Genomic DNA, 144,179 nt, shown 5'->3' with positions numbered 1-144,179 from the left:
GCAGTTCAAGGGTGAGGAGGACTAATTAGTTTCTGTATTGTTAAATCCCCCTTGTTTCCTAAGAAACCTGGCCCTGGCAGCTTGGTACAAACAAACCCACATCCAGTAGAGTCTTTCAGAGAATGTGCAATGTTTGAATGAGTTCGGATTAAGAAAATTAGTTTCATTTTAAGATTATTGTTCGCTGTAAATCATTTATTCAGCTTCTGGAATGAAAACTCAAGTGTGTTTATATGTGAATGTGTTTGTGCACACATGCTCCTTTCTGTGCCCTGAGCGCCAGGGCGCTTGTAGATAAATGGCCGATTGGTATTGACTTCAATTTAGAAAATGCTGCCTTACACTTTTCTTTCTGCGAAACCCAGGGCCACCTGGGGTGTGTGGGGGGGGGTGGGGGGGGGGGCGGGAATCTAGAAGTGCTCTGCCAAAGGAAATGTATTACTGAGGGTCACAAGCTCCAGTTTAGGGAATTTACTGTACGCTCCCACACAAACACACACGACCACACACACATACCAAACGTATAGACATAGCAGAGAGCCCCTTGTCATGACAAACCCTATGATCTGTGTTGAGCACACGCTGCTCATGCTGTCATTGTTGAAATACGGCAGTGACAGAGCGACTTAGTGTGACAACGGGTGACTGAAGGCTGGCCACAGGCAAATATGTCACAGCTAGTTTAGGCTTCACATCACAACCTTGTGCATGGTTTAGTTTGGCTCGTGTGATTCAACTAAGGATGCTTGTTGTTTACAACCACAGGCATACTTGGCAGGGGCCCAGACTTAAATGGATGAAAAGCAATAGGTTGATACTGCGACTTGACAGCGTCCATAAGCCAAACCTGTACCTAGACCCTGTGATTGGAGAGACAGGATGGAGCCTGCTGCGTGGCTGGTTACTGTACAGAAATAGCACAGACTGGGTGTTCATAGAGAGAATTTTATTTCAATCATATCCAGAGGAAGATAGCCATTTCCTGCTCAATCTGATGTCAGTGGGGAAAAGCGTCTCCCGCTGCCCAAATTTGAATCTCTTTAGAAAACACACACACACACACACACTCTCTCTCTCTTTCTCTCTCTCTCCCTCTCTCTCCTATACACACACACACACACACACACACACTGCATCACTTCACGAGACATCAAACATTGACAAAGTCCCTTTTTAGTGCTGCCTGTTGGCACAGTAACTCCAGGCTAACGAAGTCACACGCTGGCAGAATATTAATAACAGCAAGCCAATCACAGAGCTGCATGGGGGAAAGCTATTTGCATATGAGAGGTGAGGGAGTCCATCCAACACACTGCCTTCATACATAGTGGATGTGTTTTTGTGTGCACGCCCGGGTGTACGTTTGTCACAAAAAGGAAGTGGGGAAAAATGTCCTCTTATGCAAAACTGGTCATTGAATTACTATAGTTAAGAACCAACATCACGTTCTCCGAATATTTCCCGCGGAGCACATGGGGCCGGCAAAAATCTTCTATTTTGCACCGCTGCAGGGTGAATTCAAGTTTGTGGCCCAAGTCTCTACTTGAGAGAATTTGAGCGTTCAAAGCAGTGTGCCTCACCAGGCTTTTAAAATCTGGATGAGCAACACTTCGCTCATCCCTTCATGTGGTATTTTGTTTAATAAATCATCGTCTGTGTAATGGATCGTCTGTGATGGCGCTAACCGAGCTGCATTTTTAAGCACATAGTGTAACACCGACGCTCCCGCTTGCACAAACATGCGTGCGAATGTGTACGAATGAAGGTCATCGGTGTTGCAAACAATGAGAGCTCTGTCCAGAAATGCAGTCTTTTGCGAGCAAGGATGGGACGCTTTCATTCCGACCCCACAGAATCAATCACGGCGCTAATGAGATACACAAATATAATTAACTGGGCTTGAGCATTCAGATGTGAAAACAAAAACAGATAAATACCACAACCTGTTGTAGGCTAATTTCCTGGGGGTGGGGTGGGGGTGTTACTGTTTATTTATTTTTTTCGCAGATGCGTGCCGCCTTGATTTATGGCGTTTACGGTCATAATCACGGTTTTCAACGTTGCTTAATACTTATTTTAAACAAAGGGATTATACTGCATCCTTTATTTATTGAGATCTGTTAAACAATTGTGTACCGAGCTGAGCAAATACAAATCAAGTTAACAGAGCACATGCTCAAAACTTACAATGGCCGCTAGTGATTTAAAAAAAAAAAAATAATAAAATAATTAAACTGCTGGTCACCTCATTTATCTGTGTCCGTTTCACACATTGTACAAATTCCCTCTGTGTGAGAATCATGGGATTACAGGATATGACCCCATTCTTTGGCTGTCCCAACTACCAAATACCTACTGTGTTCTCCGTGTAGTGAAATCAATAAAATCCATCGAGCCACGGTGTTTCTGTTAAAGAGCTGTTTGTCAGACAAGATGTGACTTTTGTGTGATGGATTTATAAAACAAAACGGTCAGCCGGCGGAGTGTGCGAGGCAGATTAGCAAAACAGTATGGAAACGCACTGTGGGCTTTAATTGACAGATGCACACATTTGCGTTGCCATAATTCTGTTACGTCTCACTTGCCCTCAATACATTTTGCATGAGATCTGTCGCAGATGTCCACATAAAAACATGTTCTGGTATAAAATACATACTTGTTTGTTAAGTTCAGTGTAGCAGCCATGAAATACAGTTATTTTCCATGTCTTAAAGTAAAGGATCATTATAATAAATCCTCCTATGTGATGCACAAATTTTTTTTTTTTTTTACACTTTTCTGCATATGTTTATGGATTAAAAATGCAACTGGTGGGATCAATGGCCCTTCAGTTAAATCTTTAAAGTACATGTACTTAATTCTAAAAGTAGATTTAACTATATAGATGCATGCCTGTGGGTCATTAAATCAGTAAAATCTAGGAGAAGAGTGGCATACAAATTAAAATAATATCTGTGTGCAGCTTTAATCAAATATGGTCAATTAGATATACTTATACTAGTTTAATTCAGTTTTATACAGCTTATCTGAACATGGTGGTGCAGTGCAGTGGTTAGAACCGTCATCTCACAGCAAGAAGGTTCTGGGTCTAAACTCGCCGGCCGGCTGTGGCCTTTCTGTTCTGCCTGTGCCTGCGTATCATAAACAGTAATATATAATTTATGGATGTACGTGAATTAGTTTGATTATTGTCTCGCTCTCATTCTCATGCTATTACTGTACTTACTGTCCACCTTATCTTTACTTCGTTTTAAAGGAATATGATGCATTTTATTTAGCTGATCCCTATTTGTAGAGTGACTTTACAAGATACCTAATGAATGAAACTACTTCTGTTAGAGCTTCATGTTTGTATTTTGAAGATCAACATGTGTAAGCTGGCTCTTTGCAGAGATCTGGAGTGAAGCTTCCGTATCTAGTTGTACTTCAAACTTCAATTTAACACTTGAACTATGGGAATCTTGAGCCTCTCAGCTCAGTAGCACGTGTGTTTGGCTCACGACCACGTGGCCATTTACAGTAGCAACGCCTGTCACCACCATTATTTCACATGTAATTCTACATAAATCTGCCTCTTCTGCCATCTGACAAAGTTTACAAACAGAAATGTGTAGCGTATATGTTGTTCATCACGCTTTCTCCAGCATGGTTCCTCTTTCAGGGGTATCGGATCGCTGAGTGAGTTCAGCCCACAGTGTGGGAATCGGTATATCCTGGTGTGAGTCAACTCTCCTCAGACTCTGGGTCGATGGTGCTGACTGAGCCAGGACAGCTAATAAATCACCTCCTGCTGTCCTAAAATGGCGGGGTTGTGATTGGGGAGGGAAGGGAGCCGTGAGCGAGGGTTAATGAATACGGGCCACATCGATCTGCTTCCACCGGTCTCCTCTCTCACACCATCCACTCCTCTGTTCTCAGGCCAAATGCTGCTCCAGCACTTTGCTGACCTGCCACACTAAGCACAGGCTGAGTTGTGAGCGATCCACAGGGGCCAGGAGACATCGGGCAGTAGCTAAGGCAAGGTAATGGCTAATGCTCGGAGCTAATTAGGTCCGTCAGTTCTAACTACAAGCCGAGGTGAAGCTGCATTGCTCAAGCAGTCAGTTGCAGTAACTAAGCAGTAGACATAGTTGCATGCCCTGCAGCAGAGTAGCTGAAGGAGCTTTATTAGCTTCAGCAGGAGTGGGTGATGGTAATGTGGCTGCAGCAGTGCTAGCTTCAGCAACTGGAAGTAGCATCATTAGTCTCAGCCTACCAGAGTCTTGACCTTTATGGCTCACTAGCATATGTGTTTGGCCCGTGACTACAGGGTCAGCGCGCAATGACTCTCTCCAGCTCTTAACCCTTGCAAGAAGAACAGCTGCTACCAGTCATCATGTCTCAGAGCACGGCGGTCAGCAGCAAGAGCGAGGCGTAGTAGCAGTAGTAGGCTGTGAAGGTTAGTGGCCATCAAGAGCAGAAGACAGCATCACCACAGATGGCTTGGAGCAGTTCCAGAGCCGTGTCATAACGTCTGTGGTGATAAAATCCCACATAGAATAATTGAGCCTAACTTACGCACACTTATCTGCATATACACTATATTGCTAAAGGTATTCACTCAGCTGCCTTTACATGCATATGAACTTTGGTGGCATCCCATTGTTAATCCATAGGGTTTAATATGATGTTGACCCACCCTATAACAGCTTCAGCTCTTCTGGGAAGACTTTCCACAAGGTTTAGGAGTGAGTTTATGGGAATTTTTAACCATTCTTCCAGAAGCGCATTTGTGAGGTCAGACACTGATGTTGGATGAGGAGGCCTGGCTCGCAGTCTTCGCTCTAATTCATCCCAAAGGTGTTCTGTCGGGTTGAGGTCAGGACTCTGCTTTGTGCAGTGGTGCGCAGTCATGTCGAACATAAAGGGGCCATCCCCAAACTGTTCCCAAAATTTCTTGCTATGCTGAAGGATTCAGAGTTCCTTTCACTGGAAATAAAGGGCCAAGCCATAATCCTCCCTCCACCAAATGGTTCACTTGGCACAATGCAGTCAGACAAGTACCGTTCACCTGGCAACCGCCAAACCCAGATTCGTCCATTAGATAGTGTGATTCATCACTCCAGAGAACGCGTCTCCAGTGACAGCGGCTTTACACCACTGCATCCGATGCTTTGCATTGCACTTGGTGATGTATGACTTGGATGCAGCTGCTCAGCCATGGAAACCCATTCCATGAAGCTCTCTACACACAGTTCCTGAGCTAATCTGAAGACCCATGGAGGTCTGTAGCGATTGACTCTGCAGAAAGTTGGCGACCTCTGCGCACTATGCACCTCAGCATCCGCTGGCCCCGCTCTGTCATTTTACGTGGCTGTTGTTGCTGTTGTTCCCAATCGCTTCCACTTTGTTATAATACCACTGACAGTTGACTGTGGAATATTTAGTAGCGAAGAAATTTCACGACTGGACTCGTTGCACAGGTGGCATCCAATCACATTGTCACGCTGGAATTCAGTGAGCTCCCAAGAGCAACCCATTCTTTCACAAATGTTTGTAGAAGTAGTCTGCATGCCTAGGTGCTTGATTTTATACACCTGTGGCCATGGAAGTGATTGGAACACCTGAATTCAATTATTTGGATGGGTGAATACTTTTTGCAATATAGTGTAAATTCATCTTCTTTCCACATCCAGTTTTCCCTTTAACCCTGGCTTTTATAAGGCAGGAGGTCATTGGCTCAGTATTGACCTGACACACTGTAATCTCATACTTTTCTAGGTTTCACACCTTTTGGTCTACAAATATTAACACCTCCGGCCTCTCAATTGTGGTGTGATATTGACTACTCAGATTTGCCTTCTTGGGGTAGTACAGGGCAAAAGATTTTCCCTGTTCCGTACCATGACCTGCTGGGTATAGAAACATTGTGGTGTATAAAGCTTCTCTGTAGAATGAGCAGAAGGATTAGCCTATTCAGGGACTGCCTCTGTGAAAACAATATATGCAACAAAGAGCTGATTGATATATTGAATTACTTCGAGTTTTTGTTCTTCAGCAATATGAAAAACTGCAAAATCGATAGTCTTTTTCTATAGTGACATTTCCTTTGCGTCATTGCTCCATTTATACATTGAAACCTGGACTATAAGTGGTGCTGTTCTTGTGTTGTTCTTTTGGTCTGCAGCGCCACTTAGAAGAATGTCCATACCACAACTTGAATCGTCGCATTTAGCTCCATCATCCTTTAAATCTGTCCTACAATAACTATTTAAGTAAAACAAAATGTTGCAAATCAAATTGCGTTATCTGTCTGAAAAATTGCAATTAGATATTCTCCCTTTGTCATTAAGCCCTAATGTAAAAGTCTCGGATATATTACATTGTAATGGTGGTGCTGGATGCAATAGAAATGGTCTTGTGAAAAGACCTGAGGAACTTTTATGGGACCAAATCAATCATTGATAGACTGTATGAAAAAAGACATCTCAACCGCTCTGAAATTTAAGCCAATTGAAAATAATACTTTTTTTCTAATTACCAGCAGCTCTCCACTGGTCACAAAAAGAAGTCTGATTGTATGAAAATTGACTTCACTTGTCACTTAACTAATTACCTCAGTAAATACTGTCCTGATGGGTTTATGGTCTTAGTCATTCTTTGATACTGCAGGATTTTCATTTTGTAAATTGTGATCCCAGTGATAATACAATAGATGTTAAAGCAGGGTATGCTTTACAACCTGGCCATCTTGGAAGTCACTGCTGTATAGATGTACATAGTGTCCTCTGGTTCAAAGAAATACCAAGCTCAAGACTTCAGAATGGTGGGTAATGTCACAATGTGTAGGTCCACCTCTTTGAAAAAAGCAAAACTTGTGGGGCCCGGTCAACAGCAGTCGGTATATTCCGAAAGTGATCTGAGAAGGGACAAACCATGAACCAGCCAAGACATGTGCAAGAAAAATTTGCAAAACCTCACAACTTAAAGGATTGTCTCCTAACCACATGCCCAGATGCTGCAGCACTTCTTCAGAGGTTGTCACGATTTAGAGCCTTCGTGCAGTTTTGGCACCATGCAACGTACCAAGAGCATATTAGGAAAGGGTGATTATAATGTTTTTGCTTATCAAGTTAAATTGTTTATTTGCGGTATTGGAAAAAAAATATAAAAAGTCATTAAAACTGTGCCAAGTTAACACACAGGGTCATATTCATAATCACATTTCAGGCGCAAACCATCTACATATCAGCATTCATTAAAATCTAAATGGTAGCAGCCAAAAATTGAAATGTGCTAAAAAGATAACCCTCATAATATATGGCATTTTTTAAAATTTATTAACACTGCGTAATTGACACGCCGCAACACAAGATGCTCCTATATCTTACCGCAGAGTAATTACATAAAACTGCTTATGATTTACTGCACATTATATATTTATTCCCAAATGGCTATAAATCCTCACCCCCCGAACCTCATTTCACACATTTATAGGGGGAACTGGCCTTCAGCATCTGTGGCTGATATTCCTTACTCCAATACTATTACTCCAGTACATGTTAACCGCCAAAGGCAGACGGAGAGGTGAGGAGAGAGTGAGAGACTTAAAGACAGCAGGAGGAAACGTTATATATTCAGCGTGCTAACTGACCTTTCCATGCTCATGCCCCCTGTAATAGCATTAACACTGAAGCTACGACCATGGCCATCAATTTTCTGACCAACGCTGCCTGCACCACCTTAACTAATAGTTATCCCCCCTTCATCCTCCCCCTCATCTACCCTGTCATTCTCTTCCTCTCTTACTGTTTCTGTCTCGCCTCCAATCTTCCCTTTAAACCACCATAGCCAGTGCTAAGAGATTCCGCATGCATTTGAAATTACTCCTGAAACGGATCTGTGAGGTGTTTTGCCTTCTCAAAGTCATTCTTTCACACAGAAAACAAACTCGGTTTCATTTATTCCCTTTGTTGCCTGCAACCGTTTCACTCCTGAATGTTGTAGGTCAATAAAGGGCAGACATGATGGTTTTTATGATGACACTGGTCTTACCTGATCAGGCCTTGTAATGTAGTGTTGACAAGCATACTATATCAAATCATTTTGAAACTCCCTAATTATTATTTACCCTTTTTTCTCTTTTTTTCCCCCAAGTTTTAAATAATAAATACCAGGCAACACACTGCAGGCTTGAAACACAAGCCATCCCCAATATAAATGAAATGTGTGCACACAATTGATCTGCTTTAAATTTAACACAATAAAATAACAGGGTCTGTCAGTCAGTTAGGCCTGCAGACGTGTAAAAGAGAATAAACCTATTTCATGCACAATATACCGTATATCATCCAAGCACATTATAGCCACGTTCCCTCGGTTTTATGACGAGTAAGAGATAATTGTTTTTCGACTGGCGACACGAATACTGCAGAATTAAAATGAATGCGTCGCAAGTCTGACATGTTCAGAAGCGAACAACCTTTCCTATTTTATTTATAAGCGTTCCCGAAGATAATACTAAGCATCATCATTTATTTAGCATAATATTATATTTCTGTTTATATAGATATATATATATATATATACACACACTAACACGAGCAAGGGATTACATGCTGAGTCCATTATAGGAACGCTCATGCATTAGATGTTGTGCTTTACTTCTGTGCACCATGCATCCATTTAAATTAGACTCATTATCACTTCAGCCTCTTCATGGTCGACCGTGGACACGGAACATGAATTTGACAGAAACACGTTTGCGTTGAAAAATGTAAAAAAAAAAAAAAAGAAAGAATAAGAAAAGAATCCGTCCTTTTTTTTTTTCTCCATGAACTGGAATTGACAGAGGGACATGTATTGTTTGCATATGCCGTGTGTCTTTTTCTTTCTGGGTCCCAACCCCCAATTGCGTTATGTATGTGGCAATGTGGCAGCATGGAGGAGGAAGAGAGGGAGAGAAGGAGAAAATCTGGTCATTAACCAAAGGCAGAGAGGGAGACTCCTTCTCCTGCATTCAAATGATGCTTAATCCAACACTATCAACACTCCTCTCGTCCCTCCTACTCCTCACCCCTAATCCTCATCCCACTTTTTTCTCTTGCTTTCTTCACTGAAGAGACTACTATGCACTACGTTCCCTCATCTGTCTCCTTCAGTCTTCTCCTCTGTCCCTATTTATCTCATTTCTCCCTTCTCTCTATGGGCTCCTTTCCCCTATTTCACCAAGGATGTGAATATATCTCCTCCTTCCCTGCCCCATCTCTCTCCTCCCTCTCTCTCTGTCTCTTTTCTTCTATCTCTCGGTCTTTCTCTCATCTTTCCAAGAGATAACTGTGTGCACGCTCTTTCATCTTTCTCCTCCCTGAAGAGAAGACTGCCCAGCAGACACAGAGAAGCGGAGTCAGCATTTCGGTCCTTTATGATGTCACGAACCCCCGACCCAGCCCCCCCTCCACTCCACACCACCACCACCTCTAACACTCACACACACACGTATATAATAACTGACAAAAGAAGAAAATCAAATACAGCAATCGGCTCGTTTCTCCCCTTACGGTACTAGTGCATGAGGGAAACACTCACCAAACTGTGCCATGCAAGAGGTGAGGAACAGCAGCAAGCTGCATCTCCACTGGAAAACTCTGGCGCACTGCTGCGCTCATGAAACAGAAAGAGAGGGAGAGGGAGAGGGAGAGAACACAAAACCACTCTGGAGTTGGAGTAGAAAGTCTGACCTTTTGTCTCTGTATGATACATTGGAATGAGAGGTTTTTAATTTTGACGATTGGTTGTTGAGAGGTGCTGTCTAGACGAGGAGCAAGAGAGAGGGGAAGATCGGCACAGGTAAAGTGAGAGAATGGGAGCAAAGAAAGAAGGCGAGGACAGAACACGTGAGGAGCGGAGACGGAAAGAGGGAGAAGGAGAGAGAGAGAGAGGAGAAGATAGTTACAGTGAAGGGAGGGAGAAGGAAGGATAGGGGAGGAGGGGAGGTTGAATGTGTTAATACACAGGAACACTGCATCAAACCAATGCACTGCTCTGAGGCTGGCTGAGCAGCTGAGAGGAGTGCGTCAGCAGTACATTCACGTTCCCACTGAAGGACAAAGGGAGGGGGCAGAGCGAGCATCTTAGCTGCCTGCAACACCGACACACATCGGAGGGGGGGAATAGAGAAAAGAGAGAGATTGGAGAATAAACAAGAAGAGGAGATGTGGATTAGAATGCTGCTCCTGCTGTTTCTGTGACGGTGGGCTGCCTGTTAGAGTGCTCGCGTGGCTCTCCATCGCTCGCTCTCACACACTTTCTCTTTCGCACACTCTATCTTTCTCGTGCTCTTGATCTGTCAGTGGTTCTCTCTCTCTCTTTCCCTTTCAAGCTCTCTCTTCCCCTCTCTCTCTCTCCCCCTCTCTCTCTCTCTCTCACTGTTGTACTCTGGGTACTGCAGTAGTCCACCAGCCAGCCGCAAGTCTGACAGCCACACACATGGCTAACTGCCACAACTTACTACCTCAACCCTGGAGAGAAAACTAACAAATAAGCAAGGAGAAGAAGACCGCAGGAGACAGCCCAGGGGACAAACAGGCAAGCGGACAGAAGAATCCTCAACACCTTTCTCTGCTTATGGATACAGATACGGAGCCCACTTCCACACACCTCCTCCCAGCGTCATCCTCTCTCTTTTCTCTCATCGCAGAAGAGGACAAGAGTGCTCTCTCTCTCCTCCGACAGCCTTTTGCGAAGCTCCAACAGTGCAGCGTATCCCCTTCTCCACCCCCCACACAGCGCCACCATCTCTCCCACCACCCCCAACCCCCCTCCCCCCCGGAGGAATAGACGGATTACTGCTAACTGTGCACACGGCAGCCTGCAGCTGCTCTGACCAGGGCCAGCCCAATGTTGGGAAGAAGCAAGAGGAACACAGAGGAGGAGAGGAGAGGGGGATGACTGTGCCGGGAGTTCTTTAGCCTTTTTCTGTCTCTCAGTCTCTGTCACAACAGGGCTAATCAGCGACCGACAAGCCCTTGGCAAAGTCACAGCGAGGGAGGTCTCTCACCCAAACAGGCGACCAGCCGAAGAGCCAACACATGTATCAGGAGCCGACAGAACAGGGGATTTTTTTTATTTATTTCAGTTGGTCACTTCTTCTCTCCTGCTCTGTCGTGTTTAACTGCGTTATGGATCATTGTGATTTATCTACAGTGGAGATGCATTTTTCGAGCCTGCAGCCTGGCAGGGGGGCAGTTAGTAGGGGCAGAAAGGATCCAAGCACCTGCTAAGTCTACATGGCCTTACCTCTGCCTGTGAGTGTTTTTTTCTTGCTGCTCTCAGTCTTTAATATCAGGAGCCATTTTGTACCCTTGGCTAATAGAGGGCCAGATCACTTTTTCAAAAAGGGAACAAAAGAAAACATCTATCTCATATCGTTCCATGGAAAGGAATTATAAGTCAGAGTGATGCATGACTGTTGCTTTTAACATTTGGAAAGAGGCAAAAAGGAGCACTTTCAAACTAATGAGGTACGTCACTGATACAGTTACTCAACCTTTTTTCTTACATTGCACTGCACTGCTTTTCCTTTGCGACTTCTCTTGTATTAATCTTTCTCACTCTGTCTTTCTGTCTCTTTTTTTTCCCCTTTTCATCTCCTCACACAACAATTTTGATGTAGCATCTCTCTGCACTGTCGATGGAACTTGGGAGCCTTGAGTTGCTCCAGCCAGGCTAGGGTGGTCTGTCCTTTGGTGTGTGCCGTCTCCCCCCACCATGCAGAATAATGAGCCCTCCACACCATGAGTCCTCTGGGCCAGGTTAGTGTGCAGCCTACCTGGAACGCAGCCCTGCTCGCCGTGCTCTCCCTCATGGTGCCTGCTCTCAGTATGTGCCAGTCCACAGGCCCTGAGTTGGGCTCAGCCAACCCACAGAACTGTCCAGGTGCGTGCTCCTGCACTAACCAGCTCAGCAAGGTGGTGTGTACCCGCAGAGGCCTGATTAGGGTTCCTCCAAACATCCCAACCAATACCAGGTACCTGAACCTAATGGAGAACAGCATAGAGACCATACAGGCAGATACGTTCAGACACCTGCATCACCTGGAGGTACTACAGTTGGGCAGGAATGCTATCAGGCAGATTGAAGTGGGGGCATTCAATGGCCTGACCAGTCTCAATACCCTGGAGCTGTTCGACAACAGACTGACAGTCATACCCAGTGGAGCTTTTGAATATCTGTCAAAGTTGAGAGAATTGTGGCTTAGAAACAATCCCATTGAGAGCATCCCCTCATATGCCTTTAACCGTGTCCCCTCACTCATGAGACTAGACCTGGGAGAGCTGAGGAAGTTGGAGTACATCTCTGATGGAGCATTTGAGGGCCTACATAACCTCAAATACCTGAACTTGGGAATGTGCAGTCTGAGAGAGTTTCCTCATCTTTCACCTCTGGTGGGTTTGGAGGAGTTAGAGATATCAGAGAATGTTTTCCCTGAGTTGAAGCCTGGGGCCTTCCGTGGGCTAAAGAATTTACGTAAACTGTGGATTATGAACTCTGCCATTACTATCATTGAGAGGAATGCATTTGACGACATCACAGCACTGGTGGAGCTCAATTTAGCCCATAATAACCTGTCCTCCCTCCCCCACAACCTCTTCACCCCTCTACAGTACCTGGTGGAGCTACACCTACACCACAACCCTTGGCGATGCGACTGTGATGTTGTGTGGCTCTCCTGGTGGCTCAGAGAATACATTCCCACCAACTCCACCTGCTGTGGACGCTGCCACACCCCAGCCCACATGAGAGGACGATACCTGGTGGAAGTTGATCAGACAACCTTTCAATGTTCAGCTCCATTTATACTGGATGCTCCAAGAGATCTGAACATTTCGGCAGCAAGGGTGGCAGAACTAAAATGTCGCACAGCTGCCATGAGCTCCGTCCGGTGGCTTCTTCCCAACGGGACAGTACTGACCCATGGCTCAGCTCACCCAAGGATATCCGTCCTTAACGATGGGACACTCAACTTCTCCAATGTTCTCCCATCAGACACAGGGGTCTACACCTGCATGGTGAGCAACATGGCAGGAAATTCCAATGCCTCTGCGTATCTTAATGTGAGTAATGCCGAACTCAACACATCTAATCTGTCCTACTTTACCACTGTAACAGTGGAAGTTTTGGAGCCCACAGTGGAGGAGACCCCTAAACCCAAGCCTACCATTCCTGCCTCGCCCTCTGTCTTTCAACCTGTCTTTATCTCCACACCTACTGTACTGTTCCAAAACACTCAGACTCCAAGGCAGGTGTCAATTACCACTGCCAGAGTCCCTAGTGCTCCAGCTGCCAGCCTGGATGAGGTGATGAAAACCACCAAAATCATCATAGGCTGTTTTGTTGCTGTTACCTTGCTGGCAGCTGCCATGTTGATAGCATTCTATAAGTTGCGTAAGAGGCATCAACAGCGGAGCACGGTGGCAGCAGCCAGGACCACAGAAATCATACAAATGGAGGAAGAAGTTCCTCCTGTTCCACCGCCTACATCCGGATCTAGTGGCTCTGATGACACAGGATTGGTACTGCCTACATTAGTGGAACACAACAGCAACACCTTTAAGCCCGGGTATGTGTTCTCTTCCTCCTCATCCCGCCAAGGGGGCTACGGAGCCCACTGGACCCAGAACAACTCTCTTCATCGCTCTGTCAGACAGCATCACAGCCACATCAGCACCATTGCTGATCCCTACGTCATTAAGACTACTCACGGCAAGGACAAGGTTCAAGAGACCCAAATCTGAGTAATACTCCCTGTGGATCTATCTCTGACTTTGCCCAAACCTCTCCTCACCTATCCGCTCACCAGTCCATGCAATAGAATGCACAAAGAACAAAACGGTAACTTTCTTTTGTACAGAAGTGCAAGACAGAGACAGTTTTTTGTTTCTTGTACATGCCTATACATAAGTATATAAATATGAAAAAAAATATGAATATATATAAATGAAACTACCGTCAGGCAGTGGTGATACATGCAGATTATATTAGAAAAGAAAGTAATTTGAAACTATTTTCTAATAACTGGTGACTTCTATTTAAAAAAAAACAAAACAAAGATGAGTTGCTTTTTTTTTTCTTTTGACTGGAAATAGAAGGTGGTACTGTCTACTGTAGGAAAAATGGCATTTAGATTGTTTTGACCATATTTAGGAGGCAGTAAAAATGCTTTATAAAGGAACCAGTTTCTAAGTACATCCCCAAATTAAAGCTCCTGTTTTTACTGTGCCAAATATTATATGCAATAAAAACGATATTTCCAGACTAAGGAACACGAAAAAGACACACAAGCAAAATCTAGATAGATACAAACATTTGTCCAATAGCAGCATAATGGCACTGATAGATTGTGCTGTTCAGTAGCTATCAGCCAAATGCTTTTGGACTGCAGTGAATTTCTGCAGCTAAGGTTTAACCCTCTGTTCGCTGAAGCTAAGCTGCTTTTATTTGACAGTGCCAGTGCTTCTTAGTTGTAGCGTATCTAAACATGTTTATTTAGTGTGCACATGATTCCCCACTGGTTCAACTGGCAAAGGTGGAATGCAGGCTAATAACAGTTGTTGCAATTACGTTGTTCTGTTATTGGTTGCATTATGTATTCTTTTTTTTTTTTTTTTTTTCCCTTAGGTTTTGACATGCTTCTTAATGGCTTGTGTAGTGTTTAGGGCTAATTTAGTAATGCATTACAGCAGTTGCCTGACTTGTCTCTGCAAGGGCTCATTCTGATGCTAATTTTTCAAAGGAACAGACATGTGGTGCAGTGATACCGGGCTTTGCTGACCGTTCTGCTTTTGGAGAAAAACACAGAGGGTTGAAGTGAAACAAAATGAATGTCTGATACTGGGGCTTTTCCATGGACTACATTGAAACATTACTTTGTGTTACTTTTTCTTTTAACATTTTATTTTTAGCAACACTATTTTTATGGAGAGACAAAGGAGGCAATGAAAAATAAAAACCTTTGGTTTGTATTTCTCTAATCAGAAACACTTTCATCTGATGTTTTATTCTTCTCTCTGAATATATTTCCATTTGTGTGTAAGTTGTTTAATCTTAAAGGCTGGAGGCAGTATTGTAAATCGTATCCTACCCCAAATCCCGATCTTACGGTCCTATGCATTTACTTAGTGTCTGCATGAATGGGTCTTTAAGTAACTGGTGTACAATGCTGCATTATACCCCACAGTGGGGCTCTATGCAGGTCAGATAGGCTGTTGGTCTTTGATGCCTCAGCTTAGTTCTTAACATTGACTTCTCAGTGACTGTGAAGGGGAAAAATACATGTATCCCACAGTTCTACAGTTTGTGGGTTTCTTTTCCTTACATGCCTATCTTCGTGTTGTGTTCTTATCTGAATCTGACATTTAGCAGGTGAAGACAAGCACGTAATGTGCTCTTTCTAAGAAGAAAAACATGATATGTGGTACAACATGAGCCTACTTCAGCAAAACAAGTGCTGGCAGAATGCATTCTTAGCGTACCGCCTAACAATGGGAAAGCAGGCTGAGTTATATTATTTCTTTTTTGCAGATGTTCTGTGTGAACTATGTGAACAATCTGAACAATCTTGACATCATGCAGCTAAAAGGCCAGTGACCATAAATAAGAGCGGCTACTCTCTGTAGTGAGTGAAAAGCCTTACCTATGACTATAAGTGCTCCCTCTCATACAACCACTCATCAGTCTTCTTTATTTTGTACTGCTTTTGACAGATGCTATTCAACCCTGCAGGTTACTGGCCATTTAAAAGGTTTATGATGCAGTACCAAGGTGCTCCCATCTAAGAATAAAGAGGAAATTAACGTATGACCCACTGATAATTATGAAGCACAGTGAGTTGACAGGAACATCTCATTGGAAACCCCCAGGGCTGTAAAAGTTCAGTTGTGAGGCACCGACTGGCATTATGTTACTTTATGTACATACACTTATTTTTCTGTGCCATTCAGAATAAGATCACTGCATTACACTTCTGGTGCAGTAAAACAAAACAGGGGCAGCAATTACATAACTGTCTGGAATACAGGTTGAGATGGTTTAGTTTTAATCTTAGAAACTATTGTTTAACAAAGTACTATGTACAACATATTTCAGGCGTAAATTAAATACCTCAGCTGGTCTCGGAAATTTCCTCAGCTGTAAATAGATGGATGAAGAGGCGATAGTGTTTTCTGGCAGCACACCTGGCAGTGTGTTAGTAGAGGTAGGTCTCAACAAACAGATGGAACTCAAGTGTTTCTTAATTTTCCTCTAAGAAAAAAAAAAAAAAAAAAAAAAGTGAGAGCAATACACGCCTGAATATTCAATCATCAACAGAATGTGATGGCTGCTCTTTGCTTTGGCACAACAGAATGTTCTTGGTTGTTACAGTATGTGTGGGTTGAAAAAGAGCAGACTCTTATTATTTCCCCAGCACAGCGTGGCTCTGGCCGTGCTCGCCGCTTCATAAGAGGCTACTGGCTGTTTGTAAAGCCTTTAATGTGTCTGATAACCAGCCACATACAAATACCGACGACGACTTCCTTTCTTCTTCGTGTCCTCCTCCTCCTCCTTTTTCAGTGTTAGCAGCACAAGGGGTGGAAAGTCCAACATTAACATAACACTATCAGCCAATTCAGTCAATTTAAGTTCAATGCACCTATTCTGAGGGTGACAAGCTGAGGGGTGAAGAGGAATGGCCAGTGTGTTAACCGCTGAAAACAAGGACTCAGGCAACATCAGTAGGGTTAATATGAGTCTTTTCTCTGGGGTGGCGCCTGTCTTATCTCCTGCAGCTGAGTCAGTCATCCACTTTGAATATGGCTGCAAATGAGCTGTGAAGATGTCCTGTCATAAATGCCGCTGTCTCCCTTTCTCTGTCCCAACACTTTATCACTCTCTAATTGACTTAAAATCATCAACTGAAACCCCCTCGCAGCACAGCACAAATAGGTCATTTTAAGGCAGCTTCTTCCTCCATCTCTATTTCTCTTGTTGTCTGTTTGGCACACAGAGATTTACATAGTCTTCTGGAGCATGCTCACTAATACCCACCTGTTTTTTCCCCCCTCCTTCCTATTGATTTTCAGCCAATGAGTTACTGATAAAGCTTCAGCCAAAGACGCAATGCATCTTTTTGAAGTAAGCAGCATGTCAGAGGCCCATGCTATCCATATTGGCAGGGGATGGAAGAGGTGAAATGAATGGCTAAGCTGCCTCTATATAGTTTGTCTCATTCCAGCTCGATAGGATCTGCAGAGAAACAACGGAACGAAGGCTGGGATAAGGCTGGCATTCTCTGAGGTTAAGGGTTTGTTGGAAACAAGTCCTTGAGCCTCTAGATCCGTATCTGTTAATGAAGTCTCGAGCAGTGAGAGGTATTGGTCAGGTGGCAGATCCACAGAAATTCTGTCACAGCTTCTCCACTGACTGATGCCTTTTGTGCCCACAAAGGGATTGCAAGAAATGATCCATGCTACTCTTAGAAGTGAGGAATGGCCCAGACTCAATTCTCATCCCTCTCTCAACGGTTGATTAGTCAGCCTACACCTGACTGCACTCTCTTACCCTGGTGCTATATCCAGCCCTGGCCTGAGTCTGTGGTGTCATGCTTAAATGTCTACAACAAATGAGAGAAAGAATTTTAAACAAGAAAAATAAATGGGATGTCTATACACTGGAAAAAAAAGAGCTATTTTAAAGACATTAATAAGCTCAAAGCGTCAAAACAACCTGTGTGGTGTTTTTTATTTAGACAGATTCCTGGTTTAGGGTGAAGGCAAAAAGAAAACTGAGATAAATGGGGGAAGAACACCTGGTCTCACATACACATCTTCAGCAACATATCCACACAAGCGTGCATGAAATCTACAAATGGTTAAAAATAACAATTTCCAGTCTGGAAAGTTTGAGTTCTTCAGCATGTCCTCAGGGCTTCCTTTACATAATTAACTAACATTTTGCATGCACATTAAGCTAGAAAACAAAAGAAGTTTGTGGAATTACACAGCCCAGAAATCATTTTAATTACTTAAACAAGAAACGGAGAAACAGACCTCTAGCATATGTCTTGTGATTCACATTCCAGATACATGATGGGATGTTTGTGGCTGTGTGCAGCAGGTGAGTGTCCATCTTCTTAAAAAAAACTAACAAAGCAAATGGACAAAAAAAAAAAGCTGTCAGGATATTATAATTTTGACATTATAGAGGGTGATGGTGGTTTCTATCATATGCTACAGTAGGGACAAGGACATTCACTCACCCCTGCCTCGCTTCATTGAAAGTCAAAACATCTGGAAACCCTCACACATGCCCACATGTTATATTGCACATATCAATAAACACATTATATGAAATATTTGGTACTGCAAATATGTCACAACCTTAAAGCAGTCTTTAAACTACTGTAGTGTACTGTATACACTGATCAATCATAACATTAAAACCACTTACAGGAGACATGAATAACATCTTGTGACAATACAGTGTTCTGCTGGAAAACTTTTGGTACCACCCACCTAGACCAAACCAGGCACCCCCACCCCATATCAATGACGCTCCTTGATGGCAGCAGCCATCCCCAGCAGGATGCTGTCAGACACAGGCACACACACAAAAACGGTTTAGGAAAAATAAAAAAAAAAACAAAAAAAAAAACATGAAAAACAGCACAAGGTGTTGACCTGGCCTCCAAATTCACTAGATCCCAAACTGATCAATTATCTGTGGGATTCATTGAAACAAGCATGATCCACAGAGGCCCCTCCCCTCAACCCATAGGACCCAAAAGCCCCCACTAACAACATTCGGTTTCCAGACACCACAGGACACCCTCAGAAGGCCTATGTCCATTCTCCGATGAGTCACAACTGTTTTGGAGGCACAAGGGAGACCTACACAATATTAGCAAGGTGGTCATAATGTTATGACTGGTCGGAGTATGTCAGTGTCATTGTAATGTAGGCCACGGTGCTCTTTTTAAACCTCTGCAGCTTTGGATCAGGGATGGCAACCTGAGGTTGTACCTGGAGGTTTCTTTCACTGTCAGTCAGTCTGTCTCTCTCTGTCTTTTTCCTTGTTTGTTTATGTGAGAAAGAAAGTGTCCTCCGCAACTATGACAACAACTGTTCTCATATTTTAACATCTCCCATTCATGACTACTGTGGCAGAAGCAGAACTCATGCATGAACACTTGCTGACAGATCACACATCATTTAAAACAATGGTAGCAATAATGGCCAAAGAAACACAGATGAACATTTATAGACAGACTACACTAAATGCTGCTTTTTATTTCCTACAGTGAGAAGGAAGAGGGTGAGTACTGAAGCTTTAGTTAAATTGTTTTTTTTATTCATAGTGATAGTCATATCCCTGTGCAGAAGGAAGTTCATACAGAAAACATCAGCATCTTTGGAATCTAGTGGTATAGGCACATCATAAATTCAGCTTTCATATTCAGTTTTTAAAAGCCATGAAAACCTCCCTCTCGCTCATTTTTTTATTTAAATCATCCTTTTAATAAAAGTGGTGTCCTAGATCAACTTGCAGTTCTCTGACATGCTGGGTATTTTAATAGACTTCTGTATTTGGCTTTGTCCACGTTTAGTTATTCGCTATTCCTTTTCATTACTGGTTGAACATATAGTACCAACTCTTTGTCATTTGAACAGAGGTAATTTCCTTATGTATTAAATGTGCCGCATTGCATTGCATAACTGTCTCCAGAAAGCGGTTTACATGCCACAGCCTTTTCATTTCTCTGTGAATCTTTTCAGCAGACTATATTGCATTGGTTGAAGAAATATTAATTTTCTTTTAAGAGTACAAACCGTCCAGCGTTGGAAATCTTACTTGAGGAAAATCTTACAAAAATGTACTTAAATTAATTCTTATACCCCGTCACTGTTATACAATTATATCATTAGATTAGTATAACCTTTACTGATTTTCTATCTACTATCCTCATTAATTTCTCCATTAATCAACTGATTATTTGGTTTGCCTAAATTCCAAAAAAAAAAGTGATCTAAATGACAACCAACATATTTGCCCACATTCTTTCATTTAACTAATTTACTGGTTCATATGGACTTGTGTAAAGTGTAATTTATTTTATGAAACAAATCTAATTTTCATATGTCTTGTGTGCAAAAATCTTAATTTGTAAACCTGTAATAAAAGCTGTCAGATAAAAGTAGTGATGTAAAAAGTGCAACGTTTCCCTTCGAGATGTTGTGAAGCAGAAGAAGAAAGTGGCAGGAAAAGAGAAGACTCCAAAGAATAGTTAAAAAAAAAAAAAAAAAAAAAAACACCGATCAGCCACAACATTAAAACCACTGACAGGACAAGTAAACAACAATGACCATCTTGTGACAGTTCAATGTTCTGCTGGGAAACTTTTGGACCTGACATTCACGTGGATGTTACTTAGACATGTACCACTCATCCAGACCAGACCAGGCACCCCCACCCCATAGCAATGACACTCCTTGATGGCAGCAGCCATCCCCAGCAGGATGCAGCCTGACACTGGCAAAAAACATGAAGAACAGCACAAGGTGTTGACCTGGCCTCCAAATTCCCTAACTGAGTATCTGTGGGATGCACTGGAACAAGCCTGATCCACAGAGGTCCCTCCCCTCAACCCATAGGACCCAAAGGCCCCCACTAACAACGGTCTGTTGCCAGACATCGCAGGACACAAGGGAGACCTACACAGTATTAGGAAGGAGATCATAATGTTGTGGTTGATCGGTGTACAAGCTACGGCGCTGAAACCAGTTGTGCCATGTAGGGGACATCCTTGCCTTTTTGGTGATATACTGGTTTGGGTGGGACATGTGCAACATTAGCTCTGCCTAATCTAAATGGCTCACATCTTACTGGCTACATTTTATGGGAGCAGGAGGGATGAATAGTTATAAAATATACATTTCATTACATACACAGTGGTTCTAAAGAGGATGTTTGATACGTTTTATTGAGAAAATGGTTTAATACAATCTTCAGAGAAGTTTCATTTATCCACATAAAATTTGTACTGGTACAAAATTGTTCAAAAAAATGTGTTTACAAAAAGTGTTTTCATTTAACTAATTCTTGAATTGGAATCTGATTTGGGTTTTCTTTTTGTTGCCTGGGAGACTCGGGTGTAATCCAACATGATTAAACCAGACCCACACAGTCCTGATGAAATGAATGAATCGAGTAATAAACTCTGATTAAATTAGAACCGGTTTTATTATTCAAATTTTAATTTTAGCTGTGGTTCCTGATGCGTCTCAAATATATCATGTGTCCTACAGCTATGTGGCACACACGTAACAGTTTGGAGGCTACAGTCTGGGTAATTGTTACACAAAACAGGGGCTTGTGTTGTTTTGTCTAGCCCCTGACAACAACGTGGTTTACACTAGTAGAAACTATGAACTTCCTCTTTGTGCAGCGTTCATCATAGACTTTATCTCACTCAGCAAAAGAAACCAATGACAAACATATCGCACACACCTGGCACCAATCTTCTCCTCTCAGAATGAACAAGATGAGTGATTCACCTCCGACTAGCCCAGACATATTTAGGTGCTGTGTGTGTCAAAGAGAGTAACTGACCAACACAGGCAGACCTGGCTGCCCAAAGAGGACAGGGTACATCTACTCTGTCCACAGATACAAGCAAACACAGAACAACATTTCGTGCTGCCGGAAGCAGTTCCTGACAAAACCTAAACGTAAATTTAATGCAAGATTTAAAATCATCAGCGCATATAAAATGCAATGTCTTCTTGGAAAAAACTGCCAGCGCCATAGAAGCAGCAAAATATGTCTGTGCATGTCACGGGACAAGAGACAACCAGCACAGCAACACATGGCAGCAGCAGTTAATCTCCTCACAGCTCACACTCTGCATTTTGATGTGCGCATTTGACGTCTGATGTGATCTGTTGTTAATTGTTGTTAATTTTCTTGATCCCGAACGAACATTAATTACTTCGATACACAGTAGATATACGATACACACACGCAGATTGCCCTAGCCAGCCATCAAACACACTCTCATGCAAACACACACATCGCCTTCCTTTTGACAGTATTGTTTATGTGATAGCTACGCCAATAAACGCAAACTGAAATTGAGTTAAGTGAAATTTGAAATGGTACATAAAATTGGAGCTTCATCAAGTCAACAAGCATCTCTCTGAGCTCATGGGTTCATCAACAACGCTCACTGTGAGCACAGCTCTGCAGCAGTTTTGGCAGTTGCTTACATTCAGTATTTTTTTTTTTTTTTTTTCTTCGTTAAACTTGACTTCCGTCTCTTTTCTCTTTCATTCCATCGACCCTGCCAATAACATCCAAGGCCTCAGGGTTGCTATGGTTTCCCTGGTTTCCAGTGCAATGGTGATTGGCTGTTGAGGAAATTGTGGTAGACGTAGAGCTGTGTGAATAGGGAGCTTACTGTGACCCTGACAGAATGTACTGTATTCATATTTACTTTGAGGACCTTGGTTAGACAGCCACTCCAAATAAAGCTCAATGGGCCTATTCACTGGCTGGTATGTGTTGATTTCATGCTGTGGTAGATAGAGAAGAGGGACTTTAACAAAGTCACATAAAGCAGATGTCTAATGGAAATTCAATGCCACATGATAATTCATTTGAGGAATTTATTTAGTCTAGCAGTGAATTTACATAAAGTAATGCGACTTAAAGTGGAAATCCACTATAAAACTCGTCTGTGCTTATTTAAGTGTTTTTGCACCAACCAAACAACACGCTTTTAACACGTACCAGTACAGATAAGAGTTATCAAAGGCACAAAGGAAATATTGGTATTATTATGGTGAAGGAACCGAGGGCTTGACATGTACTGCTGCTACATTCAGAATGTGAAATATCATTCGAGAGTGGTGGAAAGAGAAAAAATATTTTGTACTCGTCTATTCATATTACCCTATATATATGCTCAAGTAAGGCAGTAAATTTGTCTTTTGGAAATGCTGCTTAAAGTAAAATGTCACCCTGAGCTGGCTCTAGCCATTTTGGTGCCCTTGGCGAGATTAATGGAGTCCCCAACTTAGTATTTCAACTTAACTAGCCCATAGCTAGTACAAATGAAAGCGTAAACAGCATTTTTTTAATGTTAGAAAAGACGATACTCGTATACACTGGGATTTCTTGTCAATCTCTTAATTTTCTCTGTTTTTTTGAAAGCTTTGAACGGCCTTTTCATGAAGACAATATCAGCATGACAAATATTACTTATTGTTGCCGTCTGTCAATACCTACCGCTACCTGAGATGCGCACCGATAACTCTTTTTTTTTGAGGGCTTGCAGAAGTGCCCACTCCAGCAGGTGGCACCCTAGGCGACCGCCTGTAACCCCTACGTATCCTGTATCCAAATAAATGGAATACTACAAACTAATAACTATAACCACTATTAGTATTAGTATTATTATGATATCATTATTAGTATTATATAAGTATCATTGTAATTCGAATGTAGTGGGTTCAGACGTCTAGTAATTTTAGTATTCAAAGCTTTCAGATGAGAAAATTGCTGTGATATTACTTGGTAGATAATGAGTGGACGCCATTGTTATATCGTCACCTTTCAAGTTTTTCTGGCTTCCGGCGCCACAGAGCGACATTAACAGTCACTGAACATTCAACAAGAGTTGCCCTTCTTTTCTCTTGGTCTCCACCAATTCTTGAGGGAAATATTAAGCTCTTCAGCTGCTAAATGCTCCGCTGTGCTCGACGGCTAGTTGCAAACTTTGTCAGCCTGCTGCGCGTTGGGGCCGGCAGCTGCCTGCTGTGGCCGAAAATGATGTTTTGACGGTAAACTCAAACAGTGCAGTTGTGAATTGGATTGTTTTAACAAAGAGATGCTCACTATAAAGTTCCACAAAGGTTCGTATTTTTGTAGAAATGTCTTAACGAGGAACCTGTTACACATTGTCAGTTTTCCCATTGTTATTCAGTGTTAATAATGAAAACATAAATTACTACTAGTTTAAACATAATTTGACATGCTTGCTTTGCATGTACTAAAAGTCTTTTTTCTTCTTCCTTATCTTGTTATTTTATTATCCCTGTAGATAAATATGAAAGCCTGAATAAGAAGTTTAATTCACATTATTTTTACAAGCAGGATGCAGCCGAGACCATTAGAAAATTCTGATAAAGGCTGTATTCTGTTACTTCAACAAACAATTTCATGAAACTAACTGATTATTTAGCCACTTGTTAAAGAGAACGTGTTGTTATGTTGATCGTTGTTGGATTTCATTCATGCAATGACACGAAATCATGTCTGAATAGTATGAGGAACTTGGCGTTGAAAATACGATGCGATATGCAGTATTGGAGCAAAGTGGAGGTCAGCTGTTCGGTAGAGGAGAGAGTTTAGTCGATAGGCAACAGAACAAATCAGCATTGTGCAGTTGTGTGCATGTTTGTTTGTTTGTGTCGGCCAAGTGTATGTTAAAGTGAGCCCGATCACACAACCTGGGAGTGAAAGCATGACAAATAGCAATTATGCACATTGTGTACCTGACAACACAACAAAGTCCGGTTTACTCACAGCGTAGGAAATATATGAATGAGAGGTTACGAGCGCAGGTTTTATTCCGTATGGGGGGTAATTATGTGTTCTTAAGAGAAGCATTCATCTTAATACACAGAAGATTACCCTCCAAATCACTCTCACAAATTCAAACTATAAGCTGGGAAATAACCTGCTGACAAACATGTGGGGGGCACAAATGTGTTTTTATTTCAACACTAATTCAGTTTTGTTTGAATTACGCAGACCATTAGCACCGGCAAATGTGCTTCAGGCCGATGTGTGCGCACTTTCTCTGAAATGATGTTGGAAACGGGTGCTGGGTGGTGTGTCAGTGGTATTAATAGGGGGATGAGAAGATGCAGTTGTTTCGCCTTCCGCCTGTGCTGCACATTCACTACCTTATCACTTCCAAACACTCTGGCTCTGCTCTGTCAACTCAAATGAGCTAATTGCTTTAGTCTTCCACTCTTATTTTCATTTTGGCTCCCTCCCTTTCTTTCTTTCACTCTTCTCCCACCCACACAGAACGGCCACTGACTCTCTCTCTCTCTCTCTCTCTCTCTGTTCTCGTTGTTGCTCTCTCTTGCACAGTTTCTTAATGCCTTTCTGTACTTTGGATTCTGTCTTAGAATTGCACCTTGTCCTAATTGCCTGTGCAACTGAGTCATAACCCTTCCTTCAAGCTGTTCTTTTTCAGTATCTCCCTCTCAGCGTAGTTCGTATTTGTTCAAATCTAATCTTCTTTCAGCTAACTTTGCCATTTGTTGATCAGCTATATCATTAGATGTGCTAAATATATGTGTTTTTTGTGCTCCTTGTCTTTTCCTTCCTTCTCTCTCTCTCTCTCTCTCTCTCTCTCTCTCTCTCTCTCTCTCTCTCTCTCTCTCTCTCTCTCTCTCTCTCTCTCTCTCTCTCTCTCTCTCTCTCTCTCTTCTTAGCCTCTCAGTGAGTGAAGAAGGATTATGCCGTGACAAAGAGCCATGGTGCAGTAGAGGGGGATTTGGGGACGCCAGGCTCTCTGTCATTTCAGGACTCACTCATATGCCTCTGCGCTCCATTATTGTCCCACTGACGCATCTGTCTAACACAGAGCGGGGAGAGAGAGTGAGAATTAAGGGGAAAATGCTGTGTGTGCGCCCATGTGTGTCCGTGTGGATGTGTGTGTGCTTGTGTGTGTGTGTGTGGATGTGTGTGTGTGTAGGAGTGTGGCTGGGCACCGACTTTAATTGACAGAACTGTCTCTGTATTCTTGAGTTTCTTTGACAGTCCGGATATGAAACTTTGCAAATAAAATAAAAAACTTCTTGAAATATTCCATAGCATATCACCTAGATATTAAATGTAGGTGAGGAGAAATGGAGCATAGTGTGTAGTTATGTGTTAGTGTGCCGAATATAATAAGAAGTAAATCACATTAACCATACACATCACTCCTGGCTAAATGTTACCTCTCTTTCCTGTGCTGATGCCTTCTGCACACTTGTGCATGTGTGTGATTATCTAGCTACCTACCTGTCAACCAGGTTGTCCATCCATCTGTCTGTCCATCTGTGTGTCTGACTGACTGACCGATGGCATAATGTTGGCATCGATTCTCTCAGTCGCAAACATAATGCTGTGTGACCAACAGGGGCATGTTGGGTTTGGTTAAACGGTAGGTTCTTAAAATGCACAGGGTGGATCGTTTAGCCGACATCTACAATTACTTCACCTTCAGTGAGGTGTGCTGTTCTCTGAAACCCCTGTTGTGACTGCAAATGGCTCAGTGACACGGAGAGACTGAATGGACTGGTTATATATTGCGTTCAGAACAAACAGGCAGATAAATTAAAATCATATTGTACCTGTGGAGTAGATTGTAGAAGACAGTGTTCTTGCTCTGCTGTCCTTTTGATGTGGTTATTAGCAAGTGGAATGCATACTCAGTCAGCATGAAAACAGGGCACTGACTTGGCCCTTTTTGTAATTTTCCAACTCACCCTGAAAGGATATTTGGTGGCTCTGGTCGTATATTCAGACTTGATGTTCTGAAGAATGATAAAATGTTTTCAGATGAGCTGTGATGCATTTGGCTAAATCTGAGTGCATAGAGTGCTTCAGGCCTTTTGTGTTTATGTGTGACAACAAGAGTACGCGGGGGTCCTCTTTCGACTCATTTGATCTGCAACACAAGGCTCAAGTCAGGCAAGCATGGGGTTTTCATCAAAGTTAGGGAAGGCTTTGGCAGCCAATGAATCAAAGAGTTGTGTAGTCCTCTTGGATTTGATAGACAGTGGAGACCCAACGTTTGGATCTTTGGGGATCCTAGTTTGGGGATTGTTTACGTGAATGAGCTTTAGGCACCCATAATCTCGGCGGGAGGAAATTATACAAACGTAACTGCAGGGTTTTAGCAAGAAGGCAAAAAAATTAACGACTTGAGTCTCTCGTAGCCAATGTGGGATCTACTCCTTAACAATCAATACGCAGCCTCACAGCATTGCGCAGTGATAACCTTTAATAGAATGTAAACGGGGTGCCTCTTTGCATGACCTCAGAGGTCCTGCAGTCTTGAATTATCTAGAGATCTACCTGCTCTCAAAAGTAATTTCTCAGACACTAAGGTCGGTCTTTATTTTTGTGAATATGGCTAGTTTGAGACTAATCTAAGAAATAGCATTAGAGTAATCTAAAATTACAATAAAAACAGACCTACGCTTCTGATCCATATAAATTATCTTTGATCCTTGGTTTTAAAATGTGTTTCGGTGATCTGAGCATAAGCAGATGGCCAAGACACAATGTCCTTTCACACCTGTGTCTAACATTGGTCTCCAAGGCGTCCATCTGATCACGTGTTCATCATCACTTCTGCTGTAAAGTCAAAGGCCCCTATACACACTTATCATGTCAGTTTGTCTCCAGACAATTGTCAGATTTGTCTCACACAGGCTACAAAAACACAAAATGTTCAAGAACGAGCAGAATATATGTGGACATCATCTCTATTTCTTTGAGCCTTTGTGTTATATCTCTACAACAACCACCATGTCTTTGAGAATGTATGTTCCGGTTACATCATTGTTGGTGATTCATCATCATGCATGAATCGCTGGAAAATGTTCTCAGGCAACACTGTGTAAGGAGGAAGTACTACCTTTAGGAGCATGATTGGGGTGGATGGCGGGCATGCAAAGCACTGAACATTTATGCTGAGAAGTTCGCATCCCGCGAGTTACGTGATCTGGCTAGACGACAAAAAGCTATATTTTGCCTGGCAGCATTGTGAAGCGAGGTCGCGAGGAAAAATCTCAGACGAGACAAATGACAAATTTATGAATTTCCTCAGGTTGGTCTCTATTGCCCTGCAGCACTAAAGCACTGTTCACTGAAGCACTCATTTTGCCCCTCTGCCATCAAATGGAAATTTTAAATTAAACTGAAAATATGTCAAGTGTTACTATGCGTATACTGAAACTGTTCCTAAGCCTGTGTAATAGAGCTGGAGTCTGTGCTGTAAATTTATACAGTGTGCCACAGAGGCTAACTTTCATGCTCTTGCGGTTGAGTTGGCCATGTTCCTCTGAGGAGATGCTGGCTTGGGCAGGAGATCAGGCCAACAGAGACTATTACAAATATTATATAATTACGCAGTATACTTGGCATTGCGTGTAGTAAAAATATTATAGTGTGTGTGGGCTTGAGGATAGTCCAGGAACTTATTACACGATGACTGCTGAGATACACAGCTGTCTGGGTGGGCAGGTGAAGATAAGACGTGCCATCTTAATTCCAATATTGCTTCAGCGATGTCGTATTTTTAATGAACAAAAGAGAGATTATGTGTGTGTGTTTGTTTATACTTCTTGTGCACGTCTTTTGGCAGGTTGTGGTATTTAAAATGAAGTGCATATTTATACTGGAGGCTGATCTTATTTTACCCTGTAATATACATAATTACCCAGCAGTTTTATATATATGATTGATTCTCCGATTCTTTAAAATGCTCCTCATTAGGTGAGCATTAGTCTAATAGATGTAAACAAAATCTATCATGAACTTGTGTACCAAGGTGTGAAGCCAAAAGCCTACACACACACACACACCCTCAGTGTCAGACACTGGCTTGCTTGATTCGAGCATTAATCATTATCATGGCCGGGCACACATATTCGCCGCCTCTTTGTTTAGTTTTTTCGCTCAGACGGTGAATGAAACACACACCGACGCGGTCCCGAAAGGATGGTTCTAGGAAACGTTATATTGTGTGTGTTTGGGGAGAAGAGGCTGGGGTGGTTGGGTTGAGAAGCTTTCTTATAAGCAGGTTAGGAGTCCCAGTAGCATCAATCCTGCTACAAACTGCTTTGATCAGTTTGTAGTCTCAATCCAATTTAAGAGCTCGCCCCAAGCAAGAGTGTGTATGTGTGTAATTTTGTATAAAAACTGTAAGCCGGTGTTTGGCCCATGGCAGGTAGCTGGGCAGAGACTGCAGGCTAGAGAGGAATAATGTACAGTATGCTACACACACACATAGAAAGTCACTCTCTTTGCAGTCTTTGCTGTGGGGAATGAAGCGTCATTGATATTCTAAGTTGCTGCTTGCTACGTTCAGGAAATAAGGACCAGCCCATGAAACACAGCCAGCCCTTTGTGCCCGCCTCTCTCTGTCTTTCTCACACACACATGCATATCATCATCGGTAAAGCTAACGTGCAACTCGCCCACTTATTCTCAGCGACTTACTATATTCAATATTTATTGTTTTAAATCTGCAGCTGATCAGATTAGCATTTTACCCTTGTAAAAAAAAAAAATAAAGAAAGAAAAACTGTGTAAAATATTCAGCTCCTGGAAGTAAGAGTCATGGGAGCCCTGAGAGTGTTTATTCATGTAGCACCCTGGGAAAGCGCACAGGAGCACGTCGGAGAGAACGCTTTACAGTGCACAGCCGAGCTCATCAGCTGAATATATTACTCTGCTCCTGAAGGCAACGCTGTTCACTCCGGGCTCCTGCAGAGTGAACACCGCAGATCAGCAGGACGCGCACACCCAGACACACTGATCCTCTCTCCCATTTCACACCCACCCACACCTCAACCTCTCTTCCCCCCGAGCTGCCCTTTCTTCCATCTCGTTCCCCTGCCCATAATGGCAAGGAGGAGTGGATGTTAATAGGCAAGAAAAGGTCAAGGACAGCCACTGATGCCCTGCTTAGGCCATGAGACGGCTGCTAACAGGAGCCGGGGACTGGGGAAGACTTTTGTAAGACACAGGTGCGCTGAGAAAGCTTGGCAGGTACATGAATGGTTATTCACCTTGAATGAGACAGGAGCTTGTGTTTCAGCCGGTGTAAACAGTACTGTAAGGGGGGACTGTGCATAGTTTTTGCCTCTTTAATGAAAAGTGCTGATGGATGTCAGAGTTTCCTGATCCATTAATCACAGCACACACCTAACTTATTAAAGCCGAGCCGAGAGCTCTTATCTTATCGCGCCTGCAGTTTTCTCTTTTTCACTCTGCCTCATTGTCGAGCTGAATGATCATGTAAGGAGACAGAAGAGGAGAGAGGGAGGCAAACCTTGCTTAACAAGGCTCATGTATCTCAATCTCCGCAAACAATATCATTCCCAGCTAGAATATGCAAAGCAACACTTCTCACAATAGCAAGGCCCGGGGCCATGGTGACTGGCATTTCCTGACAAATAGACTTAATTTAGATCTAACTCTGTTTTTGTGTTATTAATTTTCCACTCCCCTACTTACACACAAACTCTCCCTCTTTCTCTCTTACGCTCTCTCTCACACACACACACACGTAGTCTTTTTACTCTATTTGGAAATGATAAGGTTCGGGCTTTGATTGACAAGCGACCCAGCTTCCCTGCATCCTCACCCCCTCTCTCCCTCTTCTTCCCCCCCTCCTTGTCTCTCATTTTTCGGAGCTTCCCTCTGCTCTCATTCTGCCCGTCAGCATTATAAAGTCCCATACCATGAACACACACAGAAGCAGGAAGGGAGAAGTTGGAGGGAAAAGAGAGGAGGCCTCGAGTTTTAGCTGACACAATGTCTCTAAGCTACTGTAAGAGAAACTTTTTTTTTTTTTTTTTAGATTCTCCTCTTTATAATAGGGGCTTGAACATCACTATGTATGCTGGCAGGACAGGTGATGACTCTTCCACTGAGTAATTTTTTTCCTCTTGCCATGGCAGAGTGTAGCTTCCAAACGTTTGACAATAGTTAAATATTAAACTGACAAAAGACTCCTGTGGATGTTGGCTGGGGTGACAAGTAGCAGACGGTGAAATAGGATGAATCATTACATCTAATAATCCCATCATTTACATTACAAATACAAGGGTTTGTACCACTTTTTAAGTAAACCAATGGTTAGTGCCGCTACATGCAGTATATTATTCAAAATGGTACCTTTCTACAGGAAACCATTGCGGCTTCAGTAGACATTGCCATTCAAGAAACTATAACATTAACCTGGAAAACTTGAGAAAATGCTAAGTAGGACATTTAGATTCATCATGACTGCACAAGATCATAAGACTCGTCTGGCTGAATTTAAGACTTACACGGTCACATTCTCGTCGTTTTTCATTCATCACATGGTTTATAGCATGTAATTAAACTGGATTTTATGTAACTCCGCTACTGCCATCACAGTTTGTGATGGAACATTGCAAATTTGCAGGAACTGTTGTATTAAGATAACCAAAAAAAAAATGGTGTGTATGCAGTTTGTCCAGTCAAACAACAATAAACGGGCTGAAGCCTTAGAGGCCTGTTTCGGCAGACAGTTTTTATTGCACTGCTACGTTCAGGGTTGACAAACAGTGCAAAGGTAGTAACTGTTTCAGATGAGATTGCGCCACATATACTGGTCATAACACATATTTCTGTGTATGTATTCACCAATTATACACCCATCCTTATATACACTTGTAGCCTCTGATTCAATACAGCATCTGCTTTGTGTGCTGGACAGTATAAATCCATGAATACAAATATGAAGAACGCATGAATGAATAATTCAGACCGACTGAACATTTGAAGGTCCCTAACAACGTTAAAAAAAAATTCCATATGAAGCACTTTCAAAGGAAGCATGTAGCAACAAACTGATGTCCGACACTTCACTACATAATGGGCAAGATACGCAAAATGAAAGTTATATACACCAATCAGCCACAGCATTAAAACCACTGACAGGAGAAGTAACATTGGCCGTCTCATGATAATTCAATGTTCTGGTGGGAAACTTTTGGACCTGGCATTCATGTGGATGCTACTTAGGCATGTACCACCCACATAGACTAGACCAGGCACCCCCACCCCATAGCAATGACACTCCTCGATGGCAGCAGCCATCCCCAGCAGGATGCAGACTGACACAGACGCACACACATTAAAGTACAGCAGAAGGTGTTGACCTGGCCTCCAAATTCACTAGATCCCAAACTGATCAGGTATCTGTGGGATGCACTGGAACAAACCCGATCCACAGAGGCCCCTCCCCTCAACCCATGGGACCCAAAGGCCCCCCACTTTTGGATTGAGTTGGGTGGATTCACTGTCTAGATGGTGATGCTTAGAGACTACTACTTTAAGAAAACTTCATGTATCCCACACCATCAGTATACTTTTCTTCCAAAGGTAAAATGAGGTTGAAGTGTCTTAATAACTAGTCAGATACACACATTTATGCTCAAAGCACCTGTTGGATCGTAGATTTGGTATAATTTTAAACAGAAACATGAGTGTTGATTCAAATCTCTGGAAAGAGTGAAAAGAAAATGCTGAGGAAGCAGCCACCGACAAGGCACCACTTTGTGAGATGAATAGCTCCTAATTGCTCCTATGTGTTGTTGTGTCTTTGTTGGCTAAATATATTTATCTGGTGTCGTGTATATTTGTCAGTTTTGTTTGGCTTATCTCGTGTGTATTAGCACTTTCTCCAGCTACACAGTGAACAGTGAAGTGTTTACTCTAGGACTTCTTCTCACTCTGATATCCCAGTGACTTGACTTGTTGATGGTAAGCAGTAAACAGCTCCAGCCACAGTGAAACCCTCCCACACAACAGAGCTGTTGAGTGTGTGTGTTTTATTTCGTCAGGTGTGAGAGGGAGGGAGATGGAGCGAGCGAGAGAGAGAGAGCGGGAGAGGGATTTCGGAGAATTGTGTAACTGTGTGTATCGTGATCACTGCTGCTGTGTATGCCGTCACTCCAAGTTCAGGCTTGTGCTGCTGTTTTTCTGCTGCACTGCAGAGGCCTGCGCTTCCTCTTGCTCACAACTTTAGACTGGTTTCCCCGGCAACCAGGGTGTCTGCACATGGAGAGCAACCATCTTCCCCAGATGAGAGCTTTTGTCAGTACAGTCACGATCACTAGGAAAGAGAGAGAGAGAGGGAGAGAGAGAGAGAGAGAGAGAGAGAGACAGAAAGAGATGGTAGAGCGCAAAGTAACTCTTACACATATATCACTTATATATCTTGGTGAGGCATAAAGTGCCATTTGTCCAACCAAGTGGCCAAATCTTCTCAAGTTATAGCACTGTATCGCTTTTTGCCTCACACATACCTACACACACACATTCCTAAGTTTTACTGGGCCATTCAGCTTCTTCCAGCAACCACAGAGAAGTCTTAACTCACAGGATAACGTAATATTTCAGCTGAAAAATAACTCCGATAATCAGAGTTAGATTGCCACCGTGGCGCCGTGTGTAAAAATAGGTGGGCCTGAAACTCTGTAGATGCTTGGAAAAAATGCCAACGGGCGCTAAAGTTGGAGAACAATCATTAGTTTGGTAATAACACTGTACGATGGGATATTTTTCCCAGTTAAAATGTTTGATGGAAGTTAATAGTTGCTAACAAACTGTCTATGAACTCATTCTTTCTTTGGTCTCTTTCTCCAACATAAACATCTACCCAGTTCTTCACACGTCCAACAAAAAACTTATAATTCTTACATTTTGGGCTTACTCAGTTTAGATAAGGTTTATATCAGGGCTGTTCAATTACGAAGTCAGTTGGGCCAAATTTTAAAATTAACAGAACTTGATTGAACAGAACGTCTGGGAGGTCGAATGTTTCTCGATGTGGTGCCTCCGGACATTGTAATCTTTTAGTACCCCAGCGCACTCATGGCAAATTAAACACATAGGTTCGGCATTTGAAATCGACGGTAGAAACAAACAAGTATTTTTTGGTCCAGACAGGTTTGAATCAACGGTTTTCATCATCAGTTGAGTTGAAAAGGAAATGTTTTTGACTCATTGTTTTGGCACTACTAAAGTTGCATTTACGTTCTGAAACACTGTAGGAATTTCGATCCAGTTCAATTCAGGTGGGCTGGACCACAGCCTGGGCCTCTTAGGGGTTGGTTCTGGGCAGCATGTGGCCCACGGGCCCCTTATTGACTAGGGCTGGTTTACACCATAGATCTAATAAGTATATTGTTAGCAATAAAATACATTAAACATTTAACCAACTTTTAAATTCTTAGACTTGCTTTATGTAAAAGTACGCCAAATAACTACTGTTAGCAGTCCCTGAGTAGCTGAATAATGCTTTGGTTAAATTACCACTAAATAATAACCGTAACGTCTTGCTGTTGTTTTAGCCCAGAAAGCCTCGACGTTGTTTCCTGAGATGCTATTGACATATTTCCATCATCAGTTAGGTGTGGAATTAGCTGTTGTTCCAGACTTAATTGCCAAAAATTGCAAAATGTTAAAACTATGTTCGCTGGTAATGTCTGTGTAACTGTGCAATTACGTCCTTCTTCTTCTCTCTGCCTTCTCTAAATAAATTCAATCTAAATATCTAATTTCTCTCACTCTCCTGTGAAAATCCATTAACTGAATGGATGAAGTTTTATTGAAGATACCGATGAGGCCGGACATTTAGTGATCTGTGGGAAGCCTGAAATTAATGACTCATTTGGCTCATCTGAACCAGTTATTTAGTACATTTTTCTCAATATGTTTTACACCAATTCTCTTCTCTGAATAACTCAAATCAGAATCAGAAACAGAAATAGTTTATTAATCTCAGGGGGGAAATTGGGTTCGTCACAGCTACTCCAATAAACCACAGTATAAATATACAATAACAGAATTATATATAAAAGGGAGGAAGAACAAGACCTGTATACAATATATACAGTAAAATATAAGTAAAATGTAAGATACAAATCACTATAAGATATTACTCTGTATTTATTTCACACTGTGAATAAGAAGATAACCCGCAATAATAATAATAAAAAAACATGCTTGTGTATGGCTTTTACTGTCCTTTTGTCCTTCAGCTGGATTGAATAAACAGTTCCTATTCCTCAGTTTACTTGGTGTACCTCCCACACGGTAAATCCAACCGCTAGGTCAGAACAACAAAGAGATGAAACAATCTTTACCAAACCTCTCGTCTGATGCTTTTATGTGGATTTGAGTGAGTGTACTGAGAGTATTTGGAGGAAAACCAAATAAATAAATAAATAAATCGTTATTATTCATCAAAGGAGAGGCAAAGCCATTCCAGATTTTTTTATGTCCACTTCCTCCAGAATTTTGCGGTCTGAACAAGTTCAAATGTTTGAACTTAATTGTTCCAAAAAACCCCAAACTAAACTGAAAAACTAAAAATACACTGTTAGGACAGAAATCCTCTTCATGTGCTTCTGTTGCATTGTTATTTTTATTTGGGTTTGTAAAAAGTCTACGGCTATGCCGCCCCAGGGAAAACCCTGTACCTGAAATTCTTAAAACGTGCAGATGGTACTCTCCTCTTCCAAATTACCACCTACCTCTCTTATTCTTTATGCTCTCTTTGTCTTACTTCCAGGTTCATTTCTCTCCTGCTGTATTTGTCTAGATGTGTGACTCACAGGACTCTAAGGCTCAGTTGCAATTTAGCATTTCTGTTTCATTCAAAACATTCTCAGTCTCTGTCCCTCCACCCACTCTCCCTCGCTATTTCTCAGTAGTGTTTTGTGTCCTCTGAGTCCGTATATCTTCCTCCGCACACATCGGTCATTGAGACCCAGTCAGTGGTCACTTGATGACGACAGGGCAGCTCGCTCACTCTTCCATAGAAAAGTAATATGATTATTATCGTCACGCTGTAGCAACAAGGGCCTGATAGGTGTATTTGTATTCATATTATCTTTGATCATTTGGTGGCCTAATAACACATCAATGTTTGTAGGCGAGTCATTACTGCCACTCGCACTCTCATAACTCTTCATTACTGTTAACAAGGACATGAGAACTCCTGCAACAGAGACGCGCGGGAACACCTCCAACAACAGAGGGCTGTTTTTGTTTTTTTCGGCCGTGGATGTGTGTGTGTTTCTGGTACAACTCTGGTACAACTCTTCAATCTCAAAGAAGCTTCGCTGTTGTGATGTACTGTCTGAACCATTAACTCAACTAAAATGTTTCCACTGCCCTAGGCCCTGTTTTTTTTTTCTTTCTTCACGTCAAACATAATAAGGTTAAACGCTGGCTCACATACATTTATAAATCTTGATAAATCGAAAGTGTCCTCTGCTCTCTGATCTATGAATGCAGCCTAAGACGCCTCGTCTCCCTCGGCTCAGATAGGCGCTATCTTTAATTGTGACACAGAAGCACAGACTGGTGGACACGATCGGGGCGATGTGCACGTAGATAAGGCTCACCTCTCTGACGTGACCTCTGTCAATGACACCGCGCGCACACACAAAAACACACATACGCTCGCGTATCGACTGCATCTCCTCGACCGCAAACACAAAAGGTTGTAGACGGTGTTTGCAGTGAGCGACACACACTCCTTGTGCACACACACACACACGTGTGCGTAGGAGTGAAGGACGTACACATTCACACAAATCAGATTTCCAGGTGGAGTGTCCTGGTGCCTTTTGCATCTCAGAGCCTGCATTCAAAATCTCCGACCCCATGTTCCGGTTCACATCATTGCCGCAGACGTCTTTAGCATTTGTAGGATCTGAAGCCGTTTTGTCGCTATTACTTTTTAAAGAATAATCTCTTTGATCACAGAAAACAAGCACTCTTTTATGTTCCCCCGTCAACAAACAAAGAGAGGTAGAAGGAGAGTGTATGATTAGAATAATGGTAGCCATTTAGAGAATGCTTTCATTCGTACTAAACTAAAATATGACTGGGTGTATTTTTAGCAGAGACAGCTGCACAAGGAATTGAGTTTGCGAATGCTGGTGCTATGGCTGTGGCCTGTATATTGTTAAAATGGTTCTCTTTTTTAAAAGAATATGTAGCAGATCTCCACTCTTAAGGGGTGGGTTTCAATATTACGTGGAAATGAAGTTTCGGAGTAGGTCAAGTTTCTGTAATAACAGTGGCTGGAAACACCTTTTTCCAATAAGTACTAACATTGTGAACATTTAACCTGCAACTGCTGAAGCTGATCAGCTGTTTCAGCTTCTAGAGAAGAAGAAGACATTGTCTCTTCTTTATTTATGCCAGTGGTTGTCATATGGCCCATGCATGGATTACAGTTATTGCATGGCTTAGTCCCTGGATGGCCACAAAACGTGTTTGACTTTACCACAGCCATGCATGCCCATATGGTCACCTTCTGATGGCACTACACAGCCTTGTTTATTCACTCCAAACCTGTAGAAGGAAACCCACTTCTGTATTGTTGTTTTTTTGCAATTTTCCAAAATTCTTTTCAAATTTACTTGACAATTATATATAAACGTGCTGTTGATTCTGTGTGATTTATCCATAGAGGACATGCTGATGATGGCACATGTGTACTCAGTCCAGCTCCAACCCCTTGGCACCAGTGAATGGAGACCAAGATAAAGGCCCTGGACAATCCATCCAGGGACGGCAGGTCATACCCCACATCATTGTCCGTGATGTTGCAGCTGCTGAACAAGATCAAAGAATAAGGTCAGCTATATTTCACTCCGATCCACTCTAAGGTTAAAAGATTTATCCCGATCGGTTGTACATGCACTGTGCAGGTGGCATGCGAGGTCACACGTAACGTCTGTGTCTGTTAGAAGATTAAGCGTAAAGTAGATCATCTGGAACCATCAAAGCTAAAACAGCATTAAAAAACAAAACACTGGCTGTATCCCGAGAAACCGTACTTATGAAAAACAAAACACATCCCCTAGGGTATATTTCACAAAGCAGAATTAGCAAGATTATTGTTATCATCCATCAATATGCATGACTGAATCATGCTCCTAAAGCTAATATTCACATTTCACATTTCACATTAGAGATGCAAATCAGGAGCACCGGGACATGCCGTGTTATTAGACCATTTTTGTAGTTATCTGGCTTTATAATCCTGATCTCCTCTTCACTATTAGGTTAAAGCCCAGCATAAGTAGGGCAAAAACAAACAAACACACAACAAAAACGAATCATTGACCTACAGACTGTGTTCCAGTAATTGGAAGCTTTGAATTGACACTGGCATGTAAGTCATGCTTTTTCTCCTGCTAGATTTCGGCCAAGTAAATTGAATGACACTGACCTTTCCTTTTTAAGCAAGCAAAGAAAATACTGACTGAGGCGTTTCCTGTGTGATTACTTGACTAGCTGTTGTCGATCCGGTATTTGAGTGTAACAATCAATTGTTACACTCTAGAAAACCAGTGTTTCGGGTGAATTCAAGTTATGAGGTTGATTATTTAACTAGGTGTTTGTACACCGATCAGCCACAACATTAAAACCACTGACAGGAGATGTAAATAACATTGACCATCTTGTGACAATTCAATGTTCTGCTGGGAAACTTTTGCACCTGGCATTCGTGTGGATGTTACTTAGACATGTACCAGCCACCTAGACCAGACCAGGCACCCCCACCCCATAGCAATGACACTCCTTGATGGCAGCAGCCATGCCCAGCAGGATGCAGCCTGACACAGGCACACACACAAAAACAGTTTAGGAACAGCTCAAAAAAACATGAAAAACAGCACAAGCTGTTGACCTGGCATCCAAATTCATTAGATCCCAAACTGATCAAGTATTTGCATGTTCCAGAACATCATTCTGTTGCCAGACACCACAGGACACCCTCAGAAGGCCCATGTCTATTCTCTGATGAGTCACAACTGTTTTGGAGGCACAAGGGAGACCTCCACAATATTAGGAAGGTCATAATGGTATGGCTGATCAGTGTATGTTGGCTGCATTTCCCTTGTAGATTAATTGTGTTTGAAGATTTGGTTATTGAATACGGACATCGTAAATGATGCACTGAGATGATGGAACATGAATCAATCAATGCAGATGATTTCTCATGTATCTAAGTTATTGTGTTTTGAAGAAGGGGATTCAATCTACTGTGTGATATTATGAACATATATTAATAACAGCAGTGTGTTTGATGTAATTTTCTTTGTTAATGATGCCAATTTCAAGGAAAACTCAGATTCATTTGGCAGAGTATTCCGTCATATCTCTGTGATATTCAATAGAAACCTTCTATTACACAGTGCTGAAGCACAGATAAGAGATAATTGACAAGAATTGACTGATACAGTAAAGACTATCGAGCGCACTCATTATCTCGATGACCTGACCCTCGCCTTGCCCCAGCCACACCCCGCCCAGTGCGCACACACGCCCCGGATCAACACCGTTACTAGGCAACTGCTGCAGTCAACCATGTATCCATCCCGGTCGCACGGCCCCAAAGGCTGCCGCAGATGACAATATTAGCGAGTGTGTGAGTGTGTGTGCTGATTTATTCCCACCCCTAATCACCACAGATTGTTTAATATGAAGAATGAAATTGCATTAGGGCCGACAAAACATTTTAGTCTCCCATTTCAGTTCACATTGTCCTGTAAATAAGTCATCCATTTAACATCTCTGCTACCTGGTGCATTTCTGGACTCAGAACTTAGATGTCGATGTTGACTTTTAGATGATGTTAGACATTTGCCTCCAGGTGTGTTTTAAGTAATGGCCATAAATAGCTAAAACAAGGGTCTGCTACTTGTGGCACGGATTGCTTTACGTACCAATGAGACGTGAGATATAATCCAGAAAGTCCTGTCTGAGTAGCAGATCAGAGGACTATCAGACAGCAAAGACAGGAAATCGCTTATAAAACTATAAGATTGGATTTTCACAGTGCAAATTATTTTATCTTCTCTCTTCAAAAAAATATTGTTTGAGATGACTGTGAGGTTATAAGAGAGCTGTGTTTAATTTTTTTTCTCCACAAAGAGTAAAAGTCACTCTGAACAAGGTCTAAGCAGTTGAAGAATTTAATCATTTATCTTTAGCTTTCATAAGCAGTCAAATGGTTCTGTCTCATCCTCTCCTTCTTTGTCTCTTTATCTCCTGAATAACCTTCTCTGTCTTGAAGGTCACATACATATATATTGGGTGGTATTTCTTTAATATATTCTGTATTATATTGTACATTATGTTGTGACTTGTTTGGGGAGTGGTCTCGCGCATTTCAACAGAGACGGAGGCAAGAACATACACAGCATGATATCAGGCAAATGGACCAAGCGGTGCAGGCTGATCAGAAGTGGGCCGCCTTGAGTCCTCCGGCATTACTATGATAAACAGAAACTGAAAGACCTGCCCAATCCCAAATCGATAGACTACAAAGGCAGCTGCATACATACAAAGACAAATACAAAAACGTACACACGTCAGGCATTGATGCAGAGATCCTTGTGGAAAAGCGACTCAAAGGACAAGCAGAAGGCACAGCTGCGGTCAGTTATGCGCCAACACATAGCGTCATATATTGTGTTCACATTTTAGTTTTAGCTCCTCTGCGGAGGTTAAAGGAGCAAACACTCTTCGGCAAGGCCATGCTGGACCTTTTACTTTAGTACGATAAGAAACGGCAATCCTTGTGATATTTGAGCCGTGTTTCTGATATCTCTGTAATGACATATATTTTATCAGGTTACATCTCTGTACGTCCACACTTGACCTTAAAATGTCACATGAGCAATGTAGAACATGGAGTGTGCTATGTAGAACAACCAGCCTCTTTATGATGCTTGGAGCAGTTCATTTGTCTCAGTGACAAAAAGCACGGCTCATTCAGTGTCTGTGAGAGCATTTCCTTCAGTCATTCTTTCCATTGTTGTCGCTCAGTGCTCCTCACAACTGCTGTCTTTGACAAAAAAAAAAAAAAAAAAAAAAAGGAAACTAAAACAAAGACAGTTGGACTTGTTGGGTTTTCTTGAACACATTGTGTCACGCATCCAATTAGCTTCTTCAGTTCTAAATGACTGGTGAGGAGTTTTGGATTATAACTGAGAACCTTCACAGACATACTGTTATTACTGCCTCTATTATATTACTGTTGTACTTCTATTAACCATTATAGTTACTATAACAATTGGTGCTCAAACTGGTGCCATTCCCCTCTTTTCTTTCAGGAGTGAAAGGGGTGGTGAATTCTTGAATAGTTTGCAGATTGTGTTTGGAAACTGTACCTTTTTTACTCTTGTAGACGTACCCATTGTGTTTGGAAAACGGTACACTGTCATGTTCAATATTGTACAAATGTCACCTCCTTCAGGTGTTGACAGATTGTATGATTGTGTTTCTAGGTGTCTCTGGGTATACATTTACACGGTAGCCTATTACATTGGTGAATTGATACAATATGCACTTTTGGACTAAACTATCTGTCTATCTGTCTATCTGAGTGTAGCTACCTACTTCGGAGCTCCCTCACAAACTACGTACTGTACCTAATACCGAGGGATATTTTTTGTGTTCACATCATCAAAGAGGAAAACTGAAGTGTCATATCTGTGCGTGACATAGAACAGCAGTGCCTATGTTAGAGGCACCATAAAGCCTGGGACAACAACCCTAGAAACAGAGCTTTCTCAGTTAAAGCAGTCCCAATACAAAGCAGTAGGAAGTATGAAAGAGTCACACTAAATGTCTGTGGCTTACATGTGCCCCCATTTGTTCATCAATGTAGCTCGCAAAAGGAAGTATAGTCTTGTCCTCGCAGACAGAACCTCTTAGAGGATTTTCTATAACTAGAGTTAGAGTGCAAAGCTTATGTTTTTGAAGTAGACAGCTTATTGGTCTCATTTAAAGCCACTGGCTCACAATCTCTGTTATGTGCTTATATTACTCGCCTACTCCCACATATTAAACAGCGCTGACATTCAAAACTTACCACCCTGAATGATGAATAACTAAAAGATGAGGCCATTTGTTTTCTTCTCAGTTATTTGCATCTACTCAGATCTGATCTGCATGAAAATGATCAAGTCTGAGCACTGGTTGTTTGTTTCTCTTGTATTCTCCCCAGCCGTTTGCTAAGAGAGATAAACACCCAGGCATGTCTCTAATCCATTGGTGGTATGAACTAAAATAACAGTCTCTCAGGGGCGAAATAAAAAGGATCCTCTCACAAACAAGCATACCTTTAAAAACGTGGAACCCGAGATAAAATTATAAGAGGAAGCTGAGTAGAAAGGGAATAAGGGTAGAAAGTAACAGAGAGGCAGCTAATTGGGAATGCAGTCAAGCACTCAAGGGCCTGAGACTTTCTGCATCCTGGCAGGCTAATTGCAGCCCAAATGCCAACAGACAAGGTTTCACAGGGTACAGCGAACTTCTGATGAACCTGGCGTTCACTAGCGAACAGCCCAGGGAAGAGGGACAAGAACACAGGTCACTGCGGAGCTGTCTAGTAATGCGCACATCAGCTTCAATCACACACAGCCAGAGCTCTGTGGAACACATTGCTACTTACCGGCCCACGGAGAGGTTCATGATTAATGTAAGACAGATTACACAGCAACTACTGAACTTGAGTTATTTATTTTGTAACTTTTCAGACCAACCCATTTAATTACTTATAGGATGGGCAGCTTTTGCGTTCAGTGGTGAGTGAATCACCAATACGTTGTGTGTGTTGTACTGCAGACTTGGAAGGAAGACGTAGACTGGTGCAGATATTTGAGTGAATCGATGAACTTGTTTGGCATTAGATGGCAGCCAAGCACAAGGTCACCAGGACTTAACGTGCATCTGGTCATTGAGGAAAAGATTATAGAGATACATGAATGCACGGATGATGAAGCACATGCTCATTAGTAGACAGACTGGGGGACATGCTCACACATGTACTTACTGCACAGTTGTATTAACTGTTTGTCCAAATGGACACGGACATCAATGGGAAGAGACACTTAATGAATCAAACAAGCATCAGCAGACACAAAGACACAGCTGCTTGCTCTCCAACTGTCATCAGAGTTGCAATAAATGTCATCCATGTCTGTAGATGTCCGCTATGGGCAGTATTGGTGATTGACCTGATTTCTTCCATGTCGAGAGCACTTTGCCTCTCCGGACCACCACGCATGAACATACATAAAAAGACATTAAATCTTGTTTGCGTATAAAGAGAGCACACAAACTACCATAATGAAATGAGAGTGGAAGCTGGTAAAGTAGAGTAGGGAGGAAAAGAAAAAGGGGTCAACCCACATGAAGGGAAGCATGGTGGATGTACATGCTAAAACTGTCACTTGATGGATCTGTGTGCGAGTGTGGCTGCACGTTTGTGTACGTGCCTGTCACTCTGCACATTTAAAACGTAACGAAGGGGCACAGTGTAATGGCTTTAGTAAAACCTGTGGAAAAAAACAGGGCAGAGCGATAGATAAAGACCGGATTTGATAACACGCGGGGGTGACAGACGCAAACCACATTTGGAGCAGGTTGCGCGTTCTGAATGCACGGCAAAGAAAAATATAATTGGGGGGAAAAAAAGAAAAAAGAAATACTGCTCAACACGGTGGAATATGTGCAGTGATTGCAATGACAAAATAGACCTACTTATCAGGCGCTTATTTGCAGTGCTCCAGCACAAAATGCAAAAGTTGCTTTCTGCAGAGCTGTGCACATTTAAGGAGGTCTTCTCACCCTGCCTTCTTCTCAGACACATATCCCAGCTACCAACTGCCTCCGTCAGCACACACATCACCGCACACACACACGCGAACAAACAAACACAAGTCTCAAAGGCCATTCTAACACATGCATGCAAAGACGCATGCACGGTCATGTCATATGCTTAAACGCTTAAACGCACACGTGCACACACACACACACACACACACACGCTCCACCCGCACACATGCAGGCAAATACCCCTTGGTACCTGAATTCAGGTTGCTATAACTGTATAGGCCATTTTTAGCTCTTTAATAATACGGGAATAGTTGTTACCTGAGATAACCCCAAGGAGAGGAAAAACAATTCCAGTCTCCCACAGGCCCTGGAGTTTAATCCTGTCTCGTATCCTAGAGAGGGAAATAACACTTCCTCTAATAATTCCTTTGGTCTTTCAGTTCAACATTGATGTCCCTTTGTGTTGGCTAAGGCCATTACTTCTGACACATGTATAATTGATTATCATATTAACAGCTAAAATCATTTGGCTCATTTTTGCTGAGGCTATGGGGATAGACAAGGTGCATAATGGCTTTGAGCAGTTAGATCCATAGCTTGTCCCCTTTGCTTTAGCCGGAGATGGACGCTTGACTACAAGACCCCGCAGTGTCCTTCTTGTCCGTCTTTTCAGCTCGGTTATTTAGTCCAAAAGCGCTTATGCTGCGTATAGTGATAGGAAGAAGGCACGCAGTTTTCTCAGAACTTTATACTACGAGCTCAAAGGTCACAAACAGACATTATTCATAGCGGCTGAGGGTCCAGTCAAGAGGCTCAGTGGGAGAGAGAGGAGAGAAGACTGTACGAGAGGAAGCGGTTTCTGTGCCACCGTTCAATAAATGAGCAGAACACAAATTACTTTAAGTGTCTTGCTCTGAGCCGATTCAAAAGGCAGTGCTGGGCCAGCACTCTTTGACCTTATCTAAAAGGAACGATTAGTGCGTACAGTTCAAAATGTGCCACACACAAATCTTGAAGCACACAAACACATTTACACAGATATCTGTCCAAAAACCACAATTCAATTGTAGGAACTAATTACCAGGGCTCCAACTAAAATACTTTTATTTTATTTATTTTGGATAATATATGTGTTATTTTTGAGTAGTCAATTGCGTCTTTGGTAAAAGAAAATACCCATACCTTCTACCCATTTTCTCACATTCTATTAGCTAATTTTACCATTCATCACAAAAGTTCAAATTTAAGCAGTGCAGGCCTCATTAGGAAAGTTATTATTTTCTTCATTCTGGAATTAATTTGCAGAATGTAATTGAAAATGCATCTGTGTTCTTTTACAGCTAAATGTTTCTAACACCCACTTAGAGCTTAACGTTAATGGGAATCTACTTTGTTTAGTTTTATATGTCCACACGCTCATCAGCAAACTGCTTACACTTGTAAATGCACTGGAAAGCAGCATTGCCGCACCAGTCATTAGCATCGCCTTTGTTGAGCTCTTGTCTGAAACACAACAGACACCGTGTACTGTATGTAGACTCCCAGGCACAGACCACCAACCAAGTACCAGACAAAACTGTAATAGTCCAAATAATCTTTACACCATTTGGAGTTTGGAAAGCCCCAGGATGTTTCCTTTGAGATGCTCATACGCTGTGTTAGTGCTGCTGTGGTAGGCTGTTTCATTTTTATAAAAGTGTCCATTTTATTAGGTCTCAGAGTTTCCACACTTTTAACAACTGGATTCTGGCCTTTTCAGATTTAATCTGAATTTCAGCATGCCTGGTATGGGAAGAATTTGTGTGAACATTGTAATACATCGATGCAATCTATGCAGAAATCTTCATTTTGTTTAAATATATATTAGCATTGTCATTGTGAGCATGTTACCATGCTGGTGTAAGCATTTAGCTCAGCACACCAGCTAAAAATATTTACCAATTTCAGCTGTTTGATTTGATTGTGAGTGTATTTTAACTGTAGTTAGTCAGGTTGACCCATGATATAAGTGTTTTCAACATAGTAACGGGAAAAGGAAGAGTGGATAAGAGAGGACTGTGGTCTATGACGTCAAAGGGTAGTTGGTGGCATACATAGCCTTATCTGTGGCCTGTATCCCATGGTTACCATATGCCGAACACCACTGGGAACCTGGGCCGGAGAAAGCAGGGTGACGCACTAGACACACACACACACTGCAGGACGGCTGGCACCCAACGCAAATGCGCGCTAATGCAAGCGCACCAGTTTAAGTTCGCTGTACCTGAATACCGCACTAATGTCTTGCTCACATGGGGGTGGCGTTTTTCTAATTCCATCCTGGGGTTAGAGAGAACACAGAAGGCTAATATCTGCAAGATCTCCAACTGGGAGAGGTAATACACCTCTATCCCCATGAGATCACCCTGACGCAGAGAGATAGATAGAAACAGGAGGAGAGACAGAGAGAGAGAGAGAGACGTAGAGAGAGACACAGGCAGAACAGGGTGGTGGTGAACAGAGTGAGACAGGGTCACAGAAGGAGACAGACAGAAGAGAAAATGGGAAGGTAGGAGAAAGCAGCGCATTATCTCTGTGTAGAGTCCTGGGAGGAACAGCCTGTTTGTAGAGTGATACCTATCAGCTCCCTGGCTGTCTTGGGAGATGTTACTGCACTGTGGTATACTTTACCCAGATAAAACATCCCTGTGTCTCTGATAGAAAGAGTCAGACAGATAGTGGCAAGGTGAAAAGGAAAGACGCAGAAACACTGTCAGACAGATTGACAGACTAAAGATCGGTGGAATCGCTGATCACTTCCTTTTTAAAACTGCATGTTACAACATAATGGACAAGATAACTCTGAATGCGTCATCATTTGACAAGTCTGTGTATTAAAACTTACACCGCATGACAGGCATAGGTAGCATCATGTTGCAGCGGAAATCAAACACACTAATATTGTTAATGCGTGAGATTTAGAACGTAAGTACGGATGACTCTATGTGTCCACATATTCATATATGTAGTTCCCCACCATATTGAAATTTTAATAAGCTTTTGCAGCAGTATGCGGCAGTCAAGGAGAATCTAATCAGCAGAAAATCAAAGATGCATCAACTTATCCATATGGAAAGTTTTGATGTGAGACCTTTGGGCTTAAACTTGGCTGTCATTTTCAGACTTGGTGATGGCCCATGCAATGCTGTTTAATGTCCCCCAGCCTTCCCCCCCCCCCTTCTGATGATTCACCCTGCTGTGTGTCTGCCTGCTTGTCTGCCTCCTGCGGACCTGACTGAATACCTAATGATTAATATCAACACAGCTACTGCCACAGCAACTGATTTACTGCATCCATTGATCCAGACCTTGAGATGTCGTGAAAAAAATGCGGAATGAACCGCGGGCTACGTTTTCTGAGACTAAATTATCTGAGCTTGACACCCAAAATTCTGTGTGCACTGGCGGAAGCACACCTCGAGACAACTTTTCAGAACCGTCATGAAGAGTGCAGGATAATTGCAGGATTCGCACCTGGTTGCTGCTCAGTGTGAATATAACATCAGTTTTTTGCAGATGAGCAGCTTCATTTGACCAGTTGAGGCTTATCTGACTTTTATCCAAGGTGTTTACAAGCTACTGCTTAGCAAATATGCACTGAGTGCTTACTCATTCTTATCTCTGTCGGTTATTTTCAATCTAGAAATGTGAAACATTTTTTGGATACAGTTATTATTTTTTTTATCAAGATAATGCCACACTAAGTTTGCCAAACACTGATGTGTGGCCAAATTAATTTTAAACAGGTTTATTCCTGGTTTAGTGTTCAGGATGGTTAGAAAGCAAGAGACTACAGTGTTGAAATCCCTTTGCACCTACGCATTTATTATGATTAAAGTGATGAAATCTGAATATCTGCAACTCGTCTGTTACTGTCTTATATACATTATTGCTCACCTCACATTTCTGTAGGTATAACTGACCTTTTAATTTTTCTCTTTGTCTTACCTTAGCAAATACTGTATAAATAAATTGAAATGAATAAATAACTCAGCCTGTGTTCAGGCATGCATCCATACCCAGTATAAACTGCACTTGTGCTCATCTCCTTGTAAAACTGACAATTTTCGTGGACACTACACAAACAGTTTTTATCGCAAGGTTGTTAAATACTTGCCTGTTTATGCACTTAGCGGCAGACACGTGAAAGCAACTCACATCATATGGCAATTTTGCAATTGATCTACTTGTAGGTCTGTTTTGGACTCCAGGGGACACTCACATTCCAGTTACAGCTCTGTCAGGGCGGTGCAGTGGTTAGCACTGATGCCTCACAGAAAGAGGGTTTCTGTTTTCTGTGTGGAGGTGGCATTAGGTTAATTGGTGATTCAAAGTTGCATGTGAGTGCAAATTGTTGGTTTTCTTTCTGTGTTAGCCCTGTTATAGCCTGGCTACCTTTCCAGGGTGTACCGCTGCCTCTCGTCCGCTAGGATAGGCTCAGCCCCTAACTACTGAGCTCGCAAGTGTTGCAGCATCTCCCGCATTTCACCACTCATGCATGGGGAGATCTCAGACTGGCTGCCCATCAATCCGGGATTGAATTGTACGTCAACCAAGTGTAAAATGCAATAGTGAGGATAGATAGACTAACACGTAAAACACTTCTTTTACAATCTACCTGCTCGATTGCGATCCACCAGTCGATCGCAATGGACGTATTGGGCGCCCCTGCTCTAGAGGATACGCGGTAACAGATAATGAACAAATGAATTCCAGTTCATTAAGTGTACTAGTAAAAAACGAATGCTTTCTAATGTCGCAGTCCTGCACTAAATGTTCCTGAATGTTGTGGTATTCAGCGTTTGTTAAAACTGTGTTTTCATTTTGGTTGCTGTAGCACTATTGAACTGTATCATGCTTATTTTGACAACCCCATTTTAATCAGTGAGGTAGGATAAACAAGAGTAACAATGTTGTGTTTAAGTGTATCAGCACCACGACCTAGACCCCTTTTCCTGCGCTGATTCAACATGAACTGAACATCTTAACTGTCATGAAGAGGATTTAGTAGTTCACTAGCGTACCTGATGTTTTGGCAAGTGAGTGTATATCTGATTTCTAAAAATAGTAATACTGAAACAGTAAAAACACTTAAGCTCACTTTTGATTTGATGTTGATTTTCTGGGTGTGTCGCCACAAGTAACCGCTTTCATAATATACTTAGCAATTTCATTCATTATTGATGTAAAGCTTTTAAAAGCCTTCAAGGAATAAACTTCAGACATACTTTTACACAAACTCACATTTACTTATTGTATTAAATCAATAGGACCCATAACACTGGACACAATAATAGTCGATAGTCTGGAAATACATTTTTAGCTGTGAGAAATTTCATACAATATACCGAAGCCCTCAAGGAAAGGCTGTAATTTAATTTATTCAAGTGTGAATCATCAAGTAAAGTGAGTGAAAGGATAGAACAGTGTGTCAAGTTACAGAATGAAATACTGATAGGAGGAAGGATACTTATGAAAGCTTTGCTATAGTCTCAGCCACTCCCTTCTTCTTCCTCAGCTCCACACATAGCGCTTGGAAATACACACACTGGCACAACACAGGCCTGAAACTTTCCACAGAGAAAAGAGAAAGTGCCTAAAAAGAGGTTAGATGACATTACATAGACAACCCAATTAGATTATGAAAGATATTCTTAACTAAGGCTGAAACTCAATGATCTGTAATGGGAGTCCTGTGGCTTATAAAAGCCCTTCCCTGGAATAATCAGTCTCTCTCTCATTTTCCATCTTTCTCTCCCAGCCACACTCTCATTCATGTAACACGCACATACGCGGGGATTGAGACGAAGATCTCTGCATGCAATTGTCAGCCAGCTGTGGCGGCATGTGTGACTCCACTGCTACACTGTTTGAATCTCAATGGTCAACCATCTAGAGAGAAATAAAAATCGTCTCGGCGTCCTGAAAAATCATAATTGGGACGCCACAGAAAACCAGCCGTGCTGCTGCATTATTTCTGAATGCAGCACTGCAAATTCAGTCTTGATTCTGTCCTTACACAGCATCGTCAGTAGCGCCTTTGCTTACGGTTATAAGGAATACACTGAAAATATATTATTGCTCTTAATCATATTTTTATTGCTTGTCTTTTTACACTGTGCTTTCACGCCACGTTCAGCGGCTCATTAGCCTCCTGGATGCTGTAGATCTCACGGTGCACTAGCCAGAGGCAGGGAGGGGCGGGGTGATGTCCTTGCGTCTGTCTTCTTGTTTGTTGCCGGCGTTTTCTGTCTTTCCGTCCGTCCAGCTGACCTACAGATGAAAGCGAACTTCTTTCACGTCATCTCCCTTTGATGCCTCTACAGTATCTGTTATCACAGAGTGTGTGTTTGTACTGTGTGTGTCGTGTCAGCATCAGCACACAAAGTGTGCACTGCAACAGAAAATGTCGATCCCGGTGTATTTTCTGCTTGCTCCATAAGTTCCTTAATACAGCATCAATGGATTCAGCGTTTAATCTCCAGCTCTCAGTCGCCCCTCTCCTGCGCTCTTTCACCTTTACGCGCTCTGCTTCTCAACCCCCTCTCACACACACTCACACACACTTATGCCCCTCACATCTGTACCTCACTCCTGGTCTATTAAACTCTGGACAGAGTGACAGCGAAACACTGCTAGTCTGCTGTAGTGTTTGTTCAGGAACAGCTACAAGGCAGGAACAGTTTGTGTGCGTAGGAATGTTCCCTTTATGTGTAAGTGGATGAGAATGTGGCCATAGATGTAGGAGTGTGTGCGGGAGGGAGAGAGAGATTAGCAAGATTACCAAAACACCCGTATAGTCTCTGTGCTGCTGTGGTGCCATCTTCTGGCAGTAAAGCACAGCACCCTCATGTTAATTATACAGCAAACAAGAGACTTACATGAGCCAGTGCACGTTTGCATTCAGAGCACAAGCAGGCCGTTTGAAAAATGCAGCATTTGAAACACGACACGAGAAAGGAAACCCGTAGAATAAAAAGAACATTTAATATAGCGACAAAAGCCTTTCAAATAACTGCTGAAATCGGGTTTAACGTTTAGCATATTAGACAAGATTAACTTTTTAGTATAATGTACATTATGAATGGTCGACATAAGGCAGCACTGTACAACTAGTTGAATATAGCAGCTTGCGCATCCTTCAGTGCACACACTTCCACTCGGGGCAATTCATTTTCTCACTCTCACACAAACATAATGGGGCTCTAATATGACGCCATCTCAATCATTTACGCTGCTAAAAGAGGTGCATTCATTCCTTTCGAGGGCCATTCAGTCATCACAGTGAAGCCCGTTACAGACAGTGCCGTTACAAAGACCGTCCCATCCACAGAGTTTGAAGCTACAGACTCTGTGACACTAATATCAAGAGTGGAATGGAACTGGGGGTCTGCCAAGGTCTGAGAGTGGGGATAATTCATTCAGTTCAAACACACACACACACACACACAAACACACCATCTCCCACTGCAGTTTTTTTTTGCATACACACTGCTGCAGAAAAAAACATACAAAAACAGACACACCCACGTTGAATTAACACTGGATGTTTGTATAGAAGGAGCTTGTGTGTACACATTTTACATTATCATATTTTTCTTCATATCACTTAAAGGCTGGGTAAACGTACATTCATTGTATCTACACACAGAGCAAACGTCATCCTCATATATACAGTGGTATTGTGATAACATTACAATACTGAGTTTGTTCTATTTGCCGTTATGAGACAGAACCTTCACTGAAAGATGAACGATAGCACACTCTATATCACTTATCTGCCTCGACATTCATGTTCTCTTATCGTAGATCTATAAGACCTAAATTACCTTTAGAGTGTCACAAATACACTCATTAAAATACTATGTACACTAAGGACCACTTTATCTAAGCCCCCGGAGATGCATGGAGCTTGATAAGAGTGCCCTTCACATTGCCCTATCACTGGATAGTTTTCTAAGTGGCCCACTGATGTATTCTACAAAGGGAGCTGCTGAACCACTGCATTTGGTGTTCAAAACATTCAAGTAATACCAGGAATCAAGAGTATTCACATACACACATGCAGCTCTGGTAAATTTGCTACCAAAAGAAAAATATGAAATGGGTGAAAATCTAATATTTATTTACCTGCTCTGCTCCCAACACGACCAAAGACACCTCTTTGTCCTTTCTGTAACATTCAACTTCTATTGGGTCCCTTCTTTACTTGTTAGCTGCTCCAGCAGTTTCTCTTTATGTCTTAGACATGAACAGTATACATTTTTTTCATAATCAATGACTCTCAGAATCAGTATGGATAGTGTAAGTGCATCATCAAATCACCTCCCTGTTGATCTCTGGGCCACACAGGTATGCAGAACATGGAAACCGCGTGCCCTGAGTGCACTGCTTAAGACACATAAGTAGAGGCTCTAGATTTGATTTAGTTCCCTTGATCGTGACGCCTCTAGATGATCTCAGGGTTTGGATAATATTTGAAGACCTTATAGATCCACTGCGTGTAGAAGGGCACATTGATGAAGATGCCAGGCTGGTTGGCCCGAGCACAGCCTCTGCCATGGACGCTCACTCCGACAATAACCCTGATGTCACCATCTTGACACACGAGAGGGCCTCCATAATCCCTCTGCAAAAGGAAGAAATAAATAGCACATTTTTCTACGTCAGCCGTTGACAAAAGGCTAGCGTCAAGAATTGCATTTTTGACAGGGTTAATGAAAGCAAAATGTGTTCTGGCACCCTCAATGACAGACAGAACCATCATGTTGTGAACATGGGCAGCACTCTTCCGAAGCTAGAAACCACAAACCCAAGTGTTTGATAGCTGATGAAATTTAGCGCAACTGTCTCCAGCTGCTCTATTTGCAACAGACTGAATGCTTAAGCCCACGGATTCAAATAACATTTGTTTGAGATTTAGATCAAACTGGGCTTTGAAAGCTCTGTGTTCAACCAAGGCACTAATATCTCAATAGATTCACACTGGGAGCAATTACTTTATCCAAACGTCTTACAGCCGGTTCTTGTTTACCAACAAGGACTTAGCACAGTGTGCAAACTCTAGTGTGGAGTTCTTGTCATTTGACATCATGTTAAAGTAGCAAAACAACTCACTATGAAAATAATGTGTTGTTTACCTCACACACGCCCTCATTCCTTCTCCCTCCTGCACAGATCTTGGTGTTGGTGATGTGGATGTTTCCTCTGTGCATCTCTCTACACCTGTCTCTACTGACAATAGGCAGGTCCACTGCCTTTAGTACATCCTCATGGCCAGTGCCTGAAAGAGACAAAAGTTGCACTTTACTGCATGTGTTCTGCAACATATATAATGTTACCTTTGGACTGTAGAACGCATACATTGTTAAGCGTGCATGTGCAGCCTTCTTTAACTTGCTCTGTACATTCAGTGAATCAACAAGCAGTACTAACCCAGGGTTATCGTATTGCTTAAGGTATACAGAGGACTGTTGTGATTTACTTTTGCATCTCAGCTCTATACCATTTGAAAATAATGATGACTGCAGCAGGACACATGCGATGTATTGCAACCCCTGGAGACCGAGAGAATAGTGGCTACACATACAACAGCTGGAGTAAATGGACAGTATAGAATATTTGTACCTTTCGTCTCTCCCCATCCGTACATTTTACAAATTGTTCCTTCTCGGATGGAGCACCCAGCCACGGGCAGCTGAATCGTGTGGACATTGTCTGCAGGGAGGGCAGGCCTGGACATATTTAATGAACACACAAAGTGCAGAACACGATCAACACCACACACTCAATGCATTCTTGATACTGTACATAAATGTGTCCTTGAGTTTGTTTTTCCAGGCACCTACTTTGAAAGTCTTAATAGGGCTAAACTGGAACCCTCTGGGCCACATATTACATGTGCTATGCTGACTTCTTGCCTCCTGGACCAGTCAGGAGCGCCCTCTTGGATGTCAGAGACTCCCAGCCACACCCGGTACTCACTGAGGTCTGGGACACTGAACACACAAGACGGACAAGGGTTAACGTTTCAAAAATTATTCAACATTTATTAATCTCTTCTGAGCTGCTCCAGACAGACAGTAGCAACTGTTGTCAGTTATGCGTGAATTAAGAGCAATATGTATGAACTGAACAAATAAATCTTCCTTTTAATACACAGAGGGACTAAAAGACGCTGACAGCTCAAGGTTTAAGCAACAAAACTAACAAAAGAACTGACAGCAAGCATTGACGTTACCATGAGGAGAAGCACTGTCTGTCAGTGAGTACCCATTTCTCCCGTATGAGTGATCCACCACACCAGTGCACTGATCTGGATATAAAACACAAATGACATATAAAAGATTAATCAAAGATATCAGCTACTGTGAAATACTGTATATGACCTCTTTCTGTCATCACTAGAATGCAGAAATTCAGATAAAATCCTTAGATACGAGGGACGTACTGTAATAGTAGCACTGTGAGAGTCCATAAAACCACGTTCCAGTTCCAGGACGCTTATGCAAGTTTTTATGGTTAAAAAAGCGTTCTTTCATAGCACAATGGAGATCGTGATTGTAATGAACTTGTGGCTTTTTTGCAGTTGCCTTGGGTGCGGTTTTCTCACATGCTTCTCATAGTACCTATGATGCAATACAGTGACTTTCACTAAGATTTTTAAGGCCATTTCAACTTTACTTGACGGCTACAGCGAAGTGAGAACCAGATGTGTTGTTATCCTGAATATTCAAACAATATTCATAAAGTAATAGATCTTTGTTGCACAATTTTGACAGCTTTTGAGTTCAGCAGCAGATGCGATTTGTTTGCCAACGGCTGGCAAGGAGACACAAGCCGTGCTCAGGTCCAGCTGAACCATGGCCATCTCTTCAAGGCCGTTATTGAGGGCATGAGATGCTGAACCAGCCAGGCATGCTACGCAGCAATCAGACTACTTAAACAAACTGGATGTGGTCAAACACGCTCGGACACAATACGAATCTAGCTCAAATACTGCCTCTAACAATTACTTTCTTCTAGAGTTACACAAGTTTTCTTGTACACAGAGATACAGATTGATCCTAAATGGATAAATGTGCTTCTGTAATAAGTTTGATTGCAAGTTTGTCAACAGAATGGAAACTAAAAACCAAAAGTAAAAGAAAAGAGAATGAATTCAGTTGTGGTCTGGCAGTATGGTCTGCTGTTCTCTGTTTCAGTGGTAGAGGATAATGTGTAGAATGTTTATTGGCGTACCCTTTCTGTATGCTGACCATCCAGCTGCCGTCCGATATGCCCACTGGACCTCCTCCCACAATCCTAGTTCTCTTATGGACAAAACACCCCACAGAGGACAACTCACCTAGGAAAGCAGAAAACATACACACACACGGACACGGCCAGTTGTTTTAACGTGTCATAAAGTATACATTTCATTTAAGCCGTAAATACGCCCTGACGCAGACACTGTACTTAATGTTGACATGTTGTTTACACAGTCACGATAGAGGAAGCACTTGAGCTGCCTAATGATCCGCCATAACTGTCATTATATATAAAACATAACCTGTTATTCTGATGAGGCAATTAATTAAGGCCTGATATTGAATATGTTAACAGAACACATGGGGGTAATTTGAACTATATTGTATCTGCTTTTGAGTTATTGTGTGCAGGAGAACCACAAAGACATACACACACACAGAAACAGATGTCGCCGCAACAACATAATGTCCTGTGTCATGTATTATAATAGCTGGATATAAAAAAGGGACTGCAACAAGTTCTTAAAAAAATAAAAGTAAAAATAAAAACCCCACTACTGGCTTTGGAGTCTATCAAATACAGATGGGCAGCTTATTACATCTTAAATGCTGACAGACAAGCAGAGACACTCACCTAGTGGAATGTTGTTCTGTGAAGCATCACCTGCAGAGAAGAGAGGAGAGAATTAAATGATCAAGGAGCATTAAGTGATACGAGTGCATCAGCTGTAACCACAAGGGACCTTTAGTTTGTTGGGCATGCCGCAATCATTCCTTTCTACTTTACGTTTTGATTGATTTTTAATAGCTTCACAGATTATTATTATTATTTAAAGTGATATATACACTTTAAATAGCATTTCCCATAGTTTCTTAGGATTTCTGCACACTATAAAAATCGATCATAATATGCTTTCTCTCCAGTTTTAAAAAATCAATCGTAATCTGTTTATAATAATAATCTGGCATAGTGAACACCAAGTGTCCATTTTTGTTATCATTTCACATTCTTACGTTTAATTCAGTTTATATCACCGTTGAATTGCCAACAATATTAATAGGACTTCGAGCAGATGCCAGACAGCAAATATTATAGTGTTGAGTTATTGCTTTTAGTTTACTTGTAATTTTCTGGTATTCTTCGAAAGTCATTTTCACTTTAAAACCACAGATTGATTAGCGGTTAGGCAATGAGGCTGCTTGGTAAGGTTTAGGAAAATATGGTTTAGGAGAAATGGACCCTTTTATAATGTTAGACATGCAGTAAGCCTTTCTGCATCATTTGCTTTGGACATCTGAGTTCTCGTCTCTGCTTTCCATGCTTTCCACCACAAACAGTCGACCTGGCTGTTCCACTTGGTTGCAAATAGCATTCTTGGCTACTGACACCTGGGCGCAAAGAGCATCTGCTTTAAGATTTTGTGTAACAACAGATTAACAGATTTTTACTAGCCAGATGCACACAGTCATAATGCCTCTGGCTCTTGGTCCATGTGGGAATACTTAGAAAGACAGCTCCTCCCCAGTCTCCATGATGAGTTGTGATCTCCCGTGAAATACACTGACGTGCGAGTGTAGACAGACTTACGCACTGCAAATAAAGTGTGTGTGCGCAAGTGATGTAGACAGCCAGTCCGAGTGAAAACAAAACTAAACTAGCTCCGTCTTTGATCAAGAAGATAGATAAACGTTCAGCGTCACACAGACATGCGTCATGCACGCATTGTTTTCTCTTAATGTGCCTTTTCTGTGTGTGATTGTGTGCGTCTGTGTACGTATTGGATGTACAAACATCCATGCACTCACATGGTTTGACATTGCAGTAGTCCCAGGGTATGGCAGAATTGTTGGTGTAACACCAGGGACCATGTTTGTCTTTATCAGGATTTCTGCAGTAGTTTCCCTCCAGGCCAGCCATCAGCATGCCCCTTTCACCACTGGACAAAAACACAAACACAAAAGACCCCTTAACTAATCTCTAATCATCATGTAATATGCCCCAAAGACAATGTTCAAGACAAAGACATTTTTATGGCCTTTTTTATGGCTTTACACAGATAATTTGGCTTTCGGTCAGAAGAAAGATTTCCCAGTGATTTATAACTATTAGTAAAAGCTGAATGAATTTAGGATATGATATGGACAGCCAAACTACACAACTGCGAAGCTCTTTCCCTTCAGACAAGACAAATAGGTGATCTGCAAAGGAATTACTCACTGAGACACTATGCACCCACCTACATTCACATATCTCATACATGCACATGCAGACGTATCCCACACATGACGGTATTCTCATGAGAATTTTAAAACCACTCACACCGAATTCCTCAACTGATAAGGTGGAGAATTGTAATGAGGAAGGGAGACGCAAGAGAGGGGATTCTTGGTACCAAATCACAGAAATCCAGTGTTTCAAATCAGTGTTTATATGTGTTATATTCCAGGTCTCACTGTGACTCCCTAACCCTGACTTTTGACCCTTGGGCAGGAGCCAAGCAGCGGAGCGGAGTGGCTTTGAAGTGTTCCTACAGAGGAGGGGGTTTGGTGTCAAAGGTGGGGAGTGAAGTGTATATCCCCCAGCCAAGTTATCACTGCGAGTCATTCCTGCTGAGTTAGGTCATCTTCAGGGAAACACTTCTCCAGCCATTAGGAGATGTTGTAGAGGCTAGTCATGGCACCCGCAGGAGCCGTTTTCTCCTCCGGGAAGCAAGAGGCTTGACTTGATCCGCTAACAACAATAAGACTTAACAAGAGGTCAATAATACGGTGTCTCTCTGCATTACCAGCATGTCTCGGAGTTGCACACATGGTTCTCGGAAACACAGACACATTGTCCTGCACACTGGGGCTGTCATACACAAGCTTGTATCTGCTAACTATATTTTTTCTTGTTGAAACCCATAAAATTTGCATGTATTCTGCTCATTACTACTGGTATGCTTTGATTCCACTGAGCACTATACTTTCTTAGGCGCTGGTTTGTTAACATGTCCTAGAACTGTGATGTCAAATTTAGGCAGAGGCAAGTGTCTGTTACTTATTAATGGTGCAGTCCTGTTTTTCACGTCACAGTGGAGTTTGGGAAAGTTATCAAGTTAGGAAGTAGCAGGGAGGCAGTGGGCTGACCTGTTGTTGTGGATCCTCCAGGGAGCACAGGGCAGGTTTGATCTAGTCCTTGACTGCTGTCCTTGGTAATTCTCTCCAAAGCTTTCATAACATTCTGGATTTAGACACAAAAGGAGAAATAAATGAGACACATGCCTCACATGCGAAGAAACTAGACCTTTGTAGGAAAAACCTGCGAAACAGGCTATACAGGAATTCGTTGCTGGTTCAAATTGTAGTCTTGTATATACAGAGCAACTAAACTAAGACTAAACCAAAAACTTGAAAAAAGAATAAAACACAATCAAACATAACAACAATCCTCAGTTGCTTTTTGACTGTCACAACATCAAGTATTTGCAAGGATGCAATGATGCCTTAGAAAGATACAGGTCATAAATAAGTTTTTTTGAAGCTGTCACTGTGCATTTCATTTCTATATGGGAATGTACTCAACCCCCAAGGGTAAACCACAACAGAAACCCTTGAGTGGGTTTATAATCTCAAGCCAAGGCTACACAGTCTCAAAGAAATATCCTTAAGATCCCTTGGGAAATTTGTGTACTCAGACATAGATCTACATCTTTTACTTCTAAATCTCTTGCTGCCCCAGAAAGGATCCCAACCAACACTAATCCTTCAGCTCCGTCTTTCGCTGTCCAGTGAGACATGACCATCAAGAGCTGCTGTCAGATTTTATTTATGTGAGACGCGGTGGTCAGTCCTTCCCACAGTCGTATCTGGGTACAGTTTTCCGCAGGGATGGAGAAAACGTGGTTACAAACCAATATGTGTGGTTAAAGGGTCTCATATGAACTCCAGAGTCCACAGAATATGACAATACCGGATATTTCTCTGCTTCAGATGCAGAGAAAATCTGCTTTCCCTCGCTGCTTTCAGTGTCTGATAAAGCTGTTGAATTTCTCACCGTTGACAGGCTTGTTGTGGGCGCCGCATTGAGGAATGTCGAGGCAAGGCATTGTTCGGACTCTTGGGTCTGTAGTGAAGCACCAGGGGGATTCTTGACCATCTGGATTGCGGCAATAGTTCTCTCTCAGGTCCCTGGAAAACACAGAGAAAGCCAATCTGTATTCTGCCTGGCAGTAACTGCGTGTTGGTGGGTGAGTGAATGAGTGGATGGCTGTCTCATGTGAGTTCCTGACTCACTTGCAGGGGTAGGCTTGAGGTACAAATGTGTGGTTGTGGGGATACTGAGAGTCCCAGCGTTGGCAGGTGAGTCCAGTGGGCGTCATGTCTACTGTCCCCCTATAACCCTCTCCTCTGCCTTGGTAACACTCGGTTGTTTCCACCACATTAGTTTTAGGCGGTGTTTCTGTGAGAGAGAAAACATGGTGTGAATCAACATAATGTGCAACATATTTGCTCAAATAACTTAAGGTTTTATCCGTTTGGAGAAACAATTAAGCCACTAGATTTTATTGTTACTTTCACGCCTCTTGCTTTTCTCCCTCTCTCTTGCACACATTCTCTAAATAGCCTTTGAAGCCCATGGGGAGAGTTAAAACATAGACAAAAAGCTGACTGAGGCATATGCTATAAATGGAAAGAAACACAACTGAAATTTAACCCAAGTGTGAAAACCTTCAAATGTTAACAGCCCTGTGAGAATATAGAAAACACCTATGAATGCCAAACTCCACTTCCTTTATGACTTATTTCCTCCAACATGCCTTCTGCAAACACAAACACTGAATAAATACATACTAAATGACAGTTAAAGAAGTCTGACTGTGGACAACTTCCAAATCAACCTCCGTTTTCACATGTGATTGTAGGTTAATAGAGGAGGGCGTCCACGGGAATCCATGCTGTAATTTGCGTGGGAAAGGCAAACAATAGATAAGGGCCCAATTGGGTTGAAATGGTGGATGAAGAAATTTTTTGAACTGTGGCGACAGTTGAAAAAGTAAGAGTGCACCTTTTGAAACGTAAAACAACTGCATTGTAGATCATAAAATAATACAGACCACAGATATCTCCATTTGCCTGCCATTTGTAAATACTTTCCATAGTCTTTTTTTCCCAGCAGCAGTTCCAGGAAAATTCACATAGATAATATTTCCGCCTGCGGGTTCTGATTTGCATTTCACCTGTAGAACGAGGAAGTTTAAGCAAAATAGCCCTCTGGCGTAGCATAATGTGACGGGCCAAGAGAAAAGAATCTTGTCTTTCGGGGTTGTAAAAATGTCTCCCTAACATTTAATTTACTGTTGCTCTCTCATCACAGAATGTGGAGATTTTATCTCCCAACTGTCACCAAATGGTACAGGCTGGGATGGCAGCAAAATCAATTGGCCTGACAGTTGTATTATATCCTCATCCACCGTTGTCGTGTCAACATATTGCAAATATTTCCTTTTATCTGGGTATACTCTGTTGCTGTAGTGGCATACAAACAATGATAATTAAGAGAAAATATGCATTGTGACATTACTTTGACATGATGCAACGCTGAACTGCTTGGCTACCTGTATCCAACAGATACAGCTTCATCTGTGGGCTTTGAAGCTCTACAGTCTAAAGAGGCTGACTGCAAAATTGGAAAAATATGGCAGGAAATCTTATCTGCTCTACTTTTCTTTGCAGAAAGGCTGCTCATTACGGACAAGTTACACAAGTTCAGTGGCCTGAACATTGTACATGATTGTATCCAGAAATGTGTAAAGCTGCAGATCTTCAGGTCTTTCATCTTCTGCCCATGCAATGTGTCTAAAAATAGATATGCACTCATTTGACAGTAAACAAAAGGGGAGCCATCGTCAAAAGAATACTTTATCTCTCTGTCTGTTGCTCTGTCCTCCATGCCTTGTTTTGATTAAGACTAACTGGGCCGTAAACTTGGTCTGTTCCCAAAAACCTCCCATATCAGAGAGAAAAGTGAGAGAAGGGTAGAGTGCACGGGGTGGGAGACCATTTCCAGAAGGGAGACAACCGGGGGGAAACGGTGAATCACTGAGCACATAGAGGAGTGCCATCTAGTAAAAGTGGTGCCAGGACTGATGATGTTTCTAGCAGGCCAGACTCAAGAGAAATAAGCTGAGCCTGACAGCAACACCGCCAGTGCTCTCTCGGTTTTATGCTCCTAAGACCCACAGTGGCTGCTCACTGATTGCAGGGTCAACAACAAGCGTGCACTATCTGCTAGTTTACTACGAGTGCAAAGACCCACAAAGCCAGGCGAGACACTAAGCTCTCGCATCAGTCACACCACTTGCACTAAGTATGTGAGGTGTAATGAAAGCGATCTGCTTGTAGCGTGCGTGACCCTGGTGTTGTGTCTGTATGTGTTACAGGAGGTTAACACGGAGCAATAAATGAACCCTGCGCAGTTTGACTATCACACGTTGGGCTGGCATAGAACAATAAACAGCGGGCCGGTGGTGCAAGGGAAAAATAAACATTCTGGCTATTGGAGAAGACATAACAGAGAGCCAAACCTTTGAGGGGAACTCTGCGTTTGTGTGTGTATTCTATAGCATCAGCCAATAAGATGGAGAGGAGTGGTAAAATGAAAGGTACAGGATGTTGTAAATTCTGGTGCGGTCAGTCGTACTTCACAAGCTTGTGCTGATGAACACAAACACACCCATTTACAGTCATGCGTAGATATCCACTTAACATGCATGACTAATGCTGATGCATTTAGCCATGGATAAACAAACATCCATACATGCTTACCGCAGACTTTGATGTTGCAATACTCCCACAGTGTGTTTGGGTCTGTGGTAAAGCACCAGGGTCTTTGGCGTCCGTCTGGGTTCCTACAGTAGTTATCATCTAGGCCCTTGTTGTGGTGCCTATTAGAAAACATGCAGAAATATTACCAACAGAAGCTCTATATGAGTGAATAACTATTACACACATAGCACGATGCCCTGACTTAAATTCAAGTAATTCAGGCGCACAACACAATTCTTAAATTACCTGAATGGAAAATCATGTTTTCATTTTCCCCCCTAAATCCCCAACAGAGCAAAATAATCGAGAGATGATTCCATGTTGCATGCAACTGGTAACTGAAATGCTGCAAAGGCTCCATCTGTGAATCTGTTCAGCGCTCAGGGGAATGAGGAAGATAATAAGATCCACCACTACAGGTGTTCTACAATAAGTCATCCCAAAGTCCCTCGTCCCCTCAGGCCCGCAGCCTCGAGGCGTGCAGCATCAGGCTGTGGGACCCTCTCATTACATCAGTGCTATGAGCAGTCTGGGACCTCCTTTACACAAACAGTGGGATGATTAAGGATGTGTTAACGAGTCCGCACTAATCCGGACCACCTGCCATCCAGCTAGCAGGAACAGTCTTGACACAGACGCACGCAGTACATGCACTCACGTACACAAATGAAGATCGTGTAGGGAATGCTTATACAGATTAAAATATATGGCCTCCCCGAAATAGGTATACATTTATCTAGCCGCTTAGGCGCAAGTCTGCTTTATAATCTACTAAGAGCTTACAGGAATTTGTGCCAATTAAGTCAGGACGAATAGTTTTCCCAGCATACCACTGTTAAAAATACACAATAACACCAGCCAATAGTATTCCTCCGGGGAAGGTTTTCACTTGCTGACTCCAAATCACTTCGTCTCCAGTGTAAGTGCACAACAATCACACAAAATGACTGTGTGAATTGCATACAATATTTTGTTTTGCTATTATATGCATCGATGTGTGCGGGGTTAAGTGTAATTGAGCATGCACGGCTTTGTGCAGATGCGTGCGTGCGTCACCTGTGGGGGTGGTATAGGTGTTCGTGCGGATCGTTCAGGTCCCAGCGCTGGCATTCTCTTCCACTTTCTGTGTGGTCCATTGGTCCTCTGTAATCTTCCCCATTACAGTTCATACACTCAACTATACAGAAAGGAAACACACACACAACAAACAGAGATGTAGAACTATCAGAAATCATATATCCAGATTGAATATGAAGCTGATAATCATAATTTCAGTAAAACAGCTATCGGTTGACAGAGCTATTAACTTTCAATTTAATACTTTTCATTTTGTAATTTTTGCTTAATAATATAATAAGCATAATAGCAGACAGAGTTCTATAGCAGACATTATACACACTTTATGTATGTAAACACACACACTGTGTCAGACTAATGTAGGCATGAGTTCTGTGATGAAGAGAAAGCGCCATTTGATGCGTGGTGACTAGCATAGCCCGTCTCGTGTAAACAACAGACAGGATGTAGATTAAAAACAGATGTTTATGAGTCCGGCCCTGTCATGACAGACCGCGTTTAATACCACAGGCTGCCTGCGCATTTGTACACGCCATGTTTGTGTGTCTGTGTGTATGTTTCTTATTAGGACCAGTTAATTTCTGGAGAAACCCTGCCAGCCATTTTTGTCTGAAAGAGCACAGGCTTTCTATCAAAATAAAAACTCATTATGTCCATTGTACAACGTGTGATAACCCCGTGGGACGCCACATGTGAGTTGGAGAGCAAGAAGGATTCCTATTTTGTCTTATCGAACCCCAACCTGGCTCCTCATTAAAGTGATCCAGTGTCATGCATGCAGAGGAAACGACCCCTCTGACAGCCCGAATCCCCAGCGATTAGATAACAGAGGTCATTATTATCCCTTCTTTCAGGGAGACATCAGTGCCTGACTGTAACATTGTGTGATATAACGTAGCGGCTGAAACCCACAGAGAAAGGAGCCCTTTCTTTCATCACAACCACATGTATGCCACAGGGATGGATAAATTGGCTAACAATTTACGTAGAGGAGACGACAGAGGGATTAATATCCTGTAACATTCCGACACTCGCTTCTATGGGTTCAAACCATTTACAAAACCCGGGGCTGACGGAATGAGAGAGGACAGCGTAAACTGAGCCACACACCTGGAAACAGCTGCAGCTGACCTCAACAAATGTGGAAAACCTGGGCACCCACACACGTCTACATGCAGATGCACAGCAGAGCAGAGCAGAGCTGGACGTTGCTTAGTCCAAGTATGTGATTGCCTAAGTTGCTGCAGCTCATTTCAGGCTATCAAGACTCAATTGGTGAGACAATTTACAATGTGGAATGGTTCGGCTCAGATACACGCACGCATATGTTGAGCATGCCTGTGTGTGTGTCTGTCTGTGTGTATAGCCTACCCTGTGAGCACTGTGGTATGCCACACTCCTGGTGTCTGAGCTGTGGCCGGGGGTCAGTGGTAAAGCACCACGGGCCAACGGTGGAGTTGTCTGGGTTGCGACAGTAGTTTTCTCTGAGGTCCTTCTTCCTGAACTTCTTAGACATGAATCTGTCAGAAGCAGAAAAAAAATACACGTATAAAGATGCTCTGACAAACATTACATGCAGAGTAACAAAAAAAAAAAAAAACACCAAGGCCTCAGTTTGCATTGTCTTCTGTAGTCACTAACAGAGCACGAGCTGGACTGAAAAATGCTCGTAAATATGACCAGTGAAAAGTGTGGAAATAACGGAAGTGTGACTGAATCATTGATGACAAGATATTTAAATATATAAATACTCAAAAGCAATGTTAGTTTTTCATACGTTGGTCGTGTAAACACTCTGACAAATGACTCTGTTTATTTTTTCCATCAGGCTCACACATGGCTGCGGTCACCAGTTATGATGATCGGCACATGAGTACAGTCATTGAGTCAGGCTGTGTTTTTCCACACGATGATGAAAAGATAAGGCTACGACGTGGTCTTTTCAGCCGAGTGCGTAATGACAGGTACAGAAACGAGAAGGCCTTGGCTGGGCAATCAAAAAAGACAGGAAACCTTTCGCTGATAAAAATGCCATTTGTTCTTGTCTGTGTGTCAGTTTCCCATGTCTGTGAGGCCACTGATAAAACATACAAAGTGCCTTGGTTTAATTACCTGATTTAAAGAGGCATTAATAGCGGCCTGATAAAGCAGGTTCACTGGAGGTACAAAAGTACACTGCCGGCTTTGATTCGTCTGCTGCTCACTACAAAGCCTTTCAAAGTTATTTCATACCTCTGGGGAAAGAGGAATCAACTTTTTTTCCCTTCTCATGGAGATATTATACGTGTTATTTGCAAATACTAAACTATTTATTGCAGTTTTTTACAGCAATTTTTATGTCATAAAAATAATGGTCAATGATGAAAACAAAGCCAACAGCGTTTGCACAAACAAGGAAAAGAAAGAAGATGATGCTTGATATTAGGCCCATAATAAACTTCTTTCAGCAGTATTTATTGCTGAATTCTCCTCGGTATCATTTTTTTTTAACATTGATGCCACAAATGCATGACCACGATAAAATGTTTTTACAGTAAAAGATGAAACAATAATATATGGTGTTTCTAAATAGACCCCTTCAGCTACCTTCAGTTAGTCTTTTGTGTTATTTGTGTCATGTTTCAGAAATCATGATGGTAACATTTTGCAAAAAGTAAATTTTTTGGGAAGGGTAACTACAGTTCTCTCACTCCCAACTGGTCAATTACAAGAAATCGGTGCTTATTTTTTTCTTCCAATTGGGAGACATTGTAAAGTCTGCCTGCACATTGAAAAATAATTATCTTTAGTTGGGAATTTAGATGGCTGATGTGCCTAGAGTTAAACCACAAGCTGCATATTAGATATGATCCTAATCCCAGTAAAACACACACTTGTACTCACACGCACCTAGATAAACAGTAGGGCCACAGCAGGAAATGATCTGTGACTCTGTAAAGCGTTACAATGAGGTCAGATCTGATGAATGACTGCTCCCAGGAGTGTAATCAACCACTAATATATCATACTCATATACACATACACTCATACACACGGACTAGCCTCTAGCTACTACTTAATTGCATCACTAACAGGCCGACAGTAAGAGTAGGAAGCAGCTTATAACACCAGTTTGTTTGACATTGTGTTGGAAAATAGATCAGATTCTTACTTGTGTTCATGAGGAATAGGAGAGGCCCAGGCCTGGCACAGGATCCCGGTCACTGTCACCGACCTCCGTCCCCTGTAACTCTGACCTGTTCCCACTATGCATTCTCTAACATAGTCTGAAAGATGAGGGACAGTGAGACAGAACAGAAAATGGGTAAGCCAGGGTATAGATGATGAAGAAAACAGCCAGACAGAGATGTTCACTTACAGTGCTGAGCCCTAACAAGGACATGACAATGCCAAAAATCAAATCTGTTTTCCTAATCCCCGAAATTTGGAATCAGTAAACTAGCTTACACAACCTGCATGTTCTGCTGTGGTCAGACAGACATGAAATGGGGTGGGAATTTCCAGTGTTTTCATAAACGGTGCTTAATGACAGAAAATGAACCATAATGTGCTGTAACACTACAAACACGACAATGGTCCTTGCCCTTCCTTGTCGTCCCTGAGGGTCGCAACCGTCACAAAGCTAAGATCGCCCTGACAACAAGTATTTATATAGTAAATCAGTTCTCCTGCATAAAAAGATAAATCCACTAAAACAATGTTACTTATTGGATGCTGGACTATATAGAGAGGTTCATTTTTTTTCTGATGGATTGAGATGAAAACAGTGAGAGACGCTAGTTTAGCATCAGCTAACAGGGAGAAATGAAGAAACATCAGAGGGCACCTTTCTTTTGGTAGAGGTGGTAGTTGACATTCTGGTGACTCTGAGCTCCTGGTGAGTTCTTGTCAAATGACAGCCACTCGCATTTCCTGTTTTTATGATCATAGAGGAACGCTCTGTAGAATTCGGAGGAAAGGGGTGGAGGCAGATGAAACAGAAGATAAGGGAAGATTTTAATGATTAGTTAAAAAACGAAAGATCAACAATAACTTTTAACTTGAAACGATTAGGCTGACAGTAGCATGCAAAGTGAAGGCCTGCTAAACCAGACGGACAACAATGAATTATGTGAAATGAAGAAAGTCGTGGAACCGCCGCCACTTTCACACAGACACTCTTTACAGTGACACCAAAGAATCCAGCAGTTGAACAGGTAATGTGTTACACTAGACAAACCTGCATGTGAAGTTGAGCTTTCTGTTGCGACTGCATGCTTTGGCACACCTGGACAGGCTCAGCTTCCTGCTTTTCGTCAGGTGTGAGGCATCGGGAGACAAGGCGAGCAGTTGTATGCCATCAGATCTCTGGTAGTCCTGGAGGGCATTTCTTCGGCCCTCTGCTAAACATTTAGAAGACGAGGTCATGCCCATCCATTCATCTGGCATAAATCTGACATTTTAGATGTTAAATGTCACTTGTTTATTCTTAATACAAATTAGAGATTGAAAATGACAGAAGCAGTTACCGAGGACAAATGGTTTTGTGACAGACTTGCCCCCACAAGGCCTATTGGTTTGAATTATATTTACTAGCATCATCATTACAGAAACACTAGACACGCATAAGACAACAAGTTCTTCTCTGGGATCTGGCAGGCACCGTGAACAATCTGCTAATGAGTCCAGCTAGAACAAACATCATCAGCATTACAATGTGTGAATTAGTCTGCCTTGACTCTGCATCCTTATTAGGTCTATACAGGACCTAATAGGATGCACAGTCATTTTTCAATGGACCCAGATAAAAGCAACACAAAAACTTGTGCGTCCATCTTTGTGAAGACCATAATAACCATAATCAGATTGTAAGAACTACCCCAAAACAAAGTCGAAACAAGTGTCAACCCTCAGCAAAATAGAAGCAAGACCACACACACGAAGTGGAGGGGTAATAAGTGCAGGGTCTCTATGTTGCCTCAGTTGTTGGCAGGTTCTCTGCATAATCATAGAAACACTTTAGACAGGCATTTACATTTAGAGAGAAAAATTACGTCGCCTCCTCCTTTCTCTTCCTCCTACCTATTTCAACTGTCAGCCCATATGCACTTCACTAGAGTCAAGTGCTGTTATCCTTTCATCAACACACAACCAGAATCTAAATCCCTCGCTGAGTCTGTTGAAACGGTGCCTGAGACGCACCAAGACAATGTAATCACCAAATGATCATGTAAACAGCTGAAGGAATCAAGGCTGTTTTTTTTGGATTTGAATGATTTCCGATGATGTGCTCAACAAACCAGGGATCACAGAGGACCAGAGGCTGTTTGTCCGATTCTCAACTTGAGTCCACCGGCTCAGCAGTTTCTCTGCCCGGGTGCCAGTAAGGAGCGATGGACCGCGAAGGTCGCGCTCCGTTCGAGCTAGAACTGGACGATTAATTTCATTTTAATAGCTCGTTTTGTAGTACGCTGGGTTATTTACTTTGCCATAGTCGTAATTTATTCCTCCTCTTATCCAGGCAGGTACGTCTTAATGCGCCCCTGCGCTGTGTAAAGCGCGCTCCTGTATCGAGATGGCATTACTGTTGCAGTGTGCGCTAAAAACACTTCAACTAGCCTACGCTATGTTTTTACGTAAAAAATAAATAATATGTACTAATAGACTACTGCAACACAGCAGAGGAATATGATCCATATCTCACACGCAACGTGACAAAGTTGAAGCCTCTCTTAACTCGTGTTTGACAGTCGGCTCTGCACGGAGCGCAAACCAGCGCGTTCGGACGCGGCGGCTTTCAGGACATTAGCGAGCCGAGCAGTTGTAAATAGTTTCGGCCAAACTTACCGGAGCAAGAAAAGACCACGAAGAGTCCGAAAATGAGCATGTAAATCCACATGGCCTCAACACGCAACAGCGGGACAAACTGGAAATGCTGCTTTCTTTGCTGTCGGAATGCAACCAGGAGATGTTGCTTCCACCACTGCACAGATGATGCGTCTCCTCTCTAAGTACTTCCTCGCCACCCCTCCTCCTCCTCCTCCTCCTCCTCCCCCTCCTCCCCCGTCTGTCCCTCTCTTACTCGCTGTGCGCCTATCTCTTACTCTCTTTCCATCTCTTTCTTGTTCTTTCCCTTTTCTTTCTCCCTCTGTCCATATCTTGGCCCAGACCAATTTTCACTTTTTTTATTTTCTCACACACAACAATGTAGCCAATCTACTCTTTCTTTCTTTCTTTCTTGGAGCATAGCATAATATATAACCAATTATAGTTTAAGAAAAAAAGCATCCACATGCTAAGACTTGTGACACATTCACGTATTGGTGAAGGACCATCCACACTGGAGATGCCAGACTCTAATAAAGTAAAATTACGTGCATGAATCAGAATCAGAATCAGAATGAGAATAGACTTTATTGCCAAGCATGATCGTACATACAAGGAATTTGCTTTGGTGTTGTTACGCCTAAAATAAAATAAAATAAAATAAAATAAAATGATGAAGATGTATATAACTGGGCTCACTACACATCATGGAATAATTAGAGGACAGACACAATAATAATGCATACAGTATATTGAGCAGATTGTGTGGCCATCATAGGGCAGCATTCTACTCAATCATCCTGTTATGTCTTCTTTTTTTTTAACCAAGCTCACCAGTGCGTACAATAAGACGGATATTGGCAGGCACTTGTCAATGACGGGAAACTCAGTAGGGATGTAAAGAAGGAGCGGGGGTACTTCTTCTTCCTCTTGTGTCAGATAAGAAGTGAAGTTACTGGTAGGGGGTGGACAAGGACAAGACATCCCAATCCATCTCCTGAGTGTCATCTCTGCTGCCAGTGATGACAGCGCGAGATAGCGGGGATTGACACTTAGCTGGCCGTAGCGTTTTCTCTAAACATCTCTGACGGAGAGCAGTTACAGAGCATCAGTCCAGTCCCGCAGTGACAGTCCGATGGGGGGCACAGTAAACTGAAATCGTGTTAGTTATCACGGCGCGGGCCGAGATTTACTGCATTGAGGGAATTCCTGGTATTTTCTTTAAAGTCGCACCATGTGTGCAAAACAAAGCAATAGATGGATAAATCTGTAAGAGGAGACAGACTCAATCTCCATTTTCTCTCTGGTTCGGTGAGTAATGCCTCTGTGGCTTCCTGAGAGGACTACGGAGTCATTTGCAATAATAAACAATCACCCATGAGTCAGATACTTTCACTGGAGCAGAGCAAAAGTCTCCCTATTTTCCCCTTTCTTTCTCTTTTCCTACCTCTCCTCGTTTACACACACATGCAACGAAAACCACATCTCTTGCAGGCAAACATGCATCTTATGCCCGTGTTCATGTGTGTGAGCACAGCATGCTCGCGCATAACGAGCTGCAGATGACTGGATAACCTTCAGCAGTTTGAGCTCGCAACAAAAAGCCCTCAGCACCACAATCTCATTACTGACTCTCCCAGCAAGAATCCAGTGGGTGTTTTCGCTGCGTCTGAGAGCCACGGCTTCTGCTGGAAGATGGAAATTAGAGAGACCCAGTAGCCCACTGCCTCGCTCGCTTGGGTGCCGTCACCATTCAAGACTCCTCACATCTGCGCCTGGTTATTGCCAGAAACTTCATATCTTCATGCAGCTGGTAATGGAGGGAGGAATTTCAATGGGAGATGGAGATGATATGGAGGATGAAGACGTTGATACATAAGAGAGAGTAGATGAGGAGCGGTGTGAGAGAATGGTTTTACTGTGTGAGGGAGGTACACTACAGAGCAGAGTACTGACGGCTGGGCTGCCTGTGTGCATATTTGTGGACCGCGTGGAGTATTATTAGACTTCCTGCAGATTTGTTTTGGAGTTTTGTGTGCTTTGCGTTCTGTACTATTATTTCTCAGCACGTGTGTGTGCATGCACGCCTTCATATGCACACGTTTTCATCTGCAGCAAATTAGTCGGACCCTGGTGTGACCCCTAATTGTTGCAGCCTCTCGACCAGATTTCAGCTGTATGACCTTATTTACAAGAAGTGGACGGAATGGAAACAGAAAGAACTGATGGAAGGAACGAGTGTAATAGTGTGAGCGGGACCGAGAGAGATGAGTAAGGTGGGAAGGGACTTAGCAGAGGTGGCTCAGGTATTTTTCTTCTAATTAGAAAACAAAGACGTTTAGGGGTTGTGCTGGTGTGTGTGTGAGTGTGCTTCGGGGTTAGCGATAACAGTGGTGGGCTCAGACACTGTAAACATAGATACTGTGTCAAGAGATCCTCCTTTAAACAAACACACGCTTCCTGTTGTCAGTGCATGCGATTGTAGTCACTGCCCGTAATTGATATCTGCTGACAGTAACGAGCAACACAAATAAACTACACACACGCACTGTCTGTACAAACAGCTTGAAATCTCAGCGCAATAGCAGACTTTTTTTGTCCTTTGCAACCCCGTGCTCAGTTCTTATTTACTTTTTCCGAGCTTGATTGTGGAAAAATAAATGGCTGGAGAGTGGGAAGTAGATAGAAATGCAAACCTGGAGTTTTAACACATCAATTCAGCAGACTGAGTCACCAATACGAGCCGAAACAATAGCTTGAAAGAGGATCAGACAGCTGTTACAGATATAAGTCACCGAATGCACCATTGATTTTAATCTCAGATAATTCGCTTCTAACAGTAACCAAGTGCCTTTCTCAACTCTATTGATCACAGAAATCAGAGACCTGAATTCTTTTGATGACTCTCCTTTAAAGCAGAGTCATCATTCAAGTTAAGTGCAGATGTACCTTTTATATAAGATTTTTTAGATGTTCTGTTGTCAGCAGCCAGTCTCTAACTCAAAATCTTCAAGAAAATTCCTGCACTGAGTGATATTAAGTCTTAACACATTCTAGACGTTTCGATTCAGCGGAACGCGCTCAGTTCACATTGCGCAGTCCTTGTTCTGCCTTTTGTCTTTCCCCTCCTGTGTTTATGGGTGTTGATGTGAACATTTGCGACCGAACCTTGGAACAATTCACGAACAAAATGGCCCGTTGAGTTTGTATATCCACACAAACCATAACTGTTTAAATGACACATCCTTTAGCATGGTACACATAAAGTGTGTCACACAAACACGTCAACATCCCACACGCACTCTATTGTGCCGGGCCCTTTGACGGCAGCCACTCAAAAGTGCACAACACTGAGACAAACTGGGAAATCGCACACAAACGGGTCATGTTTACACACACAACCTTTATTGTACAGTAATGACTATTTTGTCTTGCCGTCTGATGCAAATGTTTATTTTTGAAACAACATCCTGAGCTCGGAGGCCTGTAGTTGTACCTATGCTTCCCTTTAGGGCATTTAAATTAGAGCTTGAAATTCAGATTAGTTTAATTCCATGAAATCTAGTGTAAGCAGGTAATTCGCCACAGTATGCAGTTGCATACAAAGAGACAATGCACGCAACACACAAATATTCCAAGCATCTTTTCACTACAAAAGAATTGCCACCGCACAATCACAGCGTATAGCCAAGATGGGAAACCAAACACCGCCTAGGGACACGGGGAAATGGGAGAGCAGGTTTTAAAATAGTGCTTGAACCTGTGTTTCCTCATTTCTTGCACATCTGCTAACAGTCAGCTCCTCTTTTTCTGCTGCTTACTGCTAATTTGCCCCCGCGTGATTCACATAGAGCTGGAGACGCACATGGGACGAAAGGTGGTCGGTAAAATTAAAAGAACCAAGAGGGGGAGAAAATAAAAGCCGCTGCTCTGGGCCGGCAGGTACATTTCATCCCACATATGTCTGTGTCAGATCTCATACTTGTAATTAGCGTGTTGATGGTGAACATGGCATGAGGCAGCCCCAGACTGCAAGCAGCCCGCCTGTTCAGAGCCCACCTGAGTGATTTGCCAGACACACACACGCACACACACAGTAACATGAAGCATGAACACACTCAAGCAAACACACACAAATGAGCTCTGTAAGGTCTTTTGGCACCAACTGTTTAAGCTGTACTCCTCCACCCCCTCTTCGCAGAAGGCCTGCACGCCGAAGTTGCCAGTGGGACTGCACTCAAGTTTCTACATCCGTTACCTTTTTCATTCTTTCTCCCTCTCTCTCTTTCTCTCTTGATCTATCTCATTTTCACACTTAGTTTGCCTGTTTTGTGACCATACAGTGCACACAAAGTTGTAGGCACTAAAAGAAAAGTTGTGGATGCTCTTACAGGACACTTGCTCAGTTTTTCAAGGTATTTGGATGGCAGGTTGTTCCAAACATCTTGGAGAACTTAGCATGTGGATTTTGCTTGTCTCAATTGCTTCTATTTCGTCAAGTGATCCCAGGCTGTCTGAGTGATGCTGAGATCAGGGCTCATGTGGGGCCATTCAATTCATTGCAGGACATCTTGTTCCTGTTGTTGCTGAAGGTAATTCTTTATGACTTGCTGTATATTTAAGCCCGTTGTCATGCTGCAGATTAAGCTTGATATGGATCAGATGCTTTTCTCATGGCAGTGATGCAGACGTTGTATCGAACAGCTGAGGTAAAGAGGGAGGGAAGGCAAAGCTTTCAGTTTCACTCTACGTTCATACCCTCATTGAGAATGAGATTGCAGATTGAAGAGGCTGAAATTAATTTCTTCCATGGCGTGGTTGGGCTCAGCCTTGGAGATAAATTGAGAAACTTGGAAAACTTGAAGCAGAATTACGTCTTCTTTTCATTGAAAGGATACAGTTTGGGTGCTTCCAAGCTTAGGCTGCTACTACCATGACACAACTTTGGATAAGCAGACAAAAATGGACAATGGAAGAATGGAAAAAAAATAACAATCTTAAACTCTATGAATAAGACACAGTTGGGAGATTCTGAAAATCTTCCAGCTCACCACCGGTTACAAGCGACATTTAGGAAAGCTTGAACATAAACTGTGAAATGGATTAAAGATGCAACTTTATAACAATGAGTCAGTAGACACTGATGTCATTGAATCTGTTTTAAAATTTGATACGGCAGAAATGACGCACAACGAATACTATATCCATTTTAGTCATAGCAGTACTAGTGGTCTCTTCTGTTCCTGGATGATAGAAGGTCACCCAAGGAGTTTTCTTCTCTTCACTTTTAAATTTTCTATTTTAATATACACTGATCAGGCATAACATTATGACAGGAGAAGTGAATCACATTGACCATGTTGTGACAATTCAATGTTCTGCTGGGAAACTTTTGGACCTGGCATTCATGTGGATGTTACTTACGCGGGTTGCAAATTGTCATTAACTGCCGAAAATTAGGGAGATCTCCGGGCGTTTACGGGGACGAAAATCACACTTTTCACCCAGTGTTAGACATGTACCACTCAAGTAGACCAGACCAGGCACCCCCCACCCCATAGCAAAAACACTCCTTGATGGCAGCAGCCATCCCCAGCAGGATGCAGCCTGACACAGGCACACACACAAAAACGGTTTAGGAACAACTCAAAAAAACATGAAAAACAGCACAAGGTGTTGACCTGGCCTCCAAATTCACTAGATCCCAAACTGATCAAGTATCTCTGGGATGCACTGGAACAAGCCTGATCCACAGAGGCCCCTCCCCTCAACCCATAGGACCCAAAGGCCCCCACTAACAACATTCTGGTGCCGGACACCACAGGACACCCTCAGGAGACACATGTCCATTCTCTGATGAATAACAACTGCACAAGGGAGATCTACATAATATATTAATATTAAAATGATCAGGGATCGGCATTTGACACATTTATTCCTTTACACAGCATTGTGTACACTTGGTGCCACACGTGCAGTTTGGAGTTTAGGTTCTTGCTCAAGGCACTCAAGGATAAACACTACTACATACAAACCATCTAGTTTCAATGCCATTCATGAAAAATGTAGGCTATATTAAGAGACTACCTGATTCCGCACAAAGCATTACATGCACTCCTTAAACTTGGTGAATTCACATGCCCACCCCACAAACCTAACACCTCATGTTACCAGTTATTATATGTAAGGCCTCACTCTAACCTCCAATCTGGACTGGAATGGAATGTGTCTTGTTGAGACCGTTCACCTGGACATATTTTTCCAGTGTCACGCCTGACAATCTCACACACACACATGCACACACACACACACGAAGTACAGCATGCTTTAAACTGAGAGGGGGGAAAAAAAATCAAGGTAGTGAGAACCGACAAGAGTGTGGTCATGTTTATGGGTTTGGAAAAGACTGTGGCATTTCCTGATGATACATTCCAAGTGTGTTCTTTGGTGTTCTTCCCAACCCTCAGTTTGTCTTACACCGGCTTTCTCTCCCTCTCATCATTTTTGCAAATATATTTTTAAGGTTCTCTTTTGCTGACGTTGCCAGATCGAGTGGGAGTTTGTAAGAACAGGTGCACGAAATTTTGAACAATGGAAGAAAAATATATTAAGCCTAATTAGGGTCCTTTTCTGGGATTAACACCTTATTTGTCGCTGTCTGTATTTTCCTTTTTGCACACACAAAACCAATTTTTCTTTCCATGACGATTAGTAAAAACAAAGATTTATCTAACTACATTCTTTGATACAAGCCTGTGGAAACAGAGTGTTTCATAGGGGGGAGAAAAAGAACACTGTAAATGCACCCACACACTAAGTCGGGCACTAATCATAGAAGATACTGTTTTTTACAGGATGTCAGTACTCTACTACAAACCGTAGTGACCCTGTCGCCCCTGCCCTGCAATGTTTTATGGTGACGGAAAAACTGTGACCTCTCTGTCACTGCTTACAGGAAGTGCACTTTTTTAATAGTAAAAACAAATGGTATCAATGAAACATGCTGCAGCTAATGTAAACCACATTATAGTTACCAGATTCAGGGAAGTTTATTCAGACTTGGGTTGATTGCCCCGAAAGCTCCATGACCTGGAGTCTGCCGAGAGTGTAGAAGCGAAACTTAGTGTCAATGAGTTGTAATGCTGTCCCAAAAATAGCATTTGCTGATAAAAGTCTGCGCAAAAGGCTGTCATAGTACTATCACAATGCTGTTAATCAATTTTAAAAGGGTTCACTAATGACATGCTGATCCTTGCAGTTCCAGTCATGGGTCATGGTGTTGATGCAGCATCATTCTCATGTGTCACTTCCTGCTGTTTGTGGAACAAACCCAAAAAGCCACTCTGAGATTTCAACTTAACCACCAGTGAGTCGAGCAGTTCAAGCTTTAAAGGCCCTAGATTCAAATGCGCTTCCTTGGGGAACTTAACACTAATAGCGTTCTTCAGAAACAGAAGCCTTGTTTCAGTTGAAGAACAGGAAAATAACTAACCACAACTCAAACTGACATACCACTGTTGCGTCAGTAATTTTTTCTGCACAGTTAAATAATAACAATAGCAGAACATTTCATTCAACATCTGGAAGTCAGAGTGGAGATTTCCGATCAGACAAGTATTGAACATCCCCTAATATCCTATATTTAACCTAGTTAAGCCTGTCATTTGGGTTTAGAAACAGGATAAACATACCCTAAAAAATCCATTAGAATTTTCTTTTGAATTGTGTCTCTTCAGGGCACACATGTGCAGTGCGAGCTTATCAGTAAGCTATGCAGAAAATTAAACATATTAAAAATATGGATTTGGTTTAGGTTTGGTGAGAGGTTAGTTCATTAAGGTTTTTGACTCCAAATTGCAAATTGAAAGGAGATGTACAACTTGTCCTTGTTCTCTTCCTGCGTCTGTAACTTCTTAAGTCAGGCATGTTAAAGGGTATGACCTCGTCCCTTTACAAGAGTATCCTGTTACAACCTCCCTTCTAGATAATTGCTATACCGATAGCACACAAACAAAGACCTCCCAGTCTGACACATTTCCAAGGAAAAACAAACAATTTTACATCCTTACCACTCCAAACTTTGGCTATACTCATCAGATAAGCACAAATACCATCCAGTAAAGAGGACATTATCTACTCCGGTGTTAGCATCTGGCTTTCCACTCCTGCTCTAGGCAGGGGATAGCTGTGCTGCGAGTGCCAATAATGTTACAACAAGCATCGCCAAATTGGAAACGCAGTGATGAGACCTCACTGGGGAACTCACTGCCACCCTCTTTGTCATCATACACACAGTTACATCTTTTATTTGGAGGGAACTTGTGTTGTGCTTCTCGTGCGTATGTGCTTCGTGCTGTCTTTACCCCAGCATGGAGGAGTCTCAGCAAACAGGAAATAACTTGTTCCTGGATTCTCTTTTAAAGAGCAATTAGGGATTTTCTGTGTGCGTGCGCACAATGAACTAAACTGCTTTAACTTATTGAATTACAAAATTGTGTTTTATAAAAGTTTATAAAGTATTGTGCAAGCATTTAAGTATCAGCTTTCAGCAGCAAGCATATTACTTATATGGGTAACAGAGTAATTTAACAGCCCCTGGAAATCTTGTTTTAGCTGTCATATCCCTGCAGCTAAAACGAGACACTATTGGTTGTAGTTAGGCTAAAAGTTGACCTCAAACTTGTAGCTGAGGTTTGCACGTTACACAAGCGACTTGTAACAAGTACTTGACAAGAGATTTCAACTCTTTCTGATCTCCAAACCGTGCTTAAGAACAAAAATGCATGAGATTCAGGGTTGCCAGACTTCCGACATCAGACATCTGAATGAGGAAACTGCCATGTGAGATGGGGGTTCTTCCATTTAACAATGGATGCGATCCAAATTGTTTGTGTGGTGATTTGCATCAAAAAAAATGAGGAAGGAAAAAGAAGGCAATACAGAGGAGAAAATGGTGGAGACGTGGACAGAAAAGATTGTTCTGCAGGGAAAGTATTTGGACTGGTATACAGATCCAGATATTGAACCTGCTGTGTATATTTTTTGCAGTGGCCAATCTCTTCTGAGGCTATTGTCAGTTATTTCCAAAAAATAAATAAAAAATGTCAGCATTTGGAAAATCAGAGCTGAAACTATTTTGTATAAACTGGTTACCCAGAAATAACGCTGATGTACCAAAAACTGCAGTTCCTTGCTTGGCCACTTGAGGCTGCCACCAGAAGTCAAATGTTTACAGCCTGGTACAGAAACTGTTTCAGTCTCTGTAGCACATTGATCCATAATAACTGTGTGGGAGGTGAATCTTGGGATTGAATCTGTATGGGAGGCCCAAATTTTATTGTACAAATGCCCATTTTTTTCTTTTAGCCAGGGGTTAGGCAGAGTTGAGCGCTGGCAAGATGGCCATGGCCAGAGCTGCCCACACTGAGCTTCAAAACCGCCCTTCAGAAATGCTTTAGTCGACATCACGGAGGGTTCGTAGTGACGCTCCTTCCTTTTTCAACAGCTGTGTCGTTCAGCAGGAAGGATGACATGTTTTGCCTGCTCCCAGTGGAGCCAAAGGAACTGGCCAGATGCGAGTAAAATTGAGAAGCTCAGATCATAACAATACGACACTTTTATTGTGAATATATTATATTTGCACAATAATCAACACCATGTTATAAACATTTTTCTTTTCTTTCTTTCATTTTCTCTTTTTTACAGTAAATAGTATTAGTGTACAAATGTATACAAAATTTATTCAGGCTAGTGATGTTCCACAAAAGAGTATTTTATGTACGGTATTAAAGCACAATCAGATATCGGAGGGACACGCACATGCCTGCACATCGACACGGGACCCCCGGGGTAAAACACAAGTCAACACGCGACTTTGATAGACAGCATAACCTGATCACTCAACATCAGCATATCACCATGAAGGCGAGGTGGAGAGAACGTAGTTTTATTGTCGAAAGAGCTAGAAAAACAAAGAAACGCTCAACCTATGTGTGACGGCTTTGTGACGGACGGTAAAGTAAGGCAATGCAAAATCATCATTGGTAGTAATGTGTTATTTAAAGTTCTCTCCAGCAGGCCCTGATGCTGATCATAGGCATAGACAGTGTTCAAACACAGAACAAGCTCATCCCATGACATTGCAGCATTTGGACGCCGAACCTTCAGCGTCTGCTTCACAGCACTTATAGAGCAACACAAAGGGGAAACAAGCATAAGGAGGAGAACAGCTGGGAGAAGAAAGCAAAGAAACAGTCATTTTGATATGCTGATCTCATTCACAAGTCATCTTGGCTCCTGAGTCTGGTGATCCAGAAAGGGAACAGAAACAAGATTAATAAAGAGGTGTTGGAACGCAAGCTCCAGCCTGGTTTAGGTTTGTTTTGACCAGTTAGGAAATTTATATTCCTCTTCAATAATCCCTGGTTGTTTCTATTGTTGCCCTGGCCACATGAATTAGAACAACTGCAGCAGGTTTTAGCTCATTTCATATCACATTACTAAAGGGCTACCCTCTCTGCCATACTGCAGCAAGAAGCATACATGGTAACAATACAACTCTGAAGCATTGCTTCATTCAGATACCAGACTGTTTGAGCTACTATGTAGGCACTGGGAATTGATGCATCAAATTGAAGACAACCAGGGCTGTCAGACCAAGTACAAACATATTTGCAATTGTTATATCCTAATAGATTTTCACATTGGGTGCATCCGAACCTCGCTACCTGTCCTACGCCGTAACTTGAATACTGATGTACACCCACATCTGAGGAATCTCTAAAATAAACTAGCCTGCAGGTTCTCTAGGTTTCTGTGTATTTGTGGTCCTTGATACTGAGTGGAGCTTTGGTGTCATAGTGTTGTCTTTTGCTCTGTACCGAGCACATGCTGCTACAATACAACACCCAGCTAGTCACAAAATGCTAGTCGACTCTGAGTACAAAAAAAAATGAAAACGATAGATAGGTAAAGTACATTTAAAAACACTCAAACCAATAGTTGCACTGGTTGCCAAAATGAACAATCATTACAGCATAAGGATTCATACGCAATAAATAGAATAAGCAACAAACAATATTGACAATTACACGAATCAATGCTGTCAGTGAACACACACAGTCTTTGAATGATATTTAGTTGGCATAGTGGGATAGCTCCTCAACCTCCGCTAAATAAATCAGAAACAAATGAGGCAGAATTAAAGGGTTTGGTTAGCTCTTACTCTTGCACCATTGTAGAGTATTAAGGAGTATATTGTGGAAATGAGTGCAGCAGTGCACAATAAATGTGTCTCTATTTTTGAAACAATGATGAGGAGGAAATGAATGAGCACCCTTTGGCATTGGAAAATGGAAATACTCATACTGTTAGGAAAAAAAAAAAAAAAAAAGAGTCTTGTTGTAAATATTCTGCATACATCCTGTATGGCGTAAGTGGAGCATCTTCTGGCCTCCTGTGAAATGAGATGATGATCAGTGTAGGAGTGTGTGTAGGGGTCATGAGTGTTGTAAAGATGTGATGAGCCACAGCAGCAGCAGTTGGAGACCGAGCACTGGCCAAAGACTCGGGTTTAGACAAGTCCCTCCTCCACAATCAGAATCATCCTCCTGTTGGGAAAAAAAATTAAAAAAACGACTTGTCAGTAAATGCATTTTTCTGACATTCAGATCAGCATTTTTGCAGCTGATGGCCAATCATGGGAAGTGCTGCTGATCACTGATCACACCAGTCACAAGGTCTGCACAGGGTCTACCCAGTTTATGGTTCAAATAAGGTTTTAAAAACCTCACTATAATGTGTTTGTTTGTTGTTTTTTTTTAAATAAATAAATTAAAAAATAGATAAAAAGTAAAATGTGCACAGAACACAAGTTTGAAAACTGAATTGTGCCAAAAAAAAACAACTATAATTTAAGTGGCAAAGGGAAAAAAACGGTCTTAAATGTTTCCTCCTTTAAATTCTAGTAGGCTGACAGAATAATCAAAAGATAGTCTTTATTGATTTCTTCCTCAATTAAATTCCATTAGGCTGATAAAATAAACCAAACATAGTCATCTTCTTGTCTACAATGCGACCTGCAGTGCTGAAATGTTGCTGCCTGGGCCAGAGTAGAAAAGCAGCTTTTGTTGTCCTGCCAAAAAAACAAGCAGCTGTCCGCTTAGAGGGATGACTGGCTCCAATAGGTAGATGATGTCTGGGACAGTGGGACCGCTGCGTTCTGCTGTTCCAGTCCAGCAGCCAGGACATCACAGCGCAAGCTACGTCTCTGGGGCTTGAATCCATTTTGGATGCGTGACGGTGGAATTATCTTGCAGTTCTTGTGTCATTTGATCTGTTTTTCTGATTGGCCATTTTATCGGTCGATATTGAACGGTGACCAATTGATCGGCGCGCCCTTACAGTAACTACCACCGTCATAGTTAATTTTGCTGCACACAATGATGAGCACTTTATGATTGCACTGTAACCTACAATTTTCTCTTTCTTGCAGAAAGTTGCTTCTTCTCTGTGTCCTGTGTTTGTGCTAAGCAATTTGGCTGTTGGCGATTCTTATCAATGTTCTCATCTAACTTCTCAGCAAGAGAGCAAACAAGCATATTTTACAAATGTAACTATTTATTCAAATGCTCTGCTTCTTGTGCATTTATGTGTGTATACATGCACCTGCCCACCTCGGTGTGTGACTGATTTTTTTTATTTGATGGGAGTATTCGGGATATCCGTGCATGCCAAAGGCTTAGGAAAAAGAGGTGGGAGCCTTCTGCATTCAAAGGGCAGGAAAGCCACGTGAAGCTTCCTCTGTTTACTCCAGTGACAAAATGGACTGGCCCGGAGACAAACTTTCTTCCTATGAGGAGCTGAGCCAAAAGTAATGGGACAGCTGGAAAGAGGGAGTGGGACACGGCCTACTTCTACTCTGTTCATCTACTTCCTCAGCCATTCCTCCCCTCCCGTTTGCTTCCCTGCATGGCCTCTCTGTAATATAAACATGCAGGCACATGAATTGGTGGCCTGTTATGTGTATGATCTACGCCTTTAAAACACAATGAAAGGCAGAGTTCACAAAGATATGGAAAAGATTTTTTTCCAAATATTTAGACGTCTTGCAAATTGTTCAAAGTTGGGTGGTGATGCAGTGATCTCACATTAGGTTTATACACCTTTCCCCCTTTGTTTTACTGATTTATCACAAATGGTACAATACATGAACTTCCATTAGCACATTCCATGGAAATCTCCATGATATGCTTTTCAGTTATACAAAAAAATCCTAGAGGTTTCTAAACTAGATTGCCATAGCATTTAGTAGTGCTAAAGGAAGGGATATAATCATCAGATATATGTTTATCCGTCAAGTGTAAAGCTGCTCTCTCAGCTGAGGTAAAAACAAACAAAAACAATGTCAAAATGAACGGTAAAGATGCAGCATTCTGTTAGTGAAACATGCATGCAAAGAAACAAAACCCAATGATTTATATTGCTACACCGATCAGGCATAACATTATGACTACCTTCCTAATATTGTGTGGGTCTCCCTTGTGACTCATCAGAGAATGGACATGAGCCTTTCCGAGGGCGTCCTGTGGTGTCTGGCAACAGAATGTTGTTTTGGGGGACCTTTGGGTCCTATGGGTTGAGGGGAGGGGCCTCTGTGGACCAGGCTTGTTCCAGTGCATCCCACAGATACTTGATCAGTTCAGGATCTAGTGAATTCGGAGGCCAGGTCGACACTGTGTGTTGTTTTTCATGTTTTCTGAGATGTTCCTAAAGCGTTTGTGTGTGTGTGTGCCTGTGTCAGGCTGCATCCTGCTGTGGATGGCTGCTGCAATCAAGGAGTGTCATTCCTATGGCGTGGGGGAGCTTGGTCTGGTCTAGGTGGGTGGTACATGTCTAAGTAACATTCACACAAATGCAAGATCCAAAAGTTTCCCAGCAGACTATTGCAAGATATATTAGAAAAATTACATTGCCCTTGCAATGACCCCGGACTTGTAAGGATTTACAGAGCTTAATGTGTCAGTAATAGGGTTTTGTGTTGAAACTGACCCTGAAGTCAGAACCAGAAGTAAGAAGAAAGGTGTAGGGTTTAGTGTAGAATCTCTGCTGGTTGGACACAAGGGCTCATCCTACCATGCAAGACCAGCAGCCATTGGGATGTAGAACCAAAAAAAAAAAAAAAAGAATGAAAGAAGATTAGCAATAAGATGACACAAAGCAGGAAAATGGAAAAAATAAATGAGCAGGAAAATTATGAGAAATGATAATGAAGTAAGTAAAATAAAAGTAAACGCACTGGAAGAGCAGCCAACAGTGCTTTGATTCCACACAGAAATCAAAGTGCTGATGAAAAACAGACTGAAATTGAGAGGCTAACTGTGTACTGTTACTAACTAAGCTCTTTCTAGCTTTATCCTCCTCTGCATAATGGCACATGTGCAGTTGTGTCTCTTACATTTTCATTGTTGTCAAAGCAAACGTCTGGCCCTTTGCGGTATCTGGGGTTCTGAGCCAGCTCGCATGGATCTGGACCTTCAGCTGAACAGGGTGACACTCAGGAAAATATGATTTACTATTTTGGAATACCCCAAGCAATTAAACCCTCATGTAGTTTAGACTCATTAGTCTTGGCTAGAGATACCCGATTTTCTTCTGGAGACAGATCTTAAAAAGAAAATGCTACTTTATGTGGACGAGTAGTATTACAGAGTCAATGAGTCATCTGTCATCTGTCCCTGATTGCAAAAATACTGTATTATTATGAAGAAATTTAAACGAATCTTTCGCATTAAGCCATACATATGTGTATATAATTGTTTGAACAGCTTGGGTGGGTGTATGGTATTTATGTCAGTGATTGTAAGTGTGTGTGTGTGTGTGTGTGTGTGTATATGTGTTGAGCGGGATCTTTATTAGTAGCTTAAGGCCCCTGTTGTGGCCCCACGGCGACCTCTGATGATGACACCTTTACTGTTACATCAACAGGTACCTACATTCAATACACATCTGTCAAACACATATCCTGAACACACGTACAAATACACTGTACAATACACACCAACACACACCCTGCTCTTGACCCTAATTCAACCTGATGGCAGCCTGCAGCCCCGATGAGGTTAAACAAAGAAATTTAATCCCCGCAGTAACAGGAGACCAGCTTTCATATACCGTGCATCTGGTTTACTGTTCACCAGTGAACATTCACGGGGGACCTACTGCAGGCTCCTTAGTTGCGCGTCCTTGTATTGGCAGTTTAAAGCTCCGCTGTAATACTTGTGATGGATGGGGGATTGGAGAGCGAAAAGGAAGTGTAGCTCTGTGTTTGATTTTTACGAGCTGAGTGAAAGGATACAGGGTTGTTCAGCCTGTCGTAGAGGCCTCGGGTCACACGACAAACATGTTGCCCTGGCATCGGTGATCAAAAACACTAGGTTGGTGTTCGGCAGCTTCTCGGCGCGGTACATCCTACAAAACACACACACATAAATAGAAACAGTCTGTAGTTCCTTTTTCCAGCAGTGCTAAATCCTAACAAATTGATAACTCTTCTTGCCTCCTGGGATGATCTTTTAATGGTAGTCATTAAAGTTTTTTTTGTCTGCAGTTGTTAACTTTTGGGGAGTAAATCCTCAGACACGTGGGACTCATAACACCCTGTAATTACAGACATATTTAACCCCCCTCAGACAGCTCAAATTGACACACAAGGAAGTTGGAGCAAAGAAAATTTGCTGTGGTCTGTGAATGTGTGTGTTAGGGAGTTTGAAGTACAGCCAGAGAGTGGAGGAAGAAAAACAGATAAAAGAGCTTTTGTGCTTCCCTCTGCAATTCCGGTCACTGACAGATCAAGGTAATCCGTGCCTGATCAGAACTCATCAGAAAAACAGCTGCCTGAAATCAGGCTGCAAAACAGAAAGGAGTCAGGAAACTAAAACTGTTATGGAGCAATCCCCGCAGACTGATAAACAGAAGGATGTCCAGAAAGGAGACACAATAAAAGGTGGAAACTCTTCAATAGCACAACCCCTTTATAGCACGATTGGAATGTGTTGCTGAGATTGGAGTTTACGTGGATACACAGTACCTGGAACAGTTTCCACAGTCCAGGACACCCGAGTAGGATCTTTCGTCATTGTCGAAGAAGTACTGAGTCTGCTCGGTTATACAGCTTTCTTTAAACATGGCATCTGGTATGTCTTCATCTGCTGACTCAGCTGGAAATAAACAGGTTTAATAAAGATTACAGGAAAAGGGATTAGTGAGAAAGTGGTGACCTTAAAGCTAAAGAAAAGGATAGTCTAAACAGGGCTGGTGGTTGTGTAAAGGCACAGCTTATTTTGCTCACCTGCCTCTAGAAGGTTAGGGAAGATGAGACTGAAGAAGAGCTGCTGGAGTATCGACCTAGGCGCAAACAATGAAAAAGCAAACTGGGTCACACATGTGAGTCAACGGATCTTCAGAACATCTTTAACTTATTTACAATAATCAACCAATAGCTGTTTAGTAAAAGCAACACATCTGTGTGAGGTTAGAGTCATTGATGATGTAAATGTCATGGGAAGTATCAACCATTCTATTTTAAAAGCCTGTTATAGTGCAGTAGGACTCAACGTGGCGGCGTATAATGTTGTGTAACTGACCTTGTCAAACAGTGACAACACTTTATCCCTCAACAACATCCAAGTCTACTCCCATACAAACTCCTACCAAAAAGAACAGGAGTACTCCCACGCTGAAATCCACACACTCGTAAACAAAACACTAAACAAAACCTGCACACTCACCAGGCAGCGGTGGAGGCCCACCAGCCAATACTCAGCAGGTCTGCAATGGTAGGCTGGAGAAGGACAGGAAAACAAATTTATGTGGAATGGATACCAAAATACAGCCAGTAAGGAATAGCAAATGAATTCAGCCATGACTTTTTCCATTGGGCCATTCTAGCTTACTGCTAGAAAGCTTTCCAAATGCATAGTAATCTCTAAGAGAGAGAGATAGCTGTCAGAAATGTATGTGAGGAATCGAACCACAAAGACGGAGCGGGGTCCTGCTGCAGCCTTGCTGTCTTTCTCTGGGTCACAGACGGACTGGTAGTCGTAGGTCTTGTTAAATGAGTATAGAGAGGTGTTGACCAGGTTGATCATCAGCACGGGATCCACCTCACCAAAGAACTGACCTATCTAGATGAGTTTACACACACACAAAAAAACACCAAGCAGTCAGTAAAAGCAAAATCATTATATTTTAACTGATGGCGATATTTTAATTATTTCAATTCTATGCTCAGAATGAGCCATAAACTTTTATTTAATGTTTTTATTTTATGCCGGTTCATATCAACACCAACACCTGAATAAGTAAAAAGACAGGATGTAAAGCAGGAAATGCTGGACCCTACTCTGTATGTTATACAGCAACAACAAGTACAGTGAACATTTTTTGCTCCTTAATTCCTGATTGAATTCAACTATTTCAATACTACCACCATTGAAGTACTTCCTTTAAAACAAATACTTTGCACTGTGCAACAATATTAGGGGCTAAACGTTAAAAAAATACTGTAAATTATCCCAGTTGCACACACTCTTTTAGTGTACTTAGCAGGTAGGTTGTTCTGTTGAACTTGTCACAGTTCTGTAAATTTGAGCTGTCTTAATATATTGTGCCACTTTGTCCGATCCTATCATGTTGTGAATATAAAAGTTTTTGAGAGGAGCAACTTAATCCTGATAAAGGGCTCCGGCCGTGATCTTAGAACTAGTGTTGCAATAAAAAACTGCTGTTCTTCGACAGCACAAAGGCAGCAAGCCCTGCAGGCGCCAAGTGTGAATCACAAGGTGAAAAAGACACGGCATGTGCTTATTCCGCTGCTTGAAGACGATAAACTGTTTGTCAGAAACTGTGATGGTAGGACTGATCAAAGACAGCAGATGTCCCGTCTTGACTCGCATAAAATGTTTCCAAACCAACTGTATATCCTAGCACTGACAGACGCAGGCTGAAGCCAGCCTAGAAGGGTAGACTTAACACAGGAGAGCAGCCTTCTTACATACACAGGGGACACCCTTCAGCACAGCTACCATGACTGCCTAAAACCCATCAGAGCTTTTCCTTTGATCCTTCTCCAGTGGCTAGGGCTTTGCGTTACTAGAGACATGGGTGTACTGCAGTGATAGGGCCATAACTTAGCCGAGTCAAAAGTCCTTTATTTGACCTCAATATGAGATTGATGAATTCTCTTGACAAAGGGAAGAGGAGTTAGGTATGTAGAGAGGTATAAAAGAGAAGAAATAAGAAATATGACTGCTTGTGAATTCACCTCTTCTGATTGTGTGACTACAGATGTTTTGTTGATTGATGATTTACTGACCATTTTGAGATACAGATGTGCCCTAAATGAGTCATAGTATACAGCACACGGTCATAATAATGTAAAGACAAGCCCCAATAATAACTCACCAGGGTAATATAATCATCTTGATTGGACATGAGAAGAAATCCCCCATCATCCAGTATCACGCAGTCCACATGCTATAGGATAAGAAGACAGCCATAAAGACAGACTTTACAAATGTGAAAATAACCTGTCAGTGTTTTAAAAACAATTTTATCAAATGGAAGCCTCGAACTGCCACGCTATACATAAACGACATATATAATTGTTTGGGTGAAGTAGTATAAATAGCGACAATCCCAAGTCCACGTATGGTGGAGAACACCAGACTCTCAAACAGGAAATTGGGGTTCATGTCTTATATCGGACCATTGTGTTTTCAAGTGCTTTGTGTCCTGTGTTGACCATTGCTTTTGCATGTAGTTGACTGATCATTCCCTTTTTACTTTCGTTTTCAGTCTCTGTTTGGTTAGGTTTTAAAAAAACTAAATTACTTTTGTTTTTTCTTAGAAAAAGATCATGGTGTGGGTTCAAAAAGACCATTTTACAACATCAACCAGATGATTAAAGGCAAACTCCTTCCATCTGCTTAGCTATATACGGAATGGTTGTTTCAATCGCCTTAAAAACTTGACCACTATTGTTGTTTTTCCAGTGAGGCCTGGCTGCTGATTTATTATATATATATATATATATATATATATATATATATATTTTGGCAAGAGTTTATTGTCTTTAAGAATGTTAAAGAAAAGCAACTGGATTTGTAGAGTTTCTTGAAGACCTCAGAACTGAAGAAGCAACTTGTATGAGTAGTGAATCATCTTCAAGAAACTCTAGAAGTCCTGTTGCCTTTCTTTAATGTTTTTGGATATACCATGACCTAGATGACTGAGAGCCTTCACAGACAAGTCACTGTCTTGTTCATTTGGTCATGGCTGATTTAATCCACCAAGACTGTTGTCGTAACAGTTGGGGAGAACACATAAGTAAGTTAAAGCATAAATATGTAACCCTATATCCACCATTAACCAATGAAGGCCTTTCAGTCCACGACAATACTCCACAACCCTCCCAGGGAACCTTCTATCTACGCTTCAACAAGTTTTACTAGTTTAGACTGGGGGGGTGTAGCACACATACATCATTGCCTGCCCCCTCCCAGAACCTATTCCACTGGATGGGAGTGTTCTAGTCTTCCATACCACTAGACTTGAATAAATAATTACACTGAGTCCTAAGTGAGATTGTTGGTGAGGGAACATTTATAGAAACAACAATTCTACAGTATGTGTATACGTTGCCATACCTTATCATTCCTCAGACAGCCACAGATCTCATCCTTGCACTAAGAGGCAAAAAGTAAGGGCAGATAAAAAAAAATAAATTGTGTTGTAGAGCTACAGATAAATGCGTTAGAGATATTGCATACGGGACGAATCAACGTTCTTAGTACAACTTACGTTAAGCTTCATTGTAGCGTTCATGAAAATGTTCATCCAGAATGACACATTGAGTTTCACTCCCACCACTACAGAACAAACCACAAAGCAGACAGACAGATCTTTCATGTGTTCTGCATCGCAAGGAGAAATCAATCCGGTATTTAGAGACACTGACCCGCTGGTTTAAGTGTGACATCATCGATGACCACGTCCACTCCTTTGCTCACTAGAATACCTGACTCAGACACGGACTCCTTGCCCTCTGCTGCAATTCATAAAAGATACACAAGGGAAGACGAAGAGTTAAACATGAATAATTACTACGCTCTGTGGAAAAACCTTGCATTTTTAGCTGCTGTAATTTATGAGAGGGGAGACTGTGAAGCCAGTACATGTGTTAATCCGGTCAAGTGTACTGCAGCTGTAAGCATGGCTACATTACACTGACGCTCGCCTGTCCTGATGTCTGTTAGAAAGATCAGTGGAGATGACAGGAAGTATACAGGGCAGGAGGGAGGGTGGGGATGAGAACTGAAACACACAGCGGGAAAAGGAGAAGGATAAAGAGGGTGATATCAGAGGCCTGAGAGTCTGATCTTTGCCAGGAGGTTTGGGATGACGTCCAAGGCAGAGAATAGAATAGGCTCAGTGCCAGACCACACTGAAGATCCTCACGTACAGAAAAGTGCACACATATTCAAATCTTTCAGAAAACTTACTGTTGAAAGATGGAGCTGTAAAAATATAAATTTCATTGTCCAGGGTCCTCTTGTAGAAGCTTGACTCATATGTCTCAGGATTCTCAGTCCAATCTTCCCCAGCACTGAAAACATTAATATAGCCCCGTTATGTGATATATGGGCCATTATGGTCATAAAACACCAAGTAAATGCGTTTGATCTATCTAGACAATTCACATTTGAATCTTAAGCCAAATGTAAGTCATAAAAACAAGAGTCACACCCAGTGCAGCTGATATATGACAAGGACATCATCCAGTAAAAGCAATAACTGATTGTATTTCATGTTCTGTCGTGAGAATAAATGTCTGTCCATTTGCAGTTAGCATGTTGGACTTTGACAAAGTTGAACCGCCAAATGTAGTTCATGCACATTGTAACAGTGAGGGAAACGAGGGAAATCTGCAGCACTTGGCTGCAGCATTTGTGGGTTTGACCCATGTACTGTACTGGTCTGGCAAGCTCTAGGGGTTCAGCTGAAAGAGTTTAATCCTCTCTGTTCTGGAAAATAACCCAGTGGAGCAGGTGAGTAAAGCGGCCAAAAGTGTTGAACCTATGAGTATTACAGTTTGTATCCATTTTCATCTCACACATTTACACCACCAGATATTTGGGGAAATGCCTGCCATGCTGTCTCACAACATCAGCGCTTACTCTAACAGTGAAACTGAGAGAAAAGAGGAAATAATACCTTCTTGGATAGACTCTTGTAATTCCTCCATCTGTTGCTACAAACCTGGCAACTATCCCATCCCTGAGAACATGGAAAACAACGGCCAGTCAAACATTGTAGTCAATCACGCTCCCAAATAACTGAAAAATAGTGGTTTTGAACTGTAAGACCAAGCTGCAGACACAAATCGTTTTATGCCCTGGTCACTTGTCTCTGTATGTCCTAATGTTAAACAGATACCCTTCACTGTGTGTAAATGTGTGTTCAGATTATTTCAGACAAGTGGGCACACTATAAAAGGACACACACTGATGTAATTACTTTATTTTCCACTCATAACAACACATCTTGGCAGAGCTCAGTATGGCTGGGTGTGATATGCATTTTGTGCCGTGCTTTCATCGTGTTTCACTAGTTAGATGTGATCAAATCATCCATAGAAGAGAGGAAAGAAAGAAAGAAAAACCTGGCTCAGTTAGACAGTAAACTGTACATGGAATAAACATCGGCTGTAGCAGTGCAGAACAAAAGCATGCAGGACAAAATTTCACATAAGAAGACATATTTATTTGTTTCACCGGTACATTTTATGTTTGTGTCAAGGGGAAAATAATACATGTATTGTTTAAAACTGAGAAAAGCTAACGGTTTTGGCACTCACACTTTCCGCTCGTTCCAAAGCTTAACCAGTTCAGATGTCAGCCCTGCATCCAAGATCAGTCGGCTCACAAGGGAGACATTACCTGTGGATTGAAGACAAGATATGCTTCACATGTTGCAGACATTACTACACCACAGTAACAGACTTTGTTGGAAAATGATTATAATGGAAACAATGATGGGCTATTGTTTACAAATCCGGGTAGAGAAACTGAATCAGCTTTTACCTTGAAGAAGAATTACTGCTATAATGTCACTGACCGATGCACTATTTCCAGCATTTTTCAGTAGTTCATTGGCTGTAGTGTAAGATTACCAGGGAGACTAGCGATCCAGAGTATGAAGGTTAAACTTGGTGAACGGTGAAGGTGAAAAGAGCATGTTTGGTCAGCCTGTTCTTTTCTCTGGTTAAATTTGATCTCATCGCTTCTGTCAGGAAATCATTCTGCAGGAAAGCTTGAGTGTCCATTATCACCCTGGCTGTCAAGCACTGGCTGCTGTAGCTTTAGGAGGCAGGTGATGTCAAGGTATGATGTCGAGAAAAGTACTCTTCAAAAACAGAGCGCATTTCTTTCCGCGCAGAATCAACACGATCGTCTCATGGGTATTGTTTTACGGCCATAACTCTGTATGAAGACTCAACATGCTGCACAAAAAGCATTAATGCCAAAGTATATGACTTGACCTTGTGTTAAAATGGATCAGGCTTCCATTAGCTGGATGCTGGTGGTAAGCCATACCAGGGGTGAGATCCATTAGATGATGACAAATCAAAGATCATGACTCATTGTGTAGCATGACAGCATCAGGCTTCTAGGAAACCCAGTCGATCAGTCTGATGTCACCCTGCTTAGTGCCTACTTAGCTAATGACCAAACTCGTACTCTGACCTACAGATGCCGGCCATCATAGTGCAAAGTTTCACAGTGACTTACAGGAAAATATACCATGCACGTTGTGCGTACACACACAAATGCGAACCACGGTCTAATGTGAAATTGTGTGCGTCAGTGGCATTTCCGTATCCATATAGTGAAGAAACCAACCAGTAGAAATGTGTCAAGTGAAAAAAAGACTCACATGCATCTGGAGTGTTTCTGTCAATGTACTCGTTGAAGTCGAGGAGAAACTGGGTGTTGTTGAGTGACAGCTTCAGCTCTTTGCAGTACTCCCTGAAAAAACGGCATTGATCAGTTCGAATCTGTCCCGCGTTTGTTCCTGTACAGTGTGGGCGAGCTCACGTGTGGACAACTTACCTCGGAGCGATGTAGGTGTAACCGAACTCATCGAACTTGTCCAGCTGTATGGTCGCCATGGCTTTTAAAAAAACACAAAATGCTTGGTTTACGCTCAGAAGTAAAAATACACTATTTCCACAGTTCAGTAGAAGGATGTGCGAAGAGCGTGATCACTCTTAATGAAATGATGATGCTGTGAGATGACGTGACACAAGCAGATGGTCATATAAACGAGGCTGTTGGTTGATGCGTAGAGGTGATATATGAGGTGATGGATTAAGGAAGAGAGTGCGGATGGAGTTTCAGTGGGGAGGCATGAGAGAATAACTGTCTGAGAAATACTTGCCTTCTTGACCTGTTGTGACCCCAAAGAGAGAGAGTGTCGGGGAGATGCGAAAGTGGGAAAGACAAAGGTTGATGAAAAAATACATTCAGTCTCTGACACATGACGTCTGGGAAAATATGCAGAAATCTATTTTTTGAATATGTCCTAGAGTAGCTGATAAAATACTATGCAGTACTAAACAAATATTATGTCAGACCTTAAATATTTGAAAAAGATTAATTGCTCTTTCTAGAAAAGCAGAACATGAAATAATGAAAGAGGAGCCGGTGCATGGGCATGCAAAGAAAAGAGCATGTAAATTAGAGCATTAGAGAAACGTCAGTGCATTTCAGTGCTTCGCTTGCCGGGGCTCTGGTTTTCATTTAAAATACTGTCTGGTAATTCTTATCTCATAAATGACATGACAGGCATCAATGGCCATCATTCACTGGCCTCTTAAAATGAAGAACTTCTTGGACATTGGCTTTAAAATATATTGACTCGTGTGGTGCAGTCTGCGAAAACAATTACCGAGAACCGGGTGTCCTCGGGGTCATGGAAATCTGGTGCAGGATGAAACGACGGCCTTCGCATAAAACGTAACGAGCAGATTCATTGTCGCTCTGTCTCTATAGACCGAGCAGGGTGTCTATATGTCCGAGGGCTTTCCGCACCATTCTTCCTCGTCTGTCTTCGCTCTTTATCCGTCACCATCTCCTCAACCCAGTATTAGCTCATTTATCCAACAAATACATTTGTCCTATATGTCCACCCTTGGCTAGAGACGCTCCCTAATGTATTAAGAGGACAAGTGGCTGCATAATCCGCCTACTGCGGGAACGTGGTAAGATGGATTGAGGTTCTGGTGGTCTGGCTCCAATGTGAAACTCTATATGACTGTACAGAGAACTTTACGGTCCCGAACTCCCTATCGGAGTAGTCTGTGGCAGTAAGGCATGGTGTGTTACTTTCTTTAACAGGCCTGTAAACGTTCTGACAGCCTTTATGGCACGGTGACAGACTCGTTATGGCGGAGAGGGAGCGACGCAGGGGCCGAAACACTCAGTCAAAATCTCATCTGTTGGAATAACTGCACCATTAGTTGTTTACGCTTCGTGGCGTCACATCAAAGTTATGAAAAATACGCTAAGGCCAGATGGTTACGTGCCGAATCCGGTGTTTTCTGCTAATTATATCTTTTGATCAAACCCACCCATGCTTCTATGAAGTCACCATTAGCATTCATACAGCGATCCGTCCACCCCTTACTTCCAAACGTGCGTGTGAAATGCAAACATATAGAGATAAACATGCTTATGCAGAGGAGGAGCATCATGAGGCAACGAGAAGGTGGAGGACACAGAATAGCAAGTACTTGCCCCAGTAAGAAGCTGCAAAAGTCCAGTGTGGAAGCGAGACAAGAGAGGGGAAAAGATGCATCAGAATCTAAATGCAAAGAGTACCACAAAGAGTGAAGCTGTACATACACTGTGTCTATATAAATGAGCTTTGTCCTTGTGATTTATAAGCAGCCATTATATTCACTATATTCTGAGCTGTTAGAGCTGTATCAGCCTTGGGAGCAAAAAACTGGGCGAGAAAATAAATAAATTAACAGGCTGAAGTAGAAGCGTACAAAGGGAGGAGAGAGATTTCAGCAAGAATAAAGAGCATGAGGTGAGGACAGGTTTACAGATTAGATAAGAGAGGCAGGGGGAAACGTAATGACAGACACAAAACAATCCAGAGTAATGTCGCCTCTTGAGCTCGTTCATTACACAGAAGAGTCAGACTTCAAGACGTGACGGCATACAGAACTGGCTATAGAAATATGTTTAAAAGGGTAAAGTGCAAAAGACCGGCTTAATAATAGAAGTGATAATGAGGAGACGAGGGACACTTCGTCTTCTTAGCCAGACGGAGGGCCAGATGAAGGGAGTAAGGAGAGACAGAAGAGCAAATTGCAGACAAGATCAAAAGATCGACTGCTTGGGCTGGGTATGGGAGAGGGAAAGCATGTGGAAGAGTTTGTGTGGGAGTGCAGGGCGTCTGACCAGCGGGTTACACTACAAAAGAAAGGCACTGTGGGGATTCGCTGATCTGAGCAGCAAATACAAAGGAGTGGCTGTGGTTCCAGCTAGGAGCGAGTAATGCAGAGCAAGTAGAGATACTCAAGAGTACAACCCCAAGAAAGTATGCATGGGAGTTGGCTTATTTGTATTTTCTTTGCATTCTGTTTACCGTGGGCATGCGCGTGTCGTACTCACATGTGGCTTGTTGGATATCATCCCCCAGTTTGGCTTGAATGAAGTGTTCACTGTATTTAGGCAAAACAAGGGCCAGACTGCAGGAAAGATAATGGTCGTCACGCTCATGATAGAATATTACATTTTAATAGCACTGCTCTGCTCTTCCTGACAAATACTCCTTGCAAAAGCACAAATAAAGCTATATGAATATATAGATGTTTATCCTGCTCACATGCACACAGCAAAAGTGGAGTTTGTTTGTTGTTTAAGTGAATCTACAGTACGGAGGAGTTATTCAAATATAATTTAAAGCGAACATGTTTCCCTGAAAGTATGAACAAGCTTCAGTGCATGCTCATGCAAATGCAAAAAAAAAACAAAAAACAAATGTATTTCCAATGAACTAACCACAGTGTGATATTAGAAACAGGAGAGTGACCCCTGTTGGCTTAAACAGCATCCTCCATCAGTTCAAGTGCTTTCAGAAGTCAGTGGGATTGAACCGACAGAGTGGAGCTTGATAGGCTCTAAACAGACGTTGCAAAATGGATGGCTCTTTTGTGATAAGAGATGTCTCACCTGTAATCTGTTCCGTTGACTGGTGCCCATGTGTAAGTCCTGATCCCTCTGTCTATATATCTCTGCCAAGGATGATACACAGAAAACCCACTGAGGTGATTACACTTAGTTGCCTAATGTTTGTTTAAATGATTGAGAAAAATTATATTGTTGTTATTCATCTCAAATGAGGGAGTCTGGAAGCTTGTGTGTGCCTTCACTTTGTTTCAGTGGATAGAAGGTCTAACTCAGGGGTGTCAAACGTACGGCTCGTGGGCCAAAACCAGCCTGCCAGAGGGTCCGATCTGGCCCGCAGGATGAATTTGCAAAGTGCAAAACATTGTAGTCCTAATTTGTATTGTACTGTTTTGGTCAGGGTTGTGGACATACAGTAACACCACGCTAAAACACAGAACCAAACAGTAGATGGCAGCAATGTGCCGAAATTGCACTTGCTTTTCGTAAGAAATTTTCAGGTTGTTTATAAAATGTTTTGTAAAAGGATAGTTCATTAAGTTGGAAAAAATTTCGTTGTTATTATGCTATACTGTTATTGGTCTAAAATGAGTCAGACACCCCTGGTATAACCAATCCTCACTGCAAGATGCAAACATTGCTTCCTTGTAACTGGTATTGTACCTCTGAAAAACATTTTAGCAAATTTAGCAAAAACCGTTTTAGACAAAGGTAATAATTATTTACACTAACTGCTGTATTAATATGTGACTATGTCTTAATCATTGTATTATAATGATGGTAATATACCACATTTGCAGCACTCAGCATTTCCCTCATACCATGTAATTCATCAACATGTGATGACAACTCCAACACCCAAACAAAAGTTCCCCAACACGCTGTAGTGTAAAGCGTTTGAGCCTCTCTCACCTCATCCTGCGTTTTTACCAGCGTGTGAATGGTGCGTTCTCCCGTCTCACCATCAATCATCATTTTCCGGATCTACAGGGAGAGAAACGGTGAAACAGACAGGGGCAGCTGTGGCTCAGTAGGTACAAGCTGTTTGTCCAGGAACCAGAGGGTTAGTGCATGGGACTGGTGTGTGCTTGTGGGAACAAGTGGGTAAATGAGACATCATGACTGCAATGCACTTCGAATACCAGTAGGTAGAAAATGTCAATAGCAATACAAACCTTATGCCATTTAGTTTCAGTGACAGTGAATTTAATTCGCTGTTTGTCTTACATTTACAAGTCAGGGACACTAAATCACTTAATCATATACTCTACCTCCACTTTGATGTCATTCTCCAGCTCAGCATCCAGGAAGTCCAGCGTTACGGGCTCCTGGAATTTAGGATTCTGTGGGAAGGATAATATTTCACCCTGAAGTGTGGCGCAATTTATGAAAGTTACACGCAAATCAATGTAATGACACATGGAAGGATCAATATGCACAAAACTGAAAAGGACCCTTTACTTATAGCTTATCCTGAGTTAAGCTCGGAGCAGTTTTTCTTACGTAAAAACTTTCATATCTCTTCATCTAAAGCCTGCTGAGTTGATAGAGGAAAATGTTATAAAATGCAACGGACCGTTTTACAGTTGTAAAGAGATAGGTTCCTATCATCAGTCGACCACAGAGATGTTTATTCCTCTGCATTTTAGTACTGCCGATGTATTTAACCCTAAAATGCATGGGTCGTTTGTTGGGACTGTTACACACCTTGGGTCGCTAGTGACACGGCACTAATATAAGGCAGGTTGAGCCATATAACAAAACGTATTGCTTGTAACCGTATCAGAATTTACTTTTACAGCAACGAAGCCAAATTTTACAGGTTCATAAAGTGAAAATAAATATGCTTCCATAGTTTTCGTATTTGCCGTTTTTACCGTTTTATCTTGCACACAGTCTGCTGTAACTTGAGCGGCGCTCCCCAAATTAGTCTCCTGAGTAATCACCAATCACGTTCCCTTGCTCGTGGTTAAGCGTGCATCACAGAGAGGTTTTCAGGTTGAGTGCATCCTGAATTGTTTTCACTGAAGCTGTTCTGTTTTGAGTATTAATCAACTTTGGGAAGTGGTACCGCCTCTTTGATCACAGCATCTGAGTGCACGTTTGTGTTCGAGGGAATGTCTGGCCTCCCAGATTGGAAATGTCATAGGAGCAGGATCGATGCAGTTGAAGTACCTATAAGAAGTTCCCTCATTAGTCCTAACTTCTATTGCAAACTATTATTTGAACCATTATGTCTTTCAGAGGCGTATGTTGCTATGTCATTTCCCATGCTGAGTTTCTGATATTACAGAATAACGGAACAATTTCTCATCATAAGTAGGCTCGAGTACATCTTCATTTTCATGTTTGTTTTCATCAAAACCCTTTGTCATTAAAGGAAACGCAGCTCTGAACTAAAGCAGCTGCGCCACCATTATGTTACTATGACAACAAGTTAAATATTACTGAAACACTGCAACAATTCCACCTTAATATAAAACTGTAAATGATAACTTTACACCCCATAATTTATCATTTTCATCCAGTGTATTCTTACTAAAATTAACTAGCCGCCCTTTTATATTGTTTTTAGATGATTTATATTTCATTGCAGACTAATAATTTGACAAATTCCAGGGATTTGAGTACTTAATACTTAATTGGGGCAACGACCTCAGTATTTGTTCCACAATGTTCTTTTGTAGTGGGTTCAGGAGCAATGACAATCATTCTCCTTAGCACATGAATCTAATTAAATCCAGGACGTTAAAAACAGAGGGTGCCATGTGGCAACGTTTTGACAACACATTTGACACCACACACAGCTGAATCCGATTTGATAAAAAGTGACACTGAACTCTATTAATGTCCTCTCTTAAAAACCCTATACGTCTGAGTGGCTTTATGGTGGTATAAAATAGTAGCAGTAATCTAGTGCTGCTCTATAAAACAGCGGTACGTGGAATCTGATACCGAGCTGTCCTGCGCGGTGTTTATTCACTCAAAATGTAGGGTAACGCACCAAGAGCATAGCAAGGTTCCACGTGGTGTCTTGCACGTTGGCAAGCAGTAACTCGAAGGATATACGTTTTGACTTTAAGGGATCTAAGACATAGAGGAAAAACTTTGCTCTTACGGTTTTAAAATAAACTTATAATAAATTAAAAGGGAAACGGCTCAAAGTTAAGGAAAACAATACTTGAAATAATCATTTACAGTGAGTTGAGTTCCTTACATTTGATGGCAAGTGAAATGAAATGAAGCAGCAAAGGAGGATGATGAAGATGAAGCACCACAACATGGAAATGAGAAAAGAAAGAATAAAAGATCAAGCGGCACAACACTGGGTGATACAGAATGAAACATCAAGCCTACAGTGAGGAGGCAGAGAATATGAGAAGGATAAAAATGGAAACACAGGATGGTGGGAGCGGCAAAGAGAAAAAAAGATCAAATGAGAAATAAGGGGTGAGAAAATAAGTGCGAGAAGGAAGAATGAGCGTGTCCACTAGAGATGTGATGAGGTGATCCCGGGTGTGAGATCAAAATAAAAACACTGCTGCAGCAGGGGAACTTTGTGTGACAAATATAAAATATGTAGTGAGAAAGAGAGACTAAAAAGGGAACTACTGAAAGGGCCCAAGGTCACTATCAATAGTCACACAATTTTCCATTTGGCTGATTCAGTGAGACCATTATCCTCTCTTGCTGATTGTGGAAGGCTGATGGAAAAATTGCTCAATTGAATGCTACACTAAGATTTGATGTATTTTTTGTGCTACTAATACAATAATATAATACAACTTCAGGTTTCCTCTCAAAAGAGTACTGTTTAGAGTAGAGAGACATTATATTAGGTCAAAACAGACAATTACAAAGACAAAGGCAGTGATCTCCCAATGTACTGACTTACTTTTTCTTAGAAACCATCCCAAAATCCCAAAATATACCCATATAGACATGAGAAATTACAGTACAGTCACACATTTGTGCAATTTTCCATAACCAGAGCACTCATCACAATCAGCAGAAGGAAGTACCATTAGCTCAGTTTGAAGAGTTTCAGACATACAGTAACAGGTCAATAATATACCCTCAAAATATATCTGTGAAAAAATAACAGTTGCCTACTCCTACTGCTGTTTATCTACTGAAAATAAAATCTATGCCTGTGTCACTGCATTAGAGAAAACTACATGACTACCGCAGAAACTATTTCTGCTATCTAGAGTACACTACTTACACTACTTGATCTCACCTCATGGAAAGTGACGGCATACTTATTACTGAGCCTGAGCTTCCTGTTACGAATCTTTTTCTAGGAAAAGGGAAAATTACAATTGATGAACTGCAGCGTTTTTTTAATCCTTTTTGCGGTGGAGTCGAGTTCCACTAAAGAACTTTAAATGCATACATTGTGTCACGCCCAGGTACAGCCCAGTGACCATTTTTCCACAAGTACTGTATTTCCACACATCCACATATGGATTCGAACTGATTTAAATCTTCCAATCTGAGGAAAAAGATTAGGAGAGGGTGTGTAACTGAGTAAAATTGAGAATGTGAACATTCCCAAAACTTTGATGCTCCTTATAATTTGTGTTATTTTAAATTTAAAATTCGGGTTTAATGTGTATAGTTCCCATGTAGCTGCTGTTGTGTGGGTAGCATTAATTGGTGTCTGATTGACTGTCTTAAATCTGCTACAGGTACAATACAAAAGAATATTCCCATAGGTAATATTGAAGTATATTCTGCCACTGTATTCATTGGGAAAATCAGAAAGACATGTATTGTCCATTGATCACATGTGGATTACCACATCAATAAAACCTAATAAACTGAGAATTTATAGATTAAATAGGGGAGAGGTGCATTGATCGATAGTGTGTGTCTTTAAGGATCTAGAGTTTCAGATCCAGGGAGGTTTTGAAGTTCTGGGCTGCCATGGTCCCTCATGCAACCTGTCAGTGTTAGCTTGCCTCGGGCTGAAGGAAATGAGCTGCTGTGGGATTTGCACAAAAGTGGACTGGAGTCTCTTGTGGGGTCATGGCTAATTTATAGAGGGTTGCATCTTGATACCGGCCAGTGGCTAGAAATCTTGCTGCATTTATTTGAAAATAGTACGGTGACTCGGGGCGACATCAAAAGTGTAATTTGGCATTTTAGTCACTTGTGGTGTAAGTGTTGGTATTTCAACTTAAATAATTCATATTTGATATGACAATAACAAAGCTGTTCAAAGCAAATACATGGTTAAAACTAAATACACTGAACGCTCTCCATAAAACTCTTTTATATCTTATCTTTAAAACCTAATCTATGTAATTGCAAAAAGACTCAGCAGTAACATGATGTATTCTCGCGGGGTGGGAAATAAAATTACAGTCTGGTTTGTGCTATTTTCACTTGCCGCAGTGCTTCTTTTTATATCCTTCATTCTTAAACATATATGCCAGTTCACTGCCAAGTCTACATATCTGTTCAATCCCATATGGCAGAAGTGACCTTCTAGCTGATATCTAAGGACTGATGATATCTAGTCATAGTCTAACTAGGGAATGAATTCTCTTTATGAAGATTGATGAGGTGACTGTATATGGAAAAGTTTGAAGAGAGCCTGCACCATCTGCCAGCCCGCGTATTATTCGCTGAGCAGTTGCTGAGACACCATGTGGAATAGTCGGAATATTACATAGTGGTTCAAGACAAGGGCCTGCTGAGCCACACAATGTGATGCATAGGGCCAGATGCCGTACCTTTGGCTGGAGATTGGGGTGCAGCAGGACATATCCATTGGGATCAATGGCAAAGTAGTATCCATTTGGACCAATCTGATGCAAAAGATGAACAGAGGAGAAAGACATTAATTCTCGTGTCAAGAAAACTCCTTGGTGCCATTATATGTGATCCCAAACACATGAGTATAACATGGAACAGAGGTGCTGCAATTAAAATATTCTTTTTGGTGGATGATTTTGTACGGACAGTAGAAAAGAATCATCAACTGGCTTCCAGTGATTCTTTGCTAATTTCTCGAAGGTGAAACACCAGTGCTTTATAACCGAGCAAGTTAGAAAACGTGGTGTGATTGATGCCTTTGTCTGGAAGCTTGTGATCACATATGGGCGTCAAACTCACTGTGAAGCGTGGCGTGAGCTTCTTGATGTCATCAAGAGACACGTCAATCCCCATTACGCCAAGAATCAACTGATTCTGGTGCTGATGGGAAGTATGAGAGAAAAGATGAGGGAGGGAGGAAATAATAATGAAAAAAAAAAACATCATAAGGCCGACTCCACACTTAACGTGTTCACGCATGTATTTACTGCACCTCTTCGTTCCTCCATTTGTCTTTGGTCTTGGTTTTATTGAAGACTGGTAGCGTTCCAGTGATGACGAGACCCAGTTCCTGATGGAGAGTAAAAGCAAAAGCAGTGATATTACAGAGTAAACAGATTCATTCTTTTGAGTGAAGGCTTTGAATTGTTAAGTGTTATCATACCAGAGCATCAAGGTATACATTGGTCCATTGGACTTGTTTGCCCAGCTTGTCTGCTAGAACCATCGGCCTGCCTAAGACATCCAGGTACTCCTAGATAGGACACACAAAACCATCTCATTGATTAGATTCTTTCCATTGAATGAATTTTTCAATTACTAAAGAAATGTTGGAAACAATACGTTCACCTGTGTGTTTATTCTGATGGCTCCAATGGAAGGAATCTCATAGAAGTATCCTAGAAAAAAAGGATTAGGAAACAGTAGATTACAGGTATGGATATAAAGAAACACCTAATGGGAGGAAATTTGGAGTGGTGTTGTTAACTGCATCATGAATTTTTGATTGTGTTGAGTGAGTTATTTGAGAGAGAAAAACATCTGAAGTAATTGCCAGCTTGTGTTTTTGCTGGTGTTTGTGTATGTGTGATGGGATTCTTAACGGAATTGCCTATAAAAATGTCCTCTCCTCCCTGCACTCCTCCACAGCGTAATTAAAGTGCAGTCATGCCTGTTCGAGCCCGTTTCCGACATCTGGCCGAGGATGTTTTAAAAGGGTAGATGACGAAGGGGCTCGGAGGCAGCTACTCTGTTTCCGAAACGACGTCTGCTATCGCCTTCTCGTTCAACCCTCTTAAAATAGTCCTTAACCGTGTGTAATATTTTATTCCGCCTTTCCTGAGTTTGTTGAAATTGCCGTGTGTTATGATCTGTGCTGTACCTTTGTTGGAGCAGGCCATCCACTGAATGGGTCCTTTGTCATAGTTGTGTTGTCCAACTGAGAAGGTGAAGATCCTCACCTGCCGGAGAAGATTAAAATAATGGTAGAAAATAAGAATGTTTTGACAGTGACGCTGAAGTGTGCGTGCAACTTTGTGTAAGTGCACATTTGCAACTGCCGTGTGTGTGTGTGTGTGTGTGTGTGTATTTGATAAAGACAGAAGAAGATGGATTTGTTTGATATATTATGCTAAATAGCTCCTCTGCATAAACTTTTGGGTAAAGAGGATGCGCACACGCAAAGTACAACCCAAAGGTATCGTACACACCCATCTGTGTGTGTCTGTGTGAGTGTGTGTGTAGCAGTACTTGTATTATTCATGTCTTGGGCACACAACCTGTTTATTCAGTCACATCGCTGAGACAGACAGGAAATTACTGTAAGTCGATGTAATGCACCCTGAAGTGATGGGTACGTGTGTGTGAGAGGGAGAGTGTCTGTGTGTGTCTTCTTTATACCCTTTTGTTAGCGTTGTATTTCTCCAGTATGGCCTGAGCTCTTTCCTCTCCTCCATCAGTAAACAGCATAATGATCTTGTTGCAGTTTGCTCTGCTGACATTAGTCTGGTCAACAAAACAAAACAAAAACAAAGGTTTTATGATTACGGCATGACACGTTTTGCCACAAGGACAAAATTGGTCAATTAGCATTTCTGGGCCATCTGAAAATGTATCTGCTAACACTGCCATTAACTGTGGCTTACTGTAAGAATCCATCAGCACCATCAACTTGGGTTGAATGATTCTCCAAGTGGTCTTTTGTAGAAAAATAGTTCAAACCAGTAGTAACACCCATTTTCCATGATTCACCTGCCCTCGTCTAGTGTTGCTCTTCTTTTTATTTGATCCAATTCAGTAAATCCTTCAGATGCAATGGACACTCAAAACTATTATTAAGGCTTTAGATTTTAGACAGCTACTTAAAATCATATGTTAACCTGCAATAAATCAAACTTACTATAAGACTAATATTCAGACAAAGAATATTAGATCAGAGTTGACGAGAGAGTGCTCATTCATCTGTAACAATCTGTTTCTGTCCCTGTGTCGGCTGCTGATTCGAAGTGACACATTCAGCCAGCAGATGGCGGTGAAAGACAACAATCTGATGAAACTTGAAGGGATCAGAGGGACCATCCATTCAAAACTTATTACGCCTCGTGCTCTCAGTCACACCTCAGTCAGACACAGTAATCTTTTTCTTACCGCGGAGAGCTGCTCAAACGCGAACTCAAAGCCTTTTGTGTAGTTTGTAATTCCTTTGGCCGTGATGTTCTGCACGGCATCCTTCAGCAGCTTTTTGTTCCTCACGTTGGCCTGAACCAGATGGTCGAAGCACGCCGTCTTCTTCACCCTGGTGTTAAACTGGGGAACAGAGGCGAGGAGTTATGACCTGCAAACTATTCATATAATTACAACGTGTGTGTGTGTGTGTATGTGTGTGTAATATATAATACAAATGTAGCACACACACACAAAACACTCCCACCTGGCCTTGGCTGTTATCAGGCAGTGGTAAACAGACACATTCATCAAGCCCCACTAATTGCTTCACATCCTCGGAAGCTCAACGATTTGGTACCCATGGAAACAAGATTCTGCTATATAAAAACGAGGTTAGGCAGCAACACCATCATTTTTATTTATTTTTTTTTAGAGGTGAGACCTTCTCATTTCCACTTCACGTGACACGTATGCACAAATACTCCACCCAACATTTACAAAAAAAACCAAAACAAATTAAGCTCATGCTCCATATTTCTTTTAGGAAATTTGTGAATTGAACCGTATAGATTGGCCTTGAGTGAAAAGAATGGATATTTTCAAAGAGCTCCTAGACAAAAAGTGAAAATGCAAGAATAGGTCATATAACAGAGAAGAATATATAATAATATTAGTGCCATGAAGGGCATGGGACAGCTGCGTATGGACCAGCACATCTACTGTGTTGCAGAACTCCTCTAAAACAATACTGCACCTCATCGATCTCAACTAATCAATGTGTCTCTGTGAAATGGCCAGTAGTGATCCACACAGACAGGCAGGGAGGCAAAAAGAGCCCTCGCCGTATTTGTGCATGGGTATGTAGTATATGTGTGTGTGTTTCCAAGCAGCACGGCGACAGCCTTGAAGTTCCTTTTATAATGACAATAACAGACACATCTCTACCAGAAAGGCAATATCACCTTGACTGCGGTTTGACAAAAAGTCTCAATCAAGGCAAGGGCGCGTAAACACGTGCAAGGCACACGGAGGCATGTGCACGCAAACGAGAACATAATTGAAGTTCATATAATTGCCCGCGAAGAGGGATCTTTTATCACATAATCTATTAAAAGGAGAAGTGAGGAAGGTGAGACTGAAATGTGGGAGGGCGAGGAGCAGAAAGTGAGAGGAAGAGGGCACAAAAGAGAAGGGGGGAGGGTGTGAATGCAAGATTTAGCAGCACGGATGTGAGAAGGTGTATCTCATATATAACGAGCTCACGTATTGTTTGTGACACATCAGCTATATACCGGCCATTATATGTGGGGGGAAAAAAATAAGGAAAAGCATATTGTGTAATTACTGAAAAGAATACATTCTTGCTTTGTGAGATCGGCCTTGCATACACATTTGAATGCAATCTAGTGCAAATTCTGCTGTTCTCTTGTGATCCTATTACAACAGCTCTCATATGTGTGTGTGATGGTCCAGGGCCCTGGGAACGGATTAGCAGTGACACAAGAGAGAAGGCTAATCTTCGAGCTCTAATCCCACTGGACTCTGCTATTCTGGTTTAGCACTCCGTCTGCCCACTGGACTGACGCCGGCTAACAGCACTGACACCGGCTAACATGGCTGAACAGGCTGGATGAAAGTGACAGAGGCTCAGTGAGGTGAGAGGGAGAAGCGAGAAGAGAAGCGAGAACACAAGCGTGAAAAAAGTAAATAGAGAGGATGAGGGAAGAAAAGGCAGAAAGGCAGCCATCAGCAGTCTTCTGACCTGCCCAGCTGTTAAGGAAGAGTGTGAGCATCTTCCGTGACCAAATGCCAACTTAGTCCCTGGGCTCCTGTTAATGAGGAGGAATTTATGGGTAATATCAGAGGCTAATGATTTAGTGACAGGTAACAACACCCTCAGGGCCAGGCATAGGGCACTGTGTGTGCGTGTATATGTGTGAGTCAATGACAGAAACAGATACAGGGGGAGGGTCACATAGAGAAAGCATAATGAGTTTTGTTGGAGTTGGATCAAACTGGCCATTGAACGGCTGTTTTATCATTAATATACTGAGTGATAGTTGGACGGCATTTCTGATTAAATTACATTTTAATATCATTTTCGCATTTTGGTAATAATAGCCCTGAGCTCTGAAAAGCCATCCATCGATTATCACAATGGCAACAGGCTAAGCAGGTCTCTTTACCCAGCAATCATTTCAATTCAGGTTCAGGTCAACTGAGATACAGCCCCTGCAGCAAATTCTGGGTCTCCCCCGGGGTCTTTTCCCAGCTGACTCATACCCAATAAACCTCCAAAAGGAGGCACCCAAGGAGATATCCTCACCAGATACAAGCCAGAAAGCAAACCGATTTCTTAAAATGTGCAATATCCTCAAACAAATCCAAAATGGAGCAATTAAAACAAGCAATCTTATGTTAATACAGGCAGGAAAATATAGTTAAAATGTTAATTTTATTGTACTTGAAAGTGTCATACACTGATCAGGCATAACATTATGACCTAATATTGTGTAGGTCTCCCTTGTGCCTCCAAAACAGTTGTGACTCATCAGATAACGGACATGGGCCTTCTGAGGGTGTCCTGTGGTGTCTGGCAACAGGATGTTGTTAGTGGGGGCCTTTACGTCCTATGGGTTGAGGGGATCAGGCCTGTTCCAGGTCATCCCACAGATACATAATCAGCTTGAGATCTAGTGAATTTGGAGGTCAGGTCAGCACCTTGTGCTGTTCTTCATGTTTGTCAAGTTGTTCCTAAACCGTTGTGTGTGTGCCTGTGTCAGACTGCATCCTGCTGGGGATGGCTGCTGCCATCAAGGAGTGTCATTGCTATGGGGTGGGGGTGCCTGGTCTGGTCTAGGCGGGTGCTACATGTCTAAGTAACATCCACACAAATGCGAGGTCCAAACGTTTCCCAGCGTAACATTGGATTGTCACAAGATGGTCAATGATATTTACTTCTCCGGTCATAATGTTGTGGCTGATTGTCATATGCTCCCATAGCTTGCCTGTGTATTGACATTCCCCACATGGTCTGGCTATCCTGTAATTGTTTACAGCCTTTCTAATAGTCACGCTGCTCTTGTTTCTACAGTTCGTTGTAGCTATAGGAATGTGTTACACTTTCTTAAATTATCTTTTTCACACATAAATACATCCATGCATTGCAGCTTCCTAGGGCCATTAATATCTCACACCCACGACTCTGGAGGTTTAAAGGACTCCAAAAAAACTAAAACTTCAAAAGTTCTAAGCTGAAACTGAATTGGATTTCACTCTTTGAACTAATCTCTCTGGTTCTGTCCACACACACACACACACACACACACACACGAACACACACACACACTCTGAGCTCCCCAACAGATTCCGATAATTGCACATCTTTGCCGAATCACAAGTCCACCATGAAACAGAATACATTGTGTCCAAGACAAAGAGTCCCTGGGGAGGGGAAACTGAGTCTGAATGGCTGTCTTTGTGCAAGGAGAACGCAGACAGCTTCAATCTCTATAAAGACCCATCTCAATAAACACCTCCACGGGCACCCATCTAGGCATCTCCTGATTGGCGCTTTCTGAGTGTAATCACAAGCACGGAAGACCTGGGATAGCTGGTTGGAGAATGGATGTGTAGAGTGTGAACGAGGGAAGTGATTGGTGGCTGAGAATAGGAAAAACGAAGGGAGAGAAAGTGGAAAGTGAAGAGAGAAAAGTTGCCGTACTGGGTCTAGAAGACTAGAGGCGTACAGTGTGCCGGGAGATCATTCATTGACACGGAGAGATGAATGGAGGTGTATGGTGAAATGCTGAGAGGAATTACACGACTCAATGATGAAAGAAACAAGTGATGGAGGGATCAGGAGGGTGATGAATGAGTGTTTCCTGGGGTTCACTCCAGTCAGAGGCTTTAATTCCTTTAGGAGCAGTGGGAATGGACACACACACACATACGAGGTTGGGTGGGTCGGTGGGTGGGTTGGGGCATGTAGTGCAGAGTTTTAATCCTGTACACCAAATAGAGCAGTGGGTATTTCATTAAAGGTCTGTTTCAGGGTGGCCAGACCTGAGAGGAATCCATATTTCATTACTTGGCATCCAGCTCTCTGCTTTCCCAGTAAATATATGTGTGTATGGGCATGTGTTCTGTATGTGCAGACATGTGCAAATGAATCCGAATGCATGTGAGTGGTTGTGTAAATTCAGAAGCCCATTCACGCAAAGGCTAAGAATACACCTTTCACTTTCTGTCCCTTTTCTCTGCGTGACCCCAGTCACCTCGAACAAACAGACTAGCAAACATTCAGCAGGAGGAAGCTTTAGGAATACTCACATAAACTACGTTGACATAGTCGTCATCAGACAGAGTCTCCAGCATCTCACTGACAGAGGTTCGGATCAGTTTGAGAGTCAAGCCAGACACACTCCCGCTCCTAAAGGAAAAGATAAAAAGAAATACCTGACAGCTTCTCACTGCAATCTGTTAGTTTTTTTTTTTTGTTAGTTTTTTTTTGTTTTTTACTGTTAGATTTTACTCGATGTAATTAGAACTGCTTCCGTCTTGGGAAATGCATTACATTATGTGGCAAATCTAGAAAGGCATGCATTATAATCAGGGGAAATCATGACTGATGTGAGGAGGTTATGGATCAATGAGATTATCAAGGAACTTACGCATCCACGAGGATTAGCATATCTTTGGGTGAGGCAGCTCCTTGAATGTACCTAGACGGATATTAATATTATTATATATATATATTCATTTATTTCGTCATAACACTATATTACTTCATACGCCTTGAGTCATATAATTATTGTTACATTAATATAGAGCCGGGAAATGTCAATTAACTTATTATCACACTGTTATTAAGCACACATTTTCATGCAGATGTAAGCGAAAAGGGTAAAGCTGGTGTTAAATGCAATAAACTATGTATATCATAGAAAACTGACCTTTAAAACCTGAGCTTTTCCAAATATTAGACATTGCTTGCACAATATACAGTAAATGCATAGTGTGATAATGATATTCTACTGTAATCAATCTGATAGACAGCACATACTAAATGCCATGATCCTATAATTGTTTTCTTGTGATCTACATTTAAACAAGGCAAGGTAATTACATAAACGCCAATACGCAGCCTTGTTGACACATAAAACCATCAAATGTGACACTCTGCATCAGTTGAGCTTTTTGAGCCAGTTTTTCTTACCATGGCCTCCTGCGAACATCATAGAGATCAATTTTACTTGGAGTCTTACGGGCATCCATCCACGGCGATGCTACAGAAAGAGATTAGATATATCTTGAATGTTATTTCATATCGCAATTACAGGGATTAAACACTAATTCCTACGCTGGTTCTGCTCTGACACATCTGACTGCCAGACTGAGGTGTTCATCTTCCAATATCTGGCAAAATGCGTTGTCATATTACGCTCAGCGGTGCAGAGTCACTGTCAGTCATTGAGCAGACGAGAAAAGAGACGTTTTCTTTTAAAATGACAGCTGGCTTGTTGGATAGAATGCTAAATTTATGACACCGTCTACAAAAAAAATATAAAATATTGTACGCGGGAGGGGGATAAGATAAAACATTCATCCAAGAGGCAAAAAGCAGAGCAGTTGATTTAGTTGCTTTGACAATAATCACTTGATTTCTTCCTGTTACTTACTATTAGTAAGGGGCGCCATGAAAACAAGCCATTACAAGAATGTGTGACTGCCTGTTATGCATACTAAGAAGTAAAAAAAAAATAAAGAAATGGAGGGGAATAAATTCAGGGCCAGTGCAAATATATGAATATTAAACATAAACTTTTCCCATAAAGCTATGTAGCGTCAATGATGACAGCGAATCTCATGAATAGAAATAGCTTGGCAAAGAAAACACTCGTACAATAAGGAGTAATGCTAGACGACTTCATTTCAAGACAGTGTGATCTACAGTCGGTGAACACACATAAAATCCGTACAAGACTGAGCTTGTTTACAAAGTGATGTGTGGAAAAAATATTAGGATTATCTCAGGTCAGCCGGATAGTAATTGGCTCATGTTATGATCTGATAAGGAAGGAAGCGCACACAGCTTTGGTGTGATATGAGCAGCAGATAAACAACTTATTGAGGCAAGCACAGTGTGTGAGTTATTTATTTGTGTACCTGGGTAGTAGCGAGCCAGGCCTGTAGCACTGCCAAACACCTGCCAGAGAAGGGTCGGGTCATCCTCTCTGTTCTTTCTAAACACGTCTTCCAGCGCCTCGGTCCAGTTCAGCTCATTCAGCACGATGGTGGCTGAAAATCCAAACAGATAAACACGCACTCAATACATACAGTGTGATCAAATTACATCTCTAGACCTGCTGGCACGAATATTATACTGCAGTGTAATATACACCGATCGGGCATAACATTATGACCACCTTCCTAATATTGTGTAGGTCTCCCTTGTGCCTCCAAAACAGTTGTGAGTCATGGGCACATGGGCCTTCTGAGGGTGTCCTGTGGTGTCTGGCACCAGGTTGTTGTTCCAGTGCATCCCACAGATACTTGATCAGTTTGGGATCTAGTGAACCTGGAGGCCAGGTCAACAACTTGTGCTGTTTTTCACAACCATTGTTGTGTCTGTGCATCCTGCTAGGGATGGCTGCTGCCATCAAGGAGTGTCATTGGTATTGAGTGGGGTTGCCTGGTCTGGTCCAAAAGTTTCCCAGCAGAACATTGTATTGTCACAAGATGGTCGATATTATTTACTTCTCCTGGTCGGGGTACACTATGTGTGCATGCCTATATGCTGCAATAATGTTCAGAAGACATGGGCATTGCAATACCATTGTACTACAGAAGATGGTCAAAGACATGTGGACATCCCAGAACATTAAGCAGCACACACAGACCCAGACAGTGTCAGCCCATTTGCCCAGCAGGATACCCGAGCAAATGGGTGGGCCAGCACAACCAGATTGTGTCCATATTTAGCAGTGAATACAGACAAATGCTGCTTAGGGAAGCAATAGCTTCACACAGACAAATTTAAACTAGCTTTTATTTTTCCCCAACCCCCCATATAGTCTACATGTGTGTATGTGTATACTTATGTGTGTGTGTACATGCATGTGATTGATAGTGTGTGTTGTGAGAGGCAACAGGCATTATGGATGTAATGACACAGCACCCAGACAGCTCAGAGCCACATAACACTCACCATGATGGATGGAGACACACCATATGCTGCTCCAACTCTGTCTTTCTTTCTTCTGTCTGTCTCTCCATGGGTTGTCTTGTTTTTTTTCTCATACCATCTTCCTTTTATTCTTTTCTTGTTCTTTATAGTAACGTGATACTTTATACATTTTTAGGCGGCTCTAAACATACATACAGACATGTGTGTGTAGATGTGTGTGGGTCTGTGTTGAGTGTGACGTGGCTCATTGATGTGCAAAGCAAACACTGTTCATTTGCATGCATGCCTCTAGAGAGGAGAGTTAATGAAGCCTTGGTTGCCAGGAGTGCATGTTTTTTTTATTATTGAAAGAGAAATTTCTCTCATGCATATTTCTCTCATTAAGCGCCGAATTTTAAAGGAAAGGGGAGAAGAAATAACCCCCTAAACCACAGAACGTGTCAAATAATGAGTAAAATTGCAGCCTGCATGTGTGATGTTTGGGTGAAGGTTGATGAGGACACACAAAAGTAGGTAGATAGTTAAGTATCTCCACACATTTAAGTAAGTCCACTCATTTAACTACTTAGAGGCAAAAAGCTAGAAAGCTTGATGGCTCAAGCATTTGTACACATACAGCACATCATACGGTCTAATGGATCAAAATATAGCACGACACAAGCAAATATTAAACATGTTGCTTTTCAGTGTCTCCATTTGTTTTTAGTAGTCCTGAGTTAGTAATAATATTTAATAAGCTAAACTCCACTGCTGCTTCATAAGAAGGAATACAGTATCCTCTGGTTGCCCATATTGCCACTGACACTAATGAATTCCCTGGCTGCACTCAGAGTGGCTTTGATGCCACAATAAATCTTCACCTAGTGAAGACTTAATCTCAGTGGAATATCAGGGGTTTCGGTGTAATTTTGTAAGAAATACGACATATATATTAACAAATGTCTTGAACATGCAAGAGTCCATGGATTTAGAGAAAGTCAGGTAATCCTTCCCTTATGCTGTATACTGCACACAAAGGCTGCTAAGGGAAGGCTACCTTATAGATATCCAGTGTGCAGTGAGTGCAGCACAGGATATTTTCACATTCCAAGTATTAAAGACCAATGTATAGGATGTACAGCTGAGATAGGCTCCAGCACCCCCGCGACCCTTCACAGGACAGGCGGTTACAGAAGATAAATGAATGAATGAATGTATAGGATGTAGTGGCCACTGGCAGTGCAGTAAGATGGCATATTGCAACATCTGAATACCTTTCCCTCAGTGCTTCAAGCATAAAAGAGAACATACAGTGGCCGACACTTCAATGCAAAAATGTGAAAGGTCCTTTCTAGAACCAGTGTTTGCTTTGTCCTTCTGGACTACTGTAGAAACACGATGGCACAACATGCTGGTTTTCACTGAAAAGGATCCACTCCGATCAGCCACAACATTAAAACCACTGACAGTAGAAGATAACAATAATATTGATCATCTTGTGACAATACAATGTTCTGCTGGGAAAGTTTTGGACCTGGCATTCTTGTGGATACATGTAGCACTCACCTCGACCAGACCAGGCACCCCCACCCCATAGCAATGACAATGACACAAAAGACGGTTTAGGAACAACTCAGAAAACATGAAGAACAGCACAAGGTATTGACCTGGCCTCCAAATTCACTAGATCCCAAACTGATCAAGCATCTCTGTGATGCACGGGAACAAGCCTGATCCACAGAGGCCCCTCCCCTCAACCCTATCTGTTGCCAGATCCCACAGGACACCCTCAGAAGACCCATGTCCATTCTCCGATGAGTCAGAAAAGTTTTGGAGGCACAAGGGAGACCTACACAATATTAGGAAGGTGGTCATAATGTTATGCCTGATCAGTGTATACAGACCAAAAACATACCAGTTCGTAGTTACAGGTGATCATACACACAAATAGTTTGACAGTTTGGGGAAATACACTGATTCATATTCTTGTTGAAAGTCCCATGCTTGTGTAAATAACCTAACCAAACAGTTAAACCCAGCAACCCCTTTAATGTGGCGTAGCACTGGACTAAATCCTGCATAACAGGAGGTTGTGTGTGTGGTTAAATCCATTAATTGATTTGTGCGTTTCGCTCACAAGTCCTGAGGTCCTAGTGGAACACATTTACACTGAGGGTGAAAGATTCAGCCACTGTCAGCTGTCACCTGTGTGATGGTGGGTGTTTTTTTTTTTTGTAGAAAATAAGTCCTGGAATGGACATTGTTAACAAAAAATGGATGCATGTTGCCTCCTAAAGGGAGAAAAAGAGTATTTCGTGCAATGGTGTCACTGTCACTTTCTAGGAAACCAATCACATGAACAGCACGAGCCACATGCTGACCAATGACAAGGAAAAGAAGACAGTTTTGGTCCTGTCTGTCTATCCTGTCCTATGTACTGCATGTCAAGCTGAAATGACCACAACAAGGACAGAACAGTCCATTTGTGGCAGCACATGAGCTGGACGCTGGACACTGAATTTTTCTTGTGAGCATTGTTATGTCGTTTTGATATCGTTGTGTCATAGAAACAAAAACCCATGGGCAGCGTTTTCTTGATGAAGTGTTGGGGAGAAGTGCTCCCCAGAAGCCTGCCAGCACTTTCCTGCCCAAAAGAAAAGAAATATATGGACACACACACTTACTGCACCAAGCCTAAGGCTGGGAAGCTAGTTTAAATAAACCCAATAATTGTCTGGCATAATAAAAAAATCCACTGTATCCCCCCAAAAAATGTAAGGAATTTAGGCCAGTGAAACTTGTGCTAATTGTGTGTCAGATTTCTCTGTTTTTAAAGACCTTAAGGCTGCTCCTGGACAGATTGTATCCCCGTCATTACAGTGTTAGAAGGTTCATGTTAGGTACGACTGCGGTAATGGAAGCTATGGAAGCTACCTGCCTACAACCCAGATTAATCTATATAGCAAGGCTGTAGGGGGTGTTAATAATGAGGTATTTGTGTTTTATTGTAAAAATGGAAACTATTTCTTTCTCTTGAACATCATGCCCTTCAATAGGCAAACAGATTTGGCTTTTGTGCTCTTTCTGCCATCCCAATGTCTGTATCCTTTCCAATACTCGTCTCACACACGTGATACTGATTTCATAAACTTGCCACCCACTTTAACCAGAAAATCCAATTTTCTCTAGCTGAGCAAAGGCTATTCCTGGAACATTTATAGGGCTGAGATCAAATTGGAAAGTTGAAACCTCAATAGCGTATGAATCTTCTGTCTCTTTTTTTCCTCCTGACATACAAAATATATGAACACGTGTCCATCTCTCGCACGATATATGAGCCTCACGCGTTTTTCATGCTATTGACGTTATTCTTCTTTGAATATATTAACTACTCTGCACTACATCCGCTCTTAATTCATACTCTGATTCTAGCTGATCGTATTCAAACCTAAATCCTAAAACCTTGTCCCAACCTCAAAAGACACCTGCCGGGAATGCATCTTCATTTCCATAACAGAGATTGTTACCCGTCACTTACGCACACACACATACACACCAATATTTTCATTCATCTCACTCAGATCAGGCTTCACCCTTGAATAGGTCCTAGAAGTTCAGCGTATCTATGCATACTTATTACAGGCAACCAATAAACAGCATCCTTGAGAGAAAGAGTTTCATGGCACCCAGCCCGGATTATGGCTGGAGAGGTACCTCAGGGGGAAAAATGACACAGAGTTCAGAAGCATGCTAATAAACTAGACGTCCACATTTAGAGATAACAAAACATGACAGCTATCCATCCCCGTCTCCATCCCTCACTTCTGGCCCCGTGTCTGGGGTCAGCAGAAAGGTGACGCTCGTAACCTTGAGGCCAGACGGTTCCCCAGCAGGGTGACGTCCATGCTGAGGAAGTCACTTCATCCTGCTGTCCCTCCAAGTCACTGCTGACGCACAACACATCCCACACTAATTACTAAATATGTAAACACAAACACACAGATATCCCGTCACAGAAATACACATGAAAGTACGCAAGAGCACGTCAGCCAGCAACATTTCAGCCTGCTGGTTACTGTAATTGAAGTTCATTGAGAACCTGTAATGAACGGTTTATTGCTCTCGTTGCAAGTCACACTATAATAAAAGCAATACCCCAGAGTTTAAAATGTAAAAATAGAAAAGAAAAGCCACTCGAATATGAAACATAATTCAGACCATAGTTAAGATATTCAGCAGACCATCCTTAAGTCATTGACATTCAACTTGAGCTGTGCTAATGTCAGAGAGACACTAGAGAATCAAATTATACTGAACCACTCAAGGTAAATGTCAGCACACGATGATGAAATGATCAGAAATGTACTTTTATAACAAACAGGGCAAAAACACTCGGTAGCAACACATCCCCCGACACCCTGTTTTCGGTTCACGGTTCGTCCCTTCTCAGATCATTGGTGTCTAGGAGCACCCCTAGAGCCTTGCCTTTTCAAGAGCGTTCTCTGCCACAACACTAGCTATTATTAGAGTTGCTTATTTCAGTACATGTGCTCATTTATCCCGCATCCAACATGTGGACTACAAGAATCAAATGTCCACTTAACGTGCAATATATCCGTGAAGTTCATGTGTCATTTCTCCATCAACAGTATTTGAACACTCATAATGTTCATTGATGGTATGTCACGTTCATGCTGTTTTACATAGGACAATAAATTTATCTCATACAAACCAGCAACCGTCAACAACATGGGTGTGCGGCAACCGGATGACGTATGAACCTTGCTTCGCTGTAAACATGCTAATGCTGCAAGCACATTGATTTATTTCAGTAGCTGATATTATTGTTCCATAATCACAATTTAGGATGTACGGTACTGTAGGGAAAATGTGGTGCAGCCGCCTGACTCACAGTATAAGCAATCATCCGCTAATTGTTTAAATAGACATTAAGTATAGAAACTTATACATCCATCCATCCATTATCTATAGCCACTAGGGCTGCAACAAGTTGTCGACTTAAATACCACAATGTTAATCACTAGCACGGCAGCGCTGCTGCACATTCACGACTTGTAAGCAGATTGTTTCTGCACATATACATATAGACTTCTAATACTAAATATCGCAGCCAGGGCCGTTGCTAGGAATTCTGGGCCCCCTGAAATAATATCGGCGTGGGCCCCTCTACCCCATTCATTGCCACTTCTTTTACAACTGTGTATTATGATGTTTTTTCTTTGTTTTTCTGTTGATGCCTGGTGTATAATCACTCAACAATGAGTTAGAGTATTGTTATGTAAATTATTCCCATTTCTCTGATTTGGAACACGTTTTTACACCTCTGACTGCATATATCTTCAATTAACCACTTAACAAATAGGTAGTACAAATCTTGTTGGAACATTTAACTTTTTTGTATTTTCAAATGTCCCACCAATAGCTGACACATTTTTACAAGACCACATTTGAACACATCATGATAACGTTATTGACCTTCGCCTAATGCTCATAATTACTGAGTAGAACTTGAATGCGTCATAATACAATTCAAGGTAGCCTCGTAACTGAGCGGGTGCTTGGTGCTGACTGGAGCACTGTCCGACAGTAATATGTGTGAAACACACAGTCCACTGTAGATAGCCTCCACATTAGTAACGTTCAGTTATCTACACTAGGAATCGCTGCTCTACAATGAACTGGCCACTTGCCCAGAGTGTAGCCGCCCCTCACCCGATGATTGACAGCTAACGTAAGATACAGCCCCTGCGCCCCGTCAGGTACGCGTTACAGACAATAAATGAATGAATAATGAATGAATGAATGAACAAGTAGGCGCCCTCGGTAGTTTTACCTCTCACCATGAGAAATTTTTTTTTGATGTCCTGGGCCCCTGCTCTGTTGCTCCTAGCCCTGGCCTCCCTCTCTAATCTTTTCTAGTCTCCAGATTTGTGTTTTTTGTGCCATCATCTTCATCTCCCTCACTCCCTGCTGGAGTTCGCTCGCGCTCAATTCGAACCCGCGTTGTGGACCAAACCATTTTTTAAGAAGGGGCCAAGAGGGTTATTGAAATTATTAAAATTAAAATATTTTATTTTAGTTCGGATTCATTACTATGAATATATATTAGTTAAGCATATGCATAATAATTTAGTCGTAGAGGCTACTGGGGGCTGTGTGTGGGCCCTGATGGGCTGTGGGCCCTTAGAATTGTCATCACTTTTTCCCCCTATACGACGGCGCTGATCGCAGCATGAAAGTTCTGGCCATCTGGGGTTTCTCTATGTGGAGTTAGGGTTAGGGTTAGTACATGTTTTCCCTGCGTATGCTACATAGACATGCATGTATGGTTAATGTCAGTATGAATAGTGACCCTCTGCAGGATAATGCAGATCAGTACAAGTCAGTGAAGTTAAAACATAGTCAGTGTATGCCAATTTATGACAGAATATAGTAAATTAATTACACTCCATAAAGCTGCACCTTTGTTGAATGGTATAATTTGGTAAAACTTCAAGTTTAAAGTGGGTTCTTCATTCATAGAAATCGTGTTCAACTATGTCACCATTGTGTTTAAATCAGTTATATTTTAGTACTACAATCAGCTACTCAGAAAATGGTCTATATATTCATTAAGAAAATAGCCCTACACTTATCCCATAATCCCTGCTGGCACTGGACAAGAGGGGCGGTACAGCCTGGACAGGTCGCCATCACAGACAGTCACTCACACTGACAGGTAGACCTACAGTTATACCTAGAATCACCCAGTTGACCTAACATGTAGGTCTTTTGACTGTGGGGTGAAGCCAGAGCACCTGGAGAAAACTCATGCTGTCACAGAAAGTAACGCCTAAGACAGGTTTAACCTTCTCGCTGTGATGCAACAATGGCAATCATTCCAACACCGTGCCACTCAGCTAGAATAGTTTTTATTCGTGATTTATGCTGTTATAATCTATTAATTAAAAGCCACAGTGTAACTAACACGCCCAATCAAAGGATTCACTGTCAAAACTTTTGCTGGAAAAAAAACAAAAAGAAAATGTATTCTATTTAGAGGATCTTATTTTCACTAGCATCCCACGGACACACAGCTTGGCCAAGACACAGCAGAGAAGATCCTGCTATGCCGTATCACTTCTTTTTTTAAACCATCATTTCGCTATGGGCAAGTTTGCCAGAGGCACAATCTGTAAACAACATTTCATAATGGGCTGGTGTGTCAGTTGTATCCATGGTTACCGCTTGGTAACACGCTCGTGTGTGTCTGTGTACTCACAGCCATCATAGATGTCGGTGGGGATGTGGACGGCCGTGTGGTTGTGGTCGGTCAAACGTCTGAATGTAGGGTCTTCTTTAAAGTCAGGTCGGATCCTGTATTTTCTTCCCTCGGTCTCATTCACATCCAGCTGTGGGAAGAAAATCCCAATCCAAACATTAGTTCTGGCTGAGCCCCGTTTATATTATTTGCAGAAGCGTGGCAGCATATATGACATACAGTTTGTCTGTTTATTTCAAAGCACAAGACCTTGGCGACAGTCAGCAACTGCACATCCTCATCAGCGATAGATGTAATAATGTCACTGCTGCACTTTTCGCACCCTCCCAGCTTGTTTTAAGAAAATATGGCGACTGTTTGCTTGATGATGTCTTGCTCTTTTCCTTTTTATCATCTTCACTTGGGAGGAGGAGCAGGAGACAGCCAGATTGTCTATACCCCTTGTGGAGATTTATAACTCCTGCCGCGCATCTGCCAATTTACATCAATGAGAGCAGTAGAGACAGGCAGATATATGAAGAAAAGAATGATGAGATATGGATGAAAGAATGCAGGGCGGTGAGGTGGAGGGAGAGAGGGAGAGAAAAAGCAAGAGGGGGAGGGAGAGAGAGTGCGAACAGTTGCTTCCTAATAAAGCAACAGCGTAGCCAGCTCATACATCTCATCTGTCAATTAGAGGAGAAACATGGCAGAGACCTCTTCACCTGAGAGAGGGTGGGAGGAGGGATGACGGAGAGGAAGCTACATGGGAAGAAAAGCCCAAAGAGGAGGAAAAGGAGTAGGGGGGCGAGGGGGGGCTGTAGTAAAAAGCTGAGGCAATGACAGAAAGTGAGTGTTTAAAAAAAAGACATACATGTAGTGAATAGGAGAGGGAGACTAATGGAGATGAGAGAAGATGAGGTTGTAAAGGGGAGGATGAGAGAGGAGGGGTTGCTGTGTAACAAAACCACATTTCTGGCCCATGAGGGTGTATTTAAAAGGGCTTAAACAAAAGAAGAACAAGTAGACAGGATGAAAAAAAGCACACTCACATTGTCCTTTGCGTTGTAGTAGGCAATTTCATCATCCTGTAAACAAGACACAAAGACGCACAAATATCACTATTTGGATGCTTCAGGGTGTCGCACAAAGAAGCGTAACATTTATGTAATCACGGAAAGCTTAATCCTTCTCTAAACAGTTCTTTATTTTGTTGGCAGGCAACACCATTAGTTAATTCTCCAGTTTTATGTTAATGAAGACACTCATTTGTGTTTCCAGTTAAATTAATACTGTATGAGTTAAGCTGAGTGTGGAGAGTGTTCCTTTTTTCGTTTTTTGTACATTTGTGCCTGTGTGCCCACAGCCATTTGCAATGCTCCGGGGGAAAGCATTTTCCTGCCACTGAGAGAGCAGTATGGTAATTCTCAGCTGAGACACATACAGTATATAACAGCCTCCGTGACAAGTATTTTTCCTGACCACCGCTTTACCCTCTCTGTCATAATTGTCTGCCAATGGGGTTCTTCGAAAGCAAAGTATCTGTCATCTGAAATGTGGGCCGCGATGTGTCATAACACGGCGTATAATGAGGAATAAACCTATTTACTAATGGAGCTATAATCACTGCTAATGACAGGCAGCTGGAAACAGATTAACCTGTTCAGACAACGAAATGAACGCATGCACGGTAAATCCAGACTACGGTTTTGCATGTCACACTGTGTTTTATATGCAGTATAGTGCATATAGACACATAAAGACACAAATATATATCATCCTGTGAGAGTGTGTGGGGCGGTGTGTCTGTGTCTTTTTTTTTTTTTTTTTTGCTCTCTTACCTCAAACTCGTCTTTCCAGCTATGCTGATACTGGAAATTTTCAGCTGCTGTAGCCAGTTTCTGGAGAGAGAAAAATGTCAGGGACTTATATCTTATATCTGCTCTCAGTATGCATCCTGCACAGCATCTGTCTAATTATAGAACACACAAACAATACAAGGGTATGTTAAAAAGCATGACGGATACCATCCCAGAGATGGAGCAATGATTATGATCTCACTTGCAGAGCCCAAACCACAGGGCTATCACGGTCTGGCAGCATTCACTGCCCACTAAAGGCCAAGTATCCAGATGAAAAGGTTGTACTGTAGAAGAGCAGTGTGTGTGTCTGAATGTGTGAGCGGGACAGAGAGTGAAACACAGAGCGAAATGAAGATAGAGCCGGGGTCAGCACCGAAAGAAATGGCAGATCACCGGGTAAAGTCAAGAGCAAATGGATTGCCCACCGAGCAGCTGTCAGTCAAAGAGGATACTGCAAAATAACAAGGGGATATAAATGTGATTGACCTCAACAACTTTGCTCCACACTCTCTTTTATATGCACATGCATGCACACCCACACACACACACAGACTCACAATTAGATGAACTATAGTATTTATAACATTAGATTTTTTTAAGTATGAAAAAGGGGCGGCACAGTGGCGTGGTGGTTAGCACTGAGGCCTCACAGCAAGAAGGTTCTGTGCCTCTCACCCAATGGCAGCTGGGATAGGCTCCAACCCCCCCCCCCCCCCGCCACCCCGCCACCCTCCAGAGGGTTAGTGTTAGGGTTAGCGTTAGCGGTTGCAGAAAATGAATGAAGTATGAAAAAGGGAAAGTACAAACTGTTCAACACATATTATATTATACTTTCTCACACATGCAGAAACTTGTATATTCCTTACCAGAACATAATGAGTTCAGATTTTTCTGTGCATGTTCTGATATTGACACATTGCTTTTCAATTGCACCACATGAGCAATACATCAGCCGGCTTACTTCATGTTTTTTGCACAGTGTGACTGAGGAAAACTGCTAACAAGAACACTATGACTCATACAAAAAGGGACAAGACTCAGATACCAGATTTCAACATTCTTTATGACAATGTGTAAAATAGCTCTGAAGTTGCTGAATACATTTTTTAAAGCTCCTGTTTTAAAAGTTTCACTACTAATATCATGTGCACTGAGAATGAGCTGACACAGGGTTAGAATAAAATAACACTGAGATCCCCAAGGCTGACAGCAGGTGGTGTAACAAACAGAAACAGACACTATTGCACAAGACTGTGAATATCCACATCGAACCTTAACCTGGCCCTGGCCTGCACTGCTTGGGCTTTACTGGGTAATGACAAGACTGTAGAAGAAAAGATTGCCCCTTATATAAACTTCACTCACTTCCTGCACAACCGCAAGGTTACAATAGCCTCAGAGAAACTCAGCTCAACATAGCAATTTAAATAAATAAATTAGAAAAGATAACGACAAACTGTATTTATAGCCGCGTCATCTGACATCCATCTGTTGGACTGTGCAAGTAGGAAAGTATAACAGGCATGTCGGATCTGGATGAGATGCTTATAGTATCTGTCACTCTGTGTTTTTACTGAGTGCGTGTATGAACGTGCATGTGTGCGTCTGAGACCATGTGTCTGCTGTCGGCAATGGTTCCATTCTTGATCAACAGTCCCATCCCTTGGCCTCCAGTCCTGGGCTCTGTTCCAGACCTGTCTCCACCTCCTCTGCACTGGATGTCAGCAGCTAAATATACACCCTCTCCAAGCCATGAACACGCACACGCAGTGCAACACAAATGAGTAATTTTAAAAGTTATTATGCGTAATTCGCGCCGTGCACAAAAATAGAATATTCTGTCGTTGTGTCACGTACTAAATCAGTGTTTTTCCAGTTATACACTGTCTGTCGCTATCAACACAGATAGTGTGTCGACTGTGTTTCATTTGTTATCACATTTCTCAGGCACAAGTCCTCTCATGGTACACGGACAGTATCTCCCTTCAATTCGAAAAATCATGTGCTAATCAAAGCGGTAGTTGAAGAAATCCCTTGTAGAAATGGGCAAATAGGTTTAGCGATACGATACGATACGATACGATACGATACAGGCCAACAGTGCAACATCTGTGCCATTTGTATAGGAAATAAAAACTAAATTGACCCATGGTAGGAAGATGTATGTATATCCTGTACGTACATGTGCCACTCTGTACATGTGCAGGTGAAATGCATGTGGTATATTATAGATACAGTATACATCAACATGCAAATGTGGGACATCTATGCACTTACAAGTAATTTCAAATATGTTTAAAACCTGCTGTAAATTTGTGCAACAGGTAAGGTAATTTTACCATACCTTTGAGTATGTCATGGGAAACATAATAATGTGCCTCCTGAGGGTGAAATGGTGCAGCAGTTCATATGCATACCAAAACATGTACGGTGGCAATGAAACGTCACACCATGTTAATCTAACATCATTGACCCGACACGGCTTTATTGCTTAAGCATATAAATCATGGCCATCCCTCAAAATATGTTCAGTCTGCTAAACGCACAGCATCACTGCAGATACATGCAGATTCAGACACCTAAGTGGATCAACATATGGATATTGATTACAGATCTCTCCTATGGTACTGGATTCCTCTCTTGGCACAGCGTTGCCTGCGATATGATACATGAGGATAAGCAACATCTGTTCAATACTTGATACATCATACATCATACTTAAGCAATTTGTGTGACATTAATGGATAATGTACGTCTACTACATTTTGTGTGAAAATACCCTTTTCCCGCACACTTACTGTATATGAACATGCAAATCCACACACGGCTCCTGAGAGAGCAGACCGACAGGGTCGTTAAAAATTCATGACAGGGCTTTGACGAGGCTCCTCTCTCCTCTGGGAGTTATGGGGGGAGGGGAGTATGGGTGTGCGAAGAATAATACCTAATTACCCTTCTGTTTTTCTCTGTATCCCTTGCTATCTCTCTCTTTGTCAAACACATGTGCACACAGAGGTTATTAGAATACCCCAAAAATTCACAGGCACGGTCAAATTCAAACTAAAGAGCCCATATTTGATGAGACCCCTCCATGAGAGACGGCTAACCTCTCTGAATTCGCGTAAGAGCAAGTTGGTGTCGCTACCAATTGATTAGAAGTCAGTGTTGCTCTGTTGCTCCATTAAGGAAACTACAATGGTATCCTTAATGGGAGTTCATAACACTCTTGGTCGCACCTTTGATGCAACTGCTCATTAGTCTCTTTTTCCCTTACTGTGAAATCCCTTCACCATAATGAGTCCACTCTTTTACTGGATGACCACTAGAGACCCGAGAAGCGCCACCCTGCAGGCTTATTTGGAAAGAAGGCTGCGTGGAGACTGGGAATTGAGTCTGTGATTGTACGGAAGTGGACTGCTTTTAAGAATGAGGTGGCTCAGAGAGAAAAGGCCCACAGAGGAGAAGAAATTCATAAGAATAATGGAATGAGGCACAAATCCTCAATAATGTCCACCGCAGGCAGCGTTGTAGAAAGCTGATGGTCTGCTATATCTTAATCCCAGGTCAACAGAAAAGGGAACTAATGATGACTGCAACAACTGTTGTGGCTATCAATACTCCAACAGGCAAATGGGACACATACAACATTCCGTGCACCTTTCGTCGTTCATGCACACTGATGTATGAGGCTATTACGATGCTGCCACTGAGAGCATGACCTGGAGGTAGGCCCGAGTTCTGGATGGCATCGGAGTCCTGCTAGTGACTCACGGAGAGATATTTCTTCCCTGCTCTCTCCAGTCTTAGTTGTCATTCTGCCAGGGCAGCCCAATAGCCCTCCATGCATTTAGTGAGAAAGCAGAGCACAGCTTAAAGGATAGACAGGGAAGATGAGACAGGCTCTGCTAAGCCTCACAGAGCATCCCAGACTCCCTGTGTATGTGTGTGTGTGTGGGTGCGGGTGTACGTACACCAGTGTGTTTGTGTGAAGGCTCCACACGCCTGAAATCAATGGGCCATTCAGAGCACACTGCCCCTCTCCTTTGCAGACAACAAAGCAATACTCATCGGAGTAGTAACGGTCTAAAAGATCATTAACACCCACATTCAGTCTTTCCCTCTGACGTGTCCGCACGCACGAGTACTGGTTTTCTATTTGCCATAATGAGTCCCATCTTCAAGGGAAGGCAAGACATGGGGGAGGTATGAGGGGTCAGTATGAGGAAGAAATAAAAGAGAGAGAGAGGAGTGTTGAGAAGGAAGCGTGGTAGACATAAATTATGAACAGACGTTCAGTATTAAAAAAACGACAACCAGTTAGACGGAGAACAGTACTATGACTCAGCATGATCACGGTCTTCAAAGTTAGCTCATTAAAATTTAGTTTGTGAGAATGAAACATTGGGAAAATGAAAAGAGACATATACAGGGATGGAGGATGGAAGCTTCCATCAAGCGATGCATTAGTTTGTGTCGTGATGACAAAAAAAAATGCACCCTCCTCCATACCTAGTACATGATAAAAAAGCCTGTGCGTGTTTGTGTGTGTTGAGAGGACTAGCATACGAACAGGAGATTAAAGAAGAACAGGAAGTGTGAAAGTAGTAATACAAAAAAAAAAAGATATACAAAAAAAGAATATAACAAAAAAGGGGTCAGATGAGATAAAGACGGGTTTTAAATTCCAGTTTGACAAAGAACAGAAGGTGCAGGAGAGATGCAAAAACCTAAACAGAACAAGGTGAGATTAGAAAAAGGAGAAAGTCACCATGAGACGGAGTGAAAGAGCTGAGGTATCTGCAGCTGGGAGAACCCATGGGAGGGCCTCGCCGCTCCACATCACCACTCTCAGGGGCCAAACCCTCTAATGGGAACTGTAAATCTACAGCTGCTCCCCATCTCGTTTGGTCACTTTGACTCTTTTGCTCTCATGCATGTATCTCACAGTGATGTGTATCTCTCAGATGTGTGCATATCACCTGATCAAATTTCAGTAGGAGTCTTTGGGCACAACATTGAAACACTGGCCTTGTTCAGACCTTACATTAACATCCGTCCTGGGAAATCTGCACACTTGGCATTAAAAGTGTCTCCATGTCCTCATTTGGGGTGCAGTTAAACAGCTGATTTATTTGTTTTTTTCTTAATTTAACCATTGCTGTTTCTAATGGATCTCTACTGTTGTTTCAGAACCACAAACAGTGCTTGTTTTACATCATGACTTATGCACACATGCTGTTATTAGGTATTATTAAATGATATCCACCCAGATGTCGGTTAGAAGGAGCTTTCACACTGACTCTAACGGTAAATATACACCCCGCTGATTGAGGAAATACTCTTCACTCCGCCCGGTACCTCATACATCAACACGATCGCATCAATAATGAACCACATGCCAATACCTTATTTAATGACATAGTCACACACGGCCTAGTTATATTAAATACTTTCATTTGTCAATTCTTGTTCAGATGTATTCATTATTTGGTTAGTTAACAGCTACAAGGACAAAATAATTTAAATGTCTCTCATTACGAGTGAACAGACATCACTTATGGTGCTTTTTCCCTTTTAAGCAATCATTTATAATAGTGGTTGTGTGTTTTATTTTTTTTTACCCTAAATGAATAAGGCAAAACTCTACTGACGGAAGAGCACCCCTGTCGAGTAGGAGGTCTTTAATGTGACCCAAGACACATTGCACGTTCACACTGCCTGGACAGAGCCATTAAGAACAGTGTTGATGTAAAATATAAAATGATCAAGCCAACACATTCTTTATAAAAAGCTTGGGTAAACGGTTGGGTTTCCAGGTTGTGGAAAAATCTTGTGTGCATGTGTTTATCAGCCATGTAGCCGTCATGTGTGTGGATTGATAACAAAGGTGTCAAGTAAAGGATATGACTCTCAACACAATTGCCGTCAATCAAATAGACAATATGAAAACAAACGGGATGAAAATGGCAAAGCTGATCGTGGCAGAGAAAATCAGAGTGATGTAAGACAGCAGAACCAAATTCTTAAACGATTACTGTAATTATAACATTGTATGACAATATTGATTCTGAAAAATATCAGATATGACAAGACTCTCAAAGTTTGTAACTCTGAAACATGTCGTGACCCACCAACACAGTTTGGCGTTCTTCTTGATGATTGCATTAGACGCGTATCCCTCGTCGACCATAAGTCTAGTTACAATCACCCATCAGCACTCCTCCCTCCCCGTCCCTCTCTGTCTTTCTGTCGTCACACATAAGCACGATTGCGAGCGTGCAGACAGAAACACACTCAGACACCTCTTGTCTGCTTAATATGATCAGCGTGGAGCGGAGATGGGAGGTTGAGTAACAGCTGCTCTGGAGACTGGAATATCTCTGATCGTATCATAGGCCCTGCTCATTACTGCGGAACATTGGCGCACATGAACACATCACAATGTCACATCTTGTGCTCATTATTGTGATCTCAACATTGTGACAGCAGGCAACAGATTAATACAAATATGGCCCAACACCTGGGGCACATAGACTCTATTAAACATATGCAGAAATAACACAGGGAAGATGTGTGTTAATCTGGATAACTGAGCTGTTTATCATCATACTGGGATTTCTTGAATATGAATCTGTTATAAACACAACTATTAAACAATGCAATTGTTGATGTGATTCCAATTTGAAAGTGATATTATTGCAACTTGCTTACAGTATTGGGATAATGTTTGGAAAGGTGTCTATCAAACACAGTTATTGAATTGACTTTGTGAAATTATCCCAATGCTTCATCTGTGCATATGGAAGAGCCCATATACAATATACAATATCGATTCATGCTCGGATAAAATTTTTCATCTTATGTTAATTTTTAATGTAGACTTCAAGGTGAGCTCATGGAAGCCGTAGAAAAAGAAACAACCTTATTACTTTGACAATACCATGGACAGAGGAAATCAGATGGAAGAAAACCAATCTGTCCGGTGGTGTGTCATGTAATGCACATGTAAGGCAGGGTGTTGATGATAAAACAGATTGCTTTGCTTTTGAAGTGCCTTTCGGTGGCTGTGTCACTCTGTGCATATAACAGAAAATAGTCTGCAAAGCAAGATCCTCTAAGCTATACACAAAATATTCAATCACGGTGTGGAATCCACAGCTTAGGGGAAAATCAAGGCTAAATACTTTGTGGAGAGCGTATATTTCAGAGGGTTATGTTCAGTCAAATTGTTAACTTTTGGAAGATTTACTGGACTAATGTTTTTTGGGTCATACCTTAAGGATAGTAACAAGAATGTGCTTAATGTAACATGGCAATTTAATGCAAAGATTTTTTACCAGACATCTAAAGCAATTTCAAAGTGATAATTACATTACACAACCAGTAAAGCAGTTTTACAGATTTTTAGCAAAGCCTGTGACACTGTATCATGGCTTGATAACTGCGTGTCCTTGTACCACATGTACAGTATCTGCACCTGAGTTAACTGTGATATACATCAATCAGCCACAACATTAAAACCACTGACAGTAGAAGTAAATAACTATATCTTGTGACAATGCAATATTCTGCAGGGAAACGTTTGGACCTGGCATTTGTGTGGATGTTACTTAGACATGTACCACCCACCTAGACCAGACCAGACATCCCCACCCCATAACAAAAAACAACTCAAAAAAGCATGAAAAACAGCACAAGGTGTTGACCTGGCCTCCAAATTCTCTAGATCCCAAACTGATCAAGTATCTGTGGGACGAACTGGAACAAGCCTGATCCACAGAGGCCCCTCCAATCAAACCCATAGGACCCAAAGGCCGCCACTAACAACATCCTGGTGCCAGACACCACAGGACACCCTCAGAATGTCTATTCTCTTATGAGTCAGAACTGTTTTGGAGGCACAAGAGAGACCTACACAATATTAGGCAGATGGTCTTCATTTGAAAGATTCCATGTTGATTCATAAAATCCTTTTATAATTTTTAATTCATTTTTCAAATACATGCATTCCTGCATTATGGTATGGTATGGTATCGATTCAGGAAATCAATAGCAATACCAAGCATATACCTGCCTTCAAAAACTGAATACTAAGACTAGCATTGTCAAGATGTCAGCAGTAACGGACATGACACACTGACCTTTTAAGAAGCACAGAAATTCCTAGAGACGTTACCTTCTTATGAGATGTAAATTGTGAAAAATATAAACTGCACAAATGAGACATGATGCTTCGCTGGGCTTTCAAAATGTACCAGAATTACACTTGAATATATCCCCTGCTTAATTTAAATAGAGTGGAGTGAGGGCAGAGCTTGTCATAATTTCAAAGCAAGATTTTTTATTTATTTATTTATTTATTTTTTGAAAAGCAGCCAGAATTAAGAGTCATGCTGCCATCTAACATGAGATGTTGAATTTGTGAAAATTTCTTTGCTGTGGCAAAACAGATTGCAGTCAAAGATGCTGCATGAATGGTAGGATGAAAGTTGCTTGAGCTTTGAGGAAGTTATGTGTCACAAGGAAATATCTGTATGTATGATTTAGATATTATTTTTTTTTTCTTTAAAACAATGAAAATGTAGTAAATTAAATCATACTGGATACTGAAGCGGTGTCAAATCACTAAAATTCTGTCTTTTTAAACACCCTTCGCCTGAAGGTTTGATGAAGTCTGGAGTTTCCTCACTGGTACAGATTAACCGATCCAGTGCAGGAAGACATGAAGATCATTTATGGAACTGTGCACTGCAGCAAAATTCCCCCTCTCTCTCTCTCTCTCTCTCTAAATTTTTGCAATTGTTAAAATCCACAATCAATAAATAAATAAAGGTAAAGCAACATATTACTAAAGACACAGATTCAGTTTCAAAGGACTTTCTAATATACCTGCCCTGCATTAAAGACATAGACAACACTGATGCAGTTAGTACAAATATAAGAGTGATGATTCTCAATGTATATTTTGCAAAAGTATGGCCTAATTAAATAAGAGTAAACTGTTAAATATGAATACATGCACTACAGCAACCACGAAATATCATGAGTTCATGAATTACAGCTTCCTGAATGCCGATCATTCCAGTTTTTTTGTCTATAATATAAATGCACATTAGTTAACATGATGCCAGTGTTGAAGAAAGAAGATGTGTTGCTTTATAAAGACACACTTTCACCCAAAAAGCATAGAGGTACCCACAGAGTTCACATAGTGTACAGTCTCACACACACAGACTAATGGACCACCTGTGTCTGGAAGAGCTTTAGAGGTGCTGGTTTAGGTAGCACTCTAAGTAATGTTGTAGACTGGCTCATTAGTCACTGGATGGAGCCCCTCACCATAGGAGAAGACAGCAATTGCACAAACACACACATACTGCACACACACACACACACACACACATATTGACCTCATGCAGACTGTTCAAGCAAAAGCAAATAGCTGCAGCAGGAATGTGGCTTCTGGATGTAAGCACTACCAGCGTTCAACCCACACTGGACGAAGTCGCACTGTTGGGCACAAGTCAAACCCTTATTGCTACCAATCAGATAACATGTGCGTACAACCTGGGTCTGCCACAAATGTCCCCGGCCACACTGCTAAAAGTACTGAAATGTTTTTATGTGTTTATTTAGGAATGAACATAGTTAGCAATGCGAAGCCACATCAAGGAGGCGTCTGTCTGTTAGGATATGAATTCATTTAACCACCTTAGTGACCACGCTGTATTTGTGATAAGTCTTGCAGCAGACTTCTCGACACAGTTTTGACCTTTCAAAACAGAAGAATAATGGCTGGAAGTTTCAAAGCCTGAATACACAAGGTGGAAAACCACATGACCACCCCAACGCACTTGTATCGCCCTTGTGTCACACTGGTTTCGTATCAGTTATGTTCTTATTATTACAAGAAGTGAACATCACTTGTTTCCTGAAAAAATTGTTTCATCCCAGCCTCATCATTAGCACACTTTATGAGATGCTTTGAAACGGTGTACTATTTTCAACACGTTTGCTTCAAAGTGATTCAGAAGGCTTTGTTTTCACCGTCACTAACTAAAGCTTCTCATGGTTCAGTTAATGAGGTATAAGCGAGAGAGAGAGGGAGATCTTTCTCCCGTGTTTTTATTAGTTCATCTTTTGTATTAAATGTTCCGCAGCATCAATAATTAAGTTTATAATTACAGTGTACACAGACAGCAAGACAAAGAGCGAAAAGTTTGGAGATGTGAAAGGGAGAGATGCGTTGAAGTAATTGGATTTAGCCTTGAGCTCATCGCACATTTTCACTAAGTGGTCAACCGCATTTGCCAAAGGTTTTCCAGGGTCATCTCTCTAAGTAGAAATAAATATTGACTCCGACGAGTTCCGTACTATCAGATGATTGGCAAGCGTGTCTATGTTATTGCATGTGTGTATTGTGTATAAGATGTGTGTGCTTGCCATCCCTTTCATGCAAGAGGTGACCTTCCTGCCACTGAAAAGGTAGCTGCGATGAAGCCATTGTAATGCAGATCTGTGTAAGGATTAGGGCTGAACGATATGGACAAAATTTCATATCTCGATAATTATGCCAGATATCTTGATATCGATACCATTTTTTTAAAAGCCCTCTTTCGAGACTGTGTACACGGGTACCATGTCTTTTGCAATGTGGTATGTTATAGCGTCTGTAATGTGTTTATGTCTGGTGGACGTCGACTCATACGGTGTAACGCTACTGAACGCATCAGCAATCAAACTTTGATTGGGCTTCTTTTGGGATGACTGAGAAGTCCCCGGTGTTTCTCGCAATACACTCTTATATACCAGCACAACACCTCGCTCTGGTTTACATCATCATTTTTAAATCCAAAATACCTCCAAATAATGGAAGATGATTTATGTTTTGGCACCAAATCAGATTTTGCACTAGTGACACGGGAATCAATTGTCGCTCCCATCCCAAGCCCACAAAAATACTCCCGTCATATCCCGATCACGTGACTGTCCCCCAACAAAAATCCTGTCCCGCAAAATCACGAGAGAAAGACTCCTAAATCCCGTCCAGCTCCCTATGTTGTTGTCTAAAGTTGGGCGCACTCACCGCATTGCAGCGTCACTTTTTAATTAAATCTCCGGCTCCGTCCCGCTCCCGTTGATTATTTGCTCTATCCCGTCCCTATCACGTTACCAACAGTGAAACTGACTCCCGTACTGCGGGACTCCCGAAAAATTGTCACCCTTTATTCTGCACGGCCACCGGCCGCATTATCTTCCACGCTCACTTTACTTTCTTTCTTTTTAATTTCCCCGCTGTGTATGTAGTGTGTGTGTGCGTCTCAGTCTCCGTCTCCCTCACTCCCGCCCTCATATGTTTGTCATTGATCTGTATCGTTTATATCGTTGCTTTTTCGATATTAATATCTTGAATGTTCATATCTAGATATAGATACGATAACGATATATCATTCAGCCCTAGTAAGGATGTGTGCTGCACTCTTTGTTGTATAGGAATAGCAATGTAACATTGTTTTGGAAGTTTTCTGAGCTGAGAGATATACAGTAAGCGTGACTAATCAGTCAGTGAGAGAGAAATAAATTTCCTTAGAAATAAGCTACATGCCCAACCTGAGTTAACAACAAACATGTTTCACACTTTTAAGAATTAGGTGACAATTATTTATATGGTCAAGAGGGGCACTTCACTCTGAAAGGGGGAAAGGGAGAACCACTAAATCTTTGATATGTGTTGTGCCCCAGTTAGTGTGTACGTTTGTGTGTGTGAGTGTTCCCTGTTGAGCCCAAGCCACGGTATACATTGTAAACCTTTGATAAAGCGATCTCTCCTAACAGTGTGCAGCCGAGTATTCATCAATAATGCACGTTACATTCTGCCACGCGCTTTATTTATGGAAGCGCGAGTGCGCACACATAAACGCGGGCTTGTTTCACACACCTGTGGCTAGGTAAACTGCTGGAAGGTCATCCGTCATTGCAGAGTTGGAGATCAGAAACAGGAAGGACAAGAACGAGAGAAAGACGAAAGGCAAAGGCAGGATGAAAGTTTGAAAGTATTTGACAGCTGAGTGAAAATGACTTGAGTGCCTTGGGCGATCTCCAATTATATTGACATTGCGAGTCAATCTCAACCTTATATCAAAGGCGTTGAAAAAAAGAGAAGCCCCAGCTGCAATGAAGATCCTCTTCCTGAATTCTCTCTAATAAATTCTGCAGCCAAAAGCTCTGCACTTAACTTCAAAGACCATCTCAAAGCACTTCTATAACATGTGGTGTTTATGGTCACTGTCACTGGACGGCCAAACAATATGAACTCTGTAGGGCTGAGACATCCCATCAGTGAAATTGTAGTACAGCATGCAAATTAAATACGTCACTTTGTGTAGAGTACGTCTTGCATCACTTTGTTGTTGTTTATGTTTATCCCAGTTTATGGCAGCTCCAGCCGCGTTCCACTAATTAGACTTAATCTGAAATCCCGTCGTCAAACATGTGGGAATACTTTAAACAAAGACCTAATAAAAAGGGGCGCCTTGTAAAAATGTAATGGCTTACCACAGCAACACAACTGCTATGCATAAGTATCTCAACAGAGAAAAAAAATTCAGTTTCTAACACCTAAGTGCTTGGACTATTACAACTAATTTGGTCAGATTCTTGGTAGAAGCCATCATGTCTGCATCTCTTGTGTTTCAAACAAGAACTTGGTGAAGACAGCCTAGAGCAGATGTTAAAAGTTACTATGGTAAAGCTGCTTTCCAATGCAGGTTAATGCGTATATAACATGAACTAAGAAACTTTGACTTCCATTAACGTTACAATCCAAGTTGATGGAAGCAAGCTTTTGCACGTAAATATACAGGTGCATTTCTCATCATCATGCTTCACACTATCTTTGATAATTAATAGCAGAAAATACTAAACCCCACCTTTCCTAGTTAGCTCTGCACTACATTAACCTTAACGTTTGTGATGAATACTATAATTAGGTAGAATTAAAGTTTGAAATGACCAATTAACTGCTCCATAATCCATAGATAAATCAAAAAGATTACACACAGAGTAATCAACTAATCCAAAATCATCAAATTAATCGATTGAAAAAATAATTGTTGCAGCACCAGCTCAAAGATTTATTTTTTTCTCTCAGCTGCTCAGACTGTACCATCCTGTCCAACCACCTTACTTATTGTTGTCCATCAATCCACATATCCGTCATGATCATGTCCATTCGCCCTTCTTTCCCAATATTCATTCATCCATTTATCTCCCCATCCATACATCTGAGGACAGAGAATCCAATATCAGTGTGCCTCGAGGTTACTTGTAAGAGAGGATGAGACGCAAAGACACAATAAAGTGTGAGAAGTGATCGATGTCTGGAGGTTGGATCAGCTGTCGCGCGCTGACCCAACCTCGCGACCATCGCTCTCTTCTATCACTTCCTGCACCAGAGCCATTTCTCTCTTCGCTGCTTACGCATCCTGTGGCACCAGTCCTCGGAAAAATGATAAGAACACCAAGGTCTTTACTTAACATACACAAGACAGACACTTGGCAGGAGATGTGTTTATGAACATTCATAAATACTCCCTTTCCATTACTAATAAGACAACAATGGTGAAGCCTTATAAAGCCAAAGTAAGGGACGCTGTGAACTCCCTGTGAATGTATAAAAAACAGTTCAAACTCGAGCATCTCTGACCCACTTCTGAGTGAAAAAAAACAGAGGGGGAAGAGAGTGGGAAAAATAAAGAACCTCCCCAGGGTCAAGGCCCTCATTATCACATTCAGTCCTGCAGAAGAAAGATCTCAGTCCCTGCGCTCTTGTCTTTTGTCCACATGCTGCAATCGCTGTTCAGCTCCAACGTATCTGTCAAATAAACCGCGTTCTGGCTCACTTCAGCTAATTCCTAATATTTGTTTCCCTTGGAGGAAACCTGTGAGTATGGAGAAGCGCCAGACATCTTTTTGGCAAAAAAAAACAAAAAAAAACACATTTAAATATGTTGAATGAAACTTTCTCTATTTAAAAGCTTTGGACTTCAACCAAATCCCCATAATCCCCGCTTGTAAAATTAATTAATTAGATAATACACAGATGGTGGTTTTACTGTAACATGATGCGCTTATTAATTTGTGAATTAGCTGGTTTAACCATCCATTGTTTACATAATTATTCTACTGTGATTTCATATATCCTGTTTTTAGTTAGAATATGATTCAGTTCAGTCTGTGATTTATCCCCTTCATTGTAACAGTGAAAGTTTGTGTTGTGATAGATAACACAGGAGATTCAAATATCGCAATATAGCTGAGAGATATTTGATTCAACTCCAGTATCTGGATATATCTTCCCTCTGAATGCATTATATAAAAGGCAAATTAAGACAACAACGTGATATAAAGGAGCATGGTCCGGATAGTTTGATTAGATTTCTCCCAAGTTTCACCGACACAAACTGTCTGAGAAACGGCAGCTCAGTGCTGTTAGTTTAGTTCAGGCCTGACATTTTTAGAAGTCGAACAGCCAAGAACAACAGGCATATTTTCCAGTGGAGTATCTGAACATTTAAATCTCTCTTTGTTAGCCATATTCCATCTCTCGAACTAAAAATATATCCAATCGTATAACTAATGGTTGGATTGTCGGCCAGGCAACACAGTCTGAAGTGCAAAATGTAGTCAGATACAGTCTGCAGACCGCAACTGAGCTAAATGCACTCATGTATGGTTACTTTTAGTTAATAATGTGCTTAATGCAGGAGCGAAACTTATAAAATTATATAACTGAAATGTTACATTAGTCAATATGTTTAGTACGCCCACTACTCTCAGTTAAATCTCCAACATTTTTACCATTGCACTTTGGTCAGTGTGTATGCATATTCAAGCCTACAAGAAGAACAGATGGAAAACTGCTCTCCGTCATGGCCCGTGTTAATAAAGAGCTTGTCCTGCACAGTATCAAAAGCTACATAAAACTGCAAACTGACAGTTAGTTCCTCTGAGAGGAATGAGCCTTACCTCCAAGGCGGCAGACCTCTTCCGCAGCAGCTGTTCTATGTTCCTGGCTGCCCTGGCCACGAGCTCCTCTGCATCATTTTGCTCCACAGTGTAGAGGTTTTGGTTTTTCAGAAAAATCTAGACAGACGAAGAGAGCACACAGTGTACATGATCAGAGAGGTAGTGGATGATTTAATGAATTGTGATATATTGCGACAAGTATTTGTTTAAGTCATTGTATGTTTTGAGAACCTGATGTTCTGGTAAATGTATGGGATCCGTAGCAGTTTTAAACTTGTATAATACCCTCTCTCTGTGCATGCGTGTGAAGAGCTTGAGTGTTTATACCTGAGTGAGGCTCTTCCCAGCTGTGGCTGTGTCTGCCAGGGTGACAAGCTCTTTCTGCATCTGATCAACCCATTCTTTAATCCTGTGGGACAAAGCAATGCACACAACCGGTCTTGTAACTGACACGTAACCGAGAGACATCACAGGTATTTCGCAGCAAAATTAAACTGTCAATCAAGCTCCCTTACATCTACCATCTAACAAGCTCGTCCACTCACAACACGGCATCAAAACAAACACGGCTAAAGAGAATCATTGGTGCAGGTCAAGCGAAACGTGAACCAATCAAACTCGAATCACCGGGAATCGTCCAATAACACACGTGTCATCGCGTGTCAACCAATACGATTGCTTTCTAAGAGTTCAAACGTGAAGTCAACCAATCAGATAAGTGTCACCCAGAGTTGCGACTGGCGACAGTGATGCGAGTGGACAGGTGAGAGGTGGAAGGTGGCCAGGACCGGTCTTCTCATTGGCTCCACCCTGCTGGTGCCATGGATGTATTTTATGAACCAGATACAGACACAATAAATTGTTCACCTGATGTGTAAGCTAATAAATATGTTTTCTAGCTTCTGGGACTGGTTTAGCGATGCTTCACCCGTGTCTGTGCCACACACTGAGTTATACCTTAGCCTCATCCTCCTCCTGTCATCTTATCTAAACACAATAAGCTCACAACATGCTGCATACTGACATGATATAGCACTGTGCAGCTCCTGAATAAAGTGTCCATAGGTAGGGACAGCCAAGAGGAGAATGACAAAGACCTTAGACATTATGCACTGGGTGACACTGTGACTTGTTAGAATAATCAGACTCGTCTCACGGGGTAGCTTTGGATTAATTCAGCGTGTACTGTATGCTGCCGTGCACTCACATACACATGCAAGTGTATGTGAGTGCACATAATGAGACCGTGCCATTAATATTGTATGAGAATGATAACAGGTTGGCAAAGAATACAGATGTTGTCACTTCCCTGCATCCACAATAACACAGAGTCAGTTATGATCCTCCCTAGAAGCGAGGATACATGACGCACACACACATATGCACAGTGGAATAAATTTATAAAAAGAGATATTTAAAAAAATATATATATATTCTCCAAAGCTGTGATTGAAGCAGCGCAGTGAAAGTCATGCAGTTCACATTATGTGCAAAACATCAACTCTCAATACAGCTAAGAGAGGTTGTTATAGAGAAAAGTCTTCTGTTTACAGAAGATCAAGGTATAAAAAAAAAAATAGGGAAGATGCACCAGGGACAGAAAATCTACAGTGGATGAGGAAAACTCAGAGCAAGTACACTTGTGGAGAAAGATGAGACAAGAGAGTGAATACCAGAGGGAACAGCACAGTGTGAAATAGTTTAGAAAAAGCTAAACTAGTAAAAGTGTCGATATCTTGATCATTGCGACTCTAATTTTGACCTTGGACTCGCTAGTCATTTGTGTAAGGATGTTCCACTGTGGAAACATTATGGTCTAGTTTTAACAACAGATATACATCGATCAGGCATAATATTATGACCACCTTCCTAATATTGTGTAGGTCTCCCTTGTGTCTCCAAAACAGTTGTGACTCATCAGAAGATGGACATGGGCCCTCTGAGGGTGCCCTGTGGTGTCTAGCAACAGGATGTTGTTAGTGGGGGCCTTTGGGTCCTATGGGTTGAGGGGAGGGGCCTCTGTGGATCAGGCTTGTCTTAGTGCATCCCACAGATACTTGATCAGTTTGGGATCTAGTGAATTTGGAGGCCAGGTCAACACTTGTGCTGTGTTTCATGTTTTTTTTTAAGTTGTTCCTAAACTGTTTTTGTGTGTGTGTGCCTGTGCCAGGCTGCATCCTGCTGGGGATGGCTGCTGCCATCAAGGAGTGTCATTGCTATGACAGAGATTTGCAACATAGTCAAGCAAGAAAATTGCAATCAGGCAATTATACAATAATTGTGACAGCCTGTGTGTGAGCACTTCCATAGACCTAAGATTCTGAGAAGTACAGGGCCATCACTCCTGCGTTTAGCTTCAGTGAAATCTACTGCTGCCTGTGTAAATCTTTAATAACAACAACTCTCAGGTCCTAAGAAAGAAATTAGACAATCCAGGCTGTGGTACAGTAGGTAGTATAGTGCATAATGTGTTCTTTTCCACATCTAATTTAGGAAGACATGGACTTTTTGGTTTGTCTTCTGAAAAACATTTTGTGAGGGGCTTCGTAAAAGTTCCTCTGCCTTGGCCCATCTCTCACATGATACCCACTAGCTTCTATCTGTATGTCCTTTAAGTGCACACTAGGCTTATTTTATACAGTAAAGGAGAGTAAGATGGAAAGTAATAGTACCTTGCAAAACCATATGTCTGTTATCTGCCAGGGATACTTGCAGTCAAATCTTTAAGCAATCATATGTGTTATCTATAGGCACATTAACTCCTCACCCTCAATTCCTCAAATCATGAATAAGTATCCCTTGAAGTGTCAGTCTTGGTTTAATAGCAATGCTTCATAAAATGCCGAGAGGTGAAGCCCGCTCTCAGCTCGGCACAGTTGATGAAGCCAGATCACCCGCGATGTGTCTCATTTGGGGGAAGAGTACAGAGGTGCTTACTATCTTATCGCCTTTCACACTATTAGCAGATGTCATGAGGTGAGATTTTATCAGCGGCTGAAATAACACAGTGATTCAGATATGCCTGTGATATGCAGTAATATAGTCAGTGTTGTTAAGCTGAGGTAGCAACATTCTTTTTTCTGCTCTGGTTGCTGGGCTTTGATTACTGCAGCCTGTGGTACAACGCTGGATAATTAAACACACACACACACACACATACACACACACATGCACATACAAATGGCAACTGGGTCAGACACTGCCCTACATTGTTTTACAGACACCGGAAGAGCAGATGAGAGCAAAAACACAACGAGAGGCAGAGAGACAAAACAAGGAAGAGAGAGAGACAGATGTTGTGGAACAATCACTTCAGGACTAGAGAGAGTAATGAGCTGGTCCATGGTGTGCGTCTTGATGGGCGTCTGTGTTAAACTACAGTCTAATTACACATCATTACAGAGGCAAGAGGCTGAAGCGGCAAAGCCCAGACAGGAAAAAAAAAAAACGGAATGAGGCACGGAAACGCCAACTGTAATGCACCAAAACAACCCGCGGTGCTCTGCTCACACTCTGTAGCCCCGACACTAACACCCAGGTGGCCGATTCACTTCTTGTTCGGCATGAACCGAGTAGCTAAGGAGCAAACTTAGATTATCTCATCACCCTCAGTCCTTTTTACAACAATTATCACCTTAGATTATGCTTGTTGGTTTAGGACTGCTACAAAATCCGATTTATATTAATATTTTCATGAATCTGCTGATTATTTTCTGAGTGGTCGATTAACCCTTTGGCTAACTTACCACCAAATTAACATAACTTTCAACTTTAAAACATTTTGCCTCAATAAAATGTTTTAACTTGAAATCTACGGATGAAGAAACTACATTTACTATAGTCTGCCATTAATTAGCATAGATGATGCTGAGTATAGTTTACCTGCAGTGGCTCGAAGTGCTGATATTAAGTGGAAAAGTACTTCTTTATCTGCTTGCACTCACTTACAGCATGATGTCAATATTGATTTGCGTCATTTACTTTTATAGGTTGATTTACCCACAAACAAACGGCTTTTAACTCGCACATGCACTGGGAAGCAGTTGTTGTTGTTCTAGCCATTAACATCTGCTCCAGAGAGTCTGTGTTGGTTGAGTTTTTGTCTGAATCACTGATAAGGACACAATAGCGACTCCCAGCTAACACAACTCGTGTTTTGAGCTTGGACAGCTGGTGGACGCTCTTTGTTAACTTGCTTGTGCGTATCGGTTGTGCAAAACCGTCGTTTTGTAATATTGATTTCTTCTCTGCATCTCACATGCAATGATATATTTACTGATCCCTTTCATGTTTGTTAGTTCAAGGCGTATTATCTTTTTTTTTTTTTTTTTCCTGAGAAAGAACAAGGACTTTCCGGCAGATGATGCAGGCTGTAGTTTCTGCTCTGCAGAGCATTCAAAAGAAAAACCCTCATAACCTCCACTACGTCTAATAGATATTTTTTTCAGCAACCGTTCAAAAAGGGAAGAGATGCCGTGGAAATACAAAACATGGCGGATGACTGAACGGTTGCCAAAGCAAACCCAAAGCAGACTGCCAGTCTTTGTTTGTTATGCTTAGAGATCACAAGAAGGGACGTGAGCCACATGAATTTTGTTTCTCATTTGGTTGCTGGTGACATTTGTACTTCTGTGTTTTTACCTGCAAGACAACAAGCGGTTGTCTGGCTGACTTTGCAAACATTCACACTGAGCAGACTCCTCCTGCACATTTTGTATTAATGGTCGTTTTTCGAGAAACTCTTCTTTGCTTCGCCCATTAAGCTGCAGAAATACTGGATGTGTTTTGCACACCAGGAAAGCCTGTTTTGTACAGCAGGGCAATTTGCAACCAAACTGGTGACTTGTAAGTTTGGCTTTTATCACAAAAAAGAGTGGCAACACTGTTTAAGTGCTGCAAAATCACACTGCATCTGTAATATCCTAGTTTTCCCCTAGTGATGCATATGCGTTTGACAAAATGTAATAAACAAACTTTTAACTCGAGTAAACGAACAAAAACACTTTTTCTGGCCGGCTGCTCTGAATGCATTCATCACTGTTCCATATATAAATAAATAAAGGTGCAGCCTCACCAAAATTCAGACCAACAGCCATTATTCCTAAGTGGACTGGCAGGCCGTTTGTCTCTCAAACAGAATTTAAATGCGATGACTGAAAAATAGACAAAACAGAATGTGGGTTTTCCATCTGTGGTTCAGACCCTTGAATTAAAAGTAGAGGCTACTCCTTTGATTCTGGACAGTCCTGGATAGCACTGATCTGAACTGCATTTAAATATATATAAAAAAGGTATGAAATAATTAAAAAAAAAAAGTAATTGGCTTATTTTGTCATATTAATTGTATTTATACAGGGGATTAATCAACCACAAGGTCTGCTCGTTCCAATCTCGTGATAACCACATTAAATGGCCAACTTTTGCGTATTTTTATGAAGCAGTGGGACCAAGCAAAGCCACTGCAACTCCTCTACAACTTCACAGAGGGTCTGTCACGGCTGTCTGTGGCCACCGGCGACAAAACTGCTAATTAATCAACGTCTGGAGGCGAGCAGACCGAGGCGAGATAAAACACCGTCTACCCTCAATGAGCCTCCCTCAAGATGACCAACGGTGCATGAATGAAACGACCTGCCCACCCCACTCTCACACCCACGTACCGCGCAGCTCCATACACACCGCGAGTGGCTCATTAAGAAAAATAAAATAAAATAAATAAAGATAAAAAATAAATGTCTGGAACCGATGAGCACGTGAAACCCTTTCTGCTATAGGAAATAGGATTACAGTGACGATACTCACATGAGCTGTGTCGGAAACTGCGATGCCAAACAGCCTCTGTGCCACAGCAGGACCAGAAACACCCAGGCTCGAACCGTGCAGGTATCCATTGTGGGGGAGAGAGGAGGAAAGAAAAAAAAGAAAAGAAAAGAAAAAAAAAAAAGCAAAGGGGGGAAATTCCCCGACGCGCGTCAGGATCCTATCCGCTCCGATGAATGGAGCGACGTGCGCAAGCGGCGTGTGTGGCAGTCTGTCACTCCCTCACAGATTAACGAACCCTGACACCTCTAATCTGATCACTCGGCCATCCGGCGCTCTAACAGGTACTGGATCTGGATACATCAGCCTCTCTCTCCGTCTCTCTGTCTCTCTCTCTCTCTCTCACTCTCTCACTCTCTCTCCCTCACTCTCTCTCTCTTCCCCTCTCCTTCTCAGTCTAAAAATCCTGTCATGTGTGGAACTCACTCATTTGTGTCTTAATTAACCCCTTTCTACTATCAATATCTCTGTCTACCTTATAACCTATAATACAATATAATATTGTGTTAAAAAATACAGCCAATCACTTTAATTACTCTGGTCTTTCAAAATGTATTCTGACATTTGTTTTGCTCCACCACTCCATTTATTTCCCCCCTCTCTCTTTCTTGCCCTCGCCACATTGAGAGTAACAAATAGTTTTTCGCCTCCCTACAAAGAAGCACCTGCTAAAGGAGGGCCTGACTTCAGGTACCACCCACACAAGCGCACGCACGCTGCATACAGATACGGACTTTGCTTTTTAAAATGCCTTGCAACCTTTCAGTGCCTACAGCCTCGCTGGAGGTGTGGGAGAGGAGAATTTACTGGCTTTGATTGCACAGTCCCCGCCAATCGTTATCAGTTATCCTGGTGGCATGAGAGGCGACGAGCAAAGAAAACTGTCCCGCGCGAGAAAGACTGCCGGAGTGACAGATATATTGATTCCACTCGCATGTACGCGCGTGCGGTGTAAAAGCTTATGAGCAAAGTATAGTAAAGGCCCAATAAAGCTCAGTGCCATCCATCATACATGTTTTATAAGGTTTGTGGCTGTGTGCTGCACATCCCAGTACGGATGTTTAAATGAAAGAATATATATGAAAAGTATACAGAATTGCATTCTGTGTCATTATTCTAAACGGGAGTGCATCAGCGTTTTAATAATTAAACAACAAAGACCATAAACCTACCCTGAGAGTGTGTGTTTGTGCATGTGTGTGTAATTCAGGCCTGGAGGGAGGGCAGGGCAGCACAAGCAGGATGCTTGGGGGATTTGGTTATCAATCGTTGCCTGGCAACCACACACCATCTCTCTTGTCCTCTCACCCTCCCCTCCTCCTCCCTTTCCCCCCTCTCTTTCTTTGTTTCCCACCTATCCACTGCTCTCTCGCTGTACTGCGCTGTTGCTCTTACCCCCTCCACCATTCTCATCCTTCCCCATCACATCACCTTCTCCACATTGTCTCCCACTACACCTTCCTTTCTTTCTCACACTCATTTCCTCTAGCAGAGGGACGGATGCACCTGCTGATGGGATGGAGGGGAAAGAAAATAAGTGAATGGTGTGAACTGGGGAGCTGGCTTGGAGGGGATGAGCATAATAGCATAGAGCGGGGTGGAGAGGATGGAGAAGCAGAGGCCTCTTTTGCAGACATCCCGGTTCAATATTCTACTTTTTTTTAATTATTAATTTGGCACGTACTACACCACACCATGAATAGGAAGACAAATCTGATTGTTACCTGTGCTTCTGCACCTCAGCCAAACCCTGACAGACAGTGTGTCTTTGTCTGAATACCAGTGTAGTGTAGTCCATAGAGGATGGTTAGATCAAATATTAGAAAGTTCCTTTCCCCTAATAAACAAGAACAACAAATATTCTTGGTTTATCTACGTTTACTTTTTACGAGTTGCTTGTTAATAAAAGTTAGGCACACTGTTGCCCATAAAGTTGGAATAACATATTTTTGTATCTCTTCTTATGAAATTATCGCGACAATGTGATCCATATATATGCGTGTGTGTTGGAATAAAAAGAGGAACGTGTCCAAAAACAACATTATTCCAACTCTCGATCTAAGCTAAGCAACCAGCAGCCTATCCAGTGATGATGATTGTGAAATAAGATGTAAAAAGCAAAAGAATTATCGGACCAGTGGATGCTGAGGTTTAGTGTCAGATGATACTGTCACCTGGAGGTCATGTATTGAAACCACAAGCAACACAGAACAGGCAGTTGCACACACTATTCCTGCGTCTAGACCCCTGGTGGTGGTAACAGTAATTCGTTTTGTTTAACAGCTGTCCATAATTCTTAAAATAACACTAAGGTTCATTATTATTCATTTATTCTTAAATGTACAGGTGCATCAATATAGATTAGAATATCATTGAAAAGTTCATTTATTTCAGTAACTCAATTCAAACAGTGGAAATTATATATTGTATACATTAATTACACATAAAGGCATATACTTCAGGTGTTTATTAATATTTTTTTTATTTTGATGATCATGGCTTACAGCTAATATTTTAGCTAATATTAGTACTAAGAAGTATGTCCATGTACAGTATATGCACTCAATCGTTTTGCATGAACTACTGTATCAATGCACCATGGCATGGAGTTGTTGCTTGCTTTGATAGCGGCCTTCAGCTCATCTGCATTGTTGAGTCTGGTGTCTCTCATCTTCCTCTTGACAATCCCCCATAGAGTCTCTACTGGGTCCAGGTCCGGCAAGTTTTCCAGCCAATCAAGCAAAGTTATACTATGGTCATGAAAACCAGGTACCGGTACTTTTGGCCGTGTGGGCAGGTGCACTGACTTTGTACCAACACCAGCAAATGACATGGCTCCCTAAATCATCACAGTCGTGAAACTTCACATCGGACCTCAAGCACCCTGGATTTGGTGCCTCTCCACTTATCCTCCAGACTCTGGGACCTTGATTGCCAAATTACATGTACTTTCGTCTGAAAAGAGAACTTTGGATATAATACATGAGTTTCACTTTTTGAATTGTATTACTGAAATAATTAACTTTTCAATGATATTCTAATTTATTAAGATGCACGTGATGACATCCAATTTCTTTAGAACAGTTCTCTACAACAGCTTGACTCAATGCTGCCTCCCGGTGGCCATGTCCTGAAATACACCTAAATAAAACATTAAAGGTGTGACCAAGGGAGCATGTGTCAAAGGGTTCTTATAGATGCTATAGTAAATAGTATGCAGCTGGTGAAATGAAACATAGCACAGCATAATTCCACCCAAACATTAGAAAGGAAGGATGCAAACAAAAGTATGCAGCATATAACTGAGAATAAATCACCATTAAATGTTAAAACCAGGAGCGCCAAGCAGCCACAAACTGACAGAAAGTCTTCCATCCCATGTGCACATCAGCCAGTTCATCCAGGTTTTCAAGTACCTCAAGTGCGTTTTTATAGTTGTTCACTTGTGGATACTTACTGTGAGTGGCTGTTTGCAGAACAAGAGTCCACTGAGAACAGGCAGTCAGCTGTTAAAGGCACCTACAGGAATTAAAACTGCTTCAAAGATAATGAGTAAAGTGTTGCAGAGAATTCTTTTTTTTTGTGTCTGTTGTTTGGTTTGATTCAATAAGATTAATACGGATATAAATATGATAATTAAACTGCTCCAGAAAGAATGAGTGGAATAAGAGGATTTCTTTTTCCTTTATGAATAACTGAACTAGGCCTTTTCTCACTAAAAGGGAAATTAGATCCTTATACAGTGGTTTATTCCACTACATTTATTGAATGTTATCAATATAAAATATGTACCAACTAATAAGTGATACTGTA

At 41.9% G+C, this 144,179-nt stretch overlaps 3 protein-coding genes across 4 annotated transcripts; 1 reads left to right on the top strand and 2 right to left on the bottom strand.

The window, feature by feature from the left end:
- Nucleotides 1–11,710: 11,710 nt before the first annotated feature.
- On the top strand, nucleotides 11,711–13,944 carry lrrc4.2 (leucine rich repeat containing 4.2). Its single transcript, XM_084555346.1, has one exon. It carries the CDS (start codon nucleotides 11,775–11,777, stop codon nucleotides 13,773–13,775), a length of 2,001 nt encoding a protein of 666 aa, XP_084411472.1. The 5' UTR covers nucleotides 11,711–11,774; the 3' UTR covers nucleotides 13,776–13,944.
- A 36,627-nt stretch (nucleotides 13,945–50,571) lies between these two features.
- On the bottom strand, nucleotides 50,572–68,623 carry hgfb (hepatocyte growth factor b). 2 transcript variants are annotated; one of them, XM_084554405.1, is made up of 18 exons: nucleotides 68,502–68,623; nucleotides 66,895–67,054; nucleotides 66,502–66,614; nucleotides 65,827–65,941; nucleotides 64,047–64,195; nucleotides 62,655–62,775; nucleotides 61,599–61,717; nucleotides 59,067–59,232; nucleotides 58,828–58,961; nucleotides 57,921–58,014; nucleotides 56,598–56,728; nucleotides 55,426–55,455; nucleotides 54,784–54,889; nucleotides 53,783–53,857; nucleotides 53,391–53,540; nucleotides 53,170–53,276; nucleotides 52,683–52,825; nucleotides 50,572–52,171 (listed from the first exon to the last, which is right to left on the bottom strand). In XM_084554405.1, the coding sequence occupies exons 1-18, from the start codon at nucleotides 68,551–68,553 to the stop codon at nucleotides 51,992–51,994; spliced, it is 2,145 nt and encodes a 714-aa protein (XP_084410531.1). In that variant the 5' UTR covers nucleotides 68,554–68,623; the 3' UTR covers nucleotides 50,572–51,991. The 2 variants fall into 2 exon arrangements, with proteins under 2 accessions (XP_084410531.1, XP_084410530.1); XM_084554404.1 differs by having other exon boundaries at nucleotides 66,895–67,057; nucleotides 68,502–68,615.
- Nucleotides 68,624–79,886: 11,263 nt separating this feature from the next.
- Nucleotides 79,887–140,437, bottom strand: LOC311495402 (voltage-dependent calcium channel subunit alpha-2/delta-1; the record flags this gene model as incomplete). Its single annotated transcript, XM_084554830.1, has 38 exons — nucleotides 79,887–80,089; nucleotides 82,936–83,018; nucleotides 83,836–83,948; nucleotides 84,568–84,697; nucleotides 84,829–84,884; nucleotides 85,268–85,320; nucleotides 85,511–85,663; nucleotides 86,943–87,014; nucleotides 88,187–88,225; nucleotides 88,341–88,408; nucleotides 88,498–88,587; nucleotides 89,042–89,145; nucleotides 89,754–89,816; nucleotides 90,397–90,478; nucleotides 91,476–91,567; nucleotides 91,652–91,712; nucleotides 94,226–94,302; nucleotides 94,787–94,848; nucleotides 95,654–95,725; nucleotides 96,013–96,084; nucleotides 100,483–100,557; nucleotides 100,865–100,945; nucleotides 101,058–101,135; nucleotides 101,229–101,318; nucleotides 101,414–101,463; nucleotides 101,946–102,024; nucleotides 102,464–102,568; nucleotides 103,211–103,369; nucleotides 107,561–107,660; nucleotides 107,902–107,952; nucleotides 108,447–108,516; nucleotides 109,397–109,528; nucleotides 117,679–117,808; nucleotides 118,710–118,745; nucleotides 119,499–119,558; nucleotides 134,547–134,663; nucleotides 134,874–134,955; nucleotides 140,349–140,437. 38 exons carry the CDS (start codon nucleotides 140,435–140,437, stop codon nucleotides 79,979–79,981), a joined length of 3,237 nt encoding a protein of 1,078 aa, XP_084410956.1. The 3' UTR covers nucleotides 79,887–79,978.
- Between the last annotated feature and the right edge of the window lie 3,742 nt (nucleotides 140,438–144,179).

This window comes from Chelon labrosus (assembly GCF_963514085.1).
Source record: "Chelon labrosus genome assembly, chromosome: 11".
Classification (NCBI taxonomy): Eukaryota; Metazoa; Chordata; class Actinopteri; order Mugiliformes; family Mugilidae; genus Chelon; species Chelon labrosus.
The sequence above is the reverse complement of the archived record's forward strand: the minus strand, read 5'-3'. Positions and strand labels throughout refer to the sequence as shown.

Excerpts from the sequence above, each read along its gene's own strand:
- hgfb (XM_084554404.1), bottom strand. The coding sequence starts at position 68,553 with ATGTGGATTTACATGCTCATTTTCGGACTCTTCGTGGTCTTTTCTTGC. Across the intron at positions 61,718-62,654 it reads CACCTATACCACCCCCACAG|GCACCACAACAAGGGCCTAG; the intron begins GTGACGCACGCA and ends GTTTTCTAATAG. Across the intron at positions 55,456-56,597 it reads CTACTGCAATGTCAAACCAT|GTGATGCTTCACAGAACAAC; the intron begins GTGAGTGCATGG and ends TCTTCTCTGCAG.
- lrrc4.2 (XM_084555346.1), top strand. The coding sequence starts at position 11,775 with ATGAGTCCTCTGGGCCAGGTTAGTGTGCAGCCTACCTGGAACGCAGCC.